This window comes from Pelobates fuscus, chromosome 6, assembly GCF_036172605.1.
Source record: "Pelobates fuscus isolate aPelFus1 chromosome 6, aPelFus1.pri, whole genome shotgun sequence".
NCBI lineage: Eukaryota > Metazoa > Chordata > Amphibia > Anura > Pelobatidae > Pelobates > Pelobates fuscus.
The window spans coordinates 16,492,916-16,637,094 of NC_086322.1; the positions used below are offsets into that span (position 1 = coordinate 16,492,916).

The following is a 144,179-nucleotide window of genomic DNA, read 5'->3' on the forward strand; positions in this document are numbered from 1 at the left end:
TTTCTATTAGCAAAAAAACAAAATATAGAACATATAAAAAATCTTTCTGAAATGTTTTTTAGGGAAAATCTTCCTGAAACAACATCTAATCAAAATGTATGGTGTACATATAAAGCAGTCACCAGAGGTTATTTTACAAAGCTTGCGAGCTATGAAAAAAAAATGAGAGGGGCCCCAATATCCGAACTCTATTTACAATTATACAAATTACAAGCTCAAAATAACAAAAAAATTTCACAAGATACAATAATTCAGATAAAAAAATATAAAAACATGATAAATCAAAAGATTCTTGAAAGAATAGAATTTAATTTGAAAAGACTTAAAACTAAATTTTACTATCGAAGTAATAAAATAGATAAACTACTGACAGATCGTCTTAAGAAAAATAAAATGGACAATAAGATTTATAAAATTTTTGATGATGGAAAAGTTCTGCTGTCCCCAGAAGATATAGGCGATTCATTTAGGAAATATTATGAAAAATTATAACCTTCAACATACACCTACAGAACAAGTAATAGAAAAATACCTAAACAAAATAAAAATTCCAAAAATTACTTTAGTTCAAAAAGAAAAATTGAATCAAAAAATAACGCAGATGGAAGTAGAAGAAGCTATAAATAATTTACAATTATCAAAAGCTCCAGGTCCGGATGGATTTTCAAATTTATTCTTTAAATTATTTTTAAAAAATATAATTCCTAATATGACGGCAATGTTTAATGAGGCTGCCTCTTCTGGTAAAATAACTCAAGAACTATTGAGAGCCAACATAAAACCTATTTTGAAGCCAAATAAATCACCAACAGAAAAAATACAAACTACAGGCCTATTTCTCTAATAAATATAGATATAAAATTATATGCTGCCATATTGGCTAATAGAATCAATTTAATACTCCCTGAATTGATACATATAGATCGAAAAGGGTTTGTCAGAGGTCGCCATGCGAGCGATAATTCCCGTAGAATTATCGATTTGTTTGAATACGCTCACCTGACGGAGACGCCCCTTCTGACCCTGTCGATTGATGCAGAGAAGGCTTTCGACAGGGTCGGATGGGGATATATGAATGGAGTTCTGAATGCATTCGGTTTTGAGGGCTGGATTGCACTTGCGATTAAGGCTCTATACAAAGGTCCATCTGCGAGAATAATAGGATATGATATATGCTCTGAATGGTTTGATATTAACAATGGAACGAGACAGGGGTGCCCATTATCACCCCTGTTATACGTTCTCTCAATTGAACCGTTAGCTATAGCTATCAGAGAAAATAAGGGAATAAGAGGCGTGATAATTGAAAAGTAGAAGCAAAGATATGCTTATACGCAGACGATGTATTAATTTCAATAACAGATCCGAAGCTATCTCTTTGTAATTTAATGAAAGAGATTAAGAACTATGAGGTCGTATCTAATTATAAGATAAATCTCCATAAAACTATAGCTTTAACAATTAATATAAACTTTCATACTTTAGCCTATCTCCAGGAAAAATATAATTTTCATTGGACAAAAAAAGAGTTCCAATATTTGGGAATTATGGTTACGGCGAATCCTCAGAATATACTAGAATGTAATTTTCTAAAACTACTTAAAAATACCAACAAGATTTTAAGGGAATGGCGCCCTTTGGAAATTTCATGGTGGGGAAGAGTCAACACAATAAAAGCATATGTTATCCCCAAATGGACCTATTTGTTTAATATGATCCCATTGAAAGTTCCAAAACCATGGTTGGATATGCTCCAACATTCTTTTTCTAATTTTATTTGGAAAGGGAAATCACCAAGAATAAAATCTCAAGTTTTAACAAAAAAAATTAATCAAGGAGGAATGGCCTTTCCATTAATTAAAGATATATATAGCGCTAACATAATTTCCCATATACATAAGTTCTACAGCTCTGAGTCAAGGAGACAACCCTGGTACCAGATAGAATCAATAAGGATAAAAGAGAAAGATCTATCACTTATGATTTGGGATGATAAAACTAATTATAATATACACTTAATGCAGACCAATTCTATGATCGTTTCTAACCTGATCGGAGAATGGCAGCGAATTAAAAAATTACTCAAGATATCTACAAAGATAGTTGAGGGAGTAAATATAATGGTCATCGAAAGGATTATCCCTGACATGAATCTCTCTAAATGGAGATCGGAAGGGGCGATTTATGTCAGGGATCTCCTCCAAAATAGAAAATTGCTGCCGTTTAAGGATCTTAAATCCATCCTAAATCTTTCCGATACAGAGATTTTTCCTTACCTAAGAGTTAGAGGATTTATAAACGAATCTCCATTAAGAAGAGATAGTGGCTTAAATAACTTGGTATATAAGATTTCCGAGAAACAAACAACAAAATCGATATGCTCTATGGCTACAGATCTGATCAGACAAACTTATTCAGATATTTATCCTACTGCTAAAAAACAATGGGAGAAAGATCTTAACATAGTACTGACTGATAACGATTGGTGTACTCCTATGAAAATATTGAGAAAACATATACATTGTTTAAACTTAATAGAAACCTTTTTTAAAGTTTATCACAGGTGGTATTTAGTACCAACAAGACTTGCTAAAATATCTATATCTAACTCTTCTCTATGTTGGAGATGCCACAAGCATGAAGGTGATATGCTACACATATGGTGGAGCTGCCCAATAATTTCTAACCTATGGGATCTAATATACAGCTTTCTAGAGTTTTTTTAACATCAAGGTCAAAAAGTGCCCACATTCAGGTTTATTACACCTTAAATGCGATAGACTTCCAAGAGTTCAGTTAATATTAACTATTCACTCTTTTATTGCGACAAAGATACTAATTGCAAGAACCTGGAAACAAATTCACATACCTGATAGCAGACAGTTTATAATGCAATTATTATACCAACTCGAAATGGAAAGAGGAGTTGCATACTCTAATAACGACAGAAAGTACATGCATCATTTTGATAACTTGATACTTAAAATCAAAGATTGTTTCAGTTGATTTGACTATCTCTCTCTTCCTGTCTTATTTAAGTATTGTTCAATAGTAACTATGCTGATATCAGTTGTGTAAAATACATGGGGCATTGTACGTATATAATATTTAAATTGGTAGTTTGGCTCGAAATAGAAAAAAGAGCCGTATATTTTAATAACGATAGATAGTAGACCCTTCACTCTGACAATATGATATCTAAGATCAAAGATCACCTTAGTTGATTGGCCTATACCTATTATTTCTTGTTCCATCCAAGTATCGTTAAATGTTTGTTATGGTATGTAATGTATTGATACCATCTGGGTAAAGTACATAATGTAAATTACCTATATCGTATCATAAATATATGTAGTTGTATGTATATATATGAATGAAATACTTTATATCATTGTTTTGTAATTGAAAAGGAATCTATCCCAATAAAAAAGTATTAAACATAAAACCAAGATCTAGAAGAGAATCTCTTAAATTTAGTAACAACCATCACAGATATTACAACATATGGAGCACATCCATTAGAGAGATTCCATAGGCTAAGGAAGCCAAAGGAAATATCGGGTCCAAGAGACACTATAGTCCGTTTTGCCAATTATCATCTAAAAGAAAAAATAATGCTAGATATGAGGAACAATAATATCAAAGATGAAAAATATAAGGATATAATTTTCTTTTCGGATATCTCTACGTTTAATTTATCAGCCAGAAGACGGTTCCAAGAGGTCACACAAATTCTAAGAAACAAGAAAATTAACTATCGTAATAGGCAAATAATTGTTTTTTGTTCTACAGTATTTTTTTTTTTCTTTTTCCCTTTCTCTTCTCCTATCAGGAGAATTTAACATAGAAGTCAAAAGTTGGTGACCAGAGGTGAAATTAAAGGGTAAAGAGAAAGTGGATAAGGGGTACATAGAAGGATATAAAAGCATCTTTTAGAAAGACAGCACAAAAGAACATAACATATCCTGTGTCACTAGTAACTAAATTTAATATTTTGCATATAATAATAGAACACTAATTAAAATGTAATTTACTCTCTGCTATTAGATAAGGGATAATTAACGAGAGTGAGAAAAAGGTAAAGTGGTGACGTAAATGAAAAACACAAGAATAGTATTGAAACACAATAAGTAAGATAAAAATAGATGGAAATAAAATGTAAAACTATTATTTTTCTATTATTTACACCTTTTATAATCTAAGATATTAAAAAGGGTGTGTGGGAGGGAAGGTGGTGAGGAAAGGGGCAAGGGAAAGTATCATACTTGCACGCACAGAGGATGACATTGAAGAGTGATGGGAAAGAAAAGGGAGTAGTTATTAACCATACAAAAAACGATAAATAAGAATAAAGACATGTAAGGAGAGGTTTGAGATAGATGGGGGAATACACAGATTATTTTTACAGTTTTTTTTCCGTTTATTTTTGCTTCTCCTTTTTTTTTTCTTCTCCCAGAACTACAAGATTATTGACAAATCACTATAAGTGGTAAATCTTGGAAAGGAGGAGTGGTAGGGAATAAGGGGATAAATGATAATTAATAAGTAAAACAGATGAGATAAAAAAAAAGCCTCAGCATAGAACCGCCAACACACAGAATGCGGCCTAAGTGGGAAATAGGGCAGATTGGAGTTGTCAATTCCGATCTTACAAGGATTTTCATTGTAGAATGATAGTAGATTGAATGTAGTATGTAGTGCCAGTATGGAAGATTTAAGGAATAGGGCTAGCAGTAACAGTAAAGGCAGAGACAGGTAGTAGTTTCAAATAGCAAAAATATAGTAATATGACTTTTAATGTGATTTCAATAAATGCTCAGGGCCTTAATACCCCATATAAGAGAGGTCAATTATATTATACTTCAACTCAAAAGGATATAGATGTAATTTATGGCCAAGAAACATATTTGAATAACACATCTCTGAAGTTATGGAAATATTCTTGCTTCCCACATGTTTGTCAAGCAAATACAAATAAGGGAGCTAAGAAAAGAGGGGTGGCTATAATAATTTCCAACAGAGTGAAATTTGAGCCAATCTCGAGGAAACTGATCATATCAGCAGATGTGTTATATTGATTTGTAAAATTAATGATAGGATTTATATGTTGGTGAATATCTATAGTCCTAACCAATCACACATTAAATTCCTTCAAAAGGTAATAAATAGAATAGATCAAATTTCGCAAGGTGTTTTACTTTTCATTGGAGACTTTAATTCTGTGCCGGACATAAAATTGGATAAGAAACTGCAATATGGGAAATCAAAGGATTTACAGTCAAAAAATATGGCCAAATAATTTCAAGACCTATTGGCAAAAAACAACAACCTCTATGATATATGGAGAACTCATTACCCAAATAAGAGAGATTATACCTTATTTTCGAAGGTTAATAACTCATACTCAAGGATTGAAATAAAATTAATCCAAATATAAATACATTAAAATGTATTCAAAATATTCAAAAAAAATAAAAAATAAAATAAAAATAAAAGTGCAGGATAAAATTGAAAGGAATTTGATCCTCTTAAAACAAAACTGGTATTTAAATGGTAATAAATCTGAGAAACTCTTATCAAATAAATTAAAATAAATTGGAACAGTTAAATAAACCCGAAAGGGAAGATAATAATGAGTTACTCAGGGATGGCAAAGAAGGATTGTTAAAGCATTAACTTTAATAATGAGTGGAGAGGGATTAGCTCTTGGCCCAGAAGTATGGTTGGAAAATAATTAAAACTTAACTTTTATTGTAGTATTTAGACAAAAAAGGGGTAGAGTGGATACAATCTAAGGTATTGCCACTAGGTGAAGACAAAGCTTAACCATGCTTAAAAGTATCAGCAAAGAGAAAGATACTTAATGATCTATTCACAATAATAGATAGTGTGACAGAACAGGGGAAAAAAACTCAAAAAAATACATACCGTATATACTCGAGTATAAGCCGACCCGAATATAAGCCGAGGCCCCTAATTTTATCCCAAGAAACTGGGAAAACTTATTGACTCGAGTATAAGACTAGGGTGGGAAATGCAGCAGCTACTGGTAAATTTCTAAATAAAATTAGATCCTAAAAAAATATATTAATTGAATATTTATTTACAGTGTGTGTATAATGAATGCAGTGTGTGCGTATGTGTGTGTGTATGAGTGCAGCGTGTGTGTATGAGTGCAGTGTGTGTATGAGTGCAGTGTGTGTGTGCATGAATGCAGTGTGTGTGTGTATGCAGTGTGTGAATGCAGTGTGTGCAGGGCCGGTGCAAGGATATTTGCCGCCGTAGGCAAAAAACATTTTGCCGCCCCCTCCCCCCCCATATGTCCTGACTTCCCCTCCTCCTCCCTCAGTGGTCCTTACCTCCCCACCCCCGTGTTCCTTCACCCCCCCCCCCAGTGGTCCTGACTCACCACTCCCCTAGTGGTCCTTACCCTCCCCTCCCCTAGTGGTCCTTATCCCACCCCCTCCCTCTCATAGTGGTCCTTATCCCCCTTCTCCCTCCCATAGTGTTCCTTATCCCCCCCATCCCTCCCATAGTGGTCCATATACCCACCCCTCCCTCCCATAGTGGTCCTTATACCCCCCTCCCTCCCATAGTGGTCCTTATCCCACCCCCTCCCATAGTGGTCCTTATCCCCCCCCTCCCTCCCATAGTGGTCCTTATACCCCCCTCCCTCCCATAGTGGTCCTTATACCCCCCCTCCCATAGTGGTCCTTATACCCCCCTCCCTCCCATAGTGGTCCTTATACCACCCCCTCCCATAGTGGTCCTTATACCCCCCTCCCTCCCATAGTGGTCCTTATACCCCCCCCCTCCCATAGTGGTCCTTATACCCCCCCCTCCCTCCCATAGCGGTCCTTATACCCACCTCCCTCCCATAGTGGTCCTTATACCCCCCCTCCCATAGTGGTCCTTATACCCCCCCCCCCTCCTATAGTGGTCCTTATACCCCCCTCCTTCCCATAGTGGTCCTTAACCCACCCCCCCCCCTCCCATAGTGGTCCTTATACCCCCCTCCCTCCCATAGTGGTCCTTAACCCACCCCCCCCCCTCCCATAGTGGTCCTTATACCCCTTTTTTTTGTTGTTATTAATTTTTATTTTATTATTATTCTTTTTTGATTATTATTTCTTATTTTATTTATATTTTTAGTCCCCCCTCCCTGCTTGATACATGGCAGGGAGGGGGGCTCTCCTTCCCTGGTGGTCCAGTGGCAGTTCAGTGGAGGGGAGAGGGGGGCTGGCAGAGCTGTACTTACCTCTCCTGCAGCTCCTGTCAGCTCTCTCCTCCTCCGCGCCGTCCGTGCAGCTCCTTCTATCAGCTCACACTGTAAGTCTCGCGAGAGCCGCGGCTCTCGCGAGATTTACACTGGGAGCTGACCGAGGTGCTGACCGGACGGCGCGGAGGAGGAGAGAGCTGACAGGAGCTGCAGGAGAGGTAAGTACAGCTCTGCCAGCCCCCCTCTCCCCCCAGTCTGTATTATGGCAATGCAAATTGCCATAATACAGACTCTGACTCGAGTATAAGCCGAGTTGGGGTTTTTCAGCCCAAAAAATGGGCTGAAAAACTCGGCTTATACTCGAGTATATACGGTATATATATATATATTTACAAAAAATAGAAAGAGTGGTAAACCGTGCCTAAATAGTGTTCAGAAGTGTAGAATAAATATATTATTCATACATATTAATCTTGATTGGTACAACTCAGTGAGAAGACCTCAAGAGAAACTCAAAGAATACAAGCAATAGTGCAATATGCTATAATAAGTGGATACACATATGTGTAGAATATCAGATAAAAGGCAAACTCACACTTTACAGAGCTGCTAAGAGCTCTGCTGTATATCGCCTGGATGGTATAATCCCCGTCTTAGGATATGCAGATGTAGGTAGTATGGGATATTGAATATTCTGTTTTTGCAAGTATGCATCTAGTAGCTGTTTGAACATCTGTATGGACTCTGATAAAACCACTTCTTCAGGCAGAGAATTCCACATCCTGATTGTTCTTACAGTAAAAAAACCTTTCCTTTGCCTTAGACGAAATCTTCTTTCTTCTAGTCTAAACGCATGACCTTGTGTCCTATGTAAAGTCTGGTTTGTGAATTTACGAAAGAGATACATCTGGGATTGGGACAAGCAGAATATTTAGTTATTAGAATTTGCCCAAATTTAACTAATATAATAGAAGTAAATTACAACATATTACTTGCATCATTTAATGATAATTTTCAAAAATGGAAGGGATTGGAGATTGCTTGGATAGGAAGACTAAATACAATGTCTGCCTATGTACTATCAAAACTAGTGTATCTATTTAGATCAATACCGCTCAGAGTACCCTTTAAAATTCTTTCACAATTTAAAAAAGCATTTTTGAATTTTGTGTGGAGAGAGAAAATTCCCAGAATTGCATACAAAAATCAATTTTCACCAACATGGTTAGAAATAATCAATCAAATTAATTATCAATGCCATACGGAAGAAGGCTTTTATGAGAAAATCGGAAAAAAGAATGTATACAAAAACATCTGGTCAGAATGGCCAAAAGTTACTAAATAGTTAAAATCAGATCATACATAATTAAACTACCCTATAGTTTATACCTCCAGAGGTGGATTAGGAATGGGAAGAGATTTAAGGGTAAAGGAAACATTTCATGTGATAAGAAAGTAGGATCCATACATCCAATATAAGAGGAAAACAGGCTCTATAGACTCAGTCTCTCATTTATATTTTTTTGAAGATCAGAAATTAATATAGCAATTAATAAATTGTCACAATAATGTGAAAAAAAAAAAGAAGCATAGGATTAAGGGAAATGCCTTTTAACTGTTAGGACTAGACCAGAATGAATGTTACAAATATAGTAGTACATAGCATATTTAATTCTTTACAACTTTTTATACTGTCAACAACGTATATTTGACTGTTCACTTTTTTGTAACTTGTTAAATAAAAGTTTGTATAAGCAAATGATAGAATGACATGTATAAATTATGAAAATCTGAATAAAGTGAAATATATATATACATTTTATGGATAAACTAAAACAACTTACAAAAGATGGAGTAGATCGTCACATTCAGTCTAGTCTTACCAAAAAAAGACAGCATTTTTTACAAAGAAGACAAAATGTATATTCCCCCTTCTCTAAGAGCAAAAGCCCTGGAAATGGTTTATGATTTACCTCTTGCAGTTCATATAGGTATTAAGAAAACCACTGAATTAACCAAAAGACAGTTTTGGTGGCCTAATCTGATAGACACCATTTCTTCCTATGTATCAACTTGCTCTGTATGTCAAAACTCTAAACCGGATATCAGGACCTCGCTCCCACACTCACCTACCTCACGCTTCCATATCGCGTCTCTCTCACACCATGAGGACGCCATGTCAGAGCGCGACCCCCCAGGCAGCACAGTCAGTTTAATCACCCACGCCGTCCATTCACGTTCATGCGAACAGCACTTCTGTTCGCAAGAACACAACTTACCTAAAGCAGAAGGAAGAACTCCATACATACAAACGCCACCTCTGTTCATGCAAACTCTACTCACCTATACAGCAGACAGAACTTCCTTTGCATGGACGCCTGCTCAGGAACACAGCAAGAACAGAAGTCTGTTCATGAGAACACCACTGTTTCCACATGCGACCACACAGCAAGTAAAACTTCAGAAGAATCAAAGGGCACGCATGCGCTGACACAGAGCCTTTTAAAGGCACAAGAGATGGAGACCAGGGTGGAGCCTCAATTAACAAGACCGCCCACTTCCCTATATATGTCACACACACAACCTTCACTTACTGTGCTCCTGATTGTGTAAACACCTTCAGAGACTCTCCTGTCATATCCTGATTTTGACCCTTGCCTGTATCATCGCTTCTGAACCTGTGTGTCATGATCTTGTGCAGGTCAGGGATGAGACTGGGGTTAATTGCAGGGTCTTTATTTGATATTTTAGACATACTAGTAAACACATAATTGTAGTTATAGAAAATATAATAGAAAACAAACCTATAAGAGAGATTATAGATTATATATCCAGGGGAAATAGGAAAACAGGATTTAGGCAATATGCCCTAAGTTGCAATAAGGTAAACCTATAAAAGAAGTTGTAGGAAGTATAATAGAAGATACACCTATAAGAGAGATTGTAGGTTCTATCTACAGGGGACATGGAAAAACAGGATATAAGAAAACAACTAAACAGAGCTAGACGGAAATAATATACATACTTAAATAGGTTTGTAGTTGTTCAGTCTCTTTGGTTAAGAGGTTCTATAGTAGTAGGTCCTTTGTGATAGATGCAAAGTAGATTGGAATATAAGTAAATCCGAGCACCTCTGACTTCCCTCTTATTCTCTTCATCTGATCCTTTGGTACTATGAACTTGGTCATTGACCTTAAGCATCTATTTGCATCTTGGGCTCTGTCCACCAAACCATACGGAATACTCATGATTTTTCCTATTCCAGACAAACCCTGGCAGTTCATCTCTATGGACTTCATCGTCGATTTACCTAATTCCAAAAACAAACAACTATACTTGTTGTCGTAGATTGATTTACCAAGATGTCACATATAGTTTCTTTACCCAAAATTCCCACCTCATCCAAACTTTCACAAGTGTTCATCTCCAACATCAGACTTCATGGTATACCATAAGAAATAATTTCAGACTATGGTTCATAGTTTACTTCTAAGTTTTGGAAATAATTAAGTTCCTCCTTAGACTTTAAACATAAACTCTCCTCCTCTTATCACCCTCAGACAAACGGCCAAACTGATAGAGTAAATCAATGCCTGGAACAATATCTGACTGGAATTCCTGGTTAGCCTTGACTGAATTTTCCTACAGTTATTCAATTCATTCAAGTTACAAAATGAACATTTCTTACCTACCTACTCCCTTATATAGTTCAAAAACTTCAGTGAACACCCTAATTCAAGAGATGAACAAGGTTTTCGAAACTCTCAAACTCAATTTAAGATCTTCTCTAGCCACTCAGAAGAAATTCTCTGACAAAAGAAGAAGACTATCACCTGAATACAAAAAAGGTGAAAAGGTGTGGCTCTCCACAAATAATATCAAAACAAACAGACTATCGGTCGGTCTAGTTCGGTAGTTTAAAAACTGAACCAGCTACCGAACATAGTCAATGTTGTTACCCTAGAGCTTGTTCGGCTTCTGGACCAAATATAAAATCCCACGAACCAAGTCTGTTCACATAGCAGACAAGCAGACCCCTCCAAGAACAATGGGTAAAAAGAAGGATTTGTTTTTATTGCGGTTGGGTTTTTATTTTTCCTGCTGTTTTTTTTTTTTCGATCCGGTCCACTTTTCATCACGGGCGTGACCACACATAAAATTGCATAGGAACACATAGAAAGCTCTAATCTCTGTTAGGCTATAATTAAATTGTATGCTTTATTGTGTTACTTTATACATGCCTAGATTTTTATTCTATGAATTGAACTAAAAGTGATTTTATTAGTAATATAGATTGTTGTGCATATCTTTTTTCAATCTTTTCCTATCATAAGTACTACTTTACATTTATAGTGGATTCTTTTTACATGTATTCTTAATCACATAAATGATATAAGGGAAGTTTATATAAAACTGAATCAGTGTTTGTTTGTTTTTTGTTAGACCACTTGCTCTTTATTACAAAAATGTGTTGGCCTTCCTTTTTGCTATTGAAGAATTAAACAAAGATTCAAAAATATTACCTAACATTACTCTTGGATACCATGCGTATGATTCATGCTCCAATGGACTGAAAGCTGTAAAGAGTGTCCTACAGATCTTATCTGGACCAGGAAAGACCATCCCAAATTACTCCTGTAGTAAAGAAGGGCAGCTGGCTGGAGTTATTGGAAATCATTATTCAACTACGACAATACCCATAGCACAGACCTTGGGCATATACAAGTATACACAAGTGAGTAAAATAGTTGCTTTTTAAATAACTTATTTGCTTCCAAGAAAAAAAAAAAACAGGAAAAAAATAAATAAAACCTCTCATCGACTGGGAATGTTTATCTAACAAAGACAGATATATCACAGCTATGCTGGACTCTGGGAAAAAACAAAACCTTTTGCAGTCAAATTAGATTTGTATTATAGTCACCAAGTTTTTCATCATACTCTTTTATTACACTGTGTACAATTTTAGTAGTGGGAGAGTGATTAAGTTTACAGAATCCTAATAGCTTTCAATAGAATACAGGTAATCGATAGTGATGGCATAACCAGTGGCGTACCAACCACGGTCATATGGACTCGCGGGAAGAATCTTCATCTGGCAGTGTACTATTAATAGTGGTGGCTTTGGTGGAGGCAGCAGTGGTAGAGGTGTCAGCAGTCCTCGTGACATAGCCAATGCTCATGGTGGATTTTGAATCGATCGCTTCCTCTACCCTCCTTGATATCAGCTTGATAATAGTACATGAAATTGAGGATGGTGGGTTTCATTTTCTTATTACAATAAATTAAAGTTAAAATATATGAAAAATCGTGTATTGTGTAGAATAACACATCTTTATTAGGCAAATATAACGGTTTATGTAGCAAAATGGGTTAGTGCTTGCTTTACTTACTGATATAACGTTATTGTGTTAAAGGGACACTCCAGGCACCCAGACCACTTCTGCTCATTGGAGTGGTCTGGGTGCCAACTCCCACTACTCCTAACCCTGTAAGTGTAATTATTGCAGTTTTTTTTATAAACTGCAATAATTACCTTGCAGGGTTAACTCCACCTCTAGTGGCTGTCTACTAGACAGCCACTAGAGGTCTCTTCCTGGTCCATAGCACAGGAAACCTGTGCTAGAGCGTCGCTGGACGTCCTCACGCTGTGTGAGGACCTCCAGGGTCGCTCAAATCCCCATAGGAAAACATTGAAAATAGTTTTCAATGCTTTCCTATGGGGAGACCTAATGCGCATGCGCGGAATTTCCGTGCATGCGCATTACATCTCCTCGGCCGGTGGGCGGGATCAGTCTCGCCCGCCGGCTGACGGAGCCAGTAGGAGGAGCGGCGCGGAGGAGGAGACAGCGGCGAGGGACATCGCCGCTGCCACAGGTAAGTGACTGAAGGGGTTTTCACCCCTTCAGTAACTGGGGATTGGTGGGTGGGATCGTTTTCCTGGCACTGGAGTTTCCCTTTAAGAAACACTGTATAGTGCTAACACACTTACACAACAAACTCAAAACAGGCACAAAATAAATTAAATAGAATTCCCTTACTCCAAATAGTTATCAAAATAGATAGATAAATAAATAAATACATTCACAACTGTATACTGGTAACCTAGTCTGGAAACATTGTCTAAGTCAGCTATGCTGTCAGTTTGGCTACACTGGCCTTAAATGTGAATTTCACTTTGTATTCTCACTTAGTAAATAACTAGGCTGGCTAACTATGTTCTCACATTTGAATCAATGACCCATGGATTTCCCACTTAAGCAGAGTGAGGGTAAGCACACAGGATTACTGCTGATAAGTCTCCCTCAGTAGCTGAAGCCATATTGGCTAGAAGAATCCTGTTTAGATGTATAGTTGTTTTATTATTCCTCCTTAATTTCACATTCCACTTAACTTGTTTTGCGAAAAAAATTAACTTTAGTTGATGTGGGCTTGGATGAGTCAGTTCCCTGAAGATGCTACCACATGATGTTTTAGAACTTGGAATTTATTCTGATCAACCAATTCAACTAAATTGTAGTTTAGTCTGAAAGGAATCTCCAAGTGTAATATGTGTGAAAGCTTTGGTTTTTTTTTCAGGGTGGAAGAGTTGAGTAGGTGATCAATTCCTCACTAAAGTTTTCCTTTAAGGTAAATCCTCTTTTTCCCCCCTACTTAAAATTACACCTGTACTTAATCTAATGTTGTCAACTAAGAGCTGGCATTGCAAAAATGCCTGATATTGCGTAACCATTAGGCCAGGCAATATTATAGCCATAGGATGCATTATTTTACAATCTGTGACATTGTATGTAGTTTTAATATTGTTGCCGTCCCTGAAGAAGTTCCTATTTGAACGAAACGCGTTGGACCTATTGCCTCATTCTTAATTTCCTTGAGCTTCTGGCAAAGATATCTCTAACAAGACAGAGAGGGGTATTTTCTCATTAGAGATATCTTTTCCAGAAGCTCAAGTAAGCAGGCTGAAGGGTCAGTGTTAGGACCCGCTTAGGGGGGTCTGCCTTGACGTTGGCAGGTGGGCATTCCCTCCAATGGCCATTGGAGCAACTAAATGACCTCCATTTGTCTAATTATACAGGGATTAAGGAGAGAGTGCAGGTAACTTTTTATTTTCTTTGGTTTTGACTATATATTGGGGCTGATGTGTACTGTAGTCATTGCTGCCAGACCAGTATTGATGGGAGTGAGCGCAGGACTTCACTTTTTGTATTTATAATAAAAAATAGCAGGTGTTCTAGTTTGAAAATAATCCATTTTTATTTATTTATTTTTTAAAGGAAGGAATGAGTGATTGGACTTTTGATTTGTCTGAATCATTTTCCTGAATTGTCTGAAATTCATCCAAGCCAAAATGCAACATTGATTAATTTAGGACTATTCCAATTTTTTTTTTTTTTACAAATTGGCTCAGTCAAATTGTATTATTCTAGGATTTATATCCTTTTTTTGTTTTGTTTTTTGTTTTTTGTTTCCCATATATAGTTTTGTTACGGTGCTAAGGCAATCTTACTCTTTCATCCTGCAGAGCTAAGTAGAGCAAGAGGTAGAAGACATGGATAGGAATGTTGAACCCTATTTCTCCAGGAGCGACTGAATAGCAAAAACATGAGCAAATATGATGAAATATGTCTGAATAGAATACTATACTGACATTTTCTAATTCGATAATAAAAATTTGATAAACAACTTAAAAAATAAATACAAAGAACTTAGATAACAAGAGCCAAACTAAATTAAATGTAAAATATTATGGAGAAGGTGCTACTAAAATCTCAAAAAATCTCAAAACGTATTTGCGCTTTTTTTATATTCAACCCTTCCCTGAGCAAGATTGAATTATTTTAGGAGACTCCCAAGGTTTTTTACATTTATAATTAAACTTTGCATTCACAATATTTAGAGCCTCACATTATAAATAATGTAGGAGTCAGTGGTACTATCCCCTCTGAATTATATATTGTATAATGTAAAACAAATGTGTATAAATGGTGTAACAGTTATGAAGTTATGACAATAAAAGGTTAAAATACCCACTTTGTATGTTTATTTGTATGGTTACAATAACACGCAGGGGTATATTCACACATTGGAATGGACCCATACTGAATGGGGCACAATCATTTGGTTACAATACATAGTTATTCAAACTGCAAAGAAAAAAATACAGGAAAGGGCTGAGTCACATAAATTAAGATAAAATAAAATAAGAACAAAAGTACTGTAAGTCTTGTTCCAGCTGTGCAAATTGTCACATAAAAATGTGTCTCCTATTCACAAAGTAGGTTCAACTGTGGTTCCTAGGTTCTTTTTGCTTGGGGGATGTAGAAGGTCTGGGTGTCTTTGATCTCCATATGTAACATAGTTACATAGCTGAAAAGAGACTTGTGTCCATCAAGTTCAGCCTTCCTCACATGTGTTTTTGCTGTTGATCCAAAATCAATGGGGGTAAAGAAGAGACAAGATATCCTCATAGTGCAATATGTCAAGACTTAGTAAGCCATGTATAGGTAATAATGATATTACACTCATATATAAGGGAGCTATGACCAGCTCTAGTGTGAATCGCCTATAGTGGTATAATCCCCACTTATGGGATATGGTAAAGGTTGATCTCAGCAGGTGGTTGTCTAGGTGCTCGGAGAGGAAATAAAAATAGCCTCAAATAGTGCTCTTAGTAAAACAATAATATTTGTGTAAAATATAAAAAGATCGTACTCACAAGTGTAGAGCAGGCTCACTACTCTATGATGACAGCGTTGGTGGTATGAACCCCACCTGGGATTTTCTTGAGAGTAATAGTAGATGAAGTAAAATATATTAATACTTGTAATATTAAAAAAGCCAGAAAAAAAATATTGAAATAAAAAGGTAATGGTACAATAAAAAGTTGTAAAACCAAAATCCTTTATTATATCAGATAAAAAAAGTAATTTCCATAACACGTTTCGTCATAACAGACTTCCTCAAATGGATTAGGTCTCTCAAATTGAGTCACCTGCTTCTTAAACCTCAAGAAGGATATTAGAAAATATGATCACATGATCAAGGCTAATAGCACAATTATTTGATACATAGTTATATTATTCATGCACCTTTTTCTTTATGCAAAGTAGTTTAGGAGTTTTCTTGTGTACTCAGCAGTAGTATGCAGTATCTCAAGGAAAGAGATGTATATATAGTGTAATACCATTTGTAACAAATATTTTCATATAAATAGGTCACATACTCACAAGCCTGGAGCCTAGTAATTGGCTCAGTTGAGCAGCAGAGTATGGTTAGGGACCATACCACCCTTGGTTGTAGAATGCAGGAACATTGATGGTATTTTTTTTTTTTAAATAAATAAAAGTATAAACCTTAAAAAGTATAAACTTTATTAGAACTGTGACGAGAGCAATCTCGCCACATTGCATTGGAGAAGCCTGGTTGCCCACCTGCTGCCTTTGGACTATGGCCCTGGGAGATTGGGCCCTTTAAAAACAGTATGTGGCCATACCAGAGTGTATGTCACTCATTCTGGCCCTTTAAATACAGTGGGGTCATTCGGTACTTGCCCTGTGTGAGTGGTGATAACCCAGATAGCAATGCCATGGAGCCCATTCATATAATGAAAGACTATGGGAAAGACTTTAGCTCCATGGCAATTGAACTGTATGTGTGTGGTCTGAGCACCATTCGATAATGTGTGCTCAGGCCTAAGCTATCTGGGGATATGTTGCATGTATATGTTTTATGTAGTAATTGTAACATTGTGTAATTTTATGTCTTTTTGCAACCATGTGCTCAATGGAGTCTGCCTCTATCCCTGGATATAATTGGATTATTTTCCCATTGTCTCCAGGACAGAGGGCTCTGTAAAACTGGTCTGGGCCAGATAGCCATGTGCCAGCCAGGGCCCAAAAGATATTTTACTAACTTTTGAACCCCAGGTCTGATTTATGCCATTTTTTAATATGTTGTCCCCCTGCATGGATTGATTGTGAATATGTAATTTTTATGTGAATGTGATGTATGGTTTTAGAGTTCTGAAAGTTGGGTAGAAAGTATGTTTAACTGTATAAGGGGAGGGAATATGTGGGATGTAACTGATATGTGATTGGTTGTTTTATACCTCCCTGTGGGTGGTCCTGTATTTGAAAAGACTGTAATAAAAACCAGGCTGGGTGTGTCAGCACCTCAGACCACTGCTTGACCCTCAACACGGAGCCTTGTCTCGTTCTTGGGGGGATTCACTGTATGCTGTTGGAGACTGATTGCCAGGAGTGTAAGCTGATGTATGCTTTTCCTGTTCATCTGCTAGCAGCTATTCATGAGGTTCCAGTTTGGAGTGCTATTTTGTATCCAGTTCGGGAGTTTGGTGTTCTGCAGTAGCTGTGCCTGTGTCTCAGAAAGGGGATTATCGCCTAAACGGATTTTAACCCCTTGTCTGCTGAAACGGTCCGTAACAAGAACTTACAATTAAAATATCAAATAGTAATATAAATAGTTCCAGAGATGTGTTTTGCCAAAATGGCTTCTTCAATCTGGTGCAGCAAACCATCAAGTCCCACATTCCCTTTTTATATGGTTCCTAAGTGCTGTAATTCTCTTTAGGTGAGTTCTTCCTGTATTCCAAGCCTCTATCTGACATTTGATTTTGGTGATGTCACTTCCTGTAAGTTCTTCCTGTATCCCAAGCCTCTATCTGATGTTTGATTTCAGTGATGTCTCTTCCTGTGTGTTCTTCTTGTATTCTAAGCCTCTATCTGACGTTTGATTTTGGTGATGTCACTTCTTGTAAAGTCAAGTCAAAGTTCAAGTTCTTTAAAAGTCTATCAAAATGGTGGCATTTAAAACAAAACATATACACATATTAGTAAATACATTGTTATTGCCTTATTGGTATCATTCTTAATTTAGGACAATGTTATCCTTAATCAAAAATATTTACATGTATTCAGAATCAATTATATGTTTTTAGGGAAAGTGATATCATATTTTGGAATATTACTTAATTCATAATAGGACATTGTAGCGAAAGTCACTTCGCCACTGTGGTTTGGAGGGGGCTGCTTGCCCGCCTCTTACCCTGTGACTACGGTCCCCGGGCGATTTGGCCCTTTATGCACGGTATTTGGGCATACTGTGGGTTATTGGGCTGCCCCAGGATTATGGGCCCTCTCATCAGCCCATACGAAACTTAAACCCCATGGCGTTTGAACTGTGTTTGTGGCATCTAAACGCTGTTTGGATATGTTGAGCGCTCAGATCCAAGCCATCTGGGGATGGGTTGAATGTGGGGATTCTGTTTAGTATAACAGGAGTTATGTATTTTTATGTCTTTTGGTGGTTGCTGGTAACATGTGCTTAATGGAGGCTGTGTTTGTCCCTGGATATAATTAAATCAGCTTCTCCATTGTCTCCAGGATAGAGGATTCTGGGGAACTAGTTTGAGCTTCTAAAAAACCATGCTTCCAGAAGGTCAAATGCACATTTGTACTAACTTTTGAACCCCTGGTCCAATTCGTATGATTTTTGAGTATGTTGTTCCCCCGAATGGATTGATTGTGTATATGTATTTTTATGCGAATGTGATGTATATTTTGGGAGTTGTGAATGTTGTGTAAAAACTGTATTTTCCCTACCTAGGATAATTGTATTTTCCTGTGTGTACAGATAATTAGTTTACAGGTAGAGGGGAGGGCTATGTGTGGGATGTAACTATTGTGTGATTGGTTAATGTACGTTACTGTGTGTGTCCCTCCCCTTCATGGGAGCACCTAATAAAAAGGGCTGCAAGCTAGCAGCCAGAGAGTTCTATTTTTACCCTCAACTTGAGTCCTGTCTCTTATTGGGGGAATCTGCTACAAGGGATTGCTATGCTAGGCATATTCCCTTGCTATAATCACTGAGCTCTTGTAAGAGCTTGTTCCTGCTTCGTTCTGAAGGGAGATAGCTGCAGCCTGCGGTGCTTATGGTGTCTGGTGGAGTGCTTGGAGTCCTCTGGAAGCGCTAGGAGCATCTTTCAACGGAGGTACCCAGTCGGGGTGCCAGGCGATCCGTTACATTGGTGGCAAGCGGTGGGATGGCGTCCTAGTGCGAGGAGAAGCAGCTCAGAGACACCGGTAACGTGTGGAGTTGGGCAGCGTCCCTATCTTCAGCAACATAATGGAACCAGCAGTGGCTACAGCAAGCATGGCGTATAGCTACTCCGTACTAGAGTTTGGCACGATGGTAGGGTTGCACCTGAAGTTTTACGGACCCAATCCAGAGGAGAAATACGTGCGGTTCGTGTGGGACATGGTGACCCGGAACCTACAACACAGGGCGTTGAGGGAAGGCCAGTGGGCACGTTGGGAGAAACTCCAGCCACAGGTAGAGTGGGACGAGGAAGAAACCGAGGTGGCCGGTGGAGATGGGACCGAGGTCTCTCTACCGGCCCTACAGGGATGCTGGGCACCCGGCCCAGATCCCCAACGGCAGTATGTTTTACAGGGAGGGGAGACAGTCGGTCTCACTCCCCAGCGGCAGAATGTGTTATTGGAGGAAGAGACAACCGGTCTCCCTCCCCAACAGCAACCAGAGGTACCCGAGGTGGAGGACCTCATAGACTGGTCCTGGGAGGACCCCCTGCAGGCAGGTGGAGATGGGACCGAGATCTCTCCACCGGCCCTACAGGGATGCTGGGCAACCGGCCCAGATCCCCAACTAGAGCTGGAGTTACAGAAAGTGGAGAGCATCGACCTCCCCCCCCAGCAGCAGCCGGAGTACCAGGGGGAGGTAAGTGATATTTCTCCTCCCCAGTCAACTCCTTTGTTCCCTGACCCCCCAGCAGAAGAGCTGGCAACTGGGCAGAGCGCCGCTGGCCTCTGTCCTCCCTTGTTTCCTTCCCCTGAGCCTGACTTTCTACAGGCTGCCTCAGCGGAAGAGCTGGCAACTGGGCAGAGCGCCGCTGGCCTCTGTCCTTCCTTTTTTCCTTACCCTGAGACTACCCCAGCTCTGACCCCGGAGCAGAGCACATCGGGCATCTGGCCCCCAAGTACTCACAGCCATTTGCCCAGCAAGGCCGAGGGTGCCACAGTTTCACCCCACAACTTGGGACCTACAGGCCAGTATGACTTATTGTTGGGGGGCTATTCTGTGAATTCTTTATTGTGGGGGGGCTACACTGCTAAATTTGTTTTGTGGGTTAGACCCTCTGTGAACTATGTACCGTGGGTGGGCCATTCTGTGAACTCTTTATTGTGGGGGGTCTACACTGCTAAATTTGTTTTGTGGGTGGGCTACTCTGCTAATTTTGTTTTATGGGTGGGCTGCCCGACTAATCTAGGTACTGACCGGCAGAAGGTCAGGTACCTGGTTAGTCTACCCCCGAATGGGAAGATATGTAGCGAAAGCCACTTCGCCACTGTGGTTTGGAGGGGGCTGCTTGCCCGCCTCTTACCCTGTGACTACGGTCCCTGGGCGATTTGGCCCTTTATGCACGGTATTTGGGCATACTGTGGGTTATTGGGCTGCCCCAGGATTATGGGCCCTCTCATCAGCCCATACGAAACTTAAACCCCATGGCGTTTGAACTGTGTTTGTGGCATCTAAACGCTGTTTGGATATGTTGAGCGCTCAGATCCAAGCCATCTGGGGATGGGTTGAATGTGGGGGTTCTGTTTAGTATAACAGGAGTTATGTATTTTTATGTCTTTTGGTGGTTGCTGGTAACATGTGCTTAATGGAGGCTGTGTTTGTCCCTGGATATAATTAAATCAGCTTCTCCATTGTCTCCAGGATAGAGGATTCTGGGGAACTAGTTTGAGCTTCTAAAAAACCATGCTTCCAGAAGGTCAAATGCACATTTGTACTAACTTTTGAACCCCTGGTCCAATTCGTATGATTTTTGAGTATGTTGTTCCCCCGAATGGATTGATTGTGTATATGTATTTTTATGCGAATGTGATGTATATTTTGGGAGTTGTGAATGTTGTGTAAAAACTGTATTTTCCCTACCTAGGATAATTGTATTTTCCTGTGTGTACAGATAATTAGTTTACAGGTAGAGGGGAGGGCTATGTGTGGGATGTAACTATTGTGTGATTGGTTAATGTACGTTACTGTGTGTGTCCCTCCCCTTCATGGGAGCACCTAATAAAAAGGGCTGCAAGCTAGCAGCCAGAGAGTTCTATTTTTACCCTCAACTTGAGTCCTGTCTCTTATTGGGGGAATCTGCTACAAGGGATTGCTATGCTAGGCATATTCCCTTGCTATAATCACTGAGCTCTTGTAAGAGCTTGTTCCTGCTTCGTTCTGAAGGGAGATAGCTGCAGCCTGCGGTGCTTATGGTGTCTGGTGGAGTGCTTGGAGTCCTCTGGAAGCGCTAGGAGCATCTTTCAACGGAGGTACCCAGTCGGGGTGCCAGGCGATCCGTTACATTGGTGGCAAGCGGTGGGATGGCGTCCTAGTGCGAGGAGAAGCAGCTCAGAGACACCGGTAACGTGTGGAGTTGGGCAGCGTCCCTATCTTCAGCAACATAATGGAACCAGCAGTGGCTACAGCAAGCATGGCGTATAGCTACTCCGTACTAGAGTTTGGCACGATGGTAGGGTTGCACCTGAAGTTTTACGGACCCAATCCAGAGGAGAAATACGTGCGGTTCGTGTGGGACATGGTGACCCGGAACCTACAACACAGGGCGTTGAGGGAAGGCCAGTGGGCACGTTGGGAGAAACTCCAGCCACAGGTAGAGTGGGACGAGGAAGAAACCGAGGTGGCCGGTGGAGATGGGACCGAGGTCTCTCTACCGGCCCTACAGGGATGCTGGGCACCCGGCCCAGATCCCCAACGGCAGTATGTTTTACAGGGAGGGGAGACAGTCGGTCTCACTCCCCAGCGGCAGAATGTGTTATTGAAGGAAGAGACAACCGGTCTCCCTCCCCAACAGCAACCAGAGGTACCCGAGGTGGAGGACCTCATAGACTGGTCCTGGGAGGACCCCCTGCAGGCAGGTGGAGATGGGGCCGAGATCTCTCCACCGGCCCTACAGGGATGCTGGGCAACCGGCCCAGATCCCCAACTAGAGCTGGAGTTACAGAAAGTGGAGAGCATCGACCTCCCCCCCCAGCAGCAGCCGGAGTACCAGGGGGAGGTAAGTGATATTTCTCCTCCCCAGTCAACTCCTTTGTTCCCTGACCCCCCAGCAGAAGAGCTGGCAACTGGGCAGAGCGCCGCTGGCCTCTGTCCTCCCTTGTTTCCTTCCCCTGAGCCTGACTTTCTACAGGCTGCCTCAGCGGAAGAGCTGGCAACTGGGCAGAGCGCCGCTGGCCTCTGTCCTTCCTTTTTTCCTTACCCTGAGACTACCCCAGCTCTGACCCCGGAGCAGAGCACATCGGGCATCTGGCCCCCAAGTACTCACAGCCATTTGCCCAGCAAGGCCGAGGGTGCCACAGTTTCACCCCACAACTTGGGACCTACAGGCCAGTATGACTTATTGTTGGGGGGCTATTCTGTGAATTCTTTATTGTGGGGGGGCTACACTGCTAAATTTGTTTTGTGGGTTAGACCCTCTGTGAACTATGTACCGTGGGTGGGCCATTCTGTGAACTCTTTATTGTGGGGGGTCTACACTGCTAAATTTGTTTTGTGGGTGGGCTACTCTGCTAATTTTGTTTTATGGGTGGGCTGCCCGACTAATCTAGGTACTGACCGGCAGAAGGTCAGGTACCTGGTTAGTCTACCCCCGAATGGGAAGATATGTAGCGAAAGCCACTTCGCCACTGTGGTTTGGAGGGGGCTGCTTGCCCGCCTCTTACCCTGTGACTACGGTCCCTGGGCGATTTGGCCCTTTATGCATGGTATTTGGGCATACTGTGGGTTATTGGGCTGCCCCAGGATTATGGGCCCTCTCATCAGCCCATACGAAACTTAAACCCCATGGCGTTTGAACTGTGTTTGTGGCATCTAAACGCTGTTTGGATATGTTGAGCGCTCAGATCCAAGCCATCTGGGGATGGGTTGAATGTGGGGGTTCTGTTTAGTATAACAGGAGTTATGTATTTTTATGTCTTTTGGTGGTTGCTGGTAACATGTGCTTAATGGAGGCTGTGTTTGTCCCTGGATATAATTAAATCAGCTTCTCCATTGTCTCCAGGATAGAGGATTCTGGGGAACTAGTTTGAGCTTCTAAAAAACCATGCTTCCAGAAGGTCAAATGCACATTTGTACTAACTTTTGAACCCCTGGTCCAATTCGTATGATTTTTGAGTATGTTGTTCCCCCGAATGGATTGATTGTGTATATGTATTTTTATGCGAATGTGATGTATATTTTGGGAGTTATGAATGTTGTGTAAAAACTGTATTTTCCCTACCTAGGATAATTGTATTTTCCTGTGTGTACAGATAATTAGTTTACAGGTAGAGGGGAGGGCTATGTGTGGGATGTAACTATTGTGTGATTGGTTAATGTACGTTACTGTGTGTGTCCCTCCCCTTCATGGGAGCACCTAATAAAAAGGGCTGCAAGCTAGCAGCCAGAGAGTTCTATTTTTACCCTCAACTTGAGTCCTGTCTCTTATTGGGGGAATCTGCTACAAGGGATTGCTATGCTAGGCATATTCCCTTGCTATAATCACTGAGCTCTTGTAAGAGCTTGTTCCTGCTTCGTTCTGAAGGGAGATAGCTGCAGCCTGCGGTGCTTATGGTGTCTGGTGGAGTGCTTGGAGTCCTCTGGAAGCGCTAGGAGCATCTTTCAACGGAGGTACCCAGTCGGGGTGCCAGGCGATCCGTTACAGACATTATTACATATTATAAAAATGTATACCGTATATACTCGAGTTTAAGCCAACCCGTATATAAGCCAAAGCCCCTAATTTTACCCCAAAAAACTGGGAAAACGTATTGACTCGAGTATAAGACTAGGGTGGGAAATGCATCAGCTACTGGTAAAGGGTGTGTATGAGTGCAGTGTGTGTATGAATGCAGTGTGTGTATGAGTGCAGTGTGTATATGAGTGCAGTGTGTATATAAGTGCAGTGTGTATGAGTGCAGTGTCTGTATATGAGTGCAGTGTGTGTATGAGTGCAGTGTGTGTGTATGAGTGCAGTGTGTGTGTGTATGAGTGCAGTGTGTGTGTGTATGAGTGCAGTGTGTGAGTGTGTGAGTGCAGTGTGTGTGTATGAGTGCAGTCAGGGCCGCCATCAGGGCATGACAACCGTGACAATTGTCACGGGCCCGGCGGCCCTGGGGGGCCCGGCCGCCCGGGCCCCACGTGTACTAGCTTAACTGACGCCGGTGCATCTGCACCGGGGCCCATACGCTGATGGGGCCCATCAGGTGGCCCAAGCATTTAGGGCCACCCAATGGGCCCTATTATCTTCAGGGGCCCGGTCAGCACTATAATAGCGCGACCGGGCCCCTTTAAAAAGAAAATGCAGCCGGAAAGCAAGTGCTGCTGGGAGGGAGTGATGTCCGGTCACTTCCTCCCTGTTTACTCCGCGCGGGGGAAGGAGAAGAGAAAGGCCGCAAGGAGAGGAAGCCGACGCACATCATCCCCAGCCACCCTCCTGCGACGAAATGGTAAGGAAGAGAGGAGGGTGGCTGAAAATGAGGTGTGTGTATGTATGCCAGTGTGCCAGTGTATATATGTGTATGTATGCCAGTGTATGTATGCCAGTGTATGTATGCCAGTGTGCCAGTGTATGTATGCCAGTTTGCCAGTGTATGTATGCCAGTGTGCCAGTGTATGTATGTGTGTATGCCAGTGTATGTATGTATGTATACCAGTGTATGTATGCCAGTGTATATATGTGTATGTATGCCAGTGTATGTATGCCAGTGTATGTATGCCAGTGTATGTATGCCAGTGTATGTATGCCAGTTTGCCAGTGTATGTGTGCCAGTGTATGTATGTGTGTATGCCAGTGTATGTATCTGTGTATGCCAGTGTATGTATGTGTGTATGCCAGTGTATGTATGTATGTATGCCAGTGTATGTATGTGTGTATGCCAGTGTATGTATGCCAGTGTGACAGTGTATGTATGCCAGTTTGCCAGTGTATGTATGCCAGTGTGCCAGTGTATGTATGTATGTATGTATGTATACCAGTGTATGTATGCCAGTGTATGTATGTGTGTATGCCAGTGTATGTATGCCAGTGTGACAGTGTATGTATGCCAGTGTATGTATGTGTGTATGCCAGTGTATGTATCTGTGTATGCCAGTGTATGTATGTGTGTATGCCAGTGTACGTATGTATGTATACCAGTGTATGTATGCCAGTGTATGTATGTGTGTATGCCAGTGTATGTATGCCAGTGTGACAGTGTATGTATGTGTGTATGCCAGTGTGCCAGTGTGCCAGTGTATGTATGTGTGTATGTATGCCAGTGTATGTATGCCAGTGTGCCAGTGTATGTATGCCAGTGTATGTATGCCAGTGTGCCAGTGTATGTATGCCAGTATGCCAGTGTATGTATGCCAGTGTGCCAGTGTGTGTATGTGTGTATGCCAGTGTGCCAGTGTATGTATGTGTGTATGTCTGCATGTATATGTGTGTGTGTCTGTGTGTGTGTGTGTGTGTGTGTGTGTCAGTATCTCCCTATGCATGTGTGTATGTCTGTTTCAGTATTTGTATATGTTAGTGTGTGTGTATTCCTGTGGGCGGGATTTGGAGGCGGGCCCTGTGGGCGGGCTTGAAGGGGGGCCCAGACCTTGAGCTGTGTTAGGGGCCCCAAAATTTCTGATGGCGGCCCTGAGTGCAGTGTGTGTGTGGGCTGGACATTTTTATTTTTATAATGTTTTTAATTATTTTAATAATTTTTTTGTTGTATTATTTTTTATTTAATTATTTTTTATTTAATTATTTTTTATTTTATTATTTATTTATTTTTTCGTCCCCCCTTGGTACATGGCAGGGAGGGGGGCTCTCACTCCCTGGTGGTCCAGTGGCATTGGTAGTTCAGTGGAGGGGGCTGGCAGAGAGCACTTATGTTACTGTTACCCTTAGTCTTGCTGAGAGTTGGACCGCTTAGTAGTCTGGATTCCTATTGCTGAAGAGGAGAGGAGCTGCTTTCCATAGTATTCCATACTAGTCCTGTAAATGTAGAATAATGCCACTAGCTATAGCACAGCTAGGATACCCTTTTGCCCACAAAACGAGTCAAGGCTGCGATTTGAGGGTTAAACAAGAACTGAGGACTGGGGTGCCCAGCATGCTTTTTATTGTGGTCACATACAAAAGGGACACTCCCAAGGGGAGGCATAAAATAACCAATCACATATTGGGTGCAACCCACATGTCCCCTCCCCTCAGATAAACAGTTAAGACAATTATGTTACACACATTTTCACCCACATTCTGGATGTACCCCAAAACCAGGGGGTACACCTTTAAATCCTGGATAGACCTCGTTCAGGGGAGCAACATATCCGAAAACTGGCCGGTTCGGATGAACGGTTCGGGAGTTAGGGGTTTCCAAAGTTTGGACCGACCGTACAGACTTTCTAGCCGAAAATAGTTCCATATGTTTAGGCTTTGCGGTCGGTCTCCGTTCGTGCGGTAAAACTCCACGAACCCCTTGCCATCCATAGTTATCCCTGGGGTCGCTGTATTCCCCATGCGAAGGGTAATTGTCTTACCGAACGGTGGACTGTTCGGTAGGTCCAGCACGAAGTTATGCTATCCTGGAGGTCTCAGCGGTGTTCGCCTGTTTGCGTCTCCATTTTTAGTTCCAGATGGTTGTGGGCAAACACCGCTGGTCGTACGTAAGATGGCCGCGAACACGTGCAAAGTCCCGAAATGGCGGCCACCTATACGTTTACATAAAGGATTCGTGCTGAACCATACGAACGGCTGTAAATAAGTCAGAAAGGTGCAAATAGCACCAAAAGGTACATAGTAAAATACGGCTTTCGTAACAACTTACCTCTCCTGCAGCTCCCTTCTCCTCCGCGCCGGTCCGGTCAGCTCCCCTGTCAGCTCCCACTGTAAGTCTTGCGAGAGCCGCACTATGACTCCGCAGCTCTCGCGAGACTTACACTGACAGAGGTGCTGACCGGACCGGCGCGGAGGAGGAGGGAGCTGACAGGAGCTGCAGGAGAGGTAAGTAAATGCACACAGCCCACTGTCTGTATTATGGCAATGTAAATTGCCATAATACAGACAGTGACTCGAGTATAAGTCGAGTTGGGGTTTTTCAGCAAAAAAAATGTGCTGAAAAACTTGACTTTTACTCGAGTATATACGGTATTGTTACAAAACTGTTACAAACACGGATTATGTTGGCTCTTTTATGATGCTATGGCTTCAGTACTTGAATTTTGCACCATCTCCCGAATGGATTATATATACACCGGTTCGTTAAACGAACAACAGACCACCCGGCTCCTGGCATGTGCCGCCACTTAACCCCGGTCACCTCTCAAACTACCGAACGGTCGACCACCAATTGATCACCCAGGGAGTTGCAGTTTGCGGTTAACCGCAGGCTAATTGACGGCCCCAGTGCCTTATCTCCCGATGGTTAAACTACCGAAAGGGTCACGAACGGGGACCGCCTTCAACCTGGCGTGTGGCCTCAATTAGAATGTGGAATGTTGTGGTTAACCGCAGGTTAAGAGCCCCCTTCATGGCGGGCTAAATTTGTATCCCGAACAGCGACGGCATCCAGGCAGAGAGCGGGTATTCGTGCACAACTCTGGCCATTATTAGTTCCATGAGTTGACGCCGAGGTCTCGCTGCCTATTGCTGCACCCAAAAACATGGCCGCCATCTCAAGCCTGTGACCAAATATACGAACAGACTTTACCACGACGAAATCCAGCATATGGTTCGTGAGTTTGGGGAACTATTCGGTGAAGTAGTACACCTGGACCAGAGCTACAAAATGAATGGTGAAAGTACTGAAGTATATATTAAAATGTCAGAGTTATGTATTTTTAATCTGTTTTCTATGTATAAAATAAACATGGGTTTTAGGCGCTTGGAGATAATTGTATTACCCTAACAGTTGGATTCATTATCTCTGTAACGGACCGTTTCAGCAGACAAGGGGTTAAAATCCGTTTAGGCGATATGCCCCTTTCTGAGAGACAGGCACAGCTACTGCAGAACACCAAACTCCCGAACTGGATACAAAATAGCACTCCAAACTGGAACCTCACGAATAGCTGCTAGCACACGAACAGGAAAAGCATACATCAGCTTACACTCCTAGCAATCAGTCTCCAACAGCATACAGTGAATCCCCCCAAGAACGAGACAAGGCTCCGTGTTGAGGGTCAAGCAGTGGTCTGTTTATTGAGGGCTACCTGCCCCTGTATTTATGCAGGTCTCCCACCTGGTGGACACTCCCCTAGGGGACCAAATGGAAAACTGTAACACAGACAGACATGTATCACATTACAGGCTCACAGAAGCAAAACATCCCCACAATGCATCCTGGTTTCCTCCCTTCTGCCCTGGAGATAATTGGAGAAGTAATTCAATTATCTCCCAGGACAAAGGCAAAACTCCATTACACACGTGGGGACCCTGTAACGGATCGCCTGGCACCCCGACTGGGTACCTCCGTTGAAAGATGCTCCTAGCGCTTCCAGAGGACTCCAAGCACTCCACCAGACACCATAAGCACTGCAGGCTGCAGCTATCTCCCTTCAGAACGAAGCAGGAACAAGCTCTTACAAGAGCTCAGTGATTATAGCAAGGGAATATGCCTAGCATAGCAATCCCTTGTAGCAGATTACCCCAATAAGAGACAGGACTCAAGTTGAGGGTAAAAATAGAACTCTCTGGCTGCTAGCTTGCAGCCTTTTTTATTAGGTGCTCCCATGGAGGGGAGGGACACACACAGTGACGTACATTAACCAATAACACAATAGTTACATCCCACAAATAGCCCTCCCCTCTACCTGTAAACTAATTATCTGTACACACAGGAAAATACAATTATCATAGGTAGGGAAAATACAGTTTTTACACAACATTCATAACTCCCAAAATATACATCACATTTGCATACAAATACATATTCACAATCAATCCATTCGGGGGAACAACATACTAAAAAAATCATACGAATTGGACCAGGGGTTCAAAAGTTAGTACAAATGTGCATTTGACCTTCTGGAAGCATGGTTTTTCCAGCTCAAACTAGTTCCCCAGAATCCTCTATCCTGGAGACAATGGGGAAGCTGATTTAATTATATCCAGGGACAAACACAGCCTCCATTAAGCACATGTTACCAGCAACCACCAAAAGACATAAAAATACATAACTCCTGTTATACTAAACCGAACCCCCACATCCAACCCATCCCCAGATGGCTTGGATCTGAGCGCTCAACATATCCAAACAGCGCTCAGATGCCACAAACACAGTTCAAACGCCATGGGGTTTAAGTTTCGTATGGGCTGATGAGAGGGCCCATAATCCTGGGGCAGCCCAATAACCCACAGTATGCCCAAATACTGTGCATAAAGGGCCAAATCGCCCAGGGACCGTAGTCACAGGGTAAGAGGCGGGCAAGCAGCCCCCTCCAAAACACAGTGGCGAAGTGGCTTTTGCTACAGACCCTGTGACAGAGTCTATGGGAGGGTAATAGAAGGAAGGTATCTAGGACCCAGAATCCTCCATAGTCTATACTCATTCACCTGCCCAATTAGCAACTGCTGAGGCTTTAATTAGCAGGTCTCAGAGCAGAAAGAGTCAGATACAATCTGACCTGCAGAGAGAGAGCAGGTCTGTGCAGAGCAGCATCTAAACAATGTGCTAAAGGTTGGTGAAACCAAGGCTTATTTTTGATTTGTGTAGTTTATTACCCTGGTGAGTAAGGGACATTTCTTTATGTTTAGTTAGTGCTCAAATTTGAGCTAGGATTTATTTTGTAGATTTTCCTTTCTGTTGTGCTGCAGTTTTGAACAAACTGATTGCTGTATGGATTTTGTGCACGCTATAAATAAACCACACCATTTTTGCACCAGAGACTGTTGTTCTATGCCTGTTACCCTAGAGGACTGTGTTGCTTTGCCCATAAAGGTCACAAGATGGTGGAGAATGCGGGCATTTAAAGCACATTTATACGGTCTGTGGGTATAGAGGCCTAAGGTACTGCGACTCTGCAAACTGAGACTGGTTGTTTGAAACAGAGGCCTGCAGGTGTGGTGTGTGTGGTATTTAGCAAGTGGCTGAAAAAAAAAAAAACAACAAGCAAGATGGAAGAGTTGGTAAAAGCCTTGGTACAGGCCACTACTACCCAGCAAGACACAAACCGTGTAACAGCGGCGCAGATCAGTAGCCTCATGGAGACACAGCGACAGGCTGTTGCGGTCCAACAGGAGACAAACCGCTTATTGGCCACACAAATAAACTGCATTATGGAAACTCAGCGGGAAGACAGAGACAAACTAACAAGTGCTTTGCAACAAACCATGCTGTCAAGTGTAACTACCCCTACTATGGATAGGGGGCGCCGGATTAGAGTTACTGACTTTTTACATAAAGTGAGTGAGGTTGATGACATGGAGGCTTACCTGACAACCTTTGAAAGGATTGCTACCCAAGAAGGATGGCCTCCAGGTCAGTGGGCAGGATTATTAGCCCCTTGCCTCAGTGGAGAATCACAGAAAGCGTATGATGATTTACCTCTCAGCCAAGCACAAGACTATGACCGATTGAAAGCGGAAATACTAACACGGCTTGGAGTTACGCCTGCAGTGCGAGCCCAAAGATATAATGCTTGGGTTTATGATACCGAGAAACCTACTAGGTCACAAATGTATGACCTCTTGAGACTTGCCCAGAAGTGGCTACAGCCAGAAATCAACTCTGCTGCAGTAATCATGGAAAAGGTGGTTATGGATCGCTTCCTCAGGAGTCTACCGATAGCGCTACGGAAATGGGTCAGTCAAGCAGATCCAAAGGACCCTGAAGAAATGATGAACTTGACAGAGAGATACCGGTTTGCTAATGAAACTCAGAGTAAAGAACCTTACCTCAATGCCAAATTGCAAGGTAACAGGATACCTTCAAAGAAGTCGGGTGGGTTTAAAGAAACTGATGGGAAAAAAGATTTTGTACAGACCCATAGACAGACTGACCACCTGGAAAATTGGGTACCCGGGTTCCCAACCCAGCCACAAGGCCAGACTGAGAAAGAGATAAAGTGTTATAGATGTCAGGAGATTGGACATATTGCACGTAACTGTCCACAGACTGATGAACCTATGGAATGTAATTTGGGGAGGGGGGAGAAACATGGTGCAATGTTGGTATACACACAAATGTCTGCTTTAACAAGTACTGGTGGTATTAATCATGTCAAATCTGTAAATATGGAGGGGAGGAGTGTGCAAGCACTCTTAGATTCTGGGAGTGAGGTTTCATTGGTAAAGAGATCTTTACTTCAGAGTGAGCAAGTTGATAAAATTCACGTGTTGGATATAATATGCATACATGGTGACACCCACATGTATCCCACGGCCGAGGTGGAATTTGCTACCGCGGTAGGGGTGATAAAACATAGAGTTGGGGTGGTACCATCATTACCTTATGATGCTGTATTGGGGCGTGATTTTCCCCTCTTTCGGAAAATTTGGGAAGATACTGTAATAAAACAGGATAAACGTACAGAGGTAGAGGCAGAAACAGTGGGGTTAGAGAATGGTTTCCCTTTTTCTACGATTGATTTGGAGCAATATAGTGAAAATGAACCCACTGTCGTATGTTTGGGTGAGGAAGGGGAACACAATGAAAGTGATTCCTCCCAAGTAGACAATCTAAGGGAAGAGGTGGAGTTCCATCATCTAGGTATTAGCTCAGGAAATTTTAGGGCTGCCCAATGGGAGGACCAAACATTGGTAGCTGCCCGTAACAATGTTCAGGTAGTGGAAGGTACTCCTGTTAACCCGGAAACCCAACTGTCCCTTCCCTATTTTGCAGAAAAAAATAATTTACTTTACCGAGTTGAGAGGAGGGGGGTTGAAGAGGTTGAGCAATTACTGGTACCTCAATCCCACAGAAACCTAGTCTTAAAACTAGCTCACAGCCATGTATTGGGGGGGCATCTTGGGATTGAAAAAACGAGGGAGAGAGTACTAAGAAGATTTTACTGGCCAGGAATTTACTCTGCTATAGAGCAATTTTACAAGTCATGCCCAGAATGCCAAAGAAAGGCTCCATTCCAAACTTTCCGTAATCCCCTCATTCCTCTTCCCATTATAGAAGTCCCATTTGAAAGAATTGCTATGGACCTGGTTGGTCCTTTACTTAAATCCGCTAGGGGGCACCAATATATATTGGTAGTACTAGATTATGCTACCCGGTATCCCGAAGCTATACCTTTAAGAAATACCTCAGCTAAAACCATTTCCAGAGAGTTAATGTTTATGTTCAGCCGGGTTGGACTACCTAGAGAAGTACTTACAGACCAAGGTACTCCTTTCATGTCACGAGTGATGAAAGAGCTATGTAACTTATTGAAGATTAGACAATTGAAAACCTCAGTGTATCACCCACAAACTGATGGGTTAGTGGAAAGATTTAATAAGACATTAAAAGCAATGCTCCGTAAGGTAATTGATAAAGATGGTAAGAATTGGGATCGTTTGCTCCCATATCTAATGTTTGCTATCAGAGAAGTCCCCCAAGCTTCCACAGGGTTCTCACCTTTTGAATTATTATATGGCAGGCATCCTAGAGGTCTCCTTAATGTTGCAAAGGAAACATGGGAACAGGAACACACGCCTCATAGGAGTGTTATTGAACATGTGGCACAAATGCAGGATCGCATTGAGGACATAATGCCAATTGTCAGGGAAAATATGGAGAGAGCTCAGGAAGCCCAGAAAGCTAGTTATAATAGGAATGCTAGACTTAGGGTCTTTCAACCTGGAGACAGGGTTATGGTACTAATCCCCACAGTAGAAAGTAAATTCCTGGCAAACTGGCATGGCCCATACGAGATCATTGAACGAGTCAATGAGGTTAATTATAAGGTGAGACAACCTGGTAGAAGAAAGCCCGAACAAATATACCACATAAATTTACTTAAACCCTGGACAGACAGAGAGGCCTTGATGGCCATGACAGATAAAGTTCCTCGGACCAAAGTAGACAAAGTACCAGAGGTTAACATTGCTGACACTCTAGCACCTCATCAGAGAAATGAGGTCCGAGAGTTTGTTCTTAGAAATCGGGATGTGTTTGCTCCAGTACCCGGAAAGACTCATGTTAGTAAACATGACATAATTACGGAACCTGGAAAAAGGGTTAACTTAAAACCCTACCGAATACCAGAGGCCAGAAAAGAAGCCATCAAAGCAGAGGTCCGAAAGATGCTTGAGCTAGGGGTTATCGAGGAATCACAAAGTGAATGGAGTAATCCTATAGTGTTGGTACCCAAGCCAAATGGAGAAATCAGATTCTGTAATGATTTCAGAAAATTAAATGAGATATCTAAATTTGACGCTTATCCCATGCCTAGGGTTGATGACCTAATAGAGAGATTAGGACGGTCCAGATATCTGACTACATTAGATCTGACTACAGGTTACTGGCAAGTTCCCTTAACGGAGCGGGCCAAAGAAAAAACTGCTTTTTCCACACCAGATGGTTTATTTCACTATAGAGTCTTACCTTTTGGGTTGCATGGTGAACCTGCCACCTTCCAAAGAATGATGGATAGAATCCTTAGGCCCCATAGTGAATACGCGGCTGCCTACCTTGGTTATACACAGTACAGATTGGGAAACACACCTTCCCCGAGTTCAGGCAGTAATAAAGTCTATACGAGATGCAGGTCTAACTGCCAATCCATCCAAATGTATGATAGGTTTGGAGGAGGCTAAGTATTTGGGCTACACTATTGGGAGGGGTCTCCTGAAACCCCAGAAAAGTAAGGTAGATGCTATTGTGGATTGGCCACGTCCTGTGACAAAGAAACAAGTTCGGGCATTTCTGGGCTTAGTGGGCTACTACCGTAGATTCATACCTAACTTTGCTACGATCGCAAACCCGTTGACAGAACTAACTAAGGCAAAAGGCCCAGTTATGATTAAGTGGACTCCCGAGGTAGAGAAGGCATTTAGTACCCTGAAGGAGGTTTTGTGTGCTGACCCAATTTTGGTTGCCCCTGACTTTACAAAATAATTTGTGTTACAGACAGATGCGTCTGATGTGGGCCTAGGAGCGGTTCTTTCTCAGGTACACAGGGGAGAAGAACATCCCATTATGTACCTGAGCAAGAAGCTGAATCCCCATGAACAGAGATACTCAGTGGTTGAGAAAGAATGCTTAGCCATAAAATGGGCACTGGAAACACATAAGTTTTATCTGTTGGGGAGAAGGTTCAAACTTGTCACAGATCATGCGCCATTGACGTGGATGAGACATAACAAGGAAACAAATGCCAGAGTAACTAGGTGGTTCCTTAGTCTTCAGCCATATAACTTCTCTATGGAGCATAGAGCTGGTAAAGACCAGGGGAATGCAGATGGTTTATCCAGAGTCCATTGTTCGTTGTCAAAGGTCGCTATGACCGATGGGTCTAAGCTGGCGGGGGGGATATGTGACAGAGTCTATGGGAGGGTAATAGAAGGAAGGTATCTAGGACCCAGAATCCTCCATAGTCTATACTCATTCACCTGCCCAATTAGCAACTGCTGAGGCTTTAATTAGCAGGTCTCAGAGCAGAAAGAGTCAGATACAATCTGACCTGCAGAGAGAGAGCAGGTCTGTGCAGAGCAGCATCTAAACAATGTGCTAAAGGTTGGTGAAACCAAGGCTTATTTTTGATTTGTGTAGTTTATTACCCTGGTGAGTAAGGGACATTTATTTATGTTTAGTTAGTGCTCAAATTTGAGCTAGGATTTATTTTGTAGATTTTCCTTTCTGTTGTGCTGCAGTTTTGAACAAACTGATTGCTGTATGGATTTTGTGCACGCTATAAATAAACCACACCATTTTTGCACCAGAGACTGTTGTTCTATGCCTGTTACCCTAGAGGACTGTGTTGCTTTGCCCATAAAGGTCACACCCAAATACAGTATTATGCTTTAAAATATACAAAGTTACTTTTTATACATTAAACATAGACATGTTACATATCCCCAGATAGCTCAGGTCTGAGTGCACACTATTAGGTGAATGGCACTCAGACCCCACGAATACAGTTTAATCGCCATGGAGCCAAAGTCTTTAATCACACGAATAGGCTCCATGGCATAGCTATCTGGGTTACCACAAATTCACATGAAACAAAATACCGAATGAACGGCTGTTCGGCTACATCCCCACGAACAGGAACAAGGAGACGGACGGCTCAGCGGTGTTCGTGCAAATAAGTGTCCGTTTATAGTTCCATAGTTTAGGTGCCGTACGGGACTTGTAAAATGGCCGCCGCCACGTGTTCGGTCGACGAACAAAGACCACCCTGCCTTCGTCAATTAAGCTGCGGTTAACTGCAACTTCAGGGTGGTCAATTGGCGGCACACTCCAGCTCCCAGGTGGTCGTGCAATTGTTAGTTTGTTCGGTAGATAACATCTACCGAACACCCCTTCAGAAAAGGCACGAATAAGCCTTTCTGCAGGGAAAATAAGTCTTTTAAAATCTGGTCCATAGTCCAAAGGCAGCAGGCGGGCAACCAGGCTCCTCCAATGCAATGGGGCGAGATTGGTCTCGTCACAATCTCCAAGCTGGGCGGTTGCAAATTCAAATGATACATTGCATTATCATTGGTTGATCTCTTGTGTTATCCCTGTTTCCCATCAGGTCCAGAGGGGGCTGTCCCTGGACCTGAGAGTTTGCATAAATATCGATCCCTGTGTGCCATTAAACCCAGTTCTTGTTTGACCTCCAAATCGCAGCCTCGACTCGTTTTGTGGGGGAAAGAGTATCCTAGCTGTAAAATAGCTAGTGGGATTGTTCTACACTTACAGGATCCTTCTGGATATCGAGCTAAAGCGGCTTCTCTCTCTCTCCAAGCTGGGATCCAGACTATCCAAGCGATCCAGCTTCCAGCTAGCCTGGGAGTAACTGTAACAGGTATATATATATATGTATTAAGGCCTTTCGGCCTGTAATTGTGGGAGGGGCATATGACACACCTCTTCCCTACTTAAGGGACACCCCTTACCTGGCTCCATACCGTTCGAGGTCAGCGCTGCATGAGGATCCACTTCCGGTTTCTCATACGGCGCCATCTTGGTTTTTCAGAAACCCACGATTTTCTTCACGTATAGCTGTGTACAGGAATCCTCTTCAAGGCTTTTCTGCCCGTCCAGCTCCTCGTGACTACGGTCTTCGTCGAAGATAATGTCCCAGGGACTTCAAAATCGTAAGTCCGACGCCTGGATTATTCCCACGGCGTTCCGTTTTCAAACGGGTCCTCACTTTACGGCTTTACGGCTTTACGGCCAGGTCGCAAATCATACGTTATTTCTCATTTCGGTTTAAACTTTCGTGCCATAATCCTTTCGGTATGTTCCACCGTATGGTACTCATGTTTCCTAAACACCATTTCGTTTCATTTCGTTTTCGCTTCATTGTACCGTAAGCTCTCATTCATGCTGCTTTCCGTTCGGTTGTTTTAATCTGTATACAAATATCTTTCATCTAGGTCGGTCAAGCTTTTGACGAATGACACTGTTTCTTTCTATTCATTCTAATTATGCTTTCAGCAGTTTGCTCAGTTATGCACGCATTCGTTTCACATCTTTCATACGGCAAACTCTGTTTCTGTTTTATATTAAACCAAATTTGGTTCATCTACCTTTTTCTAGGTACTGTCATAAATTCGTTTAAATCAGTTATACTTTCTATACTTATTCATACAATACTAAGTTTCTATCTTGTTAAAATTTTCTCATGTGTATTGGTTTAGATTATAGTGATTTTAAAATTACTAATTTATAGATATTTCATGTATATTACAGTAATGGTTAGCCTACGATTATGGCTTATTTCTAAGGTTTTTATGGTGATCATGCTTTTATTACAACCATGTACATCACAATTACATGGCACTTACAACTCTCAGGCCATTTCTTGGCATACGCAGACGACGTAACACGAGTATACAAGAACACAGTCCTATCTTTCACAAGACTTTTGGGTTGAATCACACGTTTTGGTTCAACCATTCATACGTCACGTTACAACAACATTTATGTTTCTGCATATTGTCTTTTCACATCATTTTTTCAACCTCATCCACAGCATTCCATTTTCAGTTTATGCCACGGCACATATATATTCTATACATGATCATTCCATCCCTCCCTGGACCATTGAATACTCCAAGCCCTAGCATTCCCAGATAAGTTAGTGACATGCATATCATCTGGTCACCCTCTATAGACACACAATACACGGCCAAGCCCCTGCTGCCAGGTTTCAGACTCAGCTTAACGCTTATCACCAAGCGTGGGCCAGTCATGTCACTATCATACTCATAGACTTTTTACACCTCCCACACATACGGGTAGAAGCCCAAATCCCAGCCTATACAGACTACACAGGTCTCACAGGATCCATTCTCACTCTATCACATTTTGTTTCTACCCTTTTAGGTTTATCATACCTGTCGAATCTCAAAAACTTTATACATACTACCAGGTACGTAAGCCTGCTCATGTTGTAGTTCACATATGTTTCCTTCTCCCTAGGCCATAGAGTACTGGCAAGTTAGGGGTATAGGCCCAAATAGGTACCTCCCTTCTTGGCATTCTGCCTATCGTTTAGTGGTCTGCGAGGCCAACACCCCGCCTCAACGTTTTGGAGGCAAACGCCCATCGGGCCACACGTGAGTTAGCCGCCTCGCAATATTATATTACCTCACCTGTCACTCCCTCCCTCTGTTTTCTTTTACTATCACCGAGAGGCCTACGATTCCTGCCACTACGACGGGTGGCCTCAATATCCCCTCGTGCCAACGCATAGACAGAGCCTCTCATAGCCACTTGGCAACTATCAGGGCCTCACTTGTCACCAAACAAGATACATTTTTCACCTTTCAGGCCTAGTTAGCCTGCCAGTACCACCCCTGGTTTTCCATATACTAACCAAATATTTTGTCATGTAGTATGTCTCAAGAAGGGGTAGAGGATTTCTCCCTACCGGGCACTCTGGCTAGAGCAAACACCCCATCACAGGGAGAAGAGGTTGCTAGTCCAGCATCTTTCAGGTCATGGACAATTTCTCGCATAACCAACGAACTCAGGAGACGGCAAATCCCATTCCCTGCAACAGCAAGGAAAGCGGAACTCTACAAGTTACTGCACACCTCATAACATGGACGCTGGGGAAGGGACTAGCCAGTCTAACCCGGGAGATATACACGGCATGCTCTCATTTCTCATGGCATCCATGAGCAAGGTCAATTCCAGGCTGGAGAAACTCGAATCGGTCACTACAGCCCTTACCATGGCTGGGCCGGCTGCTGCGACCCCTCCAGCACTGGTCGAGTTGCAATCAGTTTCTCCAGCCACCACCTCTGATGATCAAGAGGTTAACCCTGCCCATATGATACCTGAGCACCTCAAAAAAGATATACTGGAAGGTAAAGATATCAACTTGGCTTCATTGCTGATTGCCTCCCAGGATGTGGTGGAACATTAGACTTACGCTTATGACGATATTTCTGTGGTGGTCAAATCTAGGGATGCCCGCTTAAATAGAAAACTGACTATCCCTGAATTTGTGTTGGCTTTTGGCATTAATCGTGATGTTATCTGTGCAGTATATCCACACAGACGTGAGGAGTTTTGACTTGTATATGCACAAGCTGGTGGACCTGGGCAACAAATATGGTGGGTCAGCTTTCTATGATTACCATAGATCCTTTTCTGCTAAAGTGTCTTGCGCTTTCTCCCAGTACGGAACAAGGCCCAACTGGAGCAAGATTGATACGGTCATTTTCGGCAGACACTTTGCAAGTCTAAGAACGCCGGCTTGTGCATACTGCTCCTCCATGGCTCATACGGCTATCTTCTGTCCAACCACTACGAATGAACCTACCCCCTCACAGGGCACTAGTGCCACTGGTTCTACAGAAAAAACACCCAAAGACAAACTGGGATGGCCTATCAAGTTTCTGGGCAAGTCCCAGATATGTAATAATTTTAATGTCGGATCATGTAATTACAGTGGATGTCTGTTATTGCATATATGTTCAAAATGTTTCAGGGCACATGCTAAAACCATGTGTCCTAATAAAATGTATCCTAAACAATACTTAACGTCGATAAACATTTCTGTACTTACAACATTACTGTCACATCATCCATCTAGACATTTGGTAGAATTCATTATCTCGGGTCTATCAGAAGGATTCCACACATGTCTCATACACATGCCTTCCAGAATCCTGGAATGTCCTAATTTACAATCCGCACAACAAAACCCTACAGCGGTTGACACACTCATAGCCAAGGAAGTGGCAGAGGGCTTCCTATTGGGGCCCTTCCAGTGCCTCCTTTCACCACATGGCGGACAAACCCCATCGGTATTGTCACTGGGAAATCTTCCCACAAACAGAGACTTATCATCGATCTATCAGCACCACACACCTCTGCCACTCCTAGTCTGAACTCCCTCATACCCTCTGAGGAATTTTCACTGCAATATTCCACCATAGATCACGCCATTACGGCTATCATGCAAGCAGGGGTTGGAGCATGGCTCAGTAAGACTGATATCACAAATGCTTTCAAGTTACTGCCTATCCACCCTACACTGTGGCACCTGCATGGCATCAAGTGGGCCGGGAACTACTACTTTTTCTCACATTTAACTTTTGGTTCCAAAATTAGTCTGGCCATTTTCAACGTATTCGCCGAAACCCTATGCTGGTTATTATTAAATATAGCCAGATGCCCTACAGTTATACATTATCTGGATGATTTCTTACTGGTCGAGGAGAATATTTCCCCTCCCAGTAGCCTCAAAGAAACCATCAGTCTATTCGAACGGTTGGGTGTCCCAGTCTCCCCCACCAAGATTGAAGGACCAGATATCTTTATCACATTCCTGGGTATCATACTAGACTCAGCCACCATGCAAGCTAGCCTGACACGCATCAAGGTAGAAAACATTCTTACCAACATAAATCTCTACATACAACTCGGTACTTGCAACCGCAAAGAACTACAGTCTCTGCTTGGGTCACTAAATTTTGCCATGCACATCATACCTCAAGCCCATGCTTTCATCTCACGACTCCTATACATGTTCCCACTTTTTAGACCTGATGCACACAGGTTATCCCTGGATACCCAAGCCACGGCAGACCTACTCATGTGGAGAAACGTTTTAACCACCTGGAATGGTAAAAGTATGTTCCTCCCTAAATTGTCTGACTCCTCACCTACCATTTGGTCAGACGCGGCATCTACCACAGGTTTTGCAGCAATTTTCGTGAATAAATGGCTTTGGGGCAGCTGGCCTTCAGAGGTTCAGGACCTGGAGGGTTTTTCCACTACCTCAGCTCTGTTTGAGATATATCCCATCGTGGCGGCTGCCGTGGCATGGGGGCATTTATGGGCAGGTTCGTCAGTACGTTGCTACTCAGACAACCAAGCAACTTGTCACATTATTAACAAAGGCCGATCCAAATCACTGACTATTATGAGATTCCTGAGGAAACTCACTTGGTTGGCTGCATGTCATAATTTCTTCTTGTTTTGTGTTCATGTTCCAGGTGTATGTAACACGGCTGCTGACAATTTGTCTCGCTTTAATTTCCAGACTTTTCGTCAAATACTCCCGTCAGCCGCACTCACAGACCACTCCACTATTCCACCATCTAGTAATGGACTAGACGCTATCATGCAACATAGCAGAACATTGTCCCACTTAGCACTGTCTACTAATACCCGGAAAACTTACGACAGAGCTTTCATTTTTTTTAAAAGATTCCTTTCGGAACACAACATCTTACAACCTTTCATCATGACATCTGTGTTGGGGTTTGCTTCTTTTTGCCACCTCAAACTCAAACTATCATACAACACAATCAAACTATATCTGACAGGCATCCAACATCACATGCTAACTTTACAACCAAACAACTCAAGTTTCATGTCCTCCTACCAAATTAAGAACATCCTTAGGGGTATTCAGAGATCCGAACCCCCACATACCGCCCAGAGGCTACCTATAGATTTCCATATTTTTAAAGTCTTATCCAACTTACTAGATTTAAAACCCTTTGCCAACAACACAAATCTTGTCATTAAACCGCTATATAAATAGCCTTTTATGGTTTCTTGAGACCAAGAGAATTTACCGCCATCAGCACAACACAGTCCACTCACATCCTACTTCATTCACACTTAACAAAACACATGGACTATTATATCTTGACTCTGCCTCACTCCAAAACCAGTCAACATGCACCTCCAGTAGAGGTTAAGTACTATCCTACTCACAACAGGTGGTGCCCCGTCAAACTACTGGACTCCTATACCCAGCATAACAATGCACCATCATTTCAACCACTTTTCAGTCTACAAGGTTCGGTACTCACTACCACCACCTTTATGACACACATCAGGTCTTTACTTACACAGCTGGGCCTCAAATCAGCTAACTATTCGGGCCATTCCTTCCGCATAGGAGCAGCCTCCACAGCATCCAGTGCAAACATCCCAGTTCATGATATCAAGTCACTAGGGCACTGGAAATCATCTGCTTACTCTGGATACATACCTAACCCGATACAAGAAGTAAGAAATGCTTTTCAAGACATGTCTGGTTAAATGTATGTATATTGCTAGTATGTAATAAATTTGATTTTCTATTTTTGCCCTCTTTATTTACAGGCCTACCTCATCGTCGGTTCCGGCACACCACAACCGACTTGCTCTTTTAATACCATCCTACACTTATCAGTGTTTGTTTCTTCTGTACTATCATGAGCCCTTAACACAAGTATTAAGGCCTTTGGGCCTGTAATTGTGGGAGGGGCGTATGACACACCTCTTCCCTACTTAAGGGACACCCCTTACCTGGCTCCATACCGTTCGAGGTCAGCGCTGCATCACCCTCCCACCCACTCCTCATTATTAACTCCCTTTTCTTTTACATTTCTTCTTGGTCGGCCCTCTTTATTTACAGGCCTACCTCATCATCGGTTCCGGCACACCACAACCGACTTGCTCTTTTAATACCATCCTACACTTATCAGTGTTTGTTTCTTCTGTACTATCATGAGCCCTTAACACAAATATATATATATATATATATATATATATATATATATATATATAAAATAGAGAAAAATACCGGCACTCTAGGTCTTCCAATGAATGTAGTTTAATTTGTCAATCCAAAGTCAACGTTTCAGCCCTGGTTCAGGGCTTTCATCAGTTTTGTGTGTCCTGATGAAAGCCCTGAACCAGGGCTGAAACGTTGACTTTGGATTGACAAATTAAACTACATTCATTGGAAGACCTAGAGTGCCGGTATTTTTCTCTATTTTATATTATCTTTTTTGCTGGGCACCAGGCCATATAGTTTTTTGAGTTGGAGTGCAAGGATTTTTTGTTTGACTGTATATATATATATATATAAATATAAAAGAGTTTAAAAGCCATGGAGAAACTACTTATACTCTAAAAAAAATAACATAGGAATGTACAAAAGGTATATCTAAAAGAGTATAACAGTCAGGAAAAGGTAAGTTTGTGACACAATTTGAGTGCCTGGTCTCCCAGTCTAAATCCCTCTGCAGCAAAGTAATATCTTGCTCGCATTGTATTACTTTACAGAGTTGTGTGTGATTTGCAAACACTGACACTTGACTTTCAATGCTTTTTTTTTTTAAATCATTTTTAAATATGTTAAATAGAAGGGGTCCCAGAACAGAACCCTGAGGGAAAGAACAAATACTATAAAGTAAAAAATGCTATATGCTAATGGTATAATGAAGTGAACATGTACTCAATGGAATCACTCACATTGAGAAGAGCCCATTAAGGATGGGCCCAAGTCACTTCCGCTTTAGTGTAGTCAGGTGACACTCAACCTTTTCTGACATGATGTATGATAGAAACATAGAAACATAGAAACATAGAATGTGACGGCAGATAAGAACCATTTGGCCCATCTAGTCTGCCCAGTTTTCTAAATACTTTCATTAGTCCCTGGCCTTATCTTATAGTTAGGATAGCCTTATGCCTATCCCACGCATGCTTAAACTCCTTTACTGTGTTAACCTCTACCACTTCAGCTGGAAGGCTATTCCATGCATCCACTACCCTCTCAGTAAAGTAATACTTCCTGATATTATTTTTAAACCTTTGTCCCTCTAATTTAAGACTATGTCCTCTTGTTGTGGTAGTTTTTCTTCTTTTAAATATAGTCTCCTCCTTTACTGTGTTGATTCCCTTTATGTATTTAAATGTTTCTATCATATCCCCCCTATCTCGCCTTTCCTCCAAGCTATACATGTTAAGATCCTTTAACCTTTCCTGGTAAGTTTTATCCTGCAATCCATGAACCAGTTTAGTAGCCCTTCTTTGAACTCTCTCTAAGGTATCAATATCCTTCTGAAGATAGGGTCTCCAGTACTGTGTACAGTACTCCAAGTGAGGTCTCACCAGTGTTCTGTACAATGGCATGAGCACTTCCCTCTTTCTACTGCTAATACCTCTCTCTATACAACCAAGCATTCTGCTAGCATTTCCTGCTGCTCTATTACATTGTCTGCCTACCTTTAAGTCATCAGAAATAATCACCCCTAAATCCCTTTCCTCAGAGGTTGAGGTTAGGACTCTATCAAATATTCTGTACTCTGCCCTTGGGTTTTTACGTCCAAGATGCATTATCTTGCACTTATCCACATTAAATGTCAGTTGCCACAACTCTGACCATTTTCTAGTTTACCTAAATCATTTTCCATTTGGCTTATCCCTCCTGGAACATCAACCCTGTTACATATCTTAGTATCATCGGCAAAAAGACACACCTTACCATCAAGACCTTCTGCAATATCACTAATAAAAATATTAAAGAGAATGGGTCCAAGTACAGATCCCTGAGGTACCCCACTGGTGACAAGCCCAAGCTTCGAATATACTCCATTGACTACAACCCTCTGTTGCCTGTCACTCAGCCACTGCCTTACCCATACAACAATATTGGAAGCCAAACTCAAAGATTGTAGTTTGTTGATAAGCCTTCTATGTGCAACAGTGTCAAAAGCCTTACTGAAATCGAGGTAAACAATGTCTACTGCACCACCCTGATCTATAATTTTAGTTACCCAATCAAAAAAATCAATAAGATTAGTTTGGCATGATCTCCCTGAAGTAAACCCATGTTGTCTCTGATCTTGAAATCCATGTGTTTTTAGATGTTCAACAATCCTATCCTTTAACATGGTTTCCATCACTTTCCCCACTACTGAAGTTAGGCTTACTGGCCTATAGTTGCCCGACTCCTCCCTATTACCTTTCTTGTGAATGGGCACAACATTTGCTAACTTCCAATCTTCTGGGACTACCCCTGTTATCAATGATTGGTTAAATAAATCTGTTAATGGTTTTGCTAGTACACCACTAAGCTCTTTTAATAGCTTTGGGTGTATTCCATCAGGTCCCATTGACTTATTTGTCTTTACTTTTGAGAGTTGAAATAGAACCTCTTCCTCTGTAAACTCACGTGTAATAAATGACTCATTTATCCTTTTTCTTAACTGAGGTCCCTTTCCTTCATTTTCATCTGTAAATACCGAACAAAAATATTCATTGAGGCAGTCAGCTAGACCTTTATCCTCATCTACATACCTTCCTTCTTTTGTTTTTAATCTAACTAATCCTTGTTTTACTTTTCTTTTCTCATTTATGTATCTAAAAAAAGTTTTGTCCCCCTTTTTTACTGACTGTGCTATTTTCTCTTCTGTGTGTGCTTTGGAAGCTCTTATAACTTGCTTAGCCTCTTTCTGCCTAATCTTATAGGTCATTCTGTCTTCCTCACTCTGGGTTTTTTTATAATTACTAAATGCTAACTTCTTGTTTTTTACTATTTTGGCCACATCTGCGGAGTACCACAGTGGTTTCTTGAATTTTTTGCTTTTACTGACAAGCCTAATGCAATTTTCTGTTGCCTTCAGTAGTGCAACTTTTAAATAATCCCATTTCTTTTGGACTCCATTTAAATTGCTCCAGTCTAATAATGACTCTTTTACACATATTCTAATTTTAGAAAAGTCTGTTTTTCTAAAGACTAAAACTTTTGTTTTTGTGTGGTGTGACTCAGTCACTGTTCTTATATTAAACCACACTGACTGATGATCACTGGATCCTAAACTTTCACCTACAGTAATATCTGATACCAAATCTCCATTTGTTAACACTAAATCTAGTATGGCCTCTTTACGAGTTGGCTCCTCAACGACTTGTTTTAGAGACAATCCCAGTAGGGAGTTTAGAATATGTGTGCTCCTGGCACAAGTAGCTATTTTTGTTTTCCAATTCACATCAGGAAGATTAAAGTCACCCATGATGATAACTTCCCCCTTCAATGTCATTTTAGCTATTTCTTCAACTAGTAGATTATCTAACTCTTCAATTTGTCCTGGGGGCCTATAAATCACACCTACACGAGTTACTGTGTGATTACCAAATTCTAACGTAACCCAAACAGACTCTATGTTCGCCTCACTAACCTTTATTAGGCTAGATTTTATGCTATCCTTTACATACAGGGCCACCCCTCCCCCTTTCTTGCCTTCCCTGTCTTTTCTATATAAAGAGTACCCTGGTATTGCTATGTCCCAGTCATTTTTCTCATTATACCATGTCTCAGTAACAGCGACTAAATCTACACTATCAGTTGCCATTATTGCCACAAGTTCATGGATCTTATTCCCTAAACTGCGAGCATTTGTAGACATGACTCTAAGCTTATCATTTTTTAACACACTTGCTACAGGCACATTCTGTCCTTGTTTTGGGGGACAATTGGATTGATGTTGTATCACCCTTTTGCCCCCCAATCCTAGTTTAAATACATCCTAGCAAAACCTCTGAACTGCTCACTGAGAACATTTGTTCCCTTTTGAGAAAGATGCAAACCATCTTTTTTGTACAGTTTATTTCCATTCCAAACAGAGCTACCATGAGCAATAAAGCCAAATCTTTATTGCTCATGGTAGAGCATGGTAGGCAGAGAAACTAAAAAGGAGACAGGTGTCGTGGATAAATAAACCAAAGTATGTTCAAGTTAAACCAGATGGTAAATTCGAGCACTCGAAGAATCAAATAAGACACACACATTTGTCTTCCAAAAATTACTTCTGCTTTTAATTGGGAGAGCTTACAGATTATATAGAAAAAATAGCTACACAAGTTTCAATGCTTGTGGTTGTTTTTGCAACAGAAAGAAATGCAGAAGTAAGCATATTCTAAAGATCCTAATGTACACAATATACCAGTAACTGAGTCCATACAGGAAGGTAAGGAGGAGGAGCGGGGGCCCGCAGACTATTTGAGCTGCAGGACATCACAAGACAGGGTGTACGTGCAAATCATTAAACAAGTGTAAAGTTCATCTTATACATATAAAACTGACATGATCCAAGTTAGCCAATTTTAAACAGATTGGACATCCGGTCATCTGTAGCTTGAGCTACGGTCACCATAGAGCTCCCTGGCGGGCATTTAAGGTCAAGGTGCTTTCCTTCACACAGGGGAGCAGAGCCAGGCATGCAGACGGCCCACTCACCAAACACCTACTCCAGGCTATGCTAGACAAAGGGGTGCAAAAGATGCAAAACATCATTGCAACAGCCTGGCTGAACTCAGACGGGAGATCACTGAGCTGGGCACCTGTACTTCACAAATGGAGGAAAAAACTTTGATAATCTGGAAGAAAGGATTATCTCCTATGAATTCAAGCTTATGGATATGGAGGACTGGTCTTGCCACAACAACCTCCGCATGAGAGGTGTACCTGAGGAGATCATCCCCGCGGATTTGACAGCCTTTGCAACAGAGCTATTCCACACACTCTTACCCAATGTGCCTGCCGAAATGTTTCTCCTGGATCGCATTCACTGGGATCGCATTCACTGGGTGCCAAGACCTAAACAACTGCCACCTACGATGCCCCAAGATGTCCTTATGAGAGTCCACTATTATCAAGTCAAGACGCAGTTACTTAGAGCCCATTGAAACAAGAAGACAATCCCTGAGAAATTCAAGAACTTACAATTGTTTATGGACCTGTCCGCAGAAACTTTGTGTCGGAGGCGCTCATAAAGGGAGATCACAGAAACACTGCACCACAACAACATCCCCTACCATTGGTGGTACCCAGCGAAGCTTTTAATTAAGAAAAGAGGAAGGCTGTTAACTGCAACGTCAACCGCTCAAGGGATGGAGATGCTACAAATGTGGGGTCTCACCCAGAAATCCCAGACCTCCAGCCCGAACAAGAGCCCCACATTGTCAAGAGATGAGTGAGATCGTTTATTGTTATAGATATATGTTGCCTTAACAAGACTTTGAAAACTAATACTTTTATGTTCAAAGTTAAAGAATGTTACTGGTTAAATGTTTTAGATAAAGATAATATCATACAAATTCTATGTCTCCCGAAAAAGGTTTTAAGACAGGTCACCCTTACTGGGGCACTTACCATCCAAATTCCATATATGATTTCCAACCTGTATAGCCACCGAGTCATGAGTGTACACACTCCCCCGGAGCTGACCCGGCTGGGTCAAGCACTGGAATAGCCGACCACGGGACTCCCATATATTACAAAGGAGGCAGATGAAGCCGAACTGGTGTGGTGTATCGACATGGTTAGATATGTCTTCCCTTTATTCCACATACAAAAAAGACACACAAAAAGCATTAAAATTTAAATATATAAATGAATAAAAAGTGGAAGAAAATGAACAACCAGGGAATAACATAATTATAGTAAAAACAAAAGAAAAAGTTACCTGTGATCTCTCCTAAATCCCTATGTATATTTAAACAAATAGAAACATAAAAGTGAATGTGACGGCAGATAAGAACCTTTCGGCCCATCTAGTCTGCCCAATTTTCTAAATACTTTCATTAGTCCCTGGCCTTATCTTATAGTTAGGAAAACAAGGGTATGGCTGCACTCACCTGAACATGCTTAAATTGGGAGCTGCTGGGGGCCAATAAGTACAGAAAAAAATGGAAATCCAGCGCACTCCCTTATCTACTAAACAGCTACTTTGGTGCTGACAGATTTTGCTAGTTTTATTAAAACCACCTAATCTAGGCAAAATATAATGGGTGTTTAGTTACATTATATGATCATACATTAAGCCTGCCACAACGTCAATGTACCGCATCTTTGGCAGGTCCTACTCTTACAACCAACTGTCTACTAAATGAGCTATTCACTTAGGGAAATTCTTCCATCTCGAGTTCTCTGCAGTACAAGGCTAAATTGGGTCCTGAAATGAGGCACCTGTGACAGGGAGGGGTGCAAAACCAAGGAGCTGGCTAGACTACTAAATATATATATATATATATGGGAAAACAAGGGGCTGGCTGCACTCACCTGAACATGCTTAAATGGGGTGCTGCGGGGGGCCAATAAGTACAGAAAAAATGAAAATCCAGTGCACTCCCTTATCTACTAAACAGCAACTTTGGTGCTGACAGATTTTGCTAATTTTATTAAAAACACCTAATCTAAGCAAAAATTAATTGGGGTTTAGTTACATTATATGATCACACATGGTATAAGCCTACCACAACGTCAATGTACCCTAACTTTGGCAGGTCCTACTCTTACAACCAACTGTCTACTAAATGAGCTACTCACTTGGGGAAATCCTTCCATCTCGAGTTCTCTGCAGTACAAGGCTAAATAAACTATCTTATAGTTATGCCTATCCCACGCATGCTTAAACTCCTTTACTGTGTTAACCTCTACCACTTCAGCTGGAAGGCTATTACGTGCATCCACTAACCTCTCAGTAAAGTAATACTTCCTGGTATTATTTTTAAACCTTTGCCCCTCTAATTTAAGACTATATCCTCGTGTTGTGGTAGTTTTTCTTCTTTGAAATATAGTCTCCTCCTTTACTGTGTTGATTCCCTTTATGTATTTAAATGTTTCTATCATATCCCCCTGTCTCGTCTTTCCTCCAAGCTATACATGTTAAGATCCTTTAACCTTTCCTGGTAAGTTTTATCCTGCAATCCATGAACCAGTTTAGTAGCCCTTCTCTGAACTCTCTCTAAAGTATGAATATCCTTCTGAAGATACGGTCTCCAGTACTGTGTACAATACTCCAAGTGAGGTCTCACCAGTGTTCTGTACAATGGCATGAGCACTTTCCTCTTTCTACTGCTAATACCTCTCCCTATACAACCAAGCAATCTGCTAGCATTTCCTGCTGCTCTATTACACTGTCTGCCTACCTTTAAGTCATCAGAAATAATTACCCTTAAATCCCTTTTCGCAGATGTTGAGGTTAGGACTCTATCAAATAATCTGTACTCTGCCCCTGGGTTATTACATCCAAGATGCATCATCTTGCACTTATCCACATTAAATATCAGTTGCCACAATTCTGACCATTTTTCTAGTATACCTAAATCATTTGCCATTTGGCTTATCCCTCCTGGAACATCAACCCTGTTACATATTGTAACAGATCACCTGTACTCTGACCAAGTACCCTCCATTGATGGACGCTTTAGCTTGCGCCGAGGACCAAAAGCACCGCACCGGACACCACAACCACCGCAGACTCCACAACCGCCGTAGCTTAACTGGAGTCTCGCCGTCTTCCTTCCACCCTAGATCAGCCTCTGTCCTCCAGGACCATGTGGGAAAGACCTCTCCTCCAGGAAAACGTATCAGGAACAGCTCTTAAAAGAGCTAAGTGATTAAAGCTCAGGGGAGCTTTAAGTATAGCAATCCCCAGTGTGAATATAGCAGTTTCCCTCCAATCACGAGACAAGACTAGGTGTTGAGGGTCAAGAAGATCTGTTTAATAAGCACCAAAGGACTTTCTTTTCTGCAGGTTTTTCCATAAGGTTACCACCCACATGGTCTTGTGGAACAGTCAATCAAACACGTATCATTCAGTTAAACACTCCCACTCATTACAGCAAAATCCTCCCCTCTGCCTGTGATAGAATTACTGTACACAATGGGCTAACGTAACTATCACAGGCAGGAAAATACAGTTTTTATACAATTATTATAACTTAAAAAGTATACATGCAATATTAATAAATTTACATATTCTAAATCAGCATACTCCATATACAGACATATCCAAAAATCATACCATTTAGTCCAGTGGTTCAAAAGTTAGGTGGAAGTCCTATTTGACCGACTGAAAGCATGCCTTTCCTGCTTACACTCCAAAACTTAAAAATCACTAAAAATACATAATTCCTATTATATTATATATCCACATTCCTATATATTATATATCCACATTCTTGGATCTGAGTGCTCAATATATATCCGAACAGCGCTCAGATCTCACGAACAGAATAAAATCGCCATGGGGTTAAAGTTTAGCAAGGGCTGATGAGAGATTGAGGAGGGACAAAGCAGCCAGTTTCAACTGGTCTGGAAGTGTCCCTGGGACAACGCCCTGCTGGAGAACAATGGGACAGGAAAGGGGGAGGGGAAGAGGCATGGATTCAAAGGAGCAGAAAAAGTGTTTCAAAATCCCATAAGCCCAAATAATGTTTTTAAAGGGCACAATCTCCCAGTGGCCATAGTCACAAGGCAGGAGGCTGGCAAGCAGGCCTCTCCAAGACCAAGTGACGAAGGGCACTTCGTCACACATATCTTAGTATCATCAGCAAAAATACATACCTTAACATCAAGACCTTCTGTAATATCACTAATAAAAATATCAAAGAGAATGGGTTCAAGTACAGATCCCTGAGGTACCCCACTGGTGACAAGCCCAAGCTTTGAATTTACTCCATTGGCTACAACCCTCTGTTGCCTGTCACTCAGCCACTGCCTTACCCATTCAACAATATTGGAATCCAAACTTCCAATTTAGTTACACTGACCTTTCACCTTGCTTCCTTGCCTCCCATCCCATGTGTTCCCTATTAAGGGTTAATAAGTATACAGGGGTGTATATATATAAAAAAACCCTCTCTATCTCATTAGAAATATCTTTGCCAGAAGCTCAAGCAAGCAAGGTGAAAGGTCAGTGTAGGACCCGCCTAGGGGAGTCTGCCCTGACGTTGGCAGGCGGGCATTCCCTCCAATGGCAATTTGAGTAACCAAATGACCTCCATTTGTTTAAATATACATAGGGATTTAGGAGAGAGTGCAGGTAACTTTTTCTTTGGTTTTTACTGTATGTATTGGGGCTGATGTGTACTGTGGTCGTTGCTGCCACCCAGGAGTGATGGGAGTGAGCGCAGGACTTATCTTTTTGTATTTGTAATAACATAACTATGTGTAGGTTCTTAGGTCAAATTCCGGAAATGTACAGAAGCCTTAGGACTCGGGTAACCAAGGACACACTCACATGATAGTGAGAACATAATAACCGGTTGTTAGCCTAGCCAGCCTAGATCCGGTTGACACACTCAGAGAGATCTCTACTAGTGACAACACAGTTAGACATAACAGGTACAGCCCAAATATGTCTATAGATCACAAAAGTACTACTTTCGATAAATGCTCATGACACCGCGCCACTGTGCTGCAACACCATAGAGCCCCCTGGCGAGCATTCAAGCTCCACCTGCCATAGTAGACTCGACCCGTCCACCTTACCCCCAAATAAGGGGATGCCCTCTACAGAATCCTAAATTGAAAAATGTATACCATGTATTATACTTTGTTGTTTGTTTTTTTTTGTGTATTGTTATTACACTGTTATTTCTATGTTCTCCCATCCTATATCTGCAGTGGCGAAGACCCCAATTGAACCCTTCTTCGCATAATCACAGAGCACTCACCATCCACATATCAACCACGGGCCTGCATGTCACTTCTGGGCCACTCTTTGCTTCAACATACCTGACCCCATCGCAATTGCGACCAGACGAACCTACTCCACAACTACACATTGATCCTACAAATGAGCATACACATAACACCTCATCAAATATCTAGGCCCAAACTGTGTATAAATATATCACAACAGGCTCAGGAATACCGTAATGCCAACAAGTATGACATTTTGCACACATAATGTAAGGGGACCTGCACAGATCCTAAATCGATGTTGTATGCCTCCAGGAGACTCACTTCAAACATGACTCCAACCCAGTCCTAAACCTGAAACATTACCCATACTGATTCTATGCTACCTCACCAGCCAAGAGCAAGGGAGTCTCCATACTGCCAAGGGACTGCCCTGCCTTTGATCAAATCATTATTCACATAGACACACAGGGCAGGTAAATTATACTGGTCTGTGCTATCAAATACTCCACACACACACAGTCGCAAACACCTACCTACCAAATACAAATCAAAGGAGCTACATGCACAATCTGCTGAACAGAGTTGCACAAGTTCAAACAGGCACAATAATCATATGTGGAGACTCCAACCACATTATGGAGCCTTCCCTAGACTCAACTGCCAAACAGAGAATTAGAATTCCCCACAAACAATGTAACTATTTCATTAAACTGCTCTCCAACTTCAGGTTATATGACATGTGCCTTACCATGCACCCGAACGATAATACACCCATTACTTGCAAGTCCACAATACCCATTTCCGTTAATGCACAGTGCACACATAGATCAGGTACAAACATGTGAAATAGGCACATCTACCTGGTCAGACCACAACCTAGTAACGCTATCTATATCTAACCAGTACAACTATAAAAAATTGTCGCCCTTGGGGCTAAACAAAAACTTTGTTTGTCAATGACCCGCAATTTGTCCTTCAATCAATCCTTCAATCCAAAGCGTATTACAATTTTACTTTGCAACAAACACAGCAGACACACACACTCACACTCTGGATGGCTCATAAACCGGTAATCTGGGGCCTGCTGATATGGAGAACTTTCTATTTTAAGAAAAAAAAATCACACGTCTCTGCTGCAGCACCTCAAACAACTTCAAGACCTACACCGCTCCAACCAAGTAACACCATCCCGCACCACACAAGGACAAATATCAGAGAGACAATAGAAAATTAGGAAAAATTAGGAATACGTAATGGGCAACAAAGCCAACAGAGTTCTGGCCCAGAGACTACACAATAGGCAGGCACAGACCAGAATCCCTTTCATCCGATCAAATTCAGGCAGAAAGGCAATCCAACCGACAAACATATGCAATGAATCTGCTCAATATTACAGTTCCCTATATAACTTAAATGACAGCAAACAAACCCCACAACCCACATAACAGCATACTATAACAGCATACTAGAACAAACTGCACCTACCCCTCCTCTAGGAACAACAATTAACACAACTGACAAGCCCCATCACTGAAGAAGAAATAATACAACACATAAACTCAATGCCCAAAGGGAAAGCCCCGGGTCCAGATAACCTTACTAACATCTACTACTCCACTTTCAAACACATACTGGCCCCACACCTCTCCAACTCTTTCAATGAGGCGACCCTGGCGGGTTCCTTCCCAAGAGACTTCCTCTCGGCACATGTCATAACTCTCCCAAAATCTGGCCAGCCCCGACCGTGTGTCAAAACTTTAGACTGATCTCCCTGCTCAATGCAGATGCTAAATTGTTTTATTAAGAATGTTTGCCGATAGGCTTAAAACAATTCTACCAACTTTAATTCTTACAGACCAGGTGGGGTTCATGTCCGGCTGACAAGGCCCAGACAAAACCCAAAAAGTGTTGGACATATACACAGTGGCGTACTAAGAGGGGGGCGGGGGGGGCAGTCCGCCCCGGGTGCCATCAGGCAGGGGGTGCCACCAGGGCTGGCCAGGCTTGCTATTCTGTGAGCTGTGTGGCTGCACCGGGTGCCATAGCAGCAGGGCGCCGGGCAGCCGACACAGCTCACACGCAGGGGCTGGGAGCAGGAGCTAGAGATCTGGCTGCACAGAGTTGGGGGCGGAGCTAAAACGGACGTGGGGGCGGAGTCAAGCCGGATGCGGGGGCGGAGCTACATGCAGCCTCATACTGCTGCACACAGAGGGGAAGCAGGAAGGAGTCCCTGCTTCCCCAACTACAGCACAGGAGCCAGAGGTACTGAATCCACTCCTCCTCCAGCCCAAGCTTACAGTAAGTGAGAGAGTGTGTGCTGTGTGTAACTGTGATTGTGACTGTCTTTGACTGTGTGTGTGTGTAACTATATGCCTGTGACTCTGTGTGTGACTGTCTGTGACTGTGTGTGTGTGTGTGTGTGACAATCTGTGACTGTGTGACTGCCTGCCTGTGATTGTCTGTGTGACTATGTGTGTGTGTGTGTGTGTGACTGTGTGTGTGTGACTATCTGTGACTGAGTGAGTGACTGTCTGCCTGTGATTGTCTGTGTGACTGTGTGTGTGTGTGACTGTCTGTCTGGCTGTGACTGTGTGTGTGTGTGTGTGTGACTGTCTGTGACTGTGTGTGTGTGACTGTCTTTGACTGTGCGTGTGTGACTGTCTGTCTGTGACTGTGTGTGTGTGTGTGTGTGTGTGTGACTGTCTGTGACTGTGTGTGTGAGACTGTCTGTCTGTGACTGTGTGTCTGTGACTGTCTGTGTGTGTGTGTATGTGTATGTGTGACTGTCTGCCTGTGACTGTGTGTGGGACTGTGTGCATCTGACTGTGTCTGACGGTCTTTGCCCTGCAGTGAGACAGCAGCATTACAGGGCATGCAAGGGACCTGTGCAGGAAGACCACAGAGATCCCAGCAGCAACCACTGACCACCAGGGACTGAGGATCCACTCCAGCCCTTCTAGAGCAAGGTAGGGAGGCTGGGTGGGCCTCTTATTTATTAAATGTGTGTATGTATGTAATGTTTGTGTGATTGTGTGTCTGTGATTGCATGTGTGTGGTTCTGTGATTGTGTTTGTGTATATCTGTGATTATGTGTGTGATTGTGTGTATCTCTGTGTATGTGTTTAGTAGATAGCTCCCTTATTTGGTGTCCTTAAATATTGCAATCTAATATAAGGATAACAAATAAGGGATTTATCCACTAAACAACTGAAAATATTTTTTTTAAAAAGGGCTTTTTTAATTTTGATCCTTTAGCTGTTTAGTTGATAATTCCCTGAATTGGTGCCGTATGCGAGATTTCCATATTTAAAGATACCAAATGAGGGTGCTGTTTAGCAGATAGTTCCCTTATTTGGTGTGTCCTTAAATATTGCAAGCCCACATAAGGATAGCAAATAGGGAAGTTATCTGCTAAACAAAGATCGAAGTTAAAGGACCATTCTAGTGCCAGGAAAACATACTCGTTTTCCTGGCACTATAGTGCCCTGAGGGTGCCCCCATCCTCAGGGTGCCCCTCCTGCCCGGCTCTGGAAAGGGGAAAAGGGGTAAAACTTACCTTTTTCCAGCGCTGGGCGGGGAGATCTCTGCCTCCGATCCTCCTCCGTTCCACCCCGTCGACTGAATGCGCACGCGCGGCAAGAGCTGCGGGCGCATTCAGCCGGTCGCATAGGAAAGCATTTACAATGCTTTCCTATGGACGCTTGCGTGCTCTCACTGCGATTTTCACAGTGAGAATCACGCAAGCACCTCTAGCGGCTGTCAATGAGACAGCCACTAGAGGATTTGGGGGAAGGCTTAACCCATTAATAAACATAGCAGTTTCTCTGAAACTGCTATGTTTATAAAAAAAATGGGTTAACCCTAGCTAGACCTGGCACCCAGACCACTTCATTAAGCTGAAGTGGTCTGGGTGCCTACAGTGGTCCTTTAAGAGGTGTCAGCCAGCCCACAACAAGAAATCTGGGTGGCTAATGTGAATTATATGCAAATGTATTGTCAGATGCCAGCATGCAGAGCACAGTGTTTCTGCGTGTGTGTATATGTATCTGCATGTGTGTATGTCCGTGTATGTGTATAAGTGCAGACATCTCAAAATCTCACCAACACTACACACAAATATACTCACGCATTTCAACGTCAACACTACATGCAAACCCCACCATTATATATAACCACATCACTGCATTCAAATACCACACAACACACAAATGCATGCTTGCATTCAAACACCAGCACTGCACTACATACAAACACACCCCTACATTCACTCACACATACTTCATACAAAAACAGTGCTAAATACATAAAAAAAAATGTGGGTTGTTTTTTACATTTAAAGTTGGGGGGGGGGGGATGCCAAAAATAGGACCCGCCCCGGGTGCCAAATGCTCTAGGTACGCCCCTGCATATACAGCTCCCTCAAGCGATCCAACCTGGAAAGCATTCTGCTTTTTCTCGACGTAGTGAAAGCTTTTGATCGGTTGAATTGGAACTTTTCTAGGCAAAGGCTTTCCACCTAGTTTTTTATCGGTCATAAAGGCCCTGTATAGTAACCCTACAGCAATGGTACTGAACTCAGGTTTCTGCTCTGTTCCATTCACCATCTCTAATGGGACCTGCCACAGCTGCCCACTATCTCCCCTCCTTTCCATGCTCGCCGTTGAACAGCTGGCCATAGCAATCAAGAAAAATAACGACATCCACCGAGTAACTGTCGGACGTACGGAATACAAACTCAATTTATTCGCAGACAACATTCTCTTGACAATAACACAACCGCTCACTACACTCCCAAAAATGCATAAAGAACTGCAGGCATAAAGCCAAAAATCATATTACCAGTTCAATGTAATGAAGACACAAGCAATGTGCATTAATATTCCCAAAACTCTAAAGAGGAGACTCTGGGGGGCTTTCAGGTACGACTGGAGAGATGACTATTTGACTTTTTTAGGAGTAAAAATTACAAAACGAGAAGGGGATCTCTTCTCAATGAATTACCTCAAACTTTTCAAGAACATTGATCAGTTACTGCAGTCGTGGATGTCTAGATTTCTGTCTTGGCTGGGGAGGATAGCTGCCATAAAATTGACAATTCTTCCAAAAATCCTATATCTGTTCCACTCATTACAAATCCAAAAACCCCAGACTTTTCATAGACATTTCCAAGCTTTCCTTCTCAAATTCAGTTGGGGAGGAAAACACCCACAAGTCCTGAGAGACCTGCTCTCGAGACAGGTCAACAGAGGCGGATTGGGCTTCTCAGACCTAAAAATGTATTACCATTCAGCACACCTTACTAACATTATAGGAGCGTACCCCGCTAACTACTCACCCCAATGGATAGAAATTGAGAGACATTGTTGTGATACTCCTTATTTAGCAACACTTGAGACAAATCTCTCTAAATATACTCCAATCTACCCGCCTACTGCTCCAGATATGGGATGGTCACAGAAGTAAGATGTGCACTTCAAATTTGTAACCAAACCTTTCCATGCATAACCTGGTAACAGTGTGGACTCACACATCTCCATCACCTATACTCCTCTTCAAGTTTACACTCCTTCTGCAAAATCCTATACCGCTGGTATATGGTCCCCACACAACTCCACAAACTGTACCGGGCAGTGAGTGATCTCTACTGGAGATGTAAAACTCAAAAGGGGTCGATGTTCCACATCTGGTGGTCCTGCAGTAGAGCACAAGCCCTACGGACAGAAGTGTCTGCGTTAATTCAAACAGCAACTGGAATTCAAACAGCAATTGGTTGCACTATAAACCAATCACCGGAAATATTCTTACTAAAATTGTTTCCTGAAGGGATACCCAAACTCACTCTGAAAATAATATATCTCATACTAAACATGGTGTTCACACTAATACAAAAAAAAAAAATAAAAGATGCCTGCCCTGCCTACCCTAGCGTAAATAATAGCTATGGTGTCCTCCACATTAGAATACAAAGTGCTGATATGGAACCAAATAAAAATAGGAAAGATGGGAATATGGAATGAATTCTGACAAACTCACAGCACTGCTCAAAGGACTGATAATTGTTTGGGTTAATTATGGAAAAAAATAGTATTACATGTATATGGTTAGAACCAGTCAGATATGCAAACTCCCACAAAAAGAGTTGGAAGTGACAAACATCCCACTGTAGAAGCCCGTGTTAGTCCCACCCCCCACTCCCCTCCTTGTGCTCTCCTTCCCTTCCCCTCCCCTTCACCCCACCCTGACTTGGGCCCATTCGACCAGACGGGACCAGCCCCGGCCTTAGCCCTGGTACCAGTCCCACTACCTAACATCGGTTGTCAAACATGAGGTGGCTACTTCCAGATTTTCACAAAGTAACACATGTTACCTTCCCTCGTGGTAGCAACATTCATCACTGAATTGTATTGTGTGATGCCACATCCGGGTTCACTCTATTATTTCATGAGTGTCATGCCTAACCCGGAAGCAGTGAGGAGTCAATAATTTCATTTTCCCATAGTTTTGAAGCTGGTAGTCAATAGATACCTCCTCCTTGTTCGTCCAGTGGCCATCTTTATTATGGGCAAAATTGCCTGAAGTCCTCCTTGTTGATCCAATGTTCGTCTTAATTGTGGGCAAAATCCTCTTTATTATAATTCCAAAATGCATTGTTCTGTGTTCTTTTAGCCACATGGATATAGTATAAGTCCAACCTAATATACATTATACTCAAAGTATAATATAGAAAAACATAGTAGATAAAAAAAATAATCAGTAAAAAATCAGGATTACATTCGATGGTTATAGATACTCTACATATTAACCATATAAACATTGTAATTTTGAAAATGTTTGTGAATACACAGAGATTAAGATGTCTCCAATGATATTAAATGATGATTGTGTACATACATAGTGAAACTTATTGTTCATACAAAGGGGGATATTTATTGGATAAAATATAAATTATTAACAATTAATAATTGAAAATAACCTAAATTTGGAGAGAGAGATAAGAGAGAGATATCAACTAAAAACTATTAAAAATATATTCTTAAAATTATATTATTATAGAAAGTTACATAATTCAAAATCATCATTAAGACCATATGGTTGCATAGTGTTGAGGTTAAAGATCCACGTCATCTCTGTTTGTCCATTTTGTTTAATAGGGTTGCCAATTCTCCAATTTATAGTCATCTTTTGGATCCTAATAACTTGTAGGTGGTGAGGATTACTACCATGTTTGCATTTAAAGTGCAAAGAAGCACTATGTTTCTCAAATCCATTTCTGATGTTTCTCATGTGTTCTTGAATTCTAAATATTACACATCAGATTTTATCTTTATTCAATAAATAACCCCCTTTGAATGAACAATATGTTTTATCATGTATGTACACAATCATCATTTAATACCATAGGAGACATTTTAATCACTGTGTATTCGCAAAATGTTGTAAAATTATAATGTTGATAGGGTTACTATATAGTATATCTATAACCATCTAATGTAATCCTGATTTTTTTTTTACTGATTATTTTCCCTAAAGGGCTCTTCTCCATGTGAGTGCTTCCACTGAGTACATGTTCACTTCATTAAAGCAGGCTGTATTGCACTATAAGTGTTTTATTTTATTTTACAGCACTGTCTTGTTGTCTTAACCCTTAGGGGTAAGTGTAATATTCTTCAAGCACTGCATATTATTTTACTATTGGTGATTTTTTTTTACTTTATAGTATTTGTTTTTTACTTGATTAAAATAGGGTGGAGAGTCTCTATAGCCGTGTGAAAGCTTCTGCTGTTTCATTTTCTACACCATCTGATATTTTAAGTGCTTGAAAGCACAGAGCACTTCTTTGTATTGTTAGAACCCTGAGGGATAGTGATGTACCGAAATGTCCGCCGGCGACCAGTTCCCGGCAAAATTAGCATGTTCGCGTTCGCCGCGGCGGGCGGACACATGCGCAGTTCGATCCGCCCCCTATTCGTCATCATTGGGCAAACTTTGACCCTGTGCCTCTCGGTCAGCAGACACATTCCAGCCAATCAGCAGCACTCTCTCCCTTCCACACCCTCCAACCTCCCTCCCAGCATCCATTTTCGATTCATTCGGAAGATGCATGCTTAGTGAGAGGAGGGAAAGTTTAGCTGCTGCTGATTACATAGGGAAATTGATAGCTAGGCTAGGGTATTCAGTGTCCACTACAATCCTGAAGGACTCATCTGATCTCTGCTGTAAGGACAGCACCCCAAAAAGCCCTTTTTAGGGCTATAACATCAGGCTGCTTTTTTTTTTTTTTTCCTGTGTAATGTAATTGCAGGTGCCTGCCTGCCTGCCTGCCAGCTTCTGTGTGAGGTTCACATTGGATACTGTGCCTACTTGCCCAGTGCCACCACTCATATCTGTTTTAACAATAGGTTAAGCTTTACATTTAAAATAAATATTTTTTTTCACTGTAATAGAAGAGCAGTTGCCTGCCTGCCAGCTTCTGTGTGAGGTTCACATTGGATACTGTGCCCACTTGCCCAGTGCCACCACTCATATCTGTTTTTAACAATTGGTTAAGCTTTAGATTTAAAATAAATAATTTGTTTTCACTGTAATAGAAGAGCAGTTGCCTGCCTGCCAGCTTCTGTGTCAGGTTGGATGCCTTGCCCATTTGCACAGTCAGTGCCACCACTCATATCTGTTTTAACAATAGCTTAAGCTTTAGATTTTAAAGAAATCATTTTTTTTCACTGTAATAGAAGATCAGTTAGTTGTCTGCAAGCGTCTGGGTGTCAGGCCTACTTCAGCGTGTGCTCTGCAGACCTGTGCCAGCGTGCTTTGACAGTTGGCAATCATATCTGGTGTCTCTTTAGCGTGCTTTTACAAAGAAAAAAGGTTTCCAGTGTAAGCTAATAGCAGACAGTCAGTGTCCTTCAAGCGGCTCTGTCAGGCCTTCCTTCAGCGTGTGCCCTGCACAACCCTGCCAGTGTACTTTGACAGTTGCCACTCCTATCTGGTGTCTCTATAGCGTGCTTTTACAACCAAAATTTTGTTTTCACTGTAATAGAAGAGCAGTTGCCTGCCTGCCAGCTTCTGTGTGAGGTTCACATTGGATACTGTGCCCACTTGCCCAGTGCCACCACTCATATCTGTTTTAACAATTGGTTAAGCTTTAGATTTAAAATAAATAATTTGTTTTCACTGTAATAGAAGAGCAGTTGCCTGCCTGCCAGCTTCTGTGTCAGGTTGGATGCCTTTCCCATTTGCACAGTCAGTGCCACCACTCATATCTGTTTTAACAATAGCTTAAGCTTTAGATTTTAAAGAAATCATTTTTTTTCACTGTAATAGAAGATCAGTTAGTTGTCTGCAAGCGTCTGGGTGTCAGGCCTACTTCAGCGTGTGCTCTGCAGACCTGTGCCAGCGTGCTTTGACAGTTGCCAATCATATCTGGTGTCTTTTTAGCGTGCTTTTACAAAGAAAAAAGGTTTCCAGTGTAAGCTAATAGCAGACAGTCAGTGTCCTTCAAGTGGCTCTGCCAGGCCTTCCTTCAGCGTGTGCCCTGCACAACCCTGCCAGCGTACTTTGACAGTTGCCACTCATATCTGGTGTCTCTATAGCGTGCTTTTACAACCAAAATTTTGTTTTCACTGTAATAGAAGAGCAGTTGCCTGCCTGCCAGCTTCTGTGTGAGGTTCACATTGGATACTGTGCCCACTTGCCCAGTGTCCCCACTCATATCTGTTTTAACAATTGGTTAAGCTTTAGATTTAAAATAAATAATTTGTTTTCACTGTAATAGAAGAGCAGTTGCCTGCCTGCCAGCTTCTGTGTCAGGTTGGATGCCTTGCCCATTTGCACTGTCAGTGCCACCACTCATATCTGTTTTAACAATAGCTTAAGCTTTAGATTTTAAAGAAATAATTTTTTTTCACTGTAATAGAAGATCAGTTAGTTGTCTGCAAGCGTCTGGGTGTCAGGCCTACTTCAGCGTGTGCTCAGCAGACCTGTGCCAGCGTGCTTTGACAGTTGCCAATCATATCTGGTGTCTCTTTAGCGTGCTTTTACAAAGAAAAAAGGTTTCCAGTGTAAGCTAATAGCAGACAATCAGTGTCCTTCAAGCGGCTCTGTCAGGCCTTCCTTCAGCGTGTGCCTTGCACAACCCTGCCAGCGTACTTTGACAGTTGCCACTCATATCTGGTGTCTCCATAGCGTGCTTTTACAAGCAAAATTTTGTTTCCACTGTAATAGAAGAGCAGTTGCCTGCCTGCCAGCTTCTGTGTGAGGTTCACATTGGATACTGTGCCTACTTGCCCAGTGCCACCACTCATATCTGTTTTAACAATTGGTTAAGCTTTACATTTAAAATAAATATATTTTTTTCACTGTAATAGAAGAGCAGTTGCCTGCCTGCCAGCTTCTGTGTGAGGTTCACATTGGATACTGTGCCCACTTGCCCAGTGCCACCACTCATATCTGTTTTAACAATTGGTTAAGCTTTAGATTTAAAATAAATAATTTGTTTTCACTGTAATAGAAGAGCAGTTGCCTGCCTGCCAGCTTCTGTGTCAGGTTGGATGCCTTGCCCATTTGCACAGTCAGTGCCACCACTCATATCTGTTTTAACAATAGCTTAAGCTTTAGATTTTAAAGAAATAATTTTTTTTCACTGTAATAGAAGATCAGTTAGTTGTCTGCAAGCGTCTGGGTGTCAGGCCTACTTCAGCGTGTGCTCTGTAGACCTGTTCCAGCGTGCTTTGACAGTTGCCAATCATATTTGGTGTCTCTATAGCGTGCTTTTAAAACCAACATTTGTTTTTCACTGTTATAGATTGAATAGCAGTTACTTGTCTTCAAGCGGCTATGTCAGTCCTTCCTTCAGCGTGTGCTCTGCAGAACTTTTCCAGTGCACATTGCCAATCATATCTGGTGTCTCTATAGCATGCTTTTAAAACCAAAATTTGTTTTTAACTGTTATAGTTTCAATAGCAGTTACTTGTCTTCAAGCGGCTCTGTCAGTCCATCCTTCAGCGTGTGCTCTGCAGAACTGTTCCAGTGCACATTGCCAATCATATCTGGTGTCTCTATAGCGTGCTTTAAAACCAAAATTTATTTTTCACTGTTATAGATTGAATAGCAGTTACTTGTCTTCAAGCGGGTGTCTCAGGCCTACAGTGTGTGCTCTGCAGAACTGTTCCAGTGCACATTGCCAATCATATCTGGTGTCTCTATAGCGTGCTTTTAAAACCAAAATTTATTTTTCACTGTTATAGATTGAATAGCAGTTACTTGTCTTCAAGCGGGTGTCTTAGGCCTACAGTGTGTGCTCTGCAGAACTGTTACAGTTCACATTGCCAATTATATCTGGTCTCACAGTAGCTTGCACGCATAGTACCACTAATCCCCCAAAAAATGACAGGCAGAGGCAGGCCACCCCGCAGGGGCCGTCGTGGTCGTGGTGCTGTGATTCCCTTTTGCCCTAGAATAATGCCCAGCTTTCAGAAGCCACGTACCCTGAACTTGAAAAGTTCTGAGGACATAGTTGACTGGCTAACACAGGACACCCAATCTTCTACTGCTTCCGCTCGGAACCTTGACGCACCATCCTCCTCCAGCTTAGCTTCAGGCACCTCTCAAGATAGCACTCACCCGCCTGCCGCCACCACCAAAACTAGCACCACAGCCGCTTTACTTGGTATGTCAGAGGAGTTATTCACACACCCGTTTGAAGAAATGAGTGATGCGCAACCATTATTGCTAGAGGATGTAGATAACAGGGATATGTCTCAGGCAGGCAGCATTAAACACATGGAGGTACGGTGTGATGATGATGATGTTGTACCCGCTGCTGCTTCCTTTTCTGAGTTGTCAGATACAAGCGAAGCGGTTGATGATGACGATGCGTCCATGGATGTCACGTGGGTGCCCGCTCGGCAAGAAGAATAACAGGGCGAAAGTTCAGATGGGGAGACAGAGAGGAGGAGGAGACGAGTTGGAAGCAGGGGGGGGTCGTCGCAAGGAGCTAGTGGCACAGTCAGACATCATGCATCGGCACCCGGGGTCAGCCCGACAGCACGCCAATCAACGCATGCTGTGTCCACCACCAGAATGCCGTCATTGCAGAGCTCAGCAGTGTGACATTTTTTTTGTGTGTCTGCCTCTGACAACAGCGATGCCATTTGCAACCTGTGCCAAAGGAAACTGAGTCGTGGGAGGTCCAACACCCACCTAGGTACAACTGCTTTGCGTAGGAACATGATCTCACATCACAAACGCCTATGGGATCAACACATGAGTACAAGCAGCACGCCTACTCTAAGCCGCCATCCTCCTCCTGGTCCAGCATCTTCAGCCACGTCAACCACTGCTGTCCTTCTTGCCCCCTCTCAACCATCCGCCACTCCGTCTCCCGCCTTGAGCAGTTCCCGCTCATCTGCCCACAGTCCTGTGTTTCTGTCAAGGACATGTTTGAGTGTAAGAAGCCAATGTCACCAAGTCACCCCCTTGCCCAGCGTCTGACAGCTGGCTTGTCCGAACTATTAGCCCGCCAGCTTTTACCATACAATCTGGTTGAGTCTGAGGCGTTCAAAAAATTTGTAGCTATTGGGACACCGCAGTGGAAGGTACCCGGCCGGAATTTCTTTTCACAAAAGGCAATCCCCAACTTGTACTCGATTGTGCAAAAGGAAGTCATGGCATGTCTGGCACACAGTGTTGGGGCAAGGGTCCATCTGACCACTGATACCTGGTCTGCAAAGCATGGTCAGGGCAGGTATATCACCTACACTGCGCATTGGGTAAACCTGCTGACGGCTGACAAGCAAGGAATGTGTGGCATTGCAGAGGAGTTGGTGACACCGCCACGAATTGCAGGCAGTCCTGCTGCCACCTCCTCTACTCCTCCTCCTCCATCCTCTTCCATAACCTCCTCGGCTGAGTCCTCTTGTGCCGCTGCTTCTTGCTCCACATCAACGGCACCCCCCCAGCTCCCCAGGTACTATTCCACATCCCAGATACGGCAGTGTCACGCCGTCTTGGGTTTGACTTGCTTGAAAGCAGAGAGTCACACCGGACAAGCACTCCTGTCTGCCCTGAAAGCACAGGTGGAAAAGTGGCTGACTCCGCAGCAACTGGATATCAGCAAAGTGGTGTGTGACAACGGAAAAAATTTGATAGCGGCATTGAAGTTGGGCAAGTTGACACATGTGCCGTGCATGGCACATGTGTGTAATCTGATCGTACAACGCTTTGTGCATAAGTACACAGGCTTACAGGACGTCCTGAAGCAGGCCAGGAAGGTGTGTGGCCATTTCAGGCGTTCCTACACGGCCATGGCTCACTTTGCCGATATCCAGCGGCGAAACAACATGCCAGTGAGGCGCTTGATTTGCGACAGCCCTACACGTTGGAATTCAACACTCCTAATGTTCGACCGCCTGCTCCAACAAGAAAAAGCTGTTAATGAATATTTGTAAGACCGGGGTGCTAGGACAGCCTCTGGGGAGCTGGAATTTTTTTTGCCACGTTACTGGACGTGTAGGCTCATGCGTCCTTTTTTTTTTTTCTTTTTTTTTTTTCAACGTATATTAAAATTTTTAGTATACAAATGTAAAAACATATCCCATGCTTTACCCATTTTACAGTACAACTGTACACATGCAACATAAAAGAAATCACTGAAATTCAACAACACAAAGCTTACATGGGCTTTGAGGTGTTTGCCAAAATGCATGTATTTGTAGCCCAGATATAACAGTGGCTATAATTAACCTATGTAAACGTGTCACATCTGGCACACTTATACATTACTAAACACAGAATAGTAGTGAACTAAAAAACAAATTAAAAAATTCTGGTATTTGAAGAATATATTCAAATCATTCGTTTTCTGCCTACATTTTGTCATTCAGTTTTCAATTCAGTACAAATAGATGTTCAGTGAATAAACAGCTTAATATGGGGTTGTTGCTTGCTAAAAACAGACAGTTATGCTTTCTTCAGAAAACTATTATTGAACATTTGAAACTCCCATAGAAAGTATGGCTTTCAACTTACTGAGACAAATTAAAATTTCAGCTTTGATGTTCAGCACATTACATGTATTTTTTTCAATATTTCGCTAAAACATAACAGTTAAAAAAAAAAACATTTATGCAAAAGGTTGAGGTCCTGCAGTAAAATGTTGATCAGATAAGAAGTTAGGTGGTATTATTTGTGAAAGCGGGTAAGAGAAGAGATTGGCTGGGTCAATGGACAATGGATTTACTGCATGAGTTGGGGGCAACATACAATGCCAGCCAGGGTAGGCTGCTTCTGGATACAATGGAAAAGATGGATATGGGAGGCCTGCTGGAACAGTATTTGGCACATGGAGAGGTGGCATAATATTAGCACCCTGACTCTCTCCTATAATTACAGAGAATTCTCCTGGGAACTTAAGGCCATTGCTCAAATTTTGGAGCATATTCATGATCTCAGGCATGCCAACTTCCTCTCCTGTATCCTCAGAATTCTGATTCCACTGCTCAAAATTTGGGAAACCTGGAGGAGGGAGCCCTTGCTCGGCCATTTGTCTCTCCTCTCGTTCAACATCTGCTAATATGTCAGAGAAAATATCATCTGGGATATCCAACCTTGTTTCTTGGAAGATTTTTTGGGATAAGCTGTCCAGGAAGGATGGCTTGGAAGAAGCAAGATCAGAAGCAGAATAGGATGGTTGTCTTCCAAACCTGGACCTCCCAAAGGACGCAATCTTTGAGGGATGGGTTGGCCGGCAGGTAGAGGCACTAGGAACGCCTCCATTCCATGACTTCTGATGATTGCATATCTCAGCTTCCGATTAAGATAAGAATACAGCCGAGCATATGAAACTGCATCACTTGACGTTCTTTGATTCAGTCGGATCACACACATGTCCTTGGTGCACTCTGGCCAGATACGATCCACATATTCCCAAACAGACTCTTGCAAAATGCATCCTTCGGATGTTAACACTTTTGGTAAATCCTGGCAAAGATGACTGCTATAACCTGGCGTGGCTGTAACTTTAAACTGCTTTATAGAGAACATGTGAAGGAATCCCTTCCACACACTTGAGTCTGCTGGATCTGTGAGTCTAGTATCTGGATCATACAATTTCTTGTTCTTCTTTTCAATGCATGAAGAATGTTGATTGCCATTAGTTATATGGTGTTTCCATATTTTCTCTGGTTTCTTGGTAATTACCCATTGGCTTAAGTCAGCATCACCTGGGGGGTTTATCAGCCCTTTGCATATAAGGCAGTCCTGATCTAAAAGGTGGCTCTTGTGTTGGGATGTTGTGTCCCTTTTCTCTGAGATGCAATCCTGCTGAGAATCCTGAGGCTGCCACACAGAATCAGACAGATCCTCTAGGGTCAAGTTCTGATCGGGCACGGTATCAATTTCAATTAACCCCTTGTGTGTCAGCTTTGTCATCTGAATCTGGTATGGCTGTCTTTCCTCTTTCTCGATTAGTTCCAGTGCATGTTTTCTCTTTTGAATTCTCCAGTTGGCCAGCTCCTGTGCAGCCATTTACGTTGCACTCATTAGAACCAAACACTGTGGGGTGATTTATGGCCCCCACCCACCGCGCAGGGGTGGGGGCCGAGGGGGGAGGACAGTAGGTCCCCCCATTGTGATTTATGGCCCCCACCCACCGCGCAGGGGTTGGGGAGGACAGAGCTCCCCCCAGTGTGTATCATGGGCTTTGAGGACTGGTGTCAATCCATACCTGCCAAGTGACCCTATGTAGGGGTAACAGTCCCTATTCTGCTCTGTGTCAGTGTGTATCATGGTCTCTGTGGACAGGGAACAGTCTCTATTCTGCTCTGTGTCAGTGTGTATCATGGACTCTGTGGACAGGGAACAGTCCCTATTCTGCTCTGTATCAGTGTGTATCAGGGGTTTTGAGGACAGGTGTCAATCCATATCTGCCAAGTGACCCTATGTAGGAGGAACAGTCCCTATTCTGCTCTGTGTCAGTGTGTATCAGGGGCTTTGAGGACAGGTGTCAATCCATACCTGCCAAGTGACCCTATGTAGGGGGGACAGTCTCTATTCTGCTCTGTTTCAGTGTGTATCATGGTCTCTGTGGACGGTGAACAGTCTCTATTCTGCTCTGTGTCAGTGTGTATCATGGTCTCTGTGGTCAGGGAACAGTCTCTATTCTGCTCTGTGTCAGTGTGTATCAGGGGTTTTGAGGACAGGTGTCAATCCATATCTGCCAAGTGACCCTATGTAGGGGGAACAGTCCCTATTCTGCTCTGTGTCAGTGTGTATCAGGGGTTTTGAGGACAGGTGTCAATCCATATCTGCCAAGTGACCCTATGTAGGGGGAACAGTCCCTATACTGCTCTGTGTCAGTGTGTATCAGGGGTTTTGAGGACAGGTGTCAATCCATATCTGCCAAGTGACCCTATGTAGGGGGAACAGTCCCTATTCTGCTCTGTGTCAGTGTGTATCAGGGGTTTTGAGGACAGGTGTCAATCCATATCTGCCAAGTGACCCTATGTAGGGGGAACAGTCTCTATTCTGCTCTGTGTCAGTGTGTATCAGGGGTTTTGAGGACAGGTGTCAATCCATATCTGCCAAGTGACCCTATGTAGGGGGAACAGTCCCTATTCTGCTCTGTGTCAGTGTGTATCAGGGGTTTTGAGGACAGGTGTCAATCCATATCTGCCAAGTGACCCTATGTAGGGGGAACAGTCCCTATTCTGCTCTGTGTCAGTGTGTATCATGGTCTCTGTGGACAGGGAACAGTCTCTATTCTGCTCTGTGTCAGTGTGTATCAGGGGTTTTGAGGACAGGTGTCAATCCATATCTGCCAAATGACCCTATGTAGGGGGAACAGTCCCTATTCTGCTCTGTGTCAGTGTGTATCAGGGGTTTTGAGGACAGGTGTCAATCCATATCTGCCAAGTGACCCTATGTAGGGGGAACAGTCTCTATTCTGCTCTGTGTCAGTGTGTATCAGGGCTGGGCTTTGAGGACAGGTGTCAATGTTAGGTGATTTCTGCCCTTTATGGATTAAAAGCAGACTCTGCATCAACTGTGCAATTTTCCATGGGAGTTTTGCCATGGATCCCCCTCTGGCATGCCACAGTCCAGGTGTTAGTCCCCTTGAAACAACTTTTCCATCACTATTGTGGCCAGAAAGAGTCCCTGTTGTTTTTAAAATTCGCCTGCCCATTGAAGTCAATGGCGGTTCGCGCGGTTCGCCGGTTCGCGAACATTTGCGGAAGTTCGCATTCGCCGTTCGCGAACCGAAAATTTCGGGTTCGCGACAACACTACTGAGGGACAATACTTTTGTCCAGCTTGAAAATGTACCATTAATGACAACTCTCTGTACTCTATTTTTAAGCTAATATTCTACTCAAGAACATGAATTTTCATCTAGACCGATTTCTTTGAGTTTGAACACTAATCTATTGAGTGAAACTGTATCAAACGCCTTGGCAAAATCCAAATCGATCACATTCACTGATCTATACTTCTACTTACTTCTTAACATAATGCAATCAAGTTAGTTGCACATGACCTGTGCTTCATAAAACAATGCTGATTTTTGCTGATAACCATGTTCTTCTTAAGGAATTCTTGAATATTATCACTTAATAAACATTCAAATACTTTCCCAGCCATAGAAGTTAAGCTCACAGGTCTATCATTTCCAGGCAAGGATTTTGAACCATTTTTGCTTATAGGAACAACATGCGCCTTACTCCAATCCTCCGGAACACTTTCTAAAAGAAAATAATCTTGAAAGATTAAAAACAGAGGTTCACTTATTTTCATCCTTAAGTACTCGTGGATGAATACCGTCAGGCCCTGGAGCTTTGTTTATATTAACTTTCTTTAGTTGCTGCAGCACCTTGTCTTGAGTTAACCAATTACAATGTTTCTGCAAGTTTTTTGCAGCAATCATTTGCATATCTATTGCCATGTGTTCTTCCTTAATATATACCTTCTGCCTTTTCCTGGTCTTCATTAACTAACACTCCTATCCCAGTTTTAGTGTACCTACACTTTTATTTTTTGTTTTTGTTTTTTGAATTTTTTAGAATTTATGTACTTAAAAAACGCTTTTGTGTTGGTTTTGTTCTCTTTGGCTATCATTTTTTCATTTTAAAGCTTAGCGAAAATAATCACATCTTTTCACACATTATTGGGTTCCTTATATCTTTTATAGGATGCCTCTGATTTGTCATCTTTAAAGTCTTTGAAAGCCCTTTTCTTATTTTTTATTTCTAATTTCACATTCTTACTAAGCCACATTGATTTCAATTTGTTTATTTTATATTTATTACCCAATGGTACAACATGAGAAATGTACCTTTCTAATATTTGTTGGAAGATATTCCATTTATCCTCAGTGTTCTTTTCACTAAATAATGTATGCCAATCAATATATTTGTGTTGCTTCTATTAATGTTATTCATAGTACTTGAACATACATGGTTGTCGCATTTTTATACGTTTTTATTTTGTTCCAGATCAGCTATGGTGCAACCAACTACCTATTAAGTGATAGAGATACTTACCCAGCATTTTTTCGGACTATGCAAAATGATCATATTAATTACTCTGTCATATCCAAGCTACTGAAATACTTTGGATGGACTTGGGTTGGATTATTTGCTTCTGATGATGACATGGGAGAGGAAGAAACACAGATTTTGACCAACAATATGCTGAGAGAAGGCATCTGTGTGGCTTTCACAATAAAAGTAGACATCCCCACTTTTATTTCTAAACCAGTAAGTCAAAAGATCATCAATACTATTACAAAATCAACTGCACAGGTTATTGTCATTACTGGATCCCTGTCTGTCTATGTAGCATTTAGATTCCAAATAATGATGACACTACTCCAATCTAAAACATTTATTTTTGGTCCTATTTGGGCTTCACATCAGTTCACACTTTATAACAAGCCATTACTACTGAATGGCAGTTTAGCAATTGAATATAACACAAAGAATAGTTTAGAGCTTGATGATTTTATTAGGAATGTCCATCTCTCAAACTACCCTAATGACATGCTACTTGATGATCTCTGGATATATCATTTTAAATGTTCTTCAAGAATACCAAGAAAAAATATATTTTTTGAAACACATTTTTACTTCAAACTTCATAACTGCACTGGTGAAAAGAATGACTTAAATCATGTTCAATTTAGTTTTGATGGACTTACTTCTCATGTAACTCAGGCAGTAAATGTCATGGCTGATGGACTACATAAGATGGATTTATCCCTGAAAGCACATTCTCATGAAAAGAAAATTCAGATTATGAATAATAAACATCAGGTAAATGTTTGTTTTTTTGTTTGTTTGTTTTTTTAAATGTGTAGAACGTGTATGAAAAAATATTTAACCCCTTAAGGACCAAACTTCTGGAATAAAAGGGAATCATGACATGTCACACATGTCATGTGTCCTTAAGGGGTTAAAGGGACACTATAGTCACCCAGACTACTTCAGCTCATAAAGTTACTGAGGCTGGAAGAGGCCTGGTGAACATAAGTAACATATGCAAAGCTAACATAATGCAGATCTGTTCAAAGTTGACAAGTATTTTTTATTCATAGTTTTAATTAATATAAAAAACCGATAGTAAGGCACTATATACCTTTATTAATTAATTTAAAGCTAAGAACCCCTTACTATTTGAGCACTTAGATCCTTCAGTATGTTTATTAACGAATTTAGAGTTTACATAATAATTCACAAGATTTATAAAAATATATACATTTATTGGGAATTAATCAATTAAATAATATACATGTGTGACAATCAGTGAATATTTGCAATAATGATACCGTATATACTCGAGTATAAGCCGACCCGAATATAAGACGAGGCCCCTAATTTTACCCCAAAAAACTGGGAAAAATTATTGACTCGAGTATAAGACTAGGGTGGGAAACGCAGCAGCTACTGGTAAATTTCTAAATAAAATTAGATCCTAAAAAAATTATATTAATTGAATATTTATTTACAGTGTGTGTATATAATGAATGCAGTGTGTGTGTGTATGAGTGTAGCGTGTGTGTATGAGTGCAGCGTGTGTATATGAGTGCAGTGTGTGTGCAGTGTGTGTATGAATGCAGCGTGTGTGTATGAGTGCAGTATGTATGAATGCAGTGTGTGTGATCAGTGTGTGTGTGTATGTGTGCAGTGTGTGTATGAGTATGTGTGCAGTGTGTGTGTGTGTGTGTTGCAGAGCCTTTGTGGGGGGTGGGCAATTTTATTATTATTATTTTTAATTATTTTAATATTTTATTTTATTATTTTTTATTTTATTTTATTTTATTATTATTTTTTATTATTTTAATATTTTTTATGGTTAGTTTTTATTATTTTATTTTATTTGTAATATTTTTTTTTTTTTACTTATTAATATTTTATTATTTCGAATTTTTTTTTTTTTTTTCGTCCCCCCTCCCTGCTTGATACATGGCAGGGAGGGGGGCTCTCCTTCCCTGGTGGTCCAGCATTGGCAGTTCAGTGGGGGGGGGGCTGTGGGGGCTGCAGAGAGCGTTACTTACCTCTCCTGCAGCTCCTGTCAGCTCTCTCCTCCTCCGCGCCGTCCGTTCAGCACCTCGGTCAGCTCCCACTGTAAGTCTCGCGAGAGCCGCGGCTCTCGCGAGACTTACAGTGGGAGCTGACAGAAGAGCTGACCGGACGGCGCGGAGGAGAAGAGAGCTGACAGGAGCTGCAGGAGAGGTAAGTAACGCTCTCTGCAGCCCCCACAGCCCCAGTCTGTATTATGGCAATGCAAATTGCCATAATACAGACTATTGACTCGAGTATAAGCCGAGTTGGGGTTTTTCAGCACAAAAAATGTGCTGAAAAACTCGGCTTATACTCGAGTATATACGGTAAGTCAATATTGCAATATTATGGCATCAATAACCACAAGTAGATGACTTCTGGATCACTATATCTTAGAGTGATGGGTTTTGTAGTCAACTCAAGAAATTGTAGATTATGCTAATGTAGTGTACCTATAACCTTAATTTTAGTAATGACAGGAGGCAAATACTTGCATAATCTTTCTTTACTAAAACTCCAGCAGCACAGATCAATCAAAACTTTTAAACCAATCAGAAAACAAGAGTCACTGCTATAAATAGCTCTGTGATACATTTCCACTTCCTTGTAGCAAACGAACAGTCCAATGAACAAGTCCGAAAATCATAACTCAGATAACGATGCGGATCCTATGTAATCCAAACTTTGCTTGAAATGACCAAGGTGTGAAGATGAAATCCACCGTATGGTGCCAGTATTCAAACTGCAAAAAAGGAGAAAAAGGTGAAATGTAGCGAAATGGCCATATTTCATCAGTACCCTAGTGACAATATCTATAGGCATACATGTTAAATTAGTAAAATTATGTCACCATAATAAAGTAAGAAAAAATGCGTAAGCGACAGTGGAAATTAGGTAGAGAGGACAGAGAAGCCTGGCAGGGAGAGAAAATGGTGGGAAACATTCGCCTCCTGTCATTACTAAAAATTAAGATTATAAGTACACTACGTTAGCATAATCTACAATTTTATCACATGACAGGAGGCTTCATATTTGCATTTTTAGCGATGTGAGAGATGGCCGAAAGAAGTATGAGAAGCAGGACGGAAATAGAAGATATGAAAAGTCTCCTTGCGAGACCAGTCAGCCGAGCGCATAATATCCGGCAGTGAAGCAACCAACGAAAAAGCGTGCGGGGCAAACGTCGTTTTGACACCCGCCAGCGATAGCAACCATCGAACCCATCTAGCGAGGGTCGTAGCCACGCAAAGACGGGGTGAAGTCGGGAAAAACGGATAAAAAAATCGAAGATGAATATGTTTTCGTGCGACGCAAAACCGAAAAAGAGACTCCTTCTGGGGAGAAAGAAAGACCGTCCCCGACGAAGGCCCTAACATCCGAATTCCTTCGGAAAGAGACAGGGCATTGTAGTAGAGTAAACTTTGCCGAAAGTTGGCGTAGGGACAACATCGAGTTGTCTGTACAAATTCGTAGAAAATTTTATACCAATTCAACGTCCGAAAGGCATGAGTACTTCGGACCAGGAGGACGGGAAAGTTGCATACCTCTCATAAGCCTACAAATCAGCGGATCCTGTCCTATCAGACAACCTTGGATAGGGACGTGGGCTGCCGATATTGTAACATTAACAGACCGGTAAGCCCGACCCGACGTAAAAATAGCCAATAGAAAATTAAACACTACTGGAACAGTGACTGTAAAGGGATAGGAATCCCTCTCCAGACATCAGCTAGACCATTCATTCCAGGCTGCTAGGTAGCAACATCTAGTACCCAGAGCCTATGAGTCCCAGAGGAGGTCCTTAGTTGACTGAGGAAGTCCAGTGACATCCCAAGATCCCCTGAAATCATCCAGGCCACAAGATGAAGTCAGTCTTGGAGGACGAGTGGGTGTGGTTCCCCTTGCGAAATCCGGTAACCTCAGCGGGTGGTCGTACAAGAGTTCTAGAAGTTCTGGGAACCAAGCTTGGCCCGGCCAGAGGGGTGTGATCAGTAACAGGGATGCCCAGTGTGTCCAGATTTTGTGTAGTGCCCTCGCCAGCATGGAGAATGGTGGAAAGGCATAGGCCCCTTGAGTCGGCCATGGTTGGAGAAAAGCATCCACTGGCTCGCTTTCCAGGTCTGGGAGCCAACTGAAGAATCTGGGAAGTTGACGGTTCATCTGGGAGGCAAAGAGGTCTATCCATAGGGGACATCTGAGCTGATTGAGAGTCTCGAATATTGCCCCATCCAGTTGCCTGTTGCTGCTGTCCCTCCAGTGGCGGGAGTACCAATCCGCCGTGAGGTTGGAGGTGTCTGGGAGATATTCCACTGTCAGCGTGATGTTCCTGGAGAGGCAGAAGGTGTAAATGTCTTTGGTCGCTTCTGAGAGTGCCTGAGACCGAGCCCCGCCTAGGCGGTTGATGTACTGCACTGCCAAAATATTGTCCATGTTCAGCAGTATACAACAGTTCAACATGTGTTTGGCCAGGCTGCGGATGGCAAAGGAGCCTGCTATCAATTCCAAGCAGTTGATGTGCCTCCTAGTGAAGCCACGGGCCCCCGGTGGAGGATTCTGCGCAGTGTGCTCCCCAGCCCCAAAGGCCGGCGTCCGATTCCACTATGAAGTCTGGAGAAGGCCCGAAGATGGCTTTCCCATTCCAGGCCTGCATATGAAAGAGCCACCAACATAGTTCCTTGCGCACCTCTGTGGTGATCGGTATTAGTTGGTCATAGGAGTAACCTGCCCGTAAGAAACAGTCCTTGTGTCTTTGCATGGCTCTGTAGTGGAGTGGGCCCAGATATATCGTCTGCATGGAGGCCGATAGAAGGCCCACCAGCCGTGCAAGGATTTGTAAAGGGATGAGCTCCAACCGTAGGACTTTCCGAATTTCCTTCCAGATCGATGCAATGTTCTACAGGGGTAGGCGTAGAATGCACGTTGTGGAGCCGATCTCGAATCCCAGGAACTGGACAATTTGAGCCGGTTTGAGAGCTGATTTTTCCCTGTTTACTATGCATACCAACGATTCGATAAAGTACACAATAAATCTCGTCTGAGAGGCCAGTAATGAGGCCGAGTCGCAGAAGATCAGCAAGTCGTCTAGGTAGATCAGACACCAGATTCCCAGAGACCGTATGTGCGTGAGGACGGGTTTCAGTAGTTTTGTGAAACACCAGGGAGCCAAGCTCAGGCCAAATGGTAGACAGGTGAAATGGTAGGTGGCATTTTTCTAGCGGAAACTTAGAAATCTTCAGCAGTGCGGTGCAATTGGAACCGACAGGTAGGCGTCCTTTAGGTCTAATCGTAACAGGTGGATGCCTTCCATTTTAAAGTGTTGGTAGACAACAAAAGTACTCAACTGTTGGAGGTTGATGACCTGTCGAAATTCGCCCGTCTTTTTCTGCACAAGGAAGATGTTGCTGATAACGGCGCCATCGCTGGGAGCCGGTTGGGTCGCTCTTTTCGTGAAAAGTGACTGTATCTCTTCCTCTATGATGAGCTGATGAGCCATGGAAACCCAAAGCGGTTGCGATGGATGTAGTTGCGTGGGGGTTGCAGAAAATTTGATGTCATAACCCTGAACGTTTTGGAGTATCCAGGAATCCGTCGAAATGTCCTTCCAGTTCTGGAAGAAAAGAGATAATCTCCCTGCAGTTAAGGTCATATAAGGGTAACATGAAGCATGACCTACATGAAGGGAAGTGACCGTGTCCATGTCCGCAAGAGCCTCTGGATCTGGTCGCCCCTTTATAGTGTGTGGGTTGTCGGTAGGCAGAACTTGGGTAGAATGATGTAGATGGAGGGTTGGGCCTGGGTCCAGAAGACCACAATTGGCTGGTGGCACGGCCTCTCTGCCTATCAGCCCTTCCAAAAACCCCAAGGGGGGGTTGGAGTGCGGAATACCTGCCACAGTGATGTCTGGGCCTTGTTGAGTGTTGTAAAGAGAGACACGTGTTTCTTAATTCCACTATAAAGGCACAGCCAAACAGAAGGCCGTTGGCCGAAGCTCCCAGTACTTTGGTCGTCATGTTTATGAGCTTAGAATCCATGCATACAAGCGCAGCTGTTCGTCTCTCTGTACAGATCACTGCGTTGGTATTGCCGAGAAGGCACATGCATCTTTGAGCCCATTCACGTATGGTGTGGGGGTCCACTTGCGAGCCGTGGGTCAAAGCCTCATTGGTGAAATATAGGATCTTCCCCAGGGGTCCCAGGAGATCAAGCAGTTTGCCCTATGTGGCCTTTAGGCCTCTCTCAACACCTTTCTTGGGATCCCAACCCTTCAGGGACATGAATATGACCTCCGTTTGGTGGAATTCCGGGGTCACTGCCATCTTATCAGGTAGGATGGTGCGCGGGCATTCCGCCCGTAGTCTCACCCTGACCTCTTTGTCTAGAGGTTTGCGTATCCAGAAATGCAAAGCGCGTGCTAAATGCTCAGATAGGGACCATTCTGAGGATCTCGGGTGTCTAATGGTGTGAGGATCAAACAAAGGGCATCCTTGGGATTCCATAAAAAAGCTGTCTACCTCCTGAGAGGAGAGGTTGTGCGTCAACCCCTGAGGAGAGGGAGCACCAGTGGCAGCACCAGACACATATTTGAAGTCACGGGGAGGCAGATCATTCCAGTCATCCCCGGCATCGGATGCGGATTCATCCGCCCTCCATTCAGCTAAGATATTCAGAGCCGGAGGATAGTCCTCATCTTCCCTGGAGGAGGGTGGGGTTCAGGCCTCACCAGACGTTTTGTGCGTTTCGCTGGCTCTTTCCCTTTAGGTCTAGATACGGATGTTGTGCCAGGTATGTGGCGTTTGATTATAGGGGCTGTGCCAATGGATCTTTCGGATTCTGGCAGATCGTCACCCTCTGATGTGCCCAAGGGCAGGTTAAGTACCTCAGGTGGAGGTTGGGTAAGCATTTTTGCGAGGGCTTTCTTTTTCCTGATGCTGCTACTGCAGCGTTAATCATGGACTGGAAGTCCTGGGTCTGTGGTGGTGTATCACTCATTTTGTGGTATCTGTGGAGGAGAGTACACAGATTAGTGTCCGTGCAGGCCGTATGGGCTGCCAGGAGTCCCCTGCAAGTACAATCAGGGTATGCCCACAGGCATAATATAAATCTCTTAATGAGTGAGAAGGACCCAATTATAGTGAGAATGAATCTCAATGCCGGTCGCAGTGAGCGGCTGTGTCACGGAGTGAAACCCTGAATTGGTGGGAGGCGTTAAAAGCTTCCAATAGTGCAGGGGTTGTATACCCTGTGTGTCCCCTGTGGGGATGATAGCAGTCAAACAGATGTAACCGTATATATAAGTGTGGGGTTCCCAATAAGGGTTATGGTACCTTAATAGCCCTGGTCCCTTCAGTGTCGAAGGCTCACCCTGATAGTACTGCAGGTTAAGTCCCTGCATTCAGTATGTGTAACAGGCAATATGATAACGCGAGCTCATAGGCAAAAATCCTTACTTGCAATTGCTGATAGGAATCCTGATTTATAAAGGGAGAGTCTGAAGGCTGGATGCCGTATCACCGGTGTCAGGATAAATACGCACGCTAGTAAGAAAAAACAAACAAGGCCGCAATTAGGGTCGCGGCTGCAATCCAAGATGGCCGCCGCATGAGAGGACCTGTTGGGATCAACTCCCGCGGTCCGTGCGAGTGGCGGAGAAAACGAAAAACTAAAAATTATAAGTAAAAAAACCCTGAATCCCACAGTGCCCCAACACCCAAAAAAACCTTCCCCCCCTTTTACCCAGAATGGTACAAAGACACCTGCCCGCGAACAAAATTAGGCCGCGAACGGAAAGTTACCTCAGGAAGTTAGCCGGGCAGAAAGGAGAGAAGGTAGGGTTAGAGGAGCAGGGATAGGGGAGAAAATAAAAAATAGAAATATGAAAAAATTACTGACAAATTGTAAATAGATAGAAATGGATGAAGTAATACTCTGACCTGTACTCTGGCTGAGCAGCAAAGAAAGAGAAAGTGGAAGTGCATCACAGAGCTATTTATAGCAGTGACTCTTGTTTTCTGATTGGTTTAAAAGTTTTGATTGATCTGTGCTGCTGGAATTTTAGTAAAGAAAGATTATGCAAATATGAAGCCTCCTGTCATGTGATAAAATTATCTACCAGTAGGCAGCAGTAAACAAAGCAAGTAATGTGCAGGTATAAAAGAAATGGAGCAGCGCTGAACAACTCAGCACAGTGATAAGAGGCAGCACACCTGATAGTAGGGGGATCCCTCAAAACCCCAAGCATACTAGAACAAGTAGACACAGAATACAGGTAGCGCCAAGAATAAAAAATACTCCAAATAAAAACAATAAAATACAAAAAAAGATTAAAAAAAAGTCCACAATAAAACTTTAAAGATAAAAACATATTAAAAAAAATACCAAATGGTAAAGCACATTCTTAGAGGTAACAACTTGTCTTATACTTCTTGTATGGTACTTATTGGATAACTTCACTTGGCAGCAGTATTTGAAAAAAAAAAAAAAAAAACCACATGAAACAGAGGCGAACCAATAGTGCAATTGTGTTGTAAATAGTAGGACAAACAACACTTAAAACAGTTGTCAACTTACATATAGTAGAGATATAACCAGCTCTAGGTGAAACAGCATGCAGTGGTTTTTAATCCCCACTTGAAGGATATCCCTCTGATGTGGGTGCACAGTAGAGAAATAGTAAGGCAAGTCAGGATAATGATGAAGTAGGCATACCTACAAAAAACGGCCAATAGTGCTCTCTATATAGGTAAGTATTAATAAGATAAAGCGAAATATACTTACAATATGATGAGAAGATTAACCACTCTATGTTTCAAGTGTGTGCGGTATAATCACCACCTAGGATTCTTTAGTTGGTTGTAGTCCACAGAAATTTGAAAAGGATTGGTCCAAATGTCAAGTAATGTATAAAAATAAATAAAATCCTAAAACGTATATGACTTGCAACAGGTAATAAGATAGCCAAAAATACTTTATTTAAGACAAACATAAGATAAAAACCATAACGCATTTCTCCCCTTAGGGCTTTTTTCAAATGAAAAGAAAAATGTACAGGTATAGAACAGATAATGCAATTAGCTTGCTAGTAGCAAAACAGTATCCAGAAATACCCAGTTACTTTCTAAAGGAATTATGCCAATTTAACTACATATAATTTATTTAGAAATCAATATGTGAAATATACAATTATGCCAAACTGGTAAGGGAATATTAGATATCACAGATTTATACAAATCAGTTAATTCAAATGTTATTTTTATAATAAACAATGTCTTTTAAACATTTGACACTTTGAAAAATTATAGCAGACAGAAAACACAGAATACAGTAATAAAACATTGTGAGGATGTGTATGGGGTAATAAATATTAAAAATAATAGTAATAATTTGTATTAATATCAAAATTCAATATCTTGGCAACAGTTTTCCCTTGATTGGTTTAAAGCTGAGAGTTGCTCACTATTTTAACTCTTATAGACCCTGGATTATGTTTATTAGAGGATTTGTATTTTTTTTTTTTATAATTCTTTATTTTTTTGTTGTGCAGGAAATAACAAGACATCTTGCAACGCCACAGTGGCGAATGCAAGCATAATGGTTAAACAATGGTACATATATGTGACATTCTGATTATAGCACAATTTTTTTATTATAATGGTAGTCGGGATGTGTGTGTGTGTGTGTGTGTGTGTAGGATGGATAGGTTTTTTCTCCTTTCTTTCTCATTCTCTACCACCCTTTTCATAATCAAAGATTATGATGATAAAAATAACTATGAGTAAAATCCAAAATTAAGTAAATTTAAATAACAAAATGAAATATTAAGACAGTTTATAAGGATAAAATGATCAAAGGACAGCAAACATGGTATCAGGTTTTTTTTTTTTGCACATGTTTAAGTTTAACGATATAAGAGAAGCACATGATTTATACCATTATAGGTTGAGAGGATGCACATTAACAGAAAATTGAATAATATAAAACAATAATGATAGAAGATACAGTTTTACAGGTATAATTAAAAAAAAATCACTATATGGTGTAACTACAAAATTAAAAGGAAAAGGTAACATTACACGTATAACTGATGTATACATAAGCTACACAATAGGTAAGTATGAAATAGACAAAGAGTTTGTGGAGTTTTTATGTGGGGCTTTATTTCTCATTTTTTTATTATTTAATAGGAAGAAACTAGAACCATTATTTTCATTATTGAGATAATTTTGGTCCCTTCTCACATTGAACATCCAATTATAGGTTTTGGGTTGATGCTCGATGTGAGAGGAGATTATGAGGAACTCAATCGGTTTCATTTAAAAATGTTTTATGTATGTTTGTTATTGTGAGGGTAATCCCATGGGCAAAAGCAGGATGGTGTAAGCAAATTTTGTATGTTTGTTCTTTTACTGAATGACTAAGTTTATATCTGTTAATGTTTAAGGATTGAACTAGCCATGTAAGAAATCCTCGCTTGTTAAACTTTTTTAAAAAAAAAAGAAAGGATTGCTTTATGCTTCCTTCAACAAACCCATTGGTTAATACAGAATAGGAGGCCATTGTCAAATAGATACTTCTCCCATATTGTTAATTCATCATCAGTTGAAAAAAAGACTAAAGTTGTTATTTTGATATCTAAAATAATAAATATGGAAATTGCATACTTTAAAAACTGATAGCGAGGCTAGATATAAAGATTTGATCTGTAAAATAGCTAGACAAATCTTCACCCCGATTAATGTTTGTACCCCAAAAATAAAACCAGTTTTCTTCCTTTAGAAAATGAATTGAAAAGACCGAGAAACTCCTTAAGGGTTCTATAATAATTTGAGGTGATTTTAATTCAGCTAAGGATGCAAAGCTAGATAAAAACGTACCACAGGGGAAAAAAATACACAAGAGAATTAGTAAAACAACCCATTGTTTAGAAAATCTAATTTAAAAAACATAAACTCTATGATATATGGAGGGTTATGAACCCACACGTAAGAGATTATACTCACTTTTCTCACGTACATAGTTCATACATGAGAATAGATATCATGTAAAACAATGTTTAAACATTCCATAACGTAAAAAAAAATGATAAAAGATATAGTCTGGTCGGACCATAATGCATTCATTTAGGTATTAAAAGGGGGAGGAGAACTCCCTAAACAAAGAGAATGGAGATTGAAAGAACAAATGTTAACCAATGAAGAAAACAGAGTCTATCTTTGTGATATTACCAATTTATTTCTTTAAGAAAACCAAGGTTCTATAAACTCTAAGTTTGTACCATGGTGTGCATTTAAAAGTGTATGTCGAGGATATTTGCTTAAGGTGGGGGACATAGAAAATAAAAAGAGAGGTCATAACTTAAATATGTTATATATTAATCTCTATAAACTTCGAAGTGTATACAAATGAAAACTTCAAAAAGATCCTTAGAAATTTTAAACCTTAAAAAGAAAAGAAAATAAGAAGATAAGCTGGAGACTTGAAAAATTAAAACAAACTTGGTACTTGAAAAAATAATAAAGCGGATAAGAGGCTGTCTAATCAGCAAAAAAAAAGAAGAAGCAATTAATAGAATATATAGAATAAAGGATGAGAAGAGAGTGAGACATATATGGATCCAAAGCATATAAGCAACATCTTTAATAGATATTACTCTCAGACGAAAAAGGGTAGTACTAGCGCTAATATAAGAAGTGCAAAAAAAACGGATAAGCAGCTATAACACCAATTCTTATCTTAAATATGGATCTAGTGGTAAAGTGCTGGTGCAGCGCTATATAATTTTTAACAGTCGTGAATACGTATAAAATAAATACACAATACCTTCTAGGTATATACAGAGTGTCCTAAGTTGATATTCAATACCTTGAAAATAAACAGAATATACCAAACATAGTGTAAACTGTGACAATAAAAGTTTAGTTTAAATAAGGGTGAAAAAATTCCCACTCACACTTTAGAGAGCTAATAGTGTATAGCTCAATTCAGTAGCCCATGGGGTCCGTGAAGGCGACCATATCCCTTCTTTTATACTGGGTATTCTTTCCTTTGACTCCTGAAATGTTGAAAAGCATATATGGTGCAATACCTTATGGTTCCAATAGGGTTTAAAAAGAACAAGTTTGTACTTACAAACACAGAGCCATCCACATCGGCTCTGATCTAGGGTATATGTGGTTAAGGCCCACACGCCTTCTTTAAAAGAGCAGGAACAATGCCAGCAGTGTTGTAAAAATATATAAATATACTTTATTTACATTAAACTATATATAACAATATAAAAACACTGACTAGGCATATAAAAAGTCCAAATAAATAAAGACCGATCTTCTCCAGATTCCAGGACGTGTTTCGCTGTAGCAGCTTCTTCAACTGGATATATCAAAAATCGGAAAAGTCTCTATTTCTTCTGTGGGACCGGTTCCTGCTTTTATACCTCTTTAAAAGTCCAATCTTTAGTTCTAAGTCTGTGATTTCGCGGGCATTCACCATGGAAACGGTGACGCCCTGCGATGCACGTCTCGTTTTGATCTATTTCCTGGTTTCCGCATCACTTCCGGTCACGTGTCTGTCGGCCGATACATCATGCGTTCCACCTTGCGGTTCACTCGGCCGATACCCGGAAGTGTGTAGTATAGTAGAATGATAATGGGAGGTAGATGTAAAATCATTTTTAGACACATCAGTACAACAATAATAGGAATAGTAACCTTCTTATTCTTATATCTATTGGAGAGATTGTAGGGTATGTGATTACTAGATATTTTATACAGAGGAATATTAATATACTCTTTTAAATAAGTCTAAATATATACAAATAGGCACTTATATGGCATAAGAGGAAATATATCTTACACACATATATATTCATAACTGTAATATAAGTAATTTGATAAAAAGCCCTAACCCTAAGCAGCAAATGGAAGCATTATATGTACATCTGTACTATTTGAAATAAGCTTAAGTAAGTCTAAATCTATACAAATAGGAACTTATGTCTTACACACATATATATCCATAACTGTAATATAAGCAATATAAAGCCATAGCCCTAAGCAGCAAATGGAGGCATTTTATATACATCTGTATAGATAAAATGATATACAAAAACCCTAAAAACCCTAAAAACCATAAAGGACTCTAATATAGGAAGGAATTAAGAACGAAGCTCCAATATATTTGAAAATAAAACATATATTCATTTTAAAAAATGACACATCTCAAAGTCCGTGTTAAGACCATAAGGGATGAGTGTATTTAATTTAAAAATCCATTCCATCTCGTTCTTGCTCATTTTTGTGTCGAAATTCCCTCCTCTCCAATCTCTTTCTAATTTTTTAATTGCAAAGAATTGGGTACCACCCATTTCACAATTGTGGTGGATTTTGTAATGAGCTGAGACACTATGGTTCTCGAAGCCCTTAGTTATGTTTCTTCCATGTTCTTCCACTCTTGTGTGTAATGCCCTTGTGTTTTTTCCTATATATTGTAAACCACAAGGACACACAATACAATAAATTAGATTGTTAGAGTGACAAGTTAAAAGTTCTTTAATTCGATATTTTGTTCCATCTTTGCTAAAAAAGTGATTTATATGTCTCTTTCTGCTTGAGGTTCTTTTGCATGCTAAACAGTTTCCACATCCGAAAAAAACTTTTTCTAAATTTAAAAATGTATTGTTGGTTTTTCTTTCTTTTAAAAAACTAGATGTAAGTGCTGTGCCTAGATTATTAACTCCTCTATGTATAAATCGGGGTCTCTCTGGAAGGAAGGTCTTTGCTGTAGGATCTTGAAGGAGAATAGGCCAGAATTTAGAGATTATGTTTCTGACTTTATGATTGTGTGTGCTGTAATTAGATATAAAGGGAATTTCTTTAATTTTGTTATCCTTTTTTTCTTTATATTTTAGAAGATTTTCTCTTTCCATTAATTTTACCTCTCTTCTAGCATTCTCCAGTTTTATTTCCTCATAGCCTTTCTCTAAAAATTCTTGTTTAATTTTGTCTGATTGTGTTTCAAAGGTCGTAAGGTCAGTGCAATTCCTGCGAATGCGCAGAAATTGTCCTCTAGGGGCATTCTCGAGCCATGGGGTAAAATGGCAGCTTTCTCTTCCTATGAAGCTATTTGCTTCCACAGTTTTGAAGTGATTTCTGGTTTTAATACTGCCTTCTTCTATGTATATCTGTAAGTCTAGAAATACGATTTCCGATTTGCTCCAATTATTTGTGAGCGTTATACCCCATGTGTTGTGGTTAAGATAATTTAAAAATATAATAAGATCCTTTTCCTCTCCTTCCCAAATAAAAAATATATCGTCAATGTACCGGCCATAGGTGACCAAGTTCTGCCTCCAGCTATGTGGGCCGTAGATAAACTCCTCTTCCCAATGGGCCATAAATAAATTAGCATAGCTGGGGGCAAACTTGGTCCCCATGGCCGTTCCATTAATCTGGAGATAAAACTCCTCTCCATACCAAAAAAAAATATTTTTAAGGATTAGCTCCATACCTTCCAAGATGTATTCTATTTCTATGCTTGTTTGGTCTGAAAAGTTAGTTAAAAAGAATTTTGCTGCGTTGCATCCATAGGGATGGGGGATATTGCTGTAAAGAGCTGAAACATCACTGGTGACTAAAAAGCAATTTGAATTCCAAGCGCATTCCTTTAAAATATTTAAAATAGAGATGGTATCTTTGATATATGAGGTAGTTTTCTTAACGAGGGGTTGTAAGTGAATGTCTACATAGTGGGATAGTCTGCTTGATATTGAGTCTATCCCAGCTACTATAGGTCTTCCCGGGGGATTATTTACATCTTTATGAACCTTTGGTAAAAAATAAAACACAGGTATTTTCGGATATTTAATGTTTAAAAAATCTAATTCTTTTTCATTAAGTATTTTAAGCTCTTTTCCTTTGTTAAAATAATTTAAAAAATTCTGGTTCATATTCTTACTGGGATCATAGTTAAGTTTTTGGTATGTCTGACCATCTAGTAATATTCTTTCGGCTTCTTTGCAATATGATTCTTTTGACATTAAAACTATCCCCCCTCCCTTATCTGCCGGTTTGATGACCAAATTAGTGTCTGATTTTAAATCCCTTAAAGATGTTTGGTATATTCTGTTTATTTTCAAGGTATTGAATATCAACTTAGGACACTCTGTATATACCTAGAAGGTATTGTGTATTTATTTTATACGTATTCACGACTGTTAAAAATTATATAGCGCTGCACCAGCACTTTACCACTAGATATTACTCTCAGCTCTACAATTTACCGCTTAAAACAGATTAGGATATCATAGAAAAGTATGGATAAGAGACAATTGCGAAAAATTCTGATACAACAAGCTATTGGTTTAAATAAATCTTTCACACAGAATAAAGTATGAAATGTAATAATATGATTAAAGAAAGCAAAATCTCCTGGCCTAAATGGATTCAGTGGAAATTTGTGGGTTTCTGTTTCAGTCTCAGAGCAGCTGTGGTATGACAAGGTTTTTATCCATACATCCTCTTTATCCCTGTCCCACAGCCCAAAAAGTAGGCCAAAATATTACAGCTGATTGGTTTCCATCCGTTGTACATTCTGACAATAGAATTTTTAGCTATTGAAATAAGAAGGTACAATAAAATCAAAGGATATTCACTCATTGACATGCAAATCAATTTACAACTTTTTTGATATGCGTTATTCTGCAGTTTATCTTATATTCTGTCTCTCACTGTTAAAATACACCTACCATTAAAATTATAGACTGATCATTTTGTTTGTCAGTGGGCAAATGTTCAAAATCAGCAGATGTTCAAATACATTTTTCCCTCATTGTACAGATCTATTTAGACACATCCTTCTAATAGTATCAGAGGTTTGGCTTAATCAGACCCAATTTTATATCTCTAAATTTATTTGAGCAGGAAGGAAGTCAATAATTAATTTGAAGGTTTTGTCCTCAAAATCTAAGAATGGTGGACTAGGATTACCCCTCATTAAACACTATTATATAGCTAATGGTTTATACTATATACATATGATGTATGAATATCAATTAAACTGTTAATAGCTCCCGACTGATTCCTCTCTTGCAACTGTCACTAGTCTAATACTATCCTTACCTTTTGTGTCATTTTACCCCACTCCCTCTAGCATGTAAGCTCATTGAGCAGGGCCCTTAACCCCTCTGTTCCTGTGTTTCTAACTTGTCTGTTCCTCCACCCATTGTAAAGCGCTGCAGAATTTGATGGCGCTATATAAATAATAAAATAATAATAATAATTATTAATAATAATAATAATAATAATAATAATAATGTAAAAGACAACTTTCAGGAACCTTGGAATAAAATAGAAAGTTCTGCCTGTGAAAATAATATCCATCAGGACACTATGGTACTATGGATCTCATCTTTCTCTGAAAAGAAATATATCTTACAAATCTATTTAAAAAAAAATCCAATTAAAATATAGTATACTTTGAAATCAAGCTTGGGTCTAAAGCATACAATTTTAAGATCCTTAGATTTAGAGACCATAACATTTAATGTGGCAGACATTCAATCGTAAAAATGGACATAAGCAGGTATCATTAAGATCAAAGACATAATAGCTGTAAATACATTTAAATCCTTTTGTATCTTAAAGCAAGAATTATCTTTGAATAACAAATACATTTTACTTACCTTTGTATAAAAAATGTCATAAACAAAACACTAATAGTCAATCATGAAAACAACATGACAATATTAAAACTAATTAGTAAACACAGTCCTGACTAGATGTAGTAAAACATTTCTGCTATGTTTGTGTTTAGCTGTAATTTTCCTCTTACTCATTTACTGTACCCGCACATATTATATACAGTTTTTCTCGCCATTGAATGGTCTTTCTAAAGATACCATTATTTTCATCATATCATATAATTTACTATAAAAAAATTATTAAACATGATGAAAACAATTTAAAAAACACACTTTTTCTAACACTGATCCCCAAAATCTGTTACGCATCTACAACCACCAAAAAAAAAAAAAAAAAAATGCTAAATAGTTTCTAAATTTTGTCCTGAGTTTAGAAATACCCAATGTTAACATGTCCTAAGCTAATTTTGCAGGTTATAGGGCTATAAGTACAAGTAGGACATTGCTGTTTCAAAAATAGCAATAGTGACATTGTTACACTGTTATCTGTCATAAATCTCTCAATCACACCTCACATGCACATATTTTTTTAAAGTAGACAACCCAGGGTATTCAATATAGGGTATGTCCAGTCTTTTTTAGTAGCCACCTAGTCACAAACACTGGCCAAAGTTAGCATTTATATTTGTTTGTGTGTTAAAAATGCAAAATGGCCAGTGTTTGTGACTAAGTGGCTACTAAAAAAGACTGGACATACCCTTTATTGAATACCCTGGGTTGTCTACTTTTGCAAATGGTATGTCATCATGGGGGTAATTCTCATTCCTAAGGCAACATTACCAATCTGGCAGATTTAGTTGTGTGAAAAAACGGAAAGTCAAGCCTTCTATGTGACCCTGTAACTTTCAAAAACACTATAAAACCTGTACATGGGGGTACTATTACAACAATATCATGAGTTAAAGTTCCATTTGTGTGTAAAAAATGCCAAAACATCACTTTCACTGACAATATCATGACTGTGATATCTTTTACTGTTTTGAAACACTAATATTTGTGTTCAGCAAAGTCTCCTGAGTAAAACATTACCCCCCCCCCCCCCATGTACAGGTTTTAGGGTGTCATGGAAAGTTACAGGGTTAAATACAGTGCTAGCAAATTAAATTCTCTGGACTTTTGGCATGGGTTGTCAGACAGGTCCCTCAAATAAAAAAAAAAAAGTCCTGTGCTTAAACTCCCATCACTCCTGGACGGCAGCTACGACCATAGTACATATCAGCCCAAATACATACAGTCAAAAAAAAATTGGAATCAATAAAATTATTTAATTATGTAAAAATATTACATATATATGCACATCAAATTTAAATATATATAACATATGTATATATTTAAAGTCTACGTGTATATTTTTAAAATTATTTATGTAAATATATATATATATATATATATATATATATCATATTATTTGTATTTATTTATTATTAAAGATTAGAGATCTCCCAAACAGTTCGCCGGGAACTGTTCGCCGGCGAACATAGCTTGTTCGCGGTCGCCGCGGCGGGCGAACATATGCGATGTTCGGTCCCCCCCCCATTCGTCATGGAGGTGGGAGGGTCTGGGAGGGAGGGTCTGCTGCTGATTGGCTGGAATGTGTCTGCTGACTGTGAGGTACAGGGTCAAAGTTTACTGAATGATAACGAATAGGGGGCGGACCAAACATCTCATATGTTCGCCTGCCGCGGCGACCGCGAACAAGCTTTGTTCGCCAGCGATCAGTTCCCGGCGAACTGTTCGGGACATCTCTATTAAAGATATGTCAATATCTTTGGATAATAGCTTGATATGCTAAACTTGGCAAATTACCAGCAAATGATATTATGATTATTATGATTATTATTATTGCCATTTATATAGTGCCAACAGATTCCGTAGAGCTTTACAATATTATAAGAGGGGGGGATTTAACTATAAATAGGACAATTACAAGAAAACTTACAGGAACATTAGGTTGAAGAGGACCCTGCTCAAACAAGCTTACAGTCTATAGGAGGTGGGGTATAAAACATATTAGGACAGGTTAGCTGGAGGAGATAGCAGAGTGCTACCCTTTAGGACAGAGCAAGAGAGAGAGGAGGTATGTGAGGTAGAGATTACTCTGGGAGGCCATAAGCTTTCCTAAAGAGATGGGTTTTGAGGCACTTCTTAAATGGTTGAAGACTATATCATGTTGCTGCAGTTTTAATTTTACGATCATATATGCCTTGTTCAGCTTAATTATGATTTCAAAAGCTTTAAAATCTGATCAGCATTATCCAAGCATATTTCTTCTTTTATGAAACATTTTAAATAAATAACTAAACCAATTTGTAGAATATTCTTTTGGTATTCTGGAGATGTAATCCAATGGATGGTGAATGCAAGTAAGAGTGTTTAAATACAGAGATTTTAGCATGAGAATAGCAAGTTGTAATGGAGCTCCAGTACTCCAACCGAGAACCTCCATTGATGGATGCTCCTAGTGCTTCCCAAGGACTTCAAGCACTCCACTTGACACCATCAGCACTGCAGACCAAACCTCTCTTCCTGCAGAGAGCGAAGCTGGAACAAGCTCTTAACAGAGCTTAGTGATTATAGCCAAGGGAGCATACAGTGTATAGCAATCCCCAGTGTAAATGCCGCCTTTTCCCCCACATGAGACGAGGCTCTATGTTGAGGGTAAAACAGGAACTCAGCAGTCTGAGGGTTTATTGGCACTTATATGCAACTTTTCTGACAAGGTTAACACCCACGTGGTCTTATGGAACAACCAATCAAAACATTACAATACAGTCAAACACTCCCAATCATTCCAGCAAAATCCCACCCTCTGCCTGTGATAGAATTACTGTACACAATGAGCTAATGCAATTATCACAGGCAGGACAATACACAGTTTTACACCATATACATAACTTTAAAGGTATACCTCACATTCACATAAAACTTACATATTCTGAACCAGCATATGCAGTACACAAACATAGGTCAAAATCATACAAATTGTTCCAGTGGTTCAAAAGTTAGATGGAAGTTCTTTTTGACCAACTGCAAGCATGGCTTTCCTGCCCCAAACCAGTTCCACAGAATTAGGCTGTGCAGCCGGTCTATCTTCTCCTCTATCCTGGAGGTAAACTGGCTTAACTGGGTGTGGTAAGCCAATTATCTCCAGGTACAGAAAATATCTCCATTCACAACAGCAGCAAAAATACACAAAAATACATAATTCCCATTACACTGAACAGAACCCCCACATTCAACCTATCCCCAGATAGCTTGGATCTGAGCGCTCAATATATCCAAACAGCGCTCAGATATCACGGAGAGAATAAAATCGCCATGGGGTTGAAGTTTAGCATGGGCTGATGAGAGGTTGAAGAGGAACAAAGTAGCCAGTTTCATTTAAAGGGCCAGAACAGTATTTTAAACACCAATAAGTCCAAATAGTGTTTTTAAATGGCAATACTTCCCAGGGGCCATAGTCATGAGGCAGGAGGCTGGCAATCAGGTTTCTCCATAAGCCAGGGGAACAGGGTAATTTGTCACATAAAGAACCAGTTACAAACGGCAGTTTGTAACATATCTCCCCTTTTGGGGGGGGAGACTAACCAGGTACCTCACCTTCTGTCGGTCAGTGCCTGAGTTAGTCGAGCAACCAACCCACAAATAAAAATTGGCAGAGTAGCCCCCCCACAACAAATGGTACTGGCCTGTAGGTCCCAGGTTTTAGGGTGAAAGTTCAGCACCCTCAGTCTTCATGGTGCAGATAGGCAAATAGCTGGGGATACTTGGGGGGCAGAGGCCCGCGGCGCTCTGCCTGGTTGCCAGCGCTTCTGTTGGGGTGAGGGTTTTACATGCCAGTCTTGCAACAAGGGGGTTGGCAGGGCAGAGGCCAGATGCCTGCTCTTCTGCTGGGGGAACTGGGGCATAGTCCTGCCTTGTAGCAAAGGGAATGTGGGGATCAGTGGAGGTTAACATCTCCTGTGTTAACCCTGGTACCAAGTGAGGAGTTAGCTGGGGAGGGGTGAATTGGCTTACCTCCGCCTCCTGATACTCCTGCTGCTGCTGGGGAGGGAGACTGACTGTCTCTACTCCCAATAACTTGTCCTGCTGCTGGAGAGAGAGACCGATTGTCTCTGATTCCTGCTTGACCCTCAATACAGAGCCTCGTCTCGTACTTGGGGGATTATTCATATGGTTTTCCTGTTCAGCTGTTTGGAGTGTGGACTATTCGTATGTTTGCTTGTTCGGCTGATTGGAGTGTTTGGTAGCTGCCTTTACATTAGAGAAGAGAATATCCTAAACGGCTTTAACCCCTTTTATACCCGAGGTGCCGTTACACAAGTTATAGCAGTTCTGCAAAATGACTAAGTCCAAACTGCATCTGGCTAACAAAGAAATTCAGAGTCCCAAGAATTCCAGATGGGAAGAGAAGTGTGTTAACTCAAGTATTCTCAAGATTATGATGTAAGAGTGTGATTCCCAGGAGTGTGATTCCCAGGAGTGTGTTCCCTTAAGAGTTTATTTTAGAGTGTCTTTTTTTTCAAGAGTGTTTTCATTTTTAAGGAATTTCCTTATCTCAATGTTTCACATCATCTTAACCAATGTGATGAGATGGGTGTTCCTTATTCTAGTGATCAATTTTATATACATTGCTCAGTAGATGGCGTAGTTTAATCATGATCATTTTCATCGCTAATTCCAATTACCACTTTGTCTAAAAGGTTAATTGAAATCTATGATGAAAATGACATGGAAAACTGTTATTTTTATAGCCAATCAGTCATAGATGTTACATTTCAAAGGATTCTGGTAGGACTAGTGTTACGGTACCACCTTCCGAGCTCCAGACACAGCCGTTAGTCACTTGTATTCCCGGTTCCCCCAATAACGAGACCAAGCTCCATTATGAGGGTAAAAACATGAACTGAGGACTGGATCAGCCAGCCTGCCTTTTATTTGCATTTCACACACACAGGCCACACCCAAGGGGAGGCATAAAATAACCACTGGCATCGATGGTACATCCCACACATTCCCTCCCCTTGGTGTGACACATAATCCTATTATACATACAGTTTGAAATATACTTTTATACAACTTTCATAACTTCAAATCCATCCATCATATTCACATAAGAGACACATATTCAGATTCAGCATACTTAAAACATAAACATTCTCAAAAATCACATCAATCCCTTCAGTGAATAAAAAGTTACGCGAAAGTCCGTTTATGACCGACCGCAGGTACCTTTTCTTGCCCAAAATAGTTCCCTGGATTCGGGCTGTGCGGTCGGTCACTTGCTGGCCTAAAAATGGCTAAGTCCCGTTCGAGGTGGGTCGGTACTTCGACTTTCGTTGAACTGTCGAAGTATCGTCGATAGTACGGGTCGGCGGGTTCGAAGTTAAAATGGCCGCCGCCACGTGGTCCTTTGTCCGATGTCGGCCACCTCGAGGACTTTGGTAGCTTGGGCGTTTCATTAGTTTCCGCTGTACTTGAAATGTCATTTGTACAAAGTCACAACCCTTCGTATAATCTCTCAGGGACCATAAGTACTGGGCAAATCAGACGAACCCAAATAGGTTTAGTCCCGACGGATGGGTCTGTCACATGGCTCCCTCCTTGTGGAACACTCCGGCAGACCCGGCTTGACCCTGTGGCGGGTCAACTTGGGGATGACCGGACTTAGGGAGAATAGGGACGTCTGTTTGCCGGGATAACCCATCCGCATTCCCATTCTGCTTACCGGGCCGGTAGCTGATAGTGAAATTGTAAGGCTGCAATGCCAAACTCCACCTCAGCAGTCTGCCATTGTCCCCAGAGACCCGGTTAAGCCAGACAAGGGGGTTGTGGTCTGTTACGAGAGAAAATTCTTGTCCGTATAGGTAAGGGCTCAGTTTCTTCAGTGCCCAGACCAGGGCTAAACACTCTTTCTCTACTGCCGCATAACTCACTTCTCGAGGTAGTAACTTTCTGCTGAGATATGCGACAGGGTGCTCTCCTCCATCCTCCCCGACCTGGCTTAGCACAGCCCCCAGTCCATACATGGAAGCGTCTGTGTGGACAAGAAAACGTTTGTTAGGGACTGGGGCAGCCAGGACAGGGGCATTCACAAGAGCCTGCTTCAGGGCCCGAAACGCGGCTTCACAAGCTGGAGACCACAGGACCTGCCTAGGTAAGTTCTTTTTAGTCAGGTCAGTCAGGGGCTTGGCAATCGTGCTGTAGTCGGGGACAAAACGTCGATAATACCCTGCTGTCCCTAGGAAAGCAAGCACTTGGGTCTTGGTGATAGGTGTGGGCCAGTTAGCTACCGCTTCCACCTTAGCAGGTTCGGGTCTCTGGCTCCCACAACCCACCCGGTGACCCAAGTACTGTACTTCTGCCATGCCTAAATGGCACTTGTCTGGTTTCAGAGTCAGGCCGGCGGCCCGAATCTTGTCCAGCACTACCCCTACGTGTACTAGGTGGTCTTCCCAAGACTCACTGTAGACCGCGATGTCGTCCAGGTAGGCACATGCAAATCCCTGGAAGCCATCGAGGAGCCTATCCACCATACGCTGGAAGGTAGCCGGAGCATTCTTCATCCCGAATGGCATAACCTTAAACTGGTATAGGCCAAACGGGGTGACGAATGCCGACTTGGGGATAGCATCCTCGGCCAGGGGGATCTGCCAGTACCCTTTACATAGGTCAATGGTGGTCAGATAGCGCCCCCTGGCAATGCGGTCTAGTAACTCGTCTATCCGGGGCATCGGGTAGGCGTCAGTGGTAGTCCGCTCGTTGAGCCGCCTGTAATCCACACAGAACCGGGTGGTCCCATCCTTCTTGGGTACTAGGACTACGGGCGACGCCCACGGACTATCTGAGTGCTCAATAACCCCCAGCCGGGTCATCTCCTGTATCTCCTTCCGCATTCCTTCTCGGACTGCTTCCGGGATACGGTATGGGGGTTGTCGTAGGGGGTTCTGTCCGGGTGTCTCGACTTTGTGTATAGCTAGGTTGGTGTACCCGGGTTCTTCGGAGAACGTCGCCTGCTTCTCCCACAGAAGCTGTCTGGCCTGGGTTTTCTCGGCCGGGCTTAGTCGGTCACCTAACTGTACGAGGCTAGTAAGGTCGGTCTGGGGATCCCTTTCTAACAGGTCAGGTAAAGGTAAGTTCTCTGGGTCGTCAGTAGCCGGGGCACAAACTGCTGCAACATCCTCGGGTCGTTCCTGATACTCCTTGAGCATGTTCACATGAAAGGATCGTTGTACCCTTTCATCCGAACAGCTGGCTATAAGATAGGTAGTATCACATACCTGAGCTAACACCTTGTACGGGCCCTGCCAAGATGCTTGCATCTTGTTTGCCTTCACAGGTTTGAGCACTAGGACCTTCTGCCCAACCTGGAAGACCCGCTGTCGAGCGCCCCGATCGTACCATCGCTTCTGTCTCCCCTGGGCCGCCCGGAGATTTTCCCTTACCATCAGGGATAGTTTCTCCATGCGGTCCCGGAGTTCCAGAACATATGGTACTATGGGGGTCCCTTCTTGCTCCGTCTCCCCCTCCCAGTGTCCTCTAATGAGATCTAGGGGTCCACGAACCCTTCTCCCATAGAGTAACTCAAAGGGGGAGAACCCAGTTGATTCCTGGGGCACCTCTCTGTATGCAAATAGCAGATGAGGCAGGAATCGCTCCCAGTCTCTGCAAGAGTCAGTAAAGGTCCTCAGCATCTGTTTGAGGGTACCATTAAATCGCTCGCAGAGACCGTTAGTCTGTGGATGATAGGGTGAACTAAGTAGCGGGTTGATGCCGCACACCTTCCACAGCTGCTGGGTGAGCACAGCGGTAAATTGGGTTCCTTGATCAGAGAGGATCTCCTGAGGGAACCCGACCCTAGTAAAGACTTTAACCAGGGCATCAGCAACCGTCTCTGCCTCTATATTAGACAGCGCTACTGCTTCTGGGTAACGGGTGGCGTAGTCTACCACAGTAAGAATATATTTCTTACCGGATGGACTAGCCCTGGCCAGTGGACCCACAATGTCAACGGCTATGCGGGAAAAGGGCTCTCCAATGATAGGCATCGGCTGTAGCCTAGCTTTTGGATGATCTCCCCGCTTACCTACCCGTTGACAAGTGTCGCACGTGCTACAATACATCCGCACATCTCGGTTAAAATTGGGCCAGAAAAAGTTTTGGGTGATTCTATGAGCTGTGCGGTGGGAACCTAGATGACCTGCTAACGGCACGTCATGCCCAATCCGCAGAATCTCCTGCCGATACTTTGCAGGTACTACTAGTTGTCGTTTCTGCGGAGGGGCATTCGGTTTCGGGGAAGGTTTCGGGATCCTGTACAGCCTATCCCCCACCCACTCGTAGTGTTCCCCACCTACTCCTTCTTCCCCAGCGTCGGCCCTGGCTCTGTACTTGGCTAACGTCGGGTCCTCCCTAGTTTCCTTCCCGTACATTTCTGGGGTATCCCAGCCGAACGGGGCCTGGTCTAAGGTACAAGTCGGGGTAGAGAGTCTTACCTGGGTCTCAACAGCAGGTGGGCCGGCCTCAGTGGCACGGGTCTGGGCACGGGTCGTAACAGCGTCCACTGCAGCGGGGCCCATGGGAGCAAAGGCCGAAACCAGGGGGGCCAAGTCGTTGCCAAGAAGAACATCAGCGGGTAAATCCTTAATGACCCCCACATTCACGTGTCTAGCGCCCACTCCCCAATCCAAATGTACCCGGGCCACGGGTAGACGAAATACTGCACCCCCGGCTACTCGTACTGCCACGGTATCCCCGGTATGTTGAGCTTCGGACACTAGGTGCTTTTGGAGCAAAGTCAGGGTTGCACCAGTGTCTCGTAGCCCACTGGCTTCCTTTCCGTTGACCTTTACACTCTGTCTGTGGTGTTGTCGATTGTCCTGGTGGGCAGCCTGAACAGGGTCCGCCTCATGTAATATGCCCCAGCATTCCTCTTCCTCTACACAGTGGACTGCTGGGAGAGGTGCTGGGGAAGGGGCCCCCGTGGGTTTCCTCCAGGACTGGTTCCTGTTGGCACGGTTCATCGGGCACTCCTGTCGCCGGTGCCCTAGCTGATTGCACAGGAAGCACCGAAGGGGTTCAGAGTACTCTCGGGCGTTAAACCGGGGTGGACGTTGGTACTGGGCAGCCGGAGGGGGTGCGGATGGTCTGTTTATGGGAGGCTGATACGTGGCAGCGGCTGGTTGGTATTCCGCTCGGGCTGTGGCCTTGGTGATGGAATTGTCCAGTCTGCGAGCGTCAGTGTACTCATCGGCCAAGCGAGCCGCCTCGTGTAGAGTGGAAGGCTTACGGTCTCGTACCCACTCTCTGACCCCTGTCGGCAATTTGTCGAAACAATGTTCCAATAAAAACATCTGCAGCACCTCTTCTCCCGACACCGCCTGGCATCCTGCCATCCAGTGGGCGGCTGTGCGATGTACCTTGCAGGCCCATTCCACGTATGAGTCCCCAGTGGTCTTTGCAGTGTCCCGGAACCTCCTCCGGTATGCCTCGGGTGTAACGGCATACCGGGCAAGTAAAGCTTCCCTGACGGTAACATAATCCCCGATCTCCTCATCCGGAATAGCCCGAAAAGCGTCGTTGGCCCGGCCGGATAACTTGCCGGACAGTATAGCAACCCAGTCTGCCGGGGGTACCTTGTGCAGAGCACATTGCCGCTCAAAATCCGCAAGGTACCCGTCAATCTCTCCTTCGGTCTCACTGAAGGCTTTGAAGGCCGCAAATGGCACTTTCTGTTTGTCCCCCGGGTTTGCTGTGACTGGGGCCGCTGCAGTACCGTTTTGGCGTAGCAGGCTGGCCTCCACAGCGGCTTGAACCTGGGTGATGATCTCTGCGGAGGGGTTGGGGCCATAATGGGCCAGCCGAATTCTTACCGCCCGGTCAAATCTTGCCTCCTCGGGGGTTCTGTCGTCTGGGCTGGGTCCATTGGCTCCCTCTGCCGCTGGTACTCCATCCATTTCCAGCAATAAAGCAATAATGTCCCTCTTCTTGAGGTTACTGGCCTGTCCGCCCCTTTGTTCCAATAAGTCTTTTAAGGTAGCTCTTCTCAGGTTTTGGTATTGTAGTTCCATTTTATTCTTGGTCGTAGCGGTTTCTTTGGGCGTTGAAGATCATCCCGTCGCTTGCCACCAGTTGTTACGGTACCACCTTCCGAGCTCCAGACACAGCCGTTAGTCACTTGTATTCCCGGTTCCCCCAATAACGAGACCAAGCTCCATTATGAGGGTAAAAACATGAACTGAGGACTGGATCAGCCAGCCTGCCTTTTATTTGCATTTCACACACACAGGCCACACCCAAGGGGAGGCATAAAATAACCACTGGCATCGATGGTACATCCCACACATTCCCTCCCCTTGGTGTGACACATAATCCTATTATACATACAGTTTGAAATATACTTTTATACAACTTTCATAACTTCAAATCCATCCATCATATTCACATAAGAGACACATATTCAGATTCAGCATACTTAAAACATAAACATTCTCAAAAATCACATCAATCCCTTCAGTGAATAAAAAGTTACGCGAAAGTCCGTTTATGACCGACCGCAGGTACCTTTTCTTGCCCAAAATAGTTCCCTGGATTCGGGCTGTGCGGTCGGTCACTTGCTGGCCTAAAAATGGCTAAGTCCCGTTCGAGGTGGGTCGGTACTTCGACTTTCGTTGAACTGTCGAAGTATCGTCGATAGTACGGGTCGGCGGGTTCGAAGTTAAAATGGCCGCCGCCACGTGGTCCTTTGTCCGATGTCGGCCACCTCGAGGACTTTGGTAGCTTGGGCGTTTCATTAGTTTCCGCTGTACTTGAAATGTCATTTGTACAAAGTCACAACCCTTCGCATAATCTCTCAGGGACCATAAGTACTGGGCAAATCAGACGAACCCAAATAGGTTTAGTCCCGACGGATGGGTCTGTCACAACTAGCTAGACAACCAGTCACCATTTTGCACTATAAAATATTTATTTGATGTATCTGGGCCTTGATCCAACCCAGTCTAACAATGGAATCTTGTAGAATCCCCATTAATATAGACTTCTCTCATACGTAAAATTAATTACTGACGTAGCCTTTATCTACATCTGGTTTTCAAATTACATTGTCGCATTGTATGGGGCTATGTGTGTCTGTCTTAGCAATATGTTGTAACATAGTATATATATATATTTTTTTTTTTCTTTTTACACACATTTAGCTAATGTTAGTCTAATAATAATGAGATCTATTCAGGATTTTATCTATGAATATATTCAAATTATTAACGTAGTACTATTTAATATAGAATTACACTTAAACCCATATATATATATGGCATTTTCGCCACCCTCCCTTCTTCCTAACACTTTAGTTTCTTGTAAAAGATGTCTTATCTCTGGTCAGTGTGTTTATATTAGTTGCATTCTGAACAGACAGAGAATAGAGCAAGAAAGAATAAAAATGTGTCTGTTTCTTTTGCATTCTGCTACAGCAGGCAAAATGGAGTCAAATCTGCTAAGTATTGACTTTACCGGACCATTTAATTTCAGTCTTATCCACAATATGTCTGTAACAATGCTGGCATGCAGATAATGCAAACAATTCAGTCAGGCTGTTTAACTATCTCCCTGCTGGCTGCAGTTCTCCCAGAGCAAACAAGCATGTCAAACTCACGGCATGCACCCCACAATGGACATCTTTGAGGCCTGGCGAGCCATGAGTACATGCTTGGTGTTATAACAGAGCAGGAACCTGCTTTCTCCTCATTGTAGGTGCCTACTCTGCTAAAATTTACCTGGTCGGAGAGGAATCAGGATGCTGGCGGCAGCGAGGCAGTTCAGTCTACCTGCTGCTCACTGATCCCTCGCGCGCACCCTGTGTAGTGATGCCGGGTGCCGGAATATGACGTCACTATGTCACTACGCCAATGTGATGTCACCCGGCATCACTAAACTGCACGCAAGGGAGCAGTGAGGAGCAGGAAGGAGATCTCCAGATAGAAGAACCCCACCGAACCCCAAGGGAATGATGTGAGTGTGTACAAGGATGTCTAAATGTGTGTGTGTCAGTGCCTGTCTGTTAGTGAGTGAGTGTGTGTGTACGTACGTGTGTGTGTGTGTGTGTGTCAGTGTGTATGTGTCTGTCAGTGAGTGTGTGTGTGTCTGTCAGTGAATGTGTCTGTGTGTGTGTGTGTGTGTGTCTGTCAGTAAGTGCATCTGTCAGTGAGTGTGTCTGTCAGTGAGTATGTCTGTGTGTGTGTGTTTGTGTCTGTCAGTGAGTGTGTCTGTGTGTGTGTGTGTCTGTCAGTGAGTGTGTGTCTGGCAGTGTGTGTTTGTGTGTGTCAGTGTGTGTGTATGTCCGTGTGTGTGTGTGTCTGTCAGTGTGTGTGTGTCAGTGAGTCTGTCAGTGAGCATGTGTCTGTGTGTGTGTGTGTGTGTGTTGGTCTGTGTTGCAATGGCCGCAGCTGGACAGTGGAGTACCTGGAGGTACACAGAGGCACACAATGCCACGTCACAGTTCGACATGACGCCGACATGCTTCACCATCCCAGGGTTCCAAGAAGTGGCAGGAGGATCCGCTTTGGCACAGGGTGCAGACCGCGCCATTCAAAGTATACAAGAGGCCGGACTCCGGAGTCGCATACTGGTAGTGGCAGTGTGAGTTGACTCTGTTTGTTGGGTAGAGGGGGTAAACTGGGATTTAGTATATGGGGTGGACTGGGATTTAGTAGAGGGGGGACTGGGATTTAGCAGAGGGGGGTGCAGTAATTTAGTAGAGGGGGATGCTGGTTTTTTTATTAACTAAATGGGGGACATAGGTTCACCCTTGGACCCCACCCACCCCTCATGAAAATGGGGGGGGACCTATTGTCCTCCCCCTGCCCCCCACCTATGAATGGTGGGTGGGGCCCTAAATGAAAATGGGTGGACACCTATTGTCCTCCCCCCGTTCCCCACCCATGAGTCGGGGCCCTGATTAAAAATTACCTCACCCAAGAACGACGGGTATGGGGCCCTAAATGAAAATGGGAGGGCTATTACCTAAGTGTAAAAATACCCCCCAGGTGACTAGGTGTCCCCAAGCCCCTAGTCACCCCCACCCAAATAAAATTAAATAAAGCCCTACCTAACCCCTCACAATAAAACTAAATACCTGTAAATAAAAAAATACTTACCATTTGTGTAGACACAACTCTCTGACTGAAGCACATCTGCACAATGTCTTTCTATATTTGTACTTAAAACACACAAAAAAGGAATGGTTACTATATGCTCTGACGCACACAAAACACCTAAGGTTAAAGTGTTCCCTAGAGACACTCAAAATACAAGTAATACAAAGAAAAAAACAAAAGGAATAATTGTGTGTAAAAAGTGCTAATAAATGGTTCAACCTGTATAGTAATCGGTATAATCTACTATAAGCACCGTATATCTGGTGAATTAAAACAAAAATATAGTGCAATACAATAAGCACAAGTGGGGTGTGTGTGGTGGTAGAAAACTCACTAGAAATCAGTAGAATTCAGGCATGTCTCCCTCAATATTAGGATAATTAAATACCCTAAGGTAGCAGCATTCAAAAGCACAAAACAATAATAAACTTCCTCAGGGATGTATACATTCGATCCGTCGAGTATCTTCTTATATATCGGCATTGTAACAATGTCAACTTGCAGCAGCTAGTAGCGTGCATTCCACTGTGGAACACATTCAGCGCGTCCGGGTATATGCGTCACTTCCGGTTGATGGACAACCGGGTTAGCAATGATAAATATGCAAGAGATAACCTGGCAATTAACAGACTTCACATGAAATTGAGTCTTATACAGGAAAAGGACTCATAGCCAACAAAAACATAATGGACTATAATACATGTCTACATAGTAGCATAGTTAAGGTGAAACATGTCAGCTGTTAGTATTATTAAAGGAACATACATGGATTAGAGTGTAATATTAAACATCTCTTTAAAAAGAAATAATTTAAATTCTTTCTTTATTGTGTGTTTACTCTAAACATTCAAAATTGAAAATTGAATGAATATAGGATATTATTGATAATTACATTTCTGGATAATATCTCTTAGAGCAACAAAGTATTCATTTAACCCCTTAAGGACCAAACTTTTGGAATAAAAGGGAATCATGACATGTCACACATGTCATGTGTCCTTAAGGGGTTAAAGGAGAATATAGCCATTATGAACCCCCAGAAAAAAAAGGGGGCGGGGGAGTGGAAAAGAAGAACCATATATATATGATGATATGTTAATATTAGTAGATGGAAAGAAATAGCAAAAATAATAATAAATAACTACAAAAATAAATAAAGAATGAATGATGAGAATACATATAAAAATATATACATTAAGCAATACTAAATAAAAATGAAAATAAAATAAAATGGAAAATGAAAATAAAAATAAAAAAGAAGAAAAATAATAATAAAAATGAAATAATGAAATAAAAATAAATAAATAAATGAAATAATAATAATAATAATAAAAATAAATAGAATGAAATAAAAATAAAATAGAAATAAATATGAATTTAAAATTAATAAATGAAAAGTATGTAAAATAATGAAAAAAATAAAAGTGAAAAAGATAAAAAAAATACTTTAACAATAGGTCACAGCTGTCATATTAAGCCTTTTACAGAGTATATCCACATATATGAATATTGAAGTAAATGTACAATCAAAATGCATATTTTATATAAAGGAGTCAAAAATATACGGCAACAGATTCTATACTAGTGTGGTTGGTGTATCTGTAACTAGGAAACAAGTATTAGTTTCGTCCAATTGTACATAAAAAAAAATAAAAAGGAAGTATATCTTCCAAAATTGTATATAAAGGATAGAGATAGAGAGATATATAAATATATATATATAGGTAGTAATTATCCCAATGACCCAAAGAAACCAGATAGCAGTAGAAACCAGAAAACATAAAGAAAAATCATAGGATTAAATAAGTCCTGCTAAATCTATTTCCTGATTAAGACCATATCTTAGAGTTTTTAAATTGAAAATCCATTGGGCTTCTTTGGTATTAAGTCGAGTTTACCCCCTCTCCAATGTCTATTCCGAAGGCTAAAAATGTATTCCATTGAAATTGAGTACAAGAGCTACAGTGTCTAAGTACACTATGATCTTGTTTCTTATTTATAATATTCTGACAGTGCCATCACTGATATCCAACTCACATTAAAGTGATAAAATGTACCTGCCTGATATAGATGCTGTGCTGCATATGTATCCATCACATACCATGGATGGATGGAAATGTTGGTGGGAACTTGGTGTTATAACCAATAAAGAGAGAATTGCAGGGAATTGTGATGGGAATTTCAAACCTTAGGTCGAAATAGTGCAGCTGAATGCAAGAATTTTTCCAACTCGGCTACTTTGGCCATAAGTTTAAAAGTACCATCTCAATTCCCCGTAATACTCTTTTTATTGAGTAGACCCTGTAATCTGCACTATAAGTAGGCAGAGATGAATTATGTGGGTTTGACATAGTGGGCAGAGCTTTGCAGCAGTGGGTGTGGCAAATTTTCAAGGCAGTAATTGATAGATGTGCTGCAAAGTGCCCCTGGAAAAAAAATTCAAATGTTGGCAACTATGCGATGCCTCGGGACTCTGCTGAAATGGTAAACCTCTGTTTAAATGGTAAACCTTTTTGGAACTTTTTTGGTGCATATCTCAAGCGGTGGAAAAGATAGGAGACTGAGTTTCTTTGTTTGCATGTCTGTTACTGTGTGTTCTGCATTGTGGGTTGGTTTCATTTTGACTTTTTTCTGACATCCCAAACGGATTACAATTCGGTTTACAAATCTTTCGCAATACAAAACGTCCCAAGGAATGCATTTGATTCGTAAACCGAGGTACTACTGTATATATTTTTTACTACTTCTTTTATTCTCTCTATTGGTCACTTCGCACTTGATGTGGGAATAAAATCAAGATTTAGTGGTTGTCTTCTATCAATCATCCTTTTCCTTTTAGTCAATATTAAAGTCTATAACATAATACAATAAAGATTTCATTATGATAATGTAGATATATATATATATATATATATATATATATATATATATATATATATATATTATTATGATATTTATAGAGTGCTGTCAAATTCTGCAGCGCTTTACAATGGGTGGACGAACAGACATGTAGTTGTAACCAGACAAGATGGACACACAGGAACAGAGGGGTTGAGGGCCCTGCTCAATGAGCTTATATGCTAGAGGGAGTGGGGTAAAATTACACAAAAAGGTAAGGATAGTATTAGACTAGTGACAGTTGCAGAAGAGGAATCAGTTGGGAGCTATTAACAGTTTAATTGATACGCTTTTATGAAGAAGTGTTTTTTTTTAAATGATTTTTTGAAGGAGTGGAGACTGGGTGAGCATCTAACGGAGGAGGGAAGCGAGTTCCACAGGAACGGTGCAGCCTTTGAGAAATCTTGAAGGCGAGCTTCAGAGGGGGGAGTACGGACAGAAGATAGTCTTCAGCAGATCGTAAGGGCCTAGACGGGACATACTTGTGTATAAGGGAGGATAGATAGGTGGGAGCAGCATTATGTAGAGATTTGAAAGCAAGAACCAGAATTTTAAATTGAGCTCTATATTTTATAGGAAGCCAATGTAGGGACTGACAGAAGGGTGAGGCATGAGAGGTGCGGGCAGACAGGAAGATGAGCCTCGCCGCCGCATTCATTATGGACAGTAATGGCACAAGTTGGGAGCACGTAAGACCACTGAGAAGCAGATTACAGTAGTCAAGGCGAGAAAGGACAGTGGAATGGACCAACACCTGAGTCACATCTGGCGTTAAGTAGGGGCGGATGCGCACAATGTTTTTGAGATGGAAATGACAGGATTTGGCGATAGATTGAACATGATTCTTTAAGGAGAGGTTGGAGTCAAAGAGAACACCTAGGCAGCAAGCCTGCGTGGTGGAGCTGATGGTAGCACCATTTACTTGGAGGGAGACAGACACAGGAGTAACAACACTTGAGGGAGGAAAGACCAGAATTTCAGTTTTGGTCATGTTTAGTTTAAGGCAGTGGGCAGCCATCCAGTTAGAAACAGCAGAGAGGCAGTCAGAGACACTAGTCAAGAGGGACGGGTTGAGATCATATGTATTTATCAAATGTATGTTTCATTTCAGGATACCTGCTTTGTTTTTCGTATCACCAATGACCATATATTTTCTTAAATTATAAAATGTAGTTCACTTTGCTGGAAATCTCAATTGCACAAATTGTGAAATATTCAATATAAAATAGATTGACAAACAATAAAAATATTTTCATAGACATTTTACAATCTTACAAAGTTATTTACAGTTTAATATATGTTTAATTCTACAGCTATACCATTATTTGAAACAGCTGAAGGTTGAAGGGGGAAAACATGTTTTTAATGAAAAAGGAGAATATATCAAAGAATATAATATTATGAACTGGAATATATTTGAAAATAGATCCTTCGATATAAAGAAAGTAGGCTACATCAATTCACAGGCTCCTAGTGATCAGCAGATAACAATAAAAGCAGATTTAATAAAGTGGAAGAATCAGGTGAGAATAGATTGTTCAAAACATTATAATAGTTGGGCTACTTAAAACCCAGAAATGGGTATTAGATTGATAGCATTCTCTGACTTTAATCACAATTATCTTTCTAGTTAATGTCACAAATAATAAATATAATGTTTAACTTAAAATCAAGCTTAATATTAGTCTTTAACCCCTTAAGGACCAAACTTCTGGAATAAAAGGGAATCATGACATGTCACAGATGTCATGTGTCCTTAAGGGGTTAATATTAATCATATGCCGTGTCATAATACTTATCTTAAGCTGGTATATATATGAGACTATGTCTTTAATGGCCTGCTGTATTAACTGCTTGTGCTGTCTCTTCGGGGCTTCAATAATAGAGTGTGCTGAATAACCCAGCTTAATTGTCTGTATCTGTGTCTTCCTCACTGCTGATTTCATAGCAGTATTTTTTAATAATGTAGAACTCCCTCCACAAGTGCTGTTTAGGGGATAAACTTTCTTACCTGCAGGCTGCAGCGAATTAGGGATAACTAATGGAAGCGAGTTAGGGATAACAACACACGAACAGGACTTGGGAATTGTTATAGACAACAAACTATGCAACAATGTGCAATGTCAATCAGCAGTGGCCAAGGCCAGTAAGGTATTGTCATGCATGAAAAAGGGCATTCATTCTCGGGACAAGAATATCATTTTTGTCTCTTTATAAATCACTGGTAAGACCACATATTGAATATGCTGTGCAAATTTGGGCACCTGTTCTAAAGAAGGATATTATGGCACTAGAAAAAGTGCAGAGGCGGGCTACAAAATTAATAAAAGGAATGGAACATATCAGCTATGAAGAAAGGTTAACAAATTTAAACCTATTTAGTTTAGAAAAACGTCACCTGAGAGGCGATATGATAACATTATACAAATATATTCAGGGCCAATACAAACCATTGTGTGGAAATCTATTCACACACCGGTTTTTACATAGGACAAGAGGTCATACGTTTAGACTGGAAGAAAGAAGATTTCGTCTAAGGCAAAGGAATGTTTTTTTTTACTGTAAGAACAATATGGATGTGGAAGTCTCTGCCTGAAGAAGTGGTTTTATCAGAGTCCATACAGATGTTCAAACAGCTACAAGATGCATACTTGCAAAAACAGAATATTCAAGGATAGAATCTTTCAATGTAGGGTAATAACTGCTTGATCCAAGGATAAATCTGACTGCCATTCTGAGGTCAAGAAGGATTTTTTTCCTAGCTTGTTGCAAAATTGGAAGTGCTTCAAACTGGTTTTTTTTTGCCTTCTTTTGGATCAACAGCAAAAAACAAATTTGAGGAAGGCTGAACTTGATGGATGCAAGTCTCTTTTCAGCTATGTAACTATGTAACTATGTAACTACATAGTTACATAGTTACATAGCTGAAAAGAGACTTGTGCCTATCAAGTTCAGCCTTCCTCACATATGTTTTTGCTGTTGATCCAAAAGTAGGCAAAAAACCTAGTCTGAAGCACTTTCAATTTTGCAACAGACTAGGGAAAAATTCCTTCTTGACCCCAAAATATCAGTCAGATGTTTCCTTTTCAAAGGCACGCTATTGTGACACCATATATGAGTGGCAAAGTGGACCGGCAGAGGGGGTGGCAGTGCGGGTGGCAGGCCTTCAGCGTGTACTCTGCCAACTTCTGCAAGTGCAGAGGTTGGCAGAGTACACGCTGAAGGCCTGACACACCCGGTTGAAGAAAACTAACTGCTATTCAATCTATAACAGTGAAAAAAGATTTTTGGTTTTAAATGCACGCTATTGTGACACCAGATATGAGTGGCAATGTGCACTTGCAGAGGTTGGCAGAGTACACGCTGAAGGCCTGACACCCGCTTGAAGGACACTGACTGCTATTAGCTTACAGTGAAAAACTTGTTTTCTTTTTAAAGGCACCCTATTGTGACACCAGATATGAATGGCAAAGTACACTGGCAGAGGTTAGCAGAGTACACGCTGAAGGCCTGACACCCGCTTGAAGGACACTGACTGCTATTAGCTTATAGTGAAAAACTTTTTTTCTTTTTAAAGGCACGCTATTATGACACCAGATATGAGTGGCAAAGTACACTGGCAGAGGTTGGCAGAGTACACGCTGAAAGCCTGACACCCGTTTGAAGGACACTGACTGCTATTAGCTTACAGTGAAAAACTTTTTTCTTTTTAAAGACACGCTATTGTGACACCAGATATGAGTGGCAAAGTACACTGGCAGAGGTTGGCAGAGTACACGCTGAAGGCCTGACACCCGCTTGAAGGACACTGACTGCTATTAGCTTACAGTGAAAAACTTTTTTTCTTTTTAAAGGCACGCTATTGTGACATCAGATATTTGTGGCAAAGTGGACTGGCAGAGGTTGGCAGAGTACACGCTGAAGGCCTGACACCCGCTTGAAGGACACTGACTGCTATTAGCTTACAGTGAAAAACTTTTTTTCTTTTTAAAGGCACGCTATTGTGACACCAGATATGAGTGGCAAAGTGGACTGGCAGAGGTTGGCAGAGTACACGCTGAAAGCCTGACACACCTGCTTGAAGACAACTAACTGCTATTCAATCTATAACAGTGAAAACAGTTTTTTGGTTTTAAATGCACGCTATTGTGACACCAGATATGAGTGGCAATGTGCACTGGCAGCGGTTGGCAGAGTACACGCTGAAGGCCTGACACCCGCTTGAAGGACACTGACTGCTATTAGCTTACAGTGAAAAACTTTTTTTCTTTTTAAAGGCACGCTATTGTGACACCAGATATGAGTGGCAAAGTACACTGGCAGAGGTTGGCAGAGTACACGCTGAAGGCCTGACACCCAGACGCTTGCAGACAACTAACTGCTATTAGCTTACAGTGAAAAATGTTTTTTTCTTTTTAAAGGCACGCTATTGTGACACCAGATATTTGTGGCAAAGTGGACTGGCAGAGGTTGGCAGAGTACACGCTGAAGGCCTGACCCACCGGCTTAAAGGACACTGACTGCTATTAGCTTACAGTGAAAAATGTTTTTTTCTTTTTAAAGGCACGCTATTGTGACACCAGATATGAGTGGCAAAGTGGACTGGCAGAGGCTGGCAGAGTACACGCTGAAGGCCTGACACACCCGCTTGAAGACAACTAACTGCTATTCAATCTATAACAGTGAAAAAAGTTTTTTGGTTTTAAATGCACGCTATTGTGACACCAGATATGAGTGGCAATGTGCACTTGCAGAGGTTGGCAGAGTACACGCTGAAGGCCTGACACCCGCTTGAAGGACACTGACTGCTATTAGCTTACAGTGAAAAACTTTTTTTCTTTTTAAAGGCACGCTATTGTGACATCAGATATTTGTGGCAAAGTGGACTGGCAGAGGTTGGCAGAGTACACGCTGAAGGCCTGACACCCGCTTGAAGGACACTGACTGCTATTAGCTTACAGTGAAAAACTTTTTTTCTTTTTAAAGGCACGCTATTGTGACACCAGATATGAATGTCAAAGTACACTGGCAGAGGTTGGCAGAGTACACGCTGAAGTCCTGACACCCACTTGAAGGACACTGACTGCTATTAGCTTACAGTGAAAAACGCTTTTTCTTTTTAAAGGCACGCTATTATGACACCAGATATGAGTGGCAAAGTACACTGGCAGAGGTTGGCAGAGTACACGCTGAAAGCCTGACACCCGTTTGAAGGACACTGACTGCTATTAGCTTACAGTGAAAAACTTTTTTTTCTTTTTAAAGGCACGCTATTGTGATACCAGATATGAGTGGCAAAGTGGACTGGCAGAAGTTGGCACAGTAAACGCTGAAGGCCTGACACCCAGACGCTTGCAGACAACTAACTGCTATTCAATCTATTACAGTGAAAACAATTTTTTTTGTTTTTAAATGCAAGCTATTGTGACACCAGATATGAGTGGTGGCACTGGGCAAGTGGGCACAATATCCACTGTGAGCCTGACACAGAAGCTGGCAGGCAGGCAACTGCAATTACATTACACACAAAAATGAAATAAAATAAAAAAAGCAGACTGATGTTCTAGCCCTAAAAAGGGCTTTTTGGGGTGCTGTCCTTTACAGCAGAGATCAGATGAGTCATTCAGGACTGTAGTGGACATTGAATACCCTAGCCTAGCTATCCATTTCCCTATCAAATGAGCAGCAGCTACACTTTCCCTCCTCTATCTAAGAATGCAGCTTCAGAATGAATCTAAAATTAATGCTGTACAGGAGGTGGGAGGGTCTGGAAGAAAGAGTCTGCTGCTAATTTGCTGGAATGTGTCTGCTGACCGTGAGGCACAGGGTCAAAGTTTACTCAATGATGACGAATAGGGGGCGGATCGAACCGCGCATGTGTTCGCCCGCCGTGGCGAACGCGAACACGCTATGTTCACCGGGAACTATTCGCCAGCGAACAGTTCAGTACATCACTAATTATAACTATACAATATATTTATATATATATATATATATATCAAGCGATAAAGTGGAGCACTCCAAAAGGACTTTTCAATCATGTATTTATTGATACAAAAAGTATTAACTCATCTGTTTCGACGTTTCGACCCCTCAGGGTCTTTATCAAGAACGGTTCTTGATAAAGACCCTGAGGGGTCGAAACGTCGAAACAGATGAGTTAATCCTTTTTGTATCAATAAATACATGATTGAAAAGTCCTTTTGGAGTGCTCCACTTTATCGCTTGATATATATCCGGACGCTGGATAGCACCAAAGGCAAGATATATTGAAGTTACTTACAGGGGTGAGTGCCTAAATCATCATTTTTTTCTATATATATATATATATATATATATATATATATATATATATATATTGCTTTGTACTCCTACGGTGTCACAGTTCTACGTACATCAAATCGAACCAGTAACTAAGGATTGTTGAAATTTTTGCTGCAAATATTTCTGTCCCAGGTATTTAACGTTACGCATATTACGTTAACATCAATCTCACAAAGCCTCACTCAGCCTTTTTCGTTACATTTGTAACCTATATAAAATAGTGGCTTGTCTCTAGTGGTTTTTGACCCGTGTAAGGTCAACTATACGCATATGTTACACATTTATACAATTTCAAGACATCTAGCAGGGTGTTGACACTCTGTTGCACTTTCTGTCTTCTCCACCTAGAAGTGTTCACCAATGGGCATTATAGGATTCAGAAGCCGATATCCACACCTAAATATACAGAGAATCTCCCTCTCCCTTTTCTCTTCTCCCCCTCTGAGATAACACCACTCTAAATAACTACACTACAATTTTACTTGTAGGATACACTCGGATACACTCAGACTTGAACCTGTTTTAAACCCAAGTCACTTCTTATGAATTAACGGTATGTTCTAGTTAAATTATTCTAAATCCCCCCCCTTTCTTTAAAAACCACGAGTCCTAATTAATGTTTTTTTCCTTCTCAGTTGTATTGTTTTAGCTCTCCTCCCTACGTTCACTTCTCTTTGGTACATACCTGCACGCTTACTATCAACTTAGGTAAAGACAAGCCCAGAGTAGGGAAAGAGAACTGGCATTTAGGGTTAGGCACTGGCCCTAGTGTAAATCAGTTAATGGTCCTGCAAGGCCAACCCTCCACCTCACCATGGAGGTTTTTGCCCAATGGCCCAAATCATAGTTAGATCCTCGCACACCCTAGAGAGATTAAAGTCAGGTCCTCACAAATTACAGCCACACGTATTTGCTTTCTTACTGTCACTGAGAGGCCAACAACCCACCACAATGCTTCATGGTCATGGGTCCCCATGGTCCAAATCATAGACAGAGCCTCTCATCACCACTTGGCAACTAGCAGGGCCTCACCTGTCATGTATTAGTTAAGTACTTCGCCTAACAGAACTAGTTAGCACTAGTTAGCAAGCCAGCTCTACACAAAGGATGATATTGTCAACATTTAGAAGTATACTCTTCACTTCTTCACAGGATTTCGCAATAATCAATTCCAGGAGATGACCTGTCTCTCCAAGATATGCCTACCAGACCCAGTACACCCCTCCGACCAGAGTCCCCTGCAGAATCCCGTGTTCCCGCTACTCCCGTGTCCCTGAGATCATGGACCACATTTAAATTAATGGCAGAGCTACGTCGTAAGGTATCTTTTTCCCTGCAATGGCAAGGAAGGCAGAACTCTACTAATTGCTAACCACCCAGTCCAATGATCTCAGGCCTGGCACAAGTTCACAGGCCCGGCACAAGTTATATCTTGTCGACCCTACAAGCTTTAAATGAAAGACTGTCTAAGCCAGAAACAGCCACCTCTACTTCAGGTGATCAATCTGGCCCATCCGTTACAGTACTAACACCTCCAAACACACAGGGTAGTACAATCAATTAATTCCCCCCCACCACCACCACCATGCCACACATGATTTCCCTAGCTCACTCGGTTCCAGCTTCAATTTAAAAAAGACATTCTTGACGGCAAAGAGGGCAACCTGGTTTCCCTCCTTATCGCTTTGCAGGACATCCTCGTAAAAACAGAGCATTTAATTACAGAGATATTTTAGTGGTTCTCAAAACTAGAGACCCAAGATTAAACAAAAAATGTTCTATCCCTGAATTTGGCCTCACATTTGGCATATACAGGGACGTCATCGGCTCTGTATACCCCCAAACGAATTGGACCACTATATGCACAAGGTGGTGGGCATAGGGCACAAGTATGGGGGCTTCACCTTTTATGACAACCACAAGTCAGTGTCGGCCAAGGCAGCAGCACATCTGGCCCAGTTCAACACCCATATTGCTTGGAGTCACTGGATATTTTGCCGTCCTGAAGCCCCTATCCTGTGTGGTATGTTACTCCACCCCACACTCCACCAACTTGTGCCCCTGAGAAGCAGACCCCACCACTAACCCAGCTGTCAGTCAAGAAAAAGGAAAAAGGAATACGATTGGCAGGATTACAGTATTCATTGGCAAGGAACATTTTGCAGGGTAGATCTTTCATCTCCAGGTTACTCTGGAAGTAATCTATTCACAATACTTACATTCCGCAAACCTGAGAAAGAGCTATGGAAAGCATTTAAGTGTTTAGCTTTATAATATGCAATAAATTGTGTTCATCATTATTTTGCCCTCTTTTATTACAGGCCTACTTTGGTTTCGCCAAAACACCACCAACTTACACCACCTACTATTAAGTTCCGACCACACGTAGAAGGCCATAGGCCTAAATTTGTGGGAGGAGGTTTCTCTCTATATATGTAAGTCTCCTACCCACCTATACAACTTCCACTGTTTGATGTGGCAATACTCAGTAATTATAACATCAGGAAGAAAGAACATGAGAATATTAACATATACTAAGGACTAAAAGAAGAGCTAGAAATAATGTTGAAAGTGAAGGCAGTAGTAGTCCCAGTTGTGATAGGAGCACTCAGGGCTGTGACTCCCAAGTTGGGGGTGTGGCTTCTAGACTAACCATTCTTCCACAATGTCTATTTTCCCTATAGATAACAACTGGTGCCCAAATTAACCCCTTAAGGACACATTACGGAAATATCCCATCATGATTCCTCTTTTCTAACCACACGCAACAGCTTCCCACCTAATTCTCCACAACTACTTCTCCATGGACAACCTCTTACCACATCCAAGTGTATATTTAATGTTAGAAATTTACTGTTAAGATTGGTTTATAACCCTCCCTCCTTTTCTGGACACTCTTTCAGAATAGGAGTAGCCTCTTCGGTATCCATTAAGGACACACCAGTCAATATTATCAAAATATTGGGTAGATGGAAGTCATCTGTTCACAATACTTACATTCTGCAAACATGAGAAAGAGCTATGGAAAGCATTTAAGTGTTTAGCTTTATATTATGCAATTAATTGTGTTATTCATCATTATTTTGCCCTCTTTTATTACAGGCGTACCTGTACTTTGGTTTCGGCACAACGCCACCAACTTACACCACCTACTATTAAGTTCCGACCACATGTAGAAGGCTATAGACCTGAATTTGTGGAAGGAGGTTTCTCTGTATATACGTAATATATATATATACTCTCTATATATCCTATCCACCTATGCCACTTCCACTGTTTGATGTGGCAATACTCTGTAACTATAACATCAGGAAGAAAGAACATGAGAATATTAAGATATACTATGGACTAAAAGAAGAGCTAGAAAGAATGTAGAAAGTGAAGGTAGCAGTAGTCCCAGTTGTGATAGGAGCACTCAGGGCTGTGAATCCCAAGTTGGGGGTGTGGCTTCAACATATTCCAGGTGGGACATCTGAGATCGCTGTTCAGAAGAGTGCAGTTCTAGGAACAGCTTAGATACTGCGCAGAACTCTGACTCCCAGGCCTCTGGTAGTGGACTTGAAAATGAGGAATAAATATACCACCCAAAAAGGGTGAGAAAATCATATCTATGATATATGTCTTCTATCATTCATGATTACCAGGCTTCAGGGGTTTTTGTTCTTGATAGACGTATATGAACACAAACAAGTATTCCTGACACTGTAGTGCTTGAATTGAGGATTAGGTCCCTGACCCCCTTCTCTCTGAAGTGTAAAGGTAGTTTAACTCACCTTTTCTCTCATGCCATGCTTCAATTGCTTCCTTTTCTTATTTTCCTCTGTTTAAGGCCTCCCATGATGGTGGGGTAACCCCTAACAAAAACACTGTCCTGGAATAAATCAAGAACTGTCCTGGAATAAATCAAAGTCCTGACACCTTCATCTCTTGACACATTTATATAAGTCCTTTTATTTTGTATGTCCACTTTCATTTATAGACTTTTGGATTATTGGATTTGTTATATTGCTTAAAATGTTGCAGATTATTTTTTTTTGTCCTTTTATACACATTCACATGTTTGTAAATCCAAAGTATCGATGAAATTTGAGCCTTTTGTGTTCTTCATTATTTTTCTTTTTATCTTGAATTGATTAACACTCTATTTTATTTGTAGTGGATGTAAACTCATGTAGGAGCTTTTTAATTTGGTTTACTTTTCAATTTCCTCAGTCACTTTACATAATTTTCACAAGAGAAGAGACTGCACACAATCTAATTTTATTATGCCTTCTTCTTCCTGTCAGAGCAACCATGGATCCAAGGTGACAAAGTCCCTAAATGTAGTCCAAATAAGAAAAATGACCCAAGCACTTCAAGTAGGGTGACTCAGGCTTTAATTGTACGTAACAAATGAGAGAACAATGCATGCAATGTAGCCTTTGACAAACCTAACAACTGTTATCACAGAAGCTGGATTGTGTGCAGTCCCTTTTTTGTGGAACTGATGTACCTGGTGGCACACAGGACTGACATAACCGAATCAGTGACTGTTGAGAAGATGTCCTTTGCCGATGGAAACACATTCAGCTGATTTGTCATGTGGTATGTCTCTTCCCCAGCCCACTAATAGAACATTTGTTCTTATTTGTGGTTAAACCTTGACTAGTTTATCTATGTGAACTCAACCTTTGGGTTGTTTCTTTAATTTATCCTGTTTTCTCTTGACCTTGGCTTATTCTCTGACTATCCCTGCCATTAAGTCTGGCTTGAGTTTGTTAGTCAGGGTTTTTACCTGCAGTGACATTTATATACATAGCCAACAACTGCAATTTCAAATTGAACTAGTTTGTTTGTTTGTTTGTTTGTTTTTAATTTATTATCACTCTATTGAAATTAGTTCATACAAAGTCAAAACCATGGTTGACTAGAAATCTTTAGATGATAAAGTAATCTTACAATTATTTCTTATGAGACATTCATAAAGAACTATGAATAAACACCCAATTTATTACTACAAGTTACTCCAAACTTTATGCCTCTCTAGGTACGAAAAATATTATTGTGAGACCGAACACTGTAAAACTCCTGCTAGTGTAAATTAAAAATTACCATTATGTATCACCTGCATATCTCAATTTGGACTTTGAGAAGTCCTTCTTCGGCATAGAAACTATAGAAATCATGTTACCACAACTATTCCAGAGTCCTCAGAGTCCATTACTAAAGGTAGCTGCAGAAATGCAGTAAAAGGTCTGAAACATGATGCCTGTCTGTATGCATTTGCATATCAAGCTGGGAACTCTGGGATATATGTGGAAACATTATTTCTCGAGTATCTCTGCCCAAAAAGGACTTCTGAAAGTCCAACTTGAAATATGCAGGTAATGCAAAACTGTATTTTTTTTTATACACCTGTCTAAGCAGATTTTAGAAAGCTTAGAAATCTGTGCTCTCTTAGAAACCCCTCTTTGTTTTGAAACAATACATGTTGGTATTTGTGAAAACCACTGAACAAAAACCATAACATTCTCTTAAGACTTCATATGGAAGAAAACTCAGCTAAAACCCTTCCGGATATATAATCCAGCTCATGCATTTTAGGAGACTTTCTTGATCTGATTATTCAGATTGTATAATGAGTATGAGACCTACCAATTCGGGAATGAACACATTCTCCACTTTAATGCAACCTCCATTGTGATCATGAATTGCATTACAATTCTGTCTTTTCTATGTCCCTGCCATTTTACAGTCTAATGTTCTCATGGTGGTAAGTAATTCACTTCTAGCAGAACTTGCAGGAATACAAAATAATATTTCATACTTCAGAGGCATTTCTGGTAGCCCAATTATCGACCCAAAGTCTTTGATGTCTAATATTGCAGCTAATGTTTGAGAGAAAGTTAGAAAGTCAATCCCATTTCAGTTCTTAGATCATCCACAAAATGGCCATGATGCTTTATTCCAATGGGAATTGACAAACTGGCATAAAGGAAGTGAGAACCACTTTTTGGTCCATTGTAAAGATTAGACCAGCAGCAGATATTTGTATTTAAAACTATTACAAAGTTCATATATTTTACTTCTTTGCCAGGTACAATGTTTCTTAGTCTACAATAGCACCTACAAATAAACATTGAGATGTCATAGAACTCTTGTTCTACAAGGCTACTGAATTTAATTATGTTTTTACTTTTTCTTAAGATTCCGATTTCTCAATGCACTGATAGCTGTCCCCCTGGGAGTAGAAAGATCCACACGTCCAGTATCCATACTTGCTGTTATGACTGTGTTCAGTGTTCAGAAGGAGAATTCTCAAATGTATCTGGTATGACACACCTGCTCATATAAACAAAACAAATTATAACACATAGAGAAGACTTTCTTTCATTTTAACTTGACATCATTGAAGTTATGCATATGTGTGTGTGTGTGTGTGTGTGTGTGCGTGTATATTATATATATATATATATATATATATATATATACATAAATATTACACACAATATACACAGTTGATTACAAAGAGTTAACTCTTTGTGGGCCATGGGAATTAACATAGCCTGGTCTTCCCTATATTTAATTTTCATCATTTATTGGGCAAAATATTTAGGAGTTAACTCCAGAAAAGGTTAACCCGTTATGGTTAATGTGACTAGATATTGCCTAGATCTCTGCATACTTAGATTGAAAAACTAAAATAGTTTGCTTTTTTACATGAAAACGGCTTGCTCACCACATTTTTTTCATTTGATCATCATATTAACACTTTGCAATATTCCAGACAAAAGGGCACAACAATGGGCCAACCAACATATTGCAAAATATAAATATAATGTAAACATTTTCCAGTACACCATTTGGCTCATAGATCAAGTTCTAAAAAAAAAAAAAAACATACGTATCCTTCTTTTTCCCCTATTCACTTCGTACTTGTTCTCTGAATAAAATCAGCATTTATTGTCTTTTAGTGTATGTCCTCTAACCATCAATATTTTTTTTTCCAACGATCTCTTTTTTTTTTTTTGAGCCACTGGAAAATATGTGAATTGTCATTCTAAGAAACTGTTTTATGCACTTTATGTTTTGTTTATTTTGTGATTTGGCCATGTAGCATTTCAGCGTTAGGAACTTCAGATGATGCACTAATCGCCCCAAAAATGTGGTATATATATTTTTTTAAATATATAATTTTTCATTATTTTATTATAGTTATCATATATAGTTTCCCTCATTCACACACATACTGCTTTTGATACATAAAATATTGACATTAATGTAGGGTTTTTTTTTTTTTTTTTGCTCTTTAATTACTCATCCTTGCCAGTTATGGTAAGTGCCCTTAGAAGAGATAACATCTCAGGAATGTTAGAGCACACAGGGATTTGAAAAACCTCCTGTAATAAATGTGTTAAAAGATGCCATCATGCATTTCATATTATTTGTAACTTTAAATCTTTTGCAGATAGTGAGAACTGCAAGAAATGCCCGGACAATGAATGGCCCAATAATAGGAAAGATCAATGTATCCCTAAGCAGGTAGATTTTCTATCCATCAGCAAAGATTTGATCGCTATGGTTCTTACAGTAATTACAATACTTTTATGTATTTTAGCTGCAATTGTTTTAGGAATATTTATATCACATCAAGACACCCCTATTGTTAGAGCCAATAACAAGAACCTCAGCTTCATCCTCCTGGCCACCATCATACTGAGCTTCCTCTGTGTGTTCCTGTTCCTTGGTCGTCCTGTGGATATAACCTGCATGTTACGTCAGGCCTCTTTTGGAGTCCTATTTGCCATAGCTGTGTCTTCTTTACTGGCCAAAACTATAATAGTTTGCATAGCCTTCAAAGCAACAAAGCCAAGCAGCAAGTGGAAAAAGTGGATTGGAGTCAAATTGCCCAATTTCACAGTGATATTGTGCTCATCTGTTCAAGTGATGCTATGTGTTATTTGGCTGGTGGTTTCCACCCCATTTCAGCAGTTCGATATGCAGTCTTTCCCTGAGAAGATCATCATTCAGTGTAATGTAGGTTCAGTCATTGCCTTCTATTCAGTATTAAGTTACTTGGGGATTCTGGCCGCTATAAGTTTTATTCTGGCTTTCATGGTGAGGACATTACCAGACAGTTTTAATGAAGCCAAATACATCACCTTCAGCATGCTGGTGTTCTGCAGTGTTTGGATTGCAATGATCCCAGCCTATCTGAGCACTAAGGGGAAGGACACAGTGGCTGTAGAGATTTTTGCCATATTGGCTTCAAGTGCTGGACTTTTAGGATGTATATTTTCCCCAAAATGTTACATTATATTATTGAGACCTGACTTAAATTCAAAAACACATTTGCTACATCTAAATAGATGCATTCCCACTTAGCTAAAATAGCAGTGTAAATGTTCTCATTAGTCAAATTAGTGTTTAGTAATAATTTAGCCATTTTAAAACCAATAACATTTTATATGATCAGAACTATTTGGTTCTTAGCTCCTTCAAGCAACTTTTTTTTTTTAAATGTATTTTCTTTTTTTTTTCTATGAACTTTAATTTAAAATCATTAAGAATGAATGATTAAATAATCTAAATATTGGAAAATGGCAACACATTTGACTATAATAATTTCTATGTAGCCAACACAACTGCAGAAAAATGTCACCAAATTGTTTAACTTCATGTTTATGTTTTGTGATTATGATTTCAGTCTATTTTTGCAGTTCATAGTCATATATTATATGGAGCACATTACTATTTTTGTTTTGTAATTCTTTATTTGTAAGTTCAAAATGTAGCATTACATGCTTGGTGTACGTAGAAACAATATACAGTAACATTTACATCTATTACAGTTGGATGTATTTGTAGAGGTTAACATTTGCCAGGGTATATTGCATTACAACATTTTAAGTAGTTTACATGAAAACTCAACTTAGCTCAGCTCCTGCTGTGTTGGCAAAGGTGAGTAAGGAGCAGATAACTTTGTATTCCCATCCGGTGTTTGGCTCCATCTTGAACTAGTTTTTGATGGGTATAGTTTAGAGGAGAAAAGAGTGAGATAGAGGAGGGAGGGGGGGGAGGGGGCTGAGGGTAGGTGGTAGAGAAAAAGAAAAATGGGGTTGGAATGGGGGGGTCAAGGGCTGAGCACATTACTATTTTAATTGTATTTTATAAAAGGTTTCAAAAGTTACTGAGTTTGCAAATGAAATATACCTTTTTATTCATTAAATTTGTCTCCTATTTATTTATAACATAAGCTTCTATTTAATAATCTTTCCGAATAGTTTGTTCTCAGTTAGGGAAATTGTTTTCAGTTAGGGAAATGCCATTCCTTATTCTTTCCTTCTTGCAGTATGTGTTTTCAATTGTATAACCAACTAGCTGTCAGGAATCTTACATGAGGTGGGAGTCTGTAGCACAGATATGTTTGCTCACCCTTTCAGATAGACACAGTCCAAGATGACCAGGTAAGAAGCCACCTGGACTGTGACTCTGTGCACGGGGGCTGTGCAAGAAAGGTGATTCCAATGCAGTACTGACAAGATCACAAACAGAAGGATAGTCGAGGGATAGCCAAAGTCAAAGAAAGTCAGAGCAGTCTCGATAATTTATTCAATATATAAATCAAAATGAATACAATTTAAAATTTATATCTACTTGTCATACATAGAGAATAGATTTCCTTGGTTTAACTATATATATTGAGAATGATATTCTAAAGACCAAAACTTCTTTTAAAAGCACTGATTGCAATACTGCTATAAATTATTCTAGCTCTTACCATCCTTCTTGGTTGAGGAATATTCCAAAAGGTCAGCTAACACGTCTAAGACGAAACTGTTCAGATTTGGACACTTTTAAGACCCAATCCAAAATTATAAAAAATAGATATATTGAAAAAGGTTATGATTTAAAATCAATTGAAGAAGCGCAGTGTTCTTTGATCAATACTAACCGAAATTACTTACACAGACTAAAACAAACCGTTTCAAAAATAAGAATCCTTTTGATTTTGCTTTTATGACCAAATATAATTCCCAAGCTAAAAATATTGAAAACATAGTTAATAGACATTGACACATATTGAAAAACAATATATTTTTGAACAAAATTTTACCAAAAAAACTCACATTGATTTATAAGAGAGTAGACAATCTCAAAAATAAATTAGCTCCGAGTTTATTGCCAGCTGAAATAACTATATGTACACAACATCCACACTTTTAAAAACAAAAAACAAAACATCAATTCATTTACGGGTTCATATACACACCAAATTTATCATCTCAAGAAATTTATACAGTGCACCAACAACCCATGTAATATATTTATTACAGTGTGGTTGTGGTGCGCCATATATTGGACGTACTATTCGTAAACTGCATGTGAGACTCTCAGACCATTTTCAGAACATTAGAAATTGGAAACTAGATCACAGTGTACCGAGACACTGTATCTCTTGTCCACAATTTCAATGGAATACTTTTTTTGGCTTTCGGGATAGACAAAGTGGAAAGACATTGGAGAGGGGGAAATATTGAAACTTTACTTAATACTAAAGAAGCCCAATGGATTTATAATTAAAAAAAAAAAAAAAACTCTAATATATGGTCTTAATCAGTAAATAATTTGGCAGGACTTATTTAATCTTATTATTAATCTTGACTTTTTTCTGGTATATATGGGTTTTCCAGTTTCTTTGGGACTTTCGGACCACTACTATATCATCTCTGTATATCCTTCTATTTTTATGTATATATTTGGAGGATACACCCCCTGTTTACGTTTTTTATATGTATATTTGGATGAAACTAATATCTATTTTTCCAAGATACAGAAATACGAACCATATTGATGAAGGATTTTTGCCTTATACACACTGTCTGGCCCTTTATTTAGAGGATCCTCTTGTACTGTACATTTGCATTTGTTTTTTGTATGCTGTAAAAGGCTCAACAGTTGATGGCTAAAGAACAGATTTCATATTTTTTTTATTTTTGTTCATTATTATAATTATAATATATTCTTTTAAAAAACAAAGAAAAAAAAGTTACCTGCGCTCTTTCCACATCGCTATGTACTTTTAAACAAATTTAAACCTCAATTTGTTTAAAAGTACATAGGGATGTGGAAAGAGCTCAGATAACTTTTTTTTTCTGTGGTTTTTACTATATGTATTTTGACTGATGTGTACTATGGTCATTGCTGACGCCCAGGAGTAATGGGAGTTTGAGCGTAGGACTCGTTTCTTTGTATTTGTATTCACTTTTGTATCACACGGCTAGGTTGCAATGCTGCTGCCCATCCCATGTGTTCCCTATTAAGGGTTAATAAGCATGTAGGGATGTATATAAAAAATACCTCTTTCTGTCTCATTAGAGATATTTTTGCCAGAAGCTCAAGGAAGCAAGACGAATGGTTAGAGTTAGGACCCACCTAAGAGGTCTGCCTTGACGTGGCAGGTGGGCATATCCTCTCATGGCCATTGGAGGTAACTAAAAAAACTCAATTTGTTTAAAAGTACATAGGGAAAGAGCGCAGGTAACTTTTGTTTCTTTGGTTTTTACTATATTTTTACTATATGTATCTTTCAATGTAGGGTAATAACTCCTTGATCCAAGGATAAATCTGACTGCCATTCTGGGGTCAAGAAGGATTTTTTTTCCTAGCTTGTTGCAAAATTGGAAGTGCATCAAACTGGGTTTTTTTTTTTGCCTTCTTTTGAATCAACAGCAAAAAACATATGTGAGGAAGGCTGAACTTGATGGACACAAGTCTCTTTTCAGCTATGTAACTATGTAACTATGTATTTTGGCTGATGTGTACTATGGTCATTGCTGTCGCCCAGGAGTAATGGGAGTTTGAGCACAGGACTAGTTTCTTTGTATTAATATATTCTTTTCATTATTATTATTTTTATTTTCACATTTATAATTATTTTTATTTTTTTAAATTTATTTTACATTTTTATTTTTTAACTTTTATTTTTATGTTTATTTTCATTTGATCTTCATATTTATCTTTATTTTTATTATTATTTATAGTTATTTTTATTTGCATTTCACTCATTTTTATATGCTTTTTCAAGTATAGTTATTTTTAACATTTTCATTTTATTTATTTTTCCACTCAATAATTTTTATATAAATATACCCTTATATTTTTTATATATGCACACGGCCCATTTTTAACTGATATGTACCTTTCTCTAAAGGAGTATCATACTGTACTATAGGAATATAGCAGTATTGTAATAATATTCTATTTATATATTTTTTTATTATTATGTTCATTTTTATGCAAGACATAAATAAAGAAATACAAACCACTTCATTATTAGAGGTTGTTTAAGTAATGGAAAACAAGCTGCACACATTTATGCATTTTGTTTATTTAGACAATACCTATAACTGACATGTTCTGCTTTAACAATATTATGATATGTAACTGTATTATTATTTTGGTATATTACGCTTCTGAAAATAATGAGCCTTTTTACAATAAGACTGCATTTCCCATGAGACCTTCCATTGATATGGCATTTTGTATACACACGAGTAACTATACTGCTAACCGGAAGTGTTGTATATACACAGAAGTGTTACATGCATTCCACAGTGGAACGCACGCCATCAGCTGCCACAAGTCCGCAACGAAATTATGCGGATATATAAGAAGACACCTGACGGATCAAGTTTATACATCCCTGAACAAGTCCAGAATGGGACGAAACGCGTTGGATTTTAACTTCAACTTTTGCACAGACTTTTAGTTCTTTTACTATTGATTTGTGATCCTAAGTGCTGCATTATCATCTATCTGGATACCACTTTGATGTGGAGACATGCTGTTTATCTTTTGATTCATTGTAAGTGCAATTTGGAAAAAAAATTGTTATATTTTTATATAGTCTGAACTACCTCTCTTCTCTCCTTATATTTTGAGTTATACAAGAAGACACGTCTATACCAAGATTTCTATGACTGGAAGATTTCCTGCAATTATGCAATCACCCTAATAATGAGGGAGACACACCTGAATTTACTACATTCTAGTGGGTTTTCTACCACCCCACACCCCCCACTTGTGCTGATTGTATTGCACTTTATTTGAGTTTTATTCCACCAGATATACAGTGCTTATCTTAGATTTTACAGACTACTATTTGTTATCACTTTTAGTGACTCCACACACATTTTTTCCCCTTTTTTTTTTTCTTTTGTAGTATGAAGTCAAAGGATGCCAGAGGTCAGGATAAACGAAGTGTAGCCAAAGTCAAAAGCCAGTGTCAATATGGAATACAAGCAGGGGCGTATTAGCCGCGAGGCAAACAAGGCATTTGCCTTGGGCGGCATTTTCCAGGGGGCGGCAAAAAACGCCGCCCCCAAATGCCCAGGGGCAAATGCCTTGTTAGCCTTGCGGCTAACTGACATGCCGTCTGGGCGGGCGATCTGCTGGGCAGTGCTGGCGGGCGGGCGGGCGGCCGGCGAGGGAGCACTTCCTCTGAGCTGTCTGCTCAGCTCCCTCGCGCACCGCAGAGTGAGGCTGGGAGCCGGAATATGACGTCATCTTCCGGCTCCGCCTCCCAGCCTCACTCTGCGGCGCGCGAGGGAGCTGAGCAGATAGCACAGAGGAAGTGCTCCCTCGCCAGCGCCGCCCAGCAGCCACTGGACCACCAGGGAGAAATAGGACCCCCTCCCAGCATTCCCAAAGGTAAGGAGCTGGGGGGGGGGGTTAAATAAAAAAAAAATGTGCTAAATATGTGCGTGAGTGAGTATGTGTGTATGTCTGTTAGTGTCTGTGAATGTCTCTGTGTGTGTGAATGTCTGTGTGTGTGTGTGTCTGTTAGTGTGTCTGTGTATGTCTGTTAGTGTGTGTGTGAATGTCTGTGTATGTCAGTGTGTGTGTGTGTGTGTCTGTTAGTGTGTGTGTGAATGTCTGTTAGTGTGTGTGTGTATGTCTGTTAGTGTGTCTCTGTATGTCTGTTAGTGTGTCTGTGTATGTCTGTTAGTGTGTGTGTGTGTATGTCTGTTAGTGTGTGTGTGAATGTCTGTTAGTGTGTCTGTGTATGTCTGTTAGTGTGTGTGTGTGTGTGTCAGTGTGTGTATGAATGTCTGTTAGTGTGTCTGTGTATGTCTGTTAGTGTGTGTCTGTGTATGTCTGTTAGTGTGTGTGTGTGTATGTCTGTTAGTGTGTGTGTGAATGTCTGTTAGTGTGTCTGTGTATGTCTGTTAGTGTGTCTGTGTATGTCTGTTAGTGTGTCTGTGTATGTCAGTGTGTCTGTTAGTGTGTGTCTGTGTATGTCTGTTAGTGTGTGTGTGTGTGTGTGTGTGTGTGTGTGTATGTCAGTGTGTGTATGAATGTCTGTTAGTGTGTCTGTGTATGTCTGTTAGTGTGTGTCTGTGTATGTCTGTTAGTGTGTGTGTGTGTATGTCTGTTAGTGTGTGTGTGAATGTCTGTTAGTGTGTCTGTGTATGTCTGTTAGTGTGTCTGTGTATGTCTGTTAGTGTGTCTGTGTATGTCAGTGTGTCTGTTAGTGTGTGTGTCTGTCTGTTAGTTTGTCTATGTATGTCTGTTAGTGTCTGTGTAAGTCTGTTAGTGTGTGTGTATGTCTGTTAGTGTGTGTGTCTGTTAGTGTGTGTGTGTGTATGTCTGTTAGTGTGTGTGTGAATGTCTGTGTATGCCTGTTAGTGTGTCTGTATGTCTGTTAGTGTGTGTGTCTGTGTATGTCTGTTAGTGTGTGTCTGTTAGTGTGTGTGTGTATGTATGTCTGTTAGTGTGTGTGTATATGCTAGTGAATGTGTGTCTGTTAGTGTGTGTCTGTTAGTGAGTGTGAGTGTGTCTGTAAGTGTGTGTGTGTTTCTGTTAGCGAGTGTGTGTTTCTGTTAGCTAGTGTATGGGTATCTGTAAGTGAATGTGTGTGTGTGTATTTAGAAGGTGGGGCGGGGGAAGGGTGGGGGTGGTGCGGGCGGGGGGAAGGGTTGGATGGGGGTGGCACGGGCGGGAGGGGGGCGCCTGAGTTTTGTCCTGCCTAGGGCAGCACAAAACCAGGATACACCACTGAATACAAGTACAGGAGACTTGAAACCAGGAACTGAACACATTCACCAGGATCAAAGACTTAATAATGTTCTCAGTGAGGGGCAGTTTATATACCCAGCAGATGAATGATCAGTCTCAGGTGAAGCACAGCAATGGCCATAGTATAAGTCCAGCTCCCAGTGCTGCAGACGTAGCCAGGAATTAGAGGACCAGAACAGCACAAAAGAATAGGATCTGATGTGGCTCAAAGACAGATAGCAGGCCCAGGACAGCAAAGGATCTAGGTTCAAATCCCCTGTTTGGCACTTTTTGGGTGACATCTGGATGGCACAGTGTTTATCCTGACACCATAATAGTGCAGTGCAAATAATACATGCAAAATAAATGTTGTTTACCCTTTTCACAATATATGCAGAAGATACCACAAGGATTGTTTAAAGTCTTCAAAAATATAACCACACAAAGTATATCTACCAAAAATAAACAAGAGTCAAATATAGCAAATACATCCAAATGTGTAGAATTCAAGGTTGAATTTGTCAGTGTTGATGAAAAAGTAGGTTCATCTCATATCTCTGGTTCTGAATACTCAAATATGAGTTATTATTAGTGTTATTTATATAGTGCCATCAGATTCCATAGCGCTGTACAATGGATGGACTAACAAACATGTAATTGTAACCAGGCAACTGGATGTACAGGAACAGAGGGCCCTGCTCCATGAGCTTACATTCTAAAGGGAGTGGGGTTTAGTGACACAAAGAGTAAAGTAGGGGTAAGAAGTGGGATGTTAGAAAATTATGAATTAAGGGCTTAGTAGGTAATTTCTGACAGTTGCAGGAGAGGAGTCATGGAGGGTGGAGGATGTAAACCTGCTAACAGTTTAATTGATATGCTTTCTTGAAGAAGTGAGTTTTCAATGATTTTTTGAATGAGTGGAGACTGGGTGAAATTCTTACAGAATTCAACCTTGAATTCTACACAATTGGGTATATTTGCTATATTGCATTATTTGGCTATTGTTTATTTTTTGTAGATATACGTTGTGTGGTTCTGTTTTCAATCTACCTTGTTTATATTCGTCATTATTACTGTAAGACATTAACTGTTATTGAGACTGGATCACAATTGCCACTTTTTTTGTTAATGCAGACCAAATGTTATCTGCATTGTATTGTATTCTTGTTTTTTGTATTTTTTGTTGATATCTAAAAGAGTTAAATTTTTGCCATAGAATAACATATTAATATTGAAGATGCAGCTAGCCCATATTGAAAACGCTGCATATCTGGCAATACTTAATTATCTAATATTTGATTGGGAGAGAGGGTTTAATTGTTCAACTAGGAGATATGCTTTTTTTTTTTTTTTTTTTTTTTTTAATGATGCTTTGTCTTGATTAGTAAAAGTACCAGATATCATATATGCAGGCTTTACACGTTTTTTCTCAATTAAAGGCATCACTTCAAGGAGCTTCTCTTCGAACTACGGGCATGTGCAGGCAATTCACAGCTTGCACATGCAGCAAGACATGGAACAGCCAGGGACTCAGAGGTAAAATGAGCCCCGTTGACACCAACATGCTCACAGGCTCATTGTGACTTAGGGAGAAAACAGGGGAGCTCTAGCACAGCAAGTCTGCCATTTCTTTTAGCTCTGTGGAACTAATGGAATCAAGAAGAGCAAGAAGGTGTTTCTGCAATTATTTATAAAAGTGCTGATTTCACATAGAAATCGGCAATTTTATTAACTGCAATAAAAATGAGCATAACCTCACACATAAAGCTCTTCAATTTAAGGAATGAAGGAATAAAGCTGACTTTTTGTCAAACATTCAAGTAAAGGTGCACCTTTGAAATAGTGACCATAATATGGTGTCATTTGTAATCGACCCCAAAGAAAATTCATATGAAGTTTCCTAAAACATTTTGAAAAGTTTAATGGGTCCTTAGTCTTCTCACTTTTTAGCACTTGCACCGCTATGCACGTTTAGCATTCTAGTTTAAGGTCTATATTTTTCCAACTTGGTAGGGATTGGGGAGAGGACGGGTTAGCTATGTGATTGTACCTTTCTAGTTTAGAACACCCACAAAGGTGTTATGCAGGAGTTAGCATTGTTAGGTTCTATTACCACTTTAGCATAGTACACCCATGAAGGTGTTTTCCTAGGAGCTGCAGACATGTCCACTATCATAGATAGATATCAGCTGAACTTAGTTTCTACCACTTCACTATCTAGGTAGGATTTATCTAGGAGCTGTTTGGTTTATTTGTGAGAGAGTGACAGATAAGAACTTTATATCTGCACACTAGCAGTGACCATCTAGTAAGGCTTCCCCAAACTCTGGCCCTCCAGATGTTGCAGAACTACAACCCCCATGAATCTATTTATTAAATAGGCTGAGAATCAACGGAGTTGTAGTTCAGCAACATCTAGAGGGCTGGAGTTTGGGGAAGCCTGATCTAGTATCTTTCAGTCATTCCTGCTTTTATTTTACTCCAGATCTATCCCACTCCTAGTTTTGTATCCATCCTCTACCTCACTTTTATGTGGTTGTTCCTCTTAATGAACACAACAGTGCACTGTTTAGTGGATTATCCCCCTGTGACATTTTTTACTGACTTTTGATTGCAACCAATAATAGTTACTGATCAGAATAGTCACTTGGGGCATTCCAACTATATACAGTTGCAAGAAAAAGTATGTGAACATTTCGGAATTATATGGATTTCTGCACAAATTGTCATAAAATGTGATCTGATCATCATCACAACAAGTCACAACAATAGACAATCACAGTCTGCTTAAACTAATAACACACAAAGAATGAAATGTTGCCATGTTTTTATTGAACACACCATGTAAACATTCACAGTGCAGGTGGAAAAAGTATGTGAACCCTTAGATTTAATAACTGGTTTAACCTCCTTTGGCAGCAATAGCTTCAACCAAACGTTTCCTGTAGTTGCAGATCAGACGTGCACAATGGTCAGGAGTAATTCTTGACCATTCCTCTTTACAGAACTGTTTCAGTTCAGCAATATTCTTGGGATGTCTGGTGTGAATCGCTTTCTTGAGGTCATGCCACAGCATCTCAATCGGGTTGAGGTCAGGACTCTGACTGGGCCACATCAGAAGGCGTATTTTCTTCTGTTTAAGCCATTCTGTTGTTGATTTACTTCTATGCTTTGGGTCATTGTCCTGTTGCAACACCCATCTTCTGTTGAGCTTCAGCTGATAGACAGATGGCTTAAAGTTCTCCTGCAAAATGTCTTGATAAACTTGGTAATTAATTTTTCCTTCGATGATAGCAATCCATCCAGGCCCTGACGCAGCAAAGCAGCCCCAAACCATGATGCCCCCACCACCAAACTTCACAGTTGGGATGAGGTTTTGATGTTGGTGTGCTGTGCCTTTTTTTCACCACACATAGTGTTGTGTGTTTTTTCCGAACAACTCAACTTTGGTTTCATCTGTCCACAGTACTACTGTGGAACATCCAGGTGCTCTTGTGAAAACTGTAAACATGCAGCAATGTTTTGTTTGGACAGCAGTGGCTTCCTCTGTGATATCCTCCAATGAAATCCATTCTTGTTTAGTGTTTTACGTATAGGCCCTGGGGAGATAGCGCAGCTAAGCGGACAAGGGCACATGTAGGAGTGTGGGGATAGATGCATGGGATTGGTTGGGAAGAGTCTGTGGGTGGGATTATGTTCTGTGTAAGACAGTGTGGGGGAGGTCTCACCTCAGTGCCACTTGGGATTCGGGCCAGCAAACGGCTTCTGTCCTCCTGCTCCTGTTTGCCTGGGCCTGCAGATTTACACAGCTTGATGGTTGAGGCTTCTGGCTTCCCTCAGGGCTGCTGCAGCGTGGATGGTGGCCGGCACCTGTGGGGACAATTGGCAAGCATTAATGAGGTATGGCTACCAGTGTGGGCCCCCCCCCCCGCGGCCTACCTCCCCCTGGAGCACCCCCTGCGGTCTCCCCTGCTGCCTCCCCTGCGGCCCCTACCCCTGGGGGCCGCTCCAGCACTGGCAGGCATTCCCACCCGCCTGCCAGGCTCTTCCCAGCTCCTACTCCTCGGGCCCGGTTGAGGGTGTGGAGCCCGGGCTTGAGGCACCACCAGGACCGCGTGTCTGGGGCTCCAGGCACGCGGCCTGCATCCAGAGACCGAGATTTGCGGCCTTCCAAGGCTGCGCGCGTGGCGCAGCCTGCTCCCTCAAGGCCTGAGGTCAGGCCTTCATCTACCGCGCGCCCTGCGGCCCGGAGGCCTGGTGCGCGGCCTACCTGGCGGGCTCTGCATGCCCGGCCGGTTTCCCTGACTCCCGCCCCGGCCGCCAGCGTGGGGATCGCGGTCCGGGTGCGGTGGGAGGCCCTTGAGTACATCCAGGCGGCGAGTGGCCGCCCGGCACCATTCCAGGTCCCCCTGCGGCCGGCAGGGGGGTGGGGCTGCCGCTGGGGCCCCTGTGGTAAGTGGCACCGCTGTTGGGGGTGCGTGGGGGGTCCCCTTGTGGGTCGGGAGCCTCCTCTGCCAGTGAGGAAGGCTCCCGGTACTCTCTTTTTCTGTTCCCTCCCCCTCCCATGTGGCTGCTGTCAGTGGGTCCCCTGGGGGGCCCAACTTCCCACTGTCAGGGCCCCCGGGACCCTCTCATTATTTTCTGTCCTCCCCCCCCCCCCTTTCAGCTCTGTGGGTCCTTTTTCTTTCTTTCTGCTCCCTCCCTTCCCCTCTCCTGGTTCCAATCCTGCCCCCCATCCCCTCCCCTCTCCTCCCTTTCCCTCTCCTCCCTTTCCCTCCCCTCTCCATGTTCCTATTCTGCTCTATCTGGGTCCCCTCTGTTCTCCATCCCCCCTCCTACCTTGCCTGGACCCCCTCCCCCCCCCCGCAGGTCACTTACCTCGGCCATCTCCTCTGGGGCAGGGGATCGCGTCTTCTCCACTGCTCTCTTCTCAGGACACTGCTGCTGTTTCAGGACACGTCAAGCAGGTGGCGCCTGGATCACAGCTGATGGCTTTTCTGGTTGCTGGAACTGCTGTTTCTTTGCCTCAGCCTTCTGTGAGCGCAGTGCCGGGTTTGGATCGCCAGGCTGCGACCGGTAAGTACATTTCCCCCCCCTCTTTTGGCGCTTCACATGCCTTCCGTTGTTCCTTCTTTTCTTCAGTCCGGTCCTTTTAGCAAAAAAAAAAAAAAAAAAAAATGAAAAATTACTAAATATAAAAATTACTACATACATCAATACATACATACATAGATTTCAATACAAAAAAAAAATATTTATAAGACGGAAATTAACTGTACATTCCCGAATGGCTTAACAAAACGGAAAATAAAAAACAAAAAATAAAATAAAAGAGAGGCGGTACTAGTCGACAAACAATTGGGTACATGGACGCAGCTTCCCGCCCTCCACCCCCCCTTTTTTCATTTCAGTATGTGTCATGTGTTTCGGTATGCTTTCTTGCAGTGTCCGGCGCAGCTGATAGCGCCGGCGATGACCCTGGGTGTTGCTGAGCTTTCATGGCCCGCTTGGCTTGCGCGCGATGCCAGGGAGCAGATGGGGCGGGGGGCTTTTATTGCAGGTATGTTCCCTCCTGCCACGGGGGGTCCATTGCCTAAGATGGACATTGGGGGGCTCCAGAGGGTCGTGGGGAGCATGCTGTGGTCAGTTAAACCCCATGGCGCATATTCAGATGCGCCCTGTTTTCTGGATAGCATGGTCAGGGAGAGGGCTCCCCGAGAATGCGCTGCGTGGTTCTGCGGTCAGGACACTCTCGGGGCGCATGTCGTCCCTGGGATGAGCTGGGTTGGTGGAGGTAAGTTTTGCACTTTCGTCGACAGTTGGCGGTGCGGCCCTTCTTGTCCCGGGACCAGATGGGCTTCGGCCTCTGGTTTTACTTGGGGCTCGTCTGGCGCTTCACCATGATGCATTTTCGTCCTCTCTGCAATCTGTCGGGATGGGGGACGTGGGTGCTCTCGGTACAGGACCCTCAGTCCATGAGAGAGCTCCATCGGGCGGGTGGGTCCAGTTTACCAAGGACGCTCGAGGAGCTTACTTCCTCAATCGTTTGGTGTGCCCCTGAAGTCCACTCTACGGGTCCCCCCTTTGGGTTGAGGTGTCCATGGAGGGGCGAGGTCGATATCGCCAGATTCTTTATCTGCTCAGTTGTCGTTTCATTCCAGGGGCTAGGTTTGGGATGGTAGCTCGGCGCAACGGTCTGAGTGGGTGGGGCACTGGGACTTTGCTGTCGGAGGCGGCTGTGGAATTTGTTTTCCGGCTGCTGCCGGTACATCGGTCGAGTTATTGCTTCCGGGCTGTTTTTCTGACGGTTGGGTTTGGGTGGCTATGTGCCTCCAGGGGAGTTGCTCCCGATGTCGCTTATGTGTGGGGCCATCAGTGTCGGGCGTACGCACTCTGCTGCTGTGGGGTTTCTTGGGGTAGTGTTTCAGAGATTCCGGGTTCCGTGGCCCAGACCATGTCCGTGGGTCGGGATACGTGCTGTAGTCTCATGGATAGAGGGGTCAATTTCTGCAGGGGGAACATTGGTTACCACTGGCTGCGGTTTGGGTCATCGGGCAGGAGGCGTCGGGGTTTTGCGGGGAGGTGTGGTTTTCGGCTGCGCTACCCATGGGCTCTCTGGGGGGCGCTGGACTTTGCCTGTTGTGGTTGCCCTTGGGACTGTATGGGGTTCCTTCTGGGCCTTGACAGTGGCTTGTGCAATCTGGCCCCCTAACTTCTTTCCGATGACTTCCGACTGTTTGCCGTGCAACAGGTTTGGGGTTTTGGGCCATGTTGGGCTCTCAATGGTGTGTTGACTCCTGCCCGTTACGGTGGCTAGCATTGGGGCTCTGGCGGTGTTCTTGGAGCTTCCCCTTTCTAGGGGCATGGTAGGCATCGGGTACCCAGCTCGCGAACAGGTGGGGTGGTTTTCCTTCGGGACCATCGTGGGGTGGTGCTGGCTGTCTTTATCATGTGACAGTACCCTCTACCCCAGTTGTGCTCTGGTTGCGGTGCCTGGCTCGGCGCTGTTTGAGGCTAGGGGCGGCTGGGCAAAGGTTTATTTTATTTATTTATTTATTTTTTTTTTATTTTTTTTCTTTTCGTCTGGGTATTCCCGATGGGATGGCCGATGCTCTGTCTTGTTCACTATAGGGCGTACTTCAGGCGGAGGTGTCGCGGGGTCGATTTATAGGGCAGTGGAGGTGTGGTCGCTTGGTCCAACGGTCGGATGAAGCTGGTCTGTGGGTTGATCTCTGAGGCGGCGTAGGGCCCTCTCTAATAAGGTGGGAGTGATCGGGACAGATGGGAACGTTTCCTGGGGGTTTCCGGGAGTGGACTGCTCATCTACATGTTTGGTCCCATCTATTATGGGCATTGGGGGCGATTTCTGCGACTAGCAGGGCTCGGCTTCCTGTTCATGTTACGATCGTCGGCACGTGGGTGGGTGTTTTTGGTGGAGTTGGGTAAGCGTAGGGTCGGACTTCCTTCAGGTTTCGACGCTCAACGGCTGTTGTCGTTGGGAAGGGTAAGTCGGTTGCGGTTGGCTGATTCGTCGATAGAATCTGTGCAATTCTTGGATGTTGCGGGGTTTATTTTCTGCATCCTCCTGTGGTAGGTGGAATGCACGGGGTAATGGTTGGGCTCCTACCATGCTATAATGGGTTTCCAGGATAGTCTGCAATATACCGTTCCGATCGGGGGCGGTGCCTGTTTCCGTCATTTGCCTGTTTTTATTGGGAGTGCTGTTCCGTCCCCTGGATTGTTCGGCCTCCTCACCCTGTTTGGTTCTCCGAGATGGGTTTTCACCCCCACGTCCATTTAGTTGGGGTGTTCCTCTTGGGGGCTCACATTCCTGGATAAGGATGGTGGGGAATTCAAGGGGCTTTTATTTTGGTTGGGGGCGGCTAAGGACACCGCCAGGCTGGGCGTGCCTGCGCCAATGGTTCAGAGGGCTCGGATGGTGGGAGTCAAGGTGGTGGGTTCCTTGGGTTCGCCTTGCTGGTCTTTGACTGGATTTATCTCCCCCCACCATTTATCTCCCCCCATTTATCTCCCCCCACCACCACAGACTGGGGAGGGTGGGATTTTCGTGTGTACTTTGGGCCAGGAGGCGGGGGCGAGTGGTTGGATCTTCCGCCTTCGGGAGCGGAGGTTCGGGGTCTGGCACCGGATACGTGAAGGGGGTGTGGCTCCTCCTCATACGGGGTCAGCTGTCCCGCCTCATGGGGTACCAGGGGTTTTGTCATTCCTGGGTGGCATGACATGGGTCGGTAACAGTTTCGGACTTGGGTGCTCTTCAATTTGGACATGTTTCTTCCCCAAGGTTCTCAGGGACTAGGCTGCGCCTATCGCCCTTTCCTGTTGGCAGTGCGCTCCGCAAGTGAGTGCCCTGGTGCGCTGCTGTCGGTCATCGGACTAGATGTGTTTCTAGGTTTGTCGTGGCCATAAATATACAAAAAAAAAAAATTACAATTAAAATTTCCGGTTCGCCTTTTGGGTTTGGCCGAATGTGGCCTAGTTATCTCGAAGGAAGGGTGCGCTTGCTGGAGGTCGGACTTGACCTCTGTTACTCTAGCGCTGCGAGAAGTGGTGGAACAGGCCATGGCTGGTTGTGGTGGGGTCTCCCGCTGATTTTAGGCGTAAAACAGCGGGGTTGTGGCGGGGGATGTCCTTGCCAATTGAGTTTGAGGTTACGTTTAAGTATATGGAATGAGATGAACAAGTTTTTAAGGTCTCAAACCTCCCCTGCTCCAAAGGTTAAACCTTAGGTTGCCTGAGGTCTCGTGCCCATCGAGCGTGGATAAGGTCGGCTGATGGCAGGCATTGGAAGGATTTTTTATGACGAGGGGGGAGGTGAGAGGGAGTGGTGATTAGGAACCACTCCATGTTTTTATTGGCAAGGACGGTTGGGTCACTGTATAACACTATGGGTGGAGTTATATATGTATATATGTTAATTTATGCTTATTTATGTCTAATGTTTTGGTCACAGAAAAGAAGAGATTTAATAAATAAAGTTATGAATGTGTTATGCAGTAATTTAGTTGTGATAATAAATGCTGTGGCCTGTTTCATCCATACTAAGTGGTCTGTCGTTACTGGGGGGTTTAATGAGGTTAGATTTTGTTCTAGGCTGCATCGCGATTCCCCACTACGTACATACATGTAGATTCGCTAACAAGGATGTTAGCATTTGCCAGTGACTTTTGTAAGTCTTTAGCTGACACTCTAGGATTCTTCTTCACCTCATTGAGCAGTCTGCGCTGTGCTCTTGCAGTCATCTTTACAGGACGGCCACTCCTAGGGAGAGTAGCAGCAGTGCTGAACTTTCTCCATTTATAGACAATGTGTCTTACGTGGACTGATGAACAGCAAGGCTTTTGGAGATAGTTTTATAACCCTTTCCAGCTTTATACAAGTCAACAATTCTTAATCGTAGGTCTTCTGAGAGCTCTTTTGTACGAGGCATCATTCACATCAGGCAATGCTTCTTGTGAAAAGCAAACTCAGAACTGGTGTGTGTTTTTTATAGGGCAGCTGTAACCAACACCTCCAATCTCATCTCATTGATTGGACTCCAGTTGGCTGACATCTCACTCCAATTAGCTCTTGGAGATGTCATTAGTCTAGGGGTTCACCAATTTGTGCAGAAATCCATATCATTCCAAAGGGTTCACATACTTTTTCTTACAACTGTATTTAGAGGCAATTCCTTACCCCTTCTCAAGTGGGGATATTTTGAACAATTGTATCGATTTTTTTTATTTTAGTGATTACAATAAAATTCATTTTACCTTTACATTTTGATACATTGTTCTGAATTAGTTCCATGTGAGATTTTGTGGTTGTCTATCCTATCAAGTTTTAAAATGATACATTGGTTTTCCTTGAAACTACTACTCTTTATTGGAATCTCTTGCTGGGTGTGGGATCCATTCCTTCTTGTATTATAATTTCAATTGGATCAGATAAGCTTTAGAACAAATTGACTGGCTTAAACTCTAATCTGAGAAATAAACAAAATATAAATAGAACATCTTTAAATTAATATTGGAAAAGAATGCGTCACAAGAAAAGAATACGTCACAAAATTTGTCATTATTTAAAGGGTAACTGCTGTAACGGTTATGATGTTAGCAGTTCCCTGTTTTGCAATGGTTTGCATTCTTACGTGGGTCTCTGTCCTGGCTGGTAATGTACATCCGACTTCTACAGAGCTGCAGAATCCAGATACCGATCCTGTCAGCCATTCACTTGCTAAATGTCAGCTGATTGGTGTCATAATATATTAATCATGCCAATAATAGTTTGCCAATAACAGTTTGCCTACACTACTTCCAAAAGTGGTACAAGAAATCTTTAAATAGTCATAATTTGTCTTACTTTTTACATAATTTTAATTAAAAAAATAAAAATAAAACCAATCTATTTCTAGGTTAGAGCCAACGGCGAGTGAAATGGACACATAAGTTGTGAGCTCTGTGATGATGGACACAAGGACCCTCTCTCTACCCCAGTGTAAAAATGATTCTATTGAGCAAGCAAGAGACCTAAAGATGTCTCATTACAAAGGCAAGAGGCAAGGTGCCAATTCTTCCTTTTTCACGGCCAAAACACAGTCAAAATTATGGGTATCGCAGGAGTGCCTACAGGATGGTGACCAAGACTTGGGAGATAGCTGGGACTCCAGCTCACTACTTATATGAAACCAGAAGAAGCTAAACGCCCAGTCCGAGCAGCTTATCTCCAAGTTCCAGGCCTCTGTACATGAATTAAAGAAGGAGATCCAGTATATAAAAGCCGCACAGCACACCTTGAAACCAGGATGGACGAGGTTGCGGAGGCACACAATTCTATGGCAGACAAATCTGAGCAGATGGAAGCAAGAATGGCGGCATATGAGTTAAAACTGATGGACTTAGACTAAACAGACTTTCTCCAGCGCATATCAGAACAGTATACACTTACTTGACTCGAGAGGGAGATGCTGTGGTGGAAGCTCGGTAGAAATTAAATTTAGTAGGCCGAGATTTCCACGTGGCATATGTGTATGTTGGTGTATCAGTTAGTCAGTTACATGTAGCTAAGATACAATCAACAGTGTACTGAGCAAGTGCAGGAATGCAGGAACTGAAAACACTTCCCCTCCTCCATTGTTCTGGGTGAGCCATGTGGTCTAACAGGTAAGGGAAGTTAGGCTTTGTTCAGCTGATTGGGTAAAGAGTATATGTGGGTAGAGTTAACTATAGGAGGAGCTATATGTCTATATTATGCATTTACACAGTCTGGGCTCAGACTTTGCTGTTTTTTGGTGACATTAGTCCCTCTGAGCCCCGGTCGGTGAATCAAATAAAGAATCTCTTCCTTCCTGAAGAAACCTGTGTCCACTTCTCTGTGCTTGGCTTCCGTCAGTTTCTCCGGTATCAATGCAGTCCTGATATATCCCACTACAATCCCTGACTTTGTTCTATTGTGAGGGGGCACAAAGTGCCCCTCTAGATAGATTATCCCCAGGGAGCTGTCTACAAAAGTGAGCATATGTGTTATGTGCATTATTTTCAGTTTTTCGTGACGCAGAGAAAACAAGAAATACACACCTTTGCAATTAATGTTGTCTGTGAATTTTGCTCTGGAGACTTGAGAAGGAGATGGCATTCTGGAGGCCGTACAGGGGTCACTGTATAAAGGCCAGAGAGGAAGTCACAAAAGATACTTTGGTACTATACTTGTGGTTGAGGATTATCAGATCCAACTAGATTTCAATGCTGCTACCGCAATACCTCAGACCTTTACAGTTTTTAACAACACTGATGTAGTGCAATTTTTGTAAACATTCCACTGTAGGGACTCAGTTTCTGTCCACAAATTTGTTTTCTGTAACAATTCCCAAATCCTTCTCATGTGTGGTTATCTGTCAGGATCGTATCCTGACAACTATTATTTATCTTCATTTATTTATGTTCCTTTAAAAGAAGTTCCAGCTCTCCACCACTAGTGGCCTCACTGGTCACCTCAGGGCCTTTACATTGAATTTGGTGATTTACCTGAATCACTTCATATCCTGGCTCCTGTGAACCTGCTTCAGACTTACCTTTAAGCCTGCTTCATACCAACCTGCACCACCCTTACCTATACTTCAAACCAGTCTGCCTATGTAACCCACCTGCCTCTGTAACCAGCCTGCCTCTGTTACTAGCCTGCCTCTGTTACCAGCCTGCCTCTGTAAACAGCCTGCCTCTGATACCTAGCTGCCTTTGTTACAACCCTACCTGGAAATTACAGACATTCTTTATTATTTGCTAGTAACCTGTTCTGTGGAAAGTATCCTGTTTTGTGGCATATTACGTAAATTCTGTTTTAACTCAAGTTTCATAATGTCTAAAATCACTAATAAAGTACCTGAAGTCAACCCTGGCATAAGTCTCCTATCTGACCTGCTCAAGATCAAGACAGAATGTAAAGGCCTTAAACCGGAGACTACAGGGTTAACTGATGTTTTGAAGATCCTAGCCGAGTGTTTATTGGAATTATGTAAAGCCATAACAAGTGTGGTTCATTCAAGTTCCTTCCAATCTTCCTGAAAGGAAAAACCCAGAGAAAAAGACAAAGTCAAACTCACCTTCCAGGAAAAGCAAGAAAAGAGAACCACTAACTAAACTTGAACTGGAAAAGAGATGTCAAGATGACTTGTGCTATTATTGCAGTGATACAGGACACCGAATTACCTATTGTCCAAGAAGACATTCTAAAGCTCCTGTAACCAATGACCCAAACTTACAGACCACAGAAACAAATTCTCCTTTAAACAATGACTATAACCACTGCACTTCTGATTTAACCCAAGCAGACTTACCTTCTTGTCCTCCCTCAGATGATTTTCTAAAATCTTATGATTCAGAAGAGGGGTCTATAGAGATGGACTACAATGCTCCAACCTTAGATGGAATGTGTTCAGAGGATGAAGTCATGAGTGAATGTCCTGAACCTATGGCAGCCACAATAGGTTCAGATCATTTAATCTGCAGAAAAGCAGAAAGTTCCTGGGAAGAATATGGCAAAACCTCCATTTGGTGCCCCTGGTCTTGAAAAAGGCAGCAATGGTACTATCTTGCCAAAAAGAGAAATCTGGGATTATGAAACCCTCCTGAAATCAATGGGGTTTGTGGAAGGAAAACCATTTAAGAACACCTCCAATCAAGTCTCAACCTGCTCTTCCTCCCAACCTGTAACCCTGGGTACACAAATATCTACCTTGAAAAAAACCTTCTGAACCTCAGACTTTCAATTCTGGGTTAATGAAGAAGAATAATAAACCCATCTTTACACTACGGATGAAAGAAAAAAGAATAACTGAATAAATTCCTCCTGAGTGCATCAAAGCCTCAAATGGTGGAAATTGTGCGTCTAAAAGATCTCAATATGTTTGAGCAGATGCTTAAAGACCAGGAAAAGAGAAAATCCAAGAGAAATAAATTATTTTGATTTCTGTTTAATGTGATCTGTACTTTTCTTCATTTGACATCCTTTTCAGTTCCTCCACAGACCTTGGCATCCAGAGTCCGCTCTTGAAGGAGGAGATTGTGTCAGGATCGTATCCTGACAGCTATGTTTTACCTTAATTTATTTTTGTTCCTTTAAAAGAAGTTCCAGCTCTCCACCACTAGTGGCCTCCATAGCCACTAGTCACCTCAGGGCCTTTACATTTGGTAATTTACCTGAATCACTTCATATCCTGGCTCCTTTAAACCTGCCCCTAACACTAACCTGCTCCACCCTTACCTATACTTCAAACCAGCCTGCATCTGTAACCAGCCTGCCTCTGATACCAACCTACCTTTGTTACAACCCTACCTGGAAATTACAGACATTCTTTATTATTTGCAAGTAACCTGTTCTGTGGCAAGTATCCTGTTTTGTGGCATATTACGTAAATTCTGTTTTACCTCAAGTTTCATAATATGTCTAAAATCACCAATAAAGTGCCTGAAGTCAACTCTGGCATACGTCTCCTATCTGACCTGCTAAAGATCATTTCTAATTCACTACCATTTAGGGTGTAAGTGGCTTGTGCATTCTTGACCCCGAAGTGCATAACTTTGCATTTCTCTGCGTTAAATTTTATCTGCCATTTTAGTGCTCATTCCCCGAATCTATCCAAATCCCTCTGCAGCAAAGCAATATCCAGCTCACATTTTATTACTTTAACCCCTTAAGGACACATGACATGTGTGACACGTCATGATTCCCTTTTATTCCAGAAGTTTGGTCCTTAAGGGGTTAAAAAGTTTTGTGTAATCTGCAAACACTGATACATGCCTTTTAATGCCTATTTCAAGATCATTTATAAATATGTTAAATAGAAGCGGTCCCAAAACAGAACCCAGAGGGACACCACATACAACTTTTGCCCAGCCTGAAAATTTACCATTAATGTCAACTCGTTGTACTCTATCCTTAAGCCAATGTTCTACCCAAGAACAAGAATAATCATGTAGACCAATTTCCTTTTGAAGACTAACCTATTGTGAGGAACCGTATTACATGCCTTGGCAAAATCCAAGTGCAACACCCTGATCTATACTTCTACTTCCTTCTTCGTAGAATGCAATTAGGTTAGTTTGACATGACCTATGTTTCATAAAACCATGCTGATTATTGCTCATAACAAATTTCTTCCCAATGAATAACTGAATATTATCCCTTAATAGCCCTTCAAATATTTCCCCAGTCACAGAAGTTAAGCTCACATATCTATAATTTCCAGGCCAGAATTTTTAACCCTTTTTAAATATAGGAACGACATCTGCCTTCCTCCAATCCTCCGGTACAATATCTGAAACAAAAGAATCTTGAAAAATTAAATACAGAGGTTCACTTATTTCCCCACTTAACTCATTTAGTACTCGTGGTTGAATAGCGTCAATAGCTCCCCTGCTTCCTCGCCCCACTGTTATCCAGTTATGTGCCCGCTCACCAACTGTCTCATCTCCTCCCACTTCACTACCTGCACCCACTAAACTCAGACTCCTCTCAAGATTGTCAATCTCCCTCAGTGTTGCAATTTTCCTCTCCAGATCTCCAATCTGAGCTTCCAGAAAAGCCACTGGCTCACACCCACAACAGAGGTATGGACCCTGGACAGATTCATCCAGGCATGCATACATGCAGCAGGATGTGCACTGAGTAAAACTCGCAATCTTGCAAGCACTCATCCCCAATTACCAAAGACACAAGTGAGCAAAACAATATTTACTCTCTTGGTTTAAACTTATTTTTAGTTGGAACTCCTGTTATTTTAACTCCTACAAAAGAGACTACTTTAAATAGCCTACTTCCAAGCAAGCTCAGTAGTGAGTTTATATTGGCAATACAAATCTGTCTTATTCTCTTTCTCCACCTCTTACTAAAATTCTCAATCTCTCTCTCTCCTCTGGTATATTTCCACCGCCCTTCAAACATGCAACTGTAACCCCAATTTTAATGAAGCCCAATCTTGACCCTAACTCCCCATCCAACTATCGTCCTATCTCGCTACTGCATTTTGCATCCAAGATCCTTGAAAGAATTGTGTATGCCTGATTGACAGACTTCCTCGAGTCCGACTCTCTGCTACACCCGCTTCAGTCTGGTTTACGCGCTAAGCACTCTGTGGAAACGGCACTGACCAAAGTATCCAATGACCTACTCGCTGCAAAATCTCGTGGTCACTACTCTATCCTAATTCTCCTTGACCTGTCTGAGGCTTTTGACACTGTTGATCATCAACAGCTTCTTCTCATCCTCCGCAATATCGGTCTACAAGATATTGCTCTCTCCTGGTGCTCCTCCTACCTCTCCCAGCACTCTTTCAGTGTTTCTTTCTCTGGCTCTGCTTCTTCTCCCCAACGCCTCTCTGTTGGTGTCCCCCAAGGTTCAGTCCTTGTTCCCCTACTGTTCTCCATCTATACTGCCTCCCTTGCTAAACTCATTAGTTCCTTTGGCTTCCAATATCAATTCTATGCAGATGACACGCAAATCTACCTGTCCTCTTCTGATCTCTCCCCATCCCTCTTGACTAGTGTCTCTGACTAGAGATGTCCCAAAAAGTTCGCTGGCGAATAGTTCCTGGCGAACATAGCTTGTTGACGTTCGCCACGGCGGGTGAACATATGCGATGTTCGGTCTGCCACCTATTCGTCATCATTGAGAAAACTTTGACCCTGTACCTCACAGTCCGCAGACACATTCCAGCCAATCAGCAGCAGACCTTCCTTCCCAGTCCCTCCCACCTCCTGGACAGCATCCATTTTAGATTCATTTGGAAGCTGCATTCTTAGTGAGAGGAGGGACTGTGTAGCTGCTGCTGATTTAATAGGGAAATAAATAGCTAGGCTAGTGTATTCAGTGTCCACTACAGTCCTGAAGGACTCATCCGATCTATGATGAAAGGACAGCACCCCAAAAAGCCCTTTTTAGGGCTAGAACATCAGTCTGCTTTTTTTTTTTCTGGTGTAATCTAATTGCAGTTGCCTGCCTGCCAGCGTGTGTCAGGCTCACAGCATATACTATGCCCACTTGCCCAGTGCCACCACTCACATCTGGTGTCACAATAGCTTGCATTTAAAAAAAACAACAACTTTTTTGACTGTAATATAATAGCAGTCAGTTTACTTCACACGTGTGCGTTTCAGGGCCTGCCAGGGCACAGTGTCACACCAGTGCAACTCATATCTGGTGTAACAGTAGTGTACATAAAAAATAAATAAAGAAATTTGACTGTGAAATAATAGCAGTCAGTTTCCTTCACACGTGTGCGTTTCAGGGCCTGCCAGGGCACAGTGTCACACCAGTGCAACTCATATCTGGTGTAACAGTAGTGTACATTTAAAAAAAAAAAAATACAATTTGGACTGTAATAGATTGTATAGCAGTTAGTTGTCTGCAAGCGTGTGTGTCAGGCCTACAGTGTCTACTCTGCCAACTTCTGCCAGTGCACAGTGCCACTCATATCTGTGGTCACAGTAGCTTGCACGCATAGTACCACTAATTGAAAAAAAAATTACAGGCAGAGGCAGGCCACCCCACATGGGCCATCGTGGTCATGGTGATGTGATTCCCTTTGGCCCTAGAATAATGCCCAGTGTAATGTACCCTGAACTCGAAAAGTTCTGAGGACATAGTTGACTGGCTAACACAGGACACCCAATCTTCTACAGCTTCCTCTCGGAACCTTGATGCACCATCCTCCTCCAGCTTAGCTTCGGGCACCTCTCAAGTTACCACTCGCCCGCCTGCCGCCACCACCAACACTAGCACCACAGCCGCTTCACTTGATCTGTCATAGGAGTTATTTACACATCAGTTGGAAGAAATGAGTGATGCTCAACCATTATTGCCAGAGGATGTAGATAACAGGGATATGTCTCAGTCAGGCAGCATTACACACATGGACGTACGGTGTGATGATGATGATGTTGTACCCGCTGCTGCTTCCTTTGCTGAGTTGTCAGATACAAGTGAAGCGGTTGATGATGACGATAAGTCCGTGGATGTCACGTTGGTGCCCGCTAGAAGAGAAGAAGAACAGGGGGAAAGTTCAGATGGGGAGACAGAGAGGAGGAGGAGACAAGTTGGAAGCATGGGGAGGTCGTCACAAGGAGCTAGTGGCACAGTCAGACAGCATGCATCGGCACCCAGGGTCAGCCAGACAGCACGCCAATCAACGCATGCTGTTGCCACCACCAGAATGCCGTCATTGCAGAGCTCAGCAGTGTGGCATTTTTTTGGTGTGTCTGCCTCTGACAACAGCGATGCCATTTGCAACCTGTGCCAAAAGAAACTAAGTCATGGGAAGTCCAACACCCACCTAGGTACAACTGCTTTGTGAAGGCACATGATCACACATCACAAACGCCTATGGGATCAACACATGAGTACAAGCAGCACACAAACTCAAAGCCGCCATCCTCCTCCTGGTCCAGCATCTTCAGCCACGTCAACCACTGCTGTCCTCCTTGCCCCCTCTCAACCATTCGCCACTCCATCTCTCTTCTTGAGCAGTACCTGCTCATCTGCCCAAAGTCAGGTGTCTGTGAAGGACATGTTTGAGCGTAAGAAGCCAATGTCAGAAAGTCACCCCCTTGCCCAGTGTCTGACAGCTGGCTTGTCTGAACTATTAGCCCGCCAGCTTTTACCATACAAGCTGGTGGAGTCTGAGGCGTTCCAAAAATTTGTAACTATTGGGACACCGCAGTGGAAAGTACCCGGCCGAAATTTCTTTGCACAAAAGGCAATCCCCAACCTGTACTCGATTGTGCAAAAGGAAGTAATGGCATGTCTGGCACACAGTGTTGGGGCAAGGGTCCATCTGACCACTGATACCTGGTCTGCAAAGCATGGTCAGGGCAGGTATATCACCTACACTGCGCATTGGGTAAACCTGCTGACGGCTGCCAAGCATGGAATGCGTGGCTCTGCAGAGGAGTTGGTGACACCGCCACGACTTGCAGGCAGGCCTGCTGCCACCTCCTCTACTCCTCCTACTCCATCCTCTTCCATAACCTCCTCGGCTGAGTCCTCTTCCGCTGCTGCGTCTTGCTCCACATCAAAGGCACCCCCCCAGCTTCCCAAGTACTATTCCACATCCCGGATACGGCAGTGTCATGCCGTCTTGGGGTTGACTTGCCTGAAAACAGAGAGTCTCACCGGACCACTACTCCTGTCCGCCCTGAACGCACAGGTGGATCAGTGGCTGACTCCGCACCAACTGGAGATCGGCAAAGTGGTTTTTGACAACGGAAGAAATTTGAATTTCGGCATTGAATTTGGGCAAGTTGACACATGTGCCGTGCATGGCACATGTGTGTAATCTGATCGTACAACGCTTTGTACATAAGTACCCAGGCTTACAGGACGTCCTGAAGCAGGCCAGGAAGGTGTGTGGCCATTTCAGGCGTTCCTACACGGCCATGGCACACTTTTCAGATATCCAGTGGCGAAACAACATGCCAGTGAGGCGCTTGATTTGCGACAGCCCGACATGTTGGAATTCAACACTCCTAATGTTTGACCGCCTGCTCCAACAAGAAAAAGCCGTTAACGACTATTTGTATGACCGGGGTGCTAGGACAGATGAGCGTGAAGAGGAAGAGTTGTGGTCACCATCACCACCAGAAACAGCCTTATCAGCATCGCTTGCTGGACCTGCGGCAACGCTGGAAGAGGATTGTGAGGAAGAGGAGTCAGAGGAGGAATGTGGCTTTGAGGAGGAGGAGGAAGACCAACCACAACAGGCATCCCAGGGTGCTCGTTGTCACCTATCTGGTACCCGTGGTGTTGTACATGGCTGGGGGAAAGAACATACCTTCAGTGAGATCACGGAGGACGAGGAACGGGACATGAGTAGATCGGCATCCAACCTTGTGCAAATGGGGTCTTTCATGCTGTCGTGCCTGTTGA

The 144,179-nt window shown here is 41.9% G+C and overlaps 1 protein-coding gene across 1 annotated transcript; it reads left to right on the forward strand.

The window, feature by feature from the left end:
- The first annotated feature begins 10,581 nt into the window (after positions 1 to 10,581).
- On the forward strand, positions 10,582 to 118,454 carry LOC134566001 (vomeronasal type-2 receptor 116-like). Its single transcript, XM_063425715.1, has 5 exons — positions 10,582 to 10,663; positions 11,716 to 11,954; positions 70,590 to 71,408; positions 115,911 to 116,034; positions 117,172 to 118,454. The coding sequence occupies exons 1-5, from the start codon at positions 10,582 to 10,584 to the stop codon at positions 118,086 to 118,088; spliced, it is 2,181 nt and encodes a 726-aa protein (XP_063281785.1). The 3' UTR covers positions 118,089 to 118,454.
- Positions 118,455 to 144,179: the final 25,725 nt, after the last annotated feature.

Coding starts and splice junctions, on each gene's coding strand:
- LOC134566001 (XM_063425715.1), top strand. CDS start 10,582: ATGTCACATATAGTTTCTTTACCCAAAATTCCCACCTCATCCAAACTT. Junction 11,955..70,589: donor GCATATACAAGTATACACAA/GTGAGTAAAATA, acceptor ATTTTGTTCCAG/ATCAGCTATGGTGCAACCAA. Junction 116,035..117,171: donor AGAATTCTCAAATGTATCTG/GTATGACACACC, acceptor AATCTTTTGCAG/ATAGTGAGAACTGCAAGAAA.